The 141,686-nt window shown below is 38.2% G+C and overlaps 10 protein-coding genes, 5 long non-coding RNA genes, 1 other non-coding gene and 2 pseudogenes across 38 annotated transcripts in view; 10 read left to right on the forward strand and 8 right to left on the reverse strand.

Moving 5' to 3' along the window:
* Positions 1-16,349: 16,349 nt before the first annotated feature.
* On the reverse strand, positions 16,350-20,397 carry LOC103433452 (CASP-like protein 5B2). 2 transcript variants are annotated; one of them, XM_070820629.1, is made up of 5 exons: positions 19,766-20,397; positions 19,014-19,146; positions 18,088-18,898; positions 16,903-17,951; positions 16,350-16,765 (listed from the first exon to the last, which is right to left on the reverse strand). In XM_070820629.1, exons 1-3 carry the CDS (start codon positions 19,894-19,896, stop codon positions 18,695-18,697), a joined length of 468 nt encoding a protein of 155 aa, XP_070676730.1. In that variant the 5' UTR covers positions 19,897-20,397; the 3' UTR covers positions 16,350-16,765; positions 16,903-17,951; positions 18,088-18,694. The 2 variants fall into 2 exon arrangements, with proteins under 2 accessions (XP_070676730.1, XP_008369938.1); XM_008371716.4 differs by having other exon boundaries at positions 16,903-18,898.
* Positions 16,539-18,212, forward strand: LOC114824508 (wall-associated receptor kinase-like 20; annotated as a pseudogene).
* Positions 20,398-34,844: 14,447 nt separating the features above from the next.
* On the forward strand, positions 34,845-37,881 carry LOC103433453 (aldo-keto reductase family 4 member C10-like). The gene is made up of 8 exons (XM_070820624.1): positions 34,845-34,862; positions 34,947-35,142; positions 35,234-35,284; positions 35,418-35,494; positions 36,350-36,437; positions 36,730-37,005; positions 37,107-37,355; positions 37,552-37,881. Exons 2-8 carry the CDS (start codon positions 35,023-35,025, stop codon positions 37,636-37,638), a joined length of 948 nt encoding a protein of 315 aa, XP_070676725.1. The 5' UTR covers positions 34,845-34,862; positions 34,947-35,022; the 3' UTR covers positions 37,639-37,881.
* A 2,542-nt stretch (positions 37,882-40,423) lies between these two features.
* LOC103433509 (NADPH-dependent aldo-keto reductase, chloroplastic-like) lies at positions 40,424-43,433 on the forward strand (annotated as a pseudogene).
* A 3,617-nt stretch (positions 43,434-47,050) lies between these two features.
* LOC103433454 (uncharacterized protein At2g39795, mitochondrial-like) lies at positions 47,051-49,415 on the forward strand. Its single transcript, XM_008371718.4, has 3 exons — positions 47,051-47,373; positions 48,647-48,960; positions 49,071-49,415. The coding sequence occupies exons 1-3, from the start codon at positions 47,095-47,097 to the stop codon at positions 49,228-49,230; spliced, it is 753 nt and encodes a 250-aa protein (XP_008369940.2). The 5' UTR covers positions 47,051-47,094; the 3' UTR covers positions 49,231-49,415.
* Positions 49,416-50,389: 974 nt separating this feature from the next.
* LOC139195183 (uncharacterized) lies at positions 50,390-51,928 on the reverse strand. Its single transcript, XR_011579819.1, has 2 exons — positions 51,488-51,928; positions 50,390-50,588 (listed from the first exon to the last, which is right to left on the reverse strand). It is a non-coding gene; the product is annotated as an uncharacterized lncRNA (long non-coding RNA).
* A 4,971-nt stretch (positions 51,929-56,899) lies between these two features.
* Positions 56,900-64,662, forward strand: LOC103433458 (NADPH-dependent aldo-keto reductase, chloroplastic-like). Of its 3 annotated transcripts, none has more exons than XM_008371723.4 (8): positions 56,900-57,178; positions 57,993-58,131; positions 58,239-58,289; positions 58,401-58,477; positions 63,138-63,225; positions 63,352-63,627; positions 64,055-64,300; positions 64,391-64,662. In XM_008371723.4, the coding sequence occupies exons 2-8, from the start codon at positions 58,003-58,005 to the stop codon at positions 64,475-64,477; spliced, it is 954 nt and encodes a 317-aa protein (XP_008369945.1). In that variant the 5' UTR covers positions 56,900-57,178; positions 57,993-58,002; the 3' UTR covers positions 64,478-64,662. The 3 variants fall into 3 exon arrangements, with proteins under 3 accessions (XP_008369945.1, XP_070676732.1, XP_028954330.1); XM_070820631.1 differs by having other exon boundaries at positions 57,023-57,146; XM_029098497.2 differs by lacking the exon at positions 56,900-57,178 and having other exon boundaries at positions 57,556-58,131.
* LOC139195307 (uncharacterized) lies at positions 60,660-62,938 on the reverse strand. The gene is made up of 2 exons (XM_070820632.1): positions 61,277-62,938; positions 60,660-61,103 (listed from the first exon to the last, which is right to left on the reverse strand). Exons 1-2 carry the CDS (start codon positions 61,917-61,919, stop codon positions 61,060-61,062), a joined length of 687 nt encoding a protein of 228 aa, XP_070676733.1. The 5' UTR covers positions 61,920-62,938; the 3' UTR covers positions 60,660-61,059.
* A 1,125-nt stretch (positions 64,663-65,787) lies between the features above and the next one.
* LOC103433459 (delta-1-pyrroline-5-carboxylate synthase-like) lies at positions 65,788-71,697 on the reverse strand. Of its 2 annotated transcripts, none has more exons than XM_008371724.4 (20): positions 71,127-71,697; positions 70,772-70,843; positions 70,530-70,633; positions 70,326-70,428; positions 70,036-70,197; positions 69,234-69,523; positions 68,935-69,082; positions 68,622-68,786; positions 68,450-68,527; positions 68,237-68,326; positions 67,989-68,075; positions 67,776-67,862; positions 67,607-67,703; positions 67,422-67,525; positions 67,222-67,300; positions 66,775-66,925; positions 66,584-66,652; positions 66,323-66,389; positions 66,165-66,235; positions 65,788-66,071 (listed from the first exon to the last, which is right to left on the reverse strand). In XM_008371724.4, exons 1-20 carry the CDS (start codon positions 71,217-71,219, stop codon positions 65,993-65,995), a joined length of 2,196 nt encoding a protein of 731 aa, XP_008369946.1. In that variant the 5' UTR covers positions 71,220-71,697; the 3' UTR covers positions 65,788-65,992. The 2 variants fall into 2 exon arrangements, with proteins under 2 accessions (XP_008369946.1, XP_008369947.1); XM_008371725.4 differs by having other exon boundaries at positions 69,234-69,511; positions 71,127-71,629.
* Positions 71,698-72,992: 1,295 nt separating this feature from the next.
* LOC139195184 (uncharacterized) lies at positions 72,993-74,005 on the forward strand. The gene is made up of 2 exons (XR_011579820.1): positions 72,993-73,380; positions 73,482-74,005. It is a non-coding gene; the product is annotated as an uncharacterized lncRNA (long non-coding RNA).
* A 14,085-nt stretch (positions 74,006-88,090) lies between these two features.
* Positions 88,091-91,486, forward strand: LOC114824392 (uracil phosphoribosyltransferase). The gene is made up of 12 exons (XM_029101213.2): positions 88,091-88,301; positions 88,419-88,511; positions 88,748-88,826; positions 89,028-89,086; positions 89,196-89,273; positions 89,529-89,610; positions 89,917-89,965; positions 90,259-90,320; positions 90,512-90,579; positions 90,840-90,895; positions 90,975-91,022; positions 91,118-91,486. Exons 1-12 carry the CDS (start codon positions 88,158-88,160, stop codon positions 91,167-91,169), a joined length of 870 nt encoding a protein of 289 aa, XP_028957046.1. The 5' UTR covers positions 88,091-88,157; the 3' UTR covers positions 91,170-91,486.
* A 6,767-nt stretch (positions 91,487-98,253) lies between these two features.
* Positions 98,254-99,862, forward strand: LOC114824393 (uncharacterized). Its single transcript, XR_003772685.2, has 2 exons — positions 98,254-99,256; positions 99,428-99,862. It is a non-coding gene; the product is annotated as an uncharacterized lncRNA (long non-coding RNA).
* Positions 99,863-112,269: 12,407 nt separating this feature from the next.
* Positions 112,270-115,251, reverse strand: LOC103433462 (PRA1 family protein A1-like). Of its 2 annotated transcripts, none has more exons than XM_008371726.4 (8): positions 114,826-115,251; positions 114,529-114,569; positions 114,346-114,424; positions 113,416-113,502; positions 113,250-113,338; positions 113,037-113,108; positions 112,831-112,946; positions 112,270-112,640 (listed from the first exon to the last, which is right to left on the reverse strand). In XM_008371726.4, exons 1-7 carry the CDS (start codon positions 114,981-114,983, stop codon positions 112,843-112,845), a joined length of 630 nt encoding a protein of 209 aa, XP_008369948.2. In that variant the 5' UTR covers positions 114,984-115,251; the 3' UTR covers positions 112,270-112,640; positions 112,831-112,842. The 2 variants fall into 2 exon arrangements, with proteins under 2 accessions (XP_008369948.2, XP_008369949.2); XM_008371727.4 differs by having other exon boundaries at positions 112,270-112,620; positions 114,826-115,227.
* A 35-nt stretch (positions 115,252-115,286) lies between these two features.
* TRNAV-CAC (transfer RNA valine (anticodon CAC)) lies at positions 115,287-115,360 on the reverse strand. The gene has a single exon. It is a non-coding gene; the product is annotated as a tRNA-Val (tRNA).
* A 546-nt stretch (positions 115,361-115,906) lies between these two features.
* Positions 115,907-116,611, reverse strand: LOC139195308 (uncharacterized). Its single transcript, XR_011580124.1, has 2 exons — positions 116,486-116,611; positions 115,907-116,155 (listed from the first exon to the last, which is right to left on the reverse strand). It is a non-coding gene; the product is annotated as an uncharacterized lncRNA (long non-coding RNA).
* A 3,701-nt stretch (positions 116,612-120,312) lies between these two features.
* LOC103433461 (uncharacterized) lies at positions 120,313-131,851 on the reverse strand. Of its 17 annotated transcripts, none has more exons than XR_011580111.1 (11): positions 131,107-131,851; positions 130,884-130,985; positions 130,735-130,774; positions 130,554-130,614; positions 129,948-130,085; positions 127,026-127,098; positions 126,157-126,225; positions 124,968-125,050; positions 123,556-123,867; positions 123,369-123,476; positions 120,313-123,209 (listed from the first exon to the last, which is right to left on the reverse strand). It is a non-coding gene; the product is annotated as an uncharacterized lncRNA (long non-coding RNA). The 17 variants fall into 17 exon arrangements; XR_011580109.1 differs by having other exon boundaries at positions 124,954-125,050; XR_011580112.1 differs by lacking the exon at positions 126,157-126,225 and having other exon boundaries at positions 131,107-131,836.
* Positions 131,852-132,986: 1,135 nt separating this feature from the next.
* Positions 132,987-139,359, forward strand: LOC103433464 (serine/threonine-protein kinase ATG1c-like). 2 transcript variants are annotated; one of them, XM_008371728.4, is made up of 13 exons: positions 132,987-133,515; positions 134,659-134,776; positions 134,859-134,917; positions 135,675-135,739; positions 135,900-135,993; positions 136,077-136,157; positions 136,302-136,410; positions 136,684-136,750; positions 136,834-137,195; positions 137,293-137,648; positions 137,879-138,167; positions 138,488-138,558; positions 138,892-139,359. In XM_008371728.4, exons 1-13 carry the CDS (start codon positions 133,273-133,275, stop codon positions 139,129-139,131), a joined length of 2,154 nt encoding a protein of 717 aa, XP_008369950.1. In that variant the 5' UTR covers positions 132,987-133,272; the 3' UTR covers positions 139,132-139,359. The 2 variants fall into 2 exon arrangements, with proteins under 2 accessions (XP_008369950.1, XP_028957048.1); XM_029101215.2 differs by having other exon boundaries at positions 133,012-133,515; positions 135,621-135,739.
* Positions 139,360-141,199: 1,840 nt separating this feature from the next.
* LOC103418865 (putative receptor protein kinase ZmPK1) overlaps positions 141,200-141,686 on the forward strand; it is a 2,650-nt gene continuing 2,163 nt past the window's right edge. Inside the window, exon 1 of the mRNA XM_008356974.4 lies at positions 141,200-141,686. This exon is cut by the window's right edge and continues 2,163 nt beyond it. Within this exon, the coding sequence (XP_008355196.2) occupies positions 141,270-141,686 (417 nt within the window). The 5' untranslated portion in view covers positions 141,200-141,269.

A 141,686-nucleotide genomic window follows, 5' to 3' on the forward strand; every position in this document is an offset into this window, starting at 1 on the left:
AGTAGAATTTGTGTATGATAGCCTTTATTTTCGTTCAATCTTTATTTTCTTTGTTTTATGGGTTTAATTTAGTTGAACTTCGAAGCAAATAAGCGTGTGAAAACCAAAGGGGCCATGCGCTGTTTGCTTTGTTGTTCTTCTTCTTGTTAAGATTTGTGTGAAAATGGCTCAAATCTCAAATGTAAATGGTGATTGTAATGTTTAAGAAAAGTCTACGTGTTTCTGGCCCAAGGGCTATGTTATGTCAACAGTTAATTGGTCGACAGTTGTTTGTAATTATCTCTTCATTATTTCATCTTCCCTTTGTATTTTTCCTTTGTTTGACTTCCCTTACATCTTGGATCATCTGAGCTTTTGATGGGGTCAGACTTAAAAAACTAAGCGAAGTGTTTTTTTTTTGTTGGATTTTTATACTATTTTGTTTCACTTTCAACTTTTATTTTTTATTTTTTATTTTTTATTTTTGAGAACTCACTCTCAACTGTAAGTATATTCAATCTAAATATAAACTTTTTTTTTTGAGCAAAATATAAATATAAATTTTAAAGATTAATAAAAGTCATCTTATATATTAAATATTGTTGCAGTCATATTTAGAACAGAATGTGATTGTGTAAATCCTAGGAGATATGGGAAAATATCTTATATTCCTATTAAGAGTAAATTACCTATTAAATGTTGTAACCTAATGGGAAAGGTTTTTATCTATACTACTACTATAAATAAAGGCACAATGGGGTGAATCAAACACACCTCACAATTAAATCAATCTCTCTTCTCTGTAATTGTGGCCGGTCCCCTCTCTCTCTCTAAACTCTAGATCGTTTAATCAAATAGGCCTACAACACGTTATCAGCACGCTCTTGCTAGAAGCTGAGGAATTGACGCATCATAGGAGGAGGCTATCATCCACCAAATTCAAAGACTTATTCGTTTTCTGTTAATCAGGTACGCTTAAAATAAAAGAAGATATTTGAAATGTCCACGAAGCATGAAAACATTCCCCATGATGCATGAACCCCACTATGTTTATATTTTCCTTTCGATATATATTGTATATGTTTATATATTTGTCAATATATATATATATATATATATTTGTTTCATGCATCGCACAATTAAATTGTTATGGGAATTTGTGAGTCAATGTATAACATTAAATTAGAAGCATATTTAGGGTTTCCTAAACCATAAGGGATTTTGAAAAAAAAAAAAAGGAACTGGACATGGTGCGGCACACCACCGCACCATCACTGTGGAAATAGCCACCAAGCCTCGGCCTGGACCTCACCTCGGCAGGGCCTAAGCCCTATGCCCATCCCGCTGCCTTGGCCCGCAACCATGACATTAGCCCTTTACGGCTGGGCTTTGTCCACACGTGCCTAAACCAAAGCCAGCCTTTTGCGGTGAGCTTTGCGTGCACCCTCAGCCTGTTTCTCGAGCCTAATTTGATGGGTTTGAAGCATGTTGTTGTCCCCCTCATTCAGCCCAGACTAAAACCCAACTGCGGCTGGGGGATCTCTTCCACCCCGTGGCCTGCAGCCATCACCCGAGGTCATTTTGGGCATTGCCTTTTATTCAAGGCACCCAACTCGAGCCCAATTCCTTTTTCGGCAATATTTTTCAACCCAATGCTATTATTTTAGCATTCTCAATAATTTTAACCTGTATATTAATATTATTTTTCTTCTACAATCGACCCCATATGACCCAATTTATTGAATTAATTAAAAGTGACATGCAGTCCATTAGTCTGATAATGAATCTAAAATTATTAACCTGTAGATCACTTTTGGACATTAACGATTCAATAATTTATTTTTATACTTTGAACCGTCACATACTTTCGTAGTAACGAAGTTCTCACACTTGAGTTCCTGAAGAACCTCAAATCCACTATATTCAAATTAGTATATTGCATTCTGTGTTTCTTGCAGGAACCTCTCATTATGAACTAATTGTTCATAAAACTAAATTGAACTTGTAGTTTCAAATTTAGTGCCTTTGAAACCCGAAGTTTTCATTCATAACATACCATATGAAACTTGTAGTTTTTATGCATAAAGTAAACCAATACATGTCTATAGAACCTGTATGTTCTATAATATATGTCTATGGCTTACCATATGACTACTCACGTTTTCCCCTCTGTTTTAAGGACATGTTGAACTTGAATAAGCTTAATTTCTCCGCTCTAGAAGTCTCCGGAAGAAACTATCTGAAATGGATTCAAGATGTGAAGCTCTATCTCACTGCAAAGGGCATTAAAGCCACCATCGAGGCACCTATCGCCGACAAACCTGTTGACAAAGGTCAGAAGGCTACTGCAATGTTCTTAATTCGAAGACACATCCATGATGCATTGCATACTGAGTATGGCACTGAGGAGGACCCATGCATCCTCTAGCTTGCTCTGGCTGATCGTTTTGATCACCATAAAGACATATACATGCCTGAAGCAAGACACGACTGGCAGCATCTTCGCTTCCAAGACTTTAAGTTCATGAATAAATACAACTCCGAAGTTTGTAGAATTCGTTCTTTGTTGAAATTCTGCAAAGTGGAACTCACCGAATCAGATCTGCTAGAGAAGACCTATTCGACCTTCCATGCCACCAAAATTGTCCTGCAGCAACAATATAGGGCACAAAAATTCACCAAGTTTTCGAATTTGATCTCTGTTTTACTTCTCGCTAGAAAGTAGAACCAGCTTTTGATGAAGAATCATCAAGCTCGACCCATTGGCTCAAACGCTGCACCTGAAGTGCATGTGATTTATTCTAGTAGCCATAAACGACGAAAGAATCGTCGTGGCCATGGCAATGGGCGGCAAGCCCAACCACGGGCTTAAGGTCAACAGAGTGCCACACCTAAGGGAAGAAATGTGACCCAGCATCATCCATCACTTACCCCTAAGGCCCCAAACTTCAAGAACAAGGGCAAAGGTTTCGTTCAACCCGCTTCTACTGAACTGGACATGTGATATCGTTGTGGATCAAAGGATCATTGGTCATACACATGTAGAGCTTCCTCTGAGGCTATTGCCAAGTATCATTCCCATCGCGAGTCTAACTTTGCAAATTTGGATCATCTGGAAGATGCAACTACATCAATGGAAGTATCGGATTTTCAAGAAGCGTCAACACTTATGCTTTTAATGATCTAGCAAAGGCAACAAGATCACATATACCTGCTGCAAACACATCTGCAAGGATAGATGTACCCTGTGTACGTCAACAACCCGCCTGGGAAGGCCGGACCGTCCCCTAAGGTGGAGAGGCCGCACCCTCCATGCGGTAAGGTACATTAACGGCTAGCCAATCACCTACTACAACCCTGAAGCGTGGCAGACCCTTTGGTTCAAAGGATTCACAACCCCAGAAGAGGAAAATGGCACCAACTAGTGACCCTAGTTTGAATCCGACCATCACTCACTCATTAGTTTCAACGCATGAGGTTATTCTAGGTTACAGTGATTCTTTAGACGAAACATGCCGGCATCCCGAGAATCGTGAGATTTCGGTCCACTACATAGTATTATATGAAGTTTGGAATATGAATGAGATGATCATCGATGATGCATTCTCGTACTCAGTAGCTACTGACATCATGCTTAGTGATGGCATTGAACCACGTTTCATCGATGAATGCCGACGTAGAACTGATTGGTCAAACTGGAAACAAGCAATGCAAGTCGAACTCGATTCACTAGCGAAACATAAGGTATTTAGACCTATCGTTCCTACACCACCACGCGTGAAGCCTATTGGTGACAAGTGAGTTTTCGTGAGGAAGCGTAATGAGAAAAATGAAATAGTGCGATATAAAGCACGCCTCGTAGCACAAGGTTTCTCTCTGCGCCCTAGGATTGATTACGAGGAAACGTATTCCCCCGTAATGGAAATTATAACGTTCCGTTACCAAATCAGTTTGGTAGTTTCTGAAAAACTGAATATGCAGCTTATGGACGTGGTAACCACATATCTCTATAGGGATCTAGATACATAAATATACATGAAAGTTCCAGAAGGACTTCCATTGACTGGCTCAAATAGTTCTAGACCACGGAACACTCGCTCAATTAGGTTGAGGAGGTCACCTTACGGATTGAAATAATCCGGGCAGATATGGTATAACCGTCTGAGTGAATATTTGACAAGTTAGGGTTATATGAACAACGAACTATGCCCATGCGTGTTCATAAAGAAGTCACATTTTGGATTTGCAATCGTTGCAGTTTATGTCGATGACATGAATCTCATTGGGACTCCCGCAGACGTTGAGGAAATTGCTGCACACTTGAAATCGAAATTTGAGATGAAGGATCTTGGGAAAACTCGATATTGCCTCGGCCTGAAGATCGACCATTGTTCGGATGGAATCCTAGTACATCAATCGAACTACACCCAAAAGGTGTTGCGTCATTTTAATAAGGATAAAGTGAAGCCTTCGAGTACACCCATGGTCGTTCGAACTGTAAATGCTAAACGAGATCCTTTCCGTCCAAAGGAAGATGAGGAAGAGATTTTTGAACCTGAAGCTCCTTACCTATATGCAATTATTGTACATGGCTCAGTGCACTAGACCTGACATTTCCTTCGCTGTGAATCTATTGGCTAGATACATCAATGCGCCCACACGCAGGCACTGGAATGGTGTTAAAGACATTTTCCGCTACCTTAAGGGTACTACGAATTTGGGCTTGTTCTATACTCATGAATCTCTACGTGTTACCGCCCCCTATGGTACTTAGATTGATTCTCGCCTTGTTGGTTACGCAGATGCTGGATATCTGTCTGACCCATATAGAGAACGTTTTCAAATGGGTTATGTCTTTACCGTTGAAAACACCGCTATATCTTGGAGGTCTACTAAGAAAACGCTAGTTGCGACTTTGTCTAACCATGTTAAGATTCTCGCCCTACATGAAGCATCGCGTAAGTGCTTTTGGCTAAGAGAAGTTATGAGACACATTCGAAGCACTATTGGTCTTACATCAGTCGTTAACCTTCATACGACGATCTTTGAAGACAATGCAGCATGTATCGAGCAGTTGAAGAAGGGATACATTAAAGGAGACAACACCAAGCACATAGCGCTAAAGTTTTTTTACTCACACCAGTAGCAACAACATCAGTACATTGAAGTCAAGCAAATTCGGTCCTAGGACAACCTAGCCGATCTTTTCACCAAGTCGTTGCCCAAGTCTACATATTAGAAGCTCGTCCAAGGAATTGGTATGTGTAAATTATCTTAGTTGAATCGCTTGTAGTTCTTTTATTTAGAAGATATGTCTGTGTCAGGGGGAGTATCAAGAAGCATACTCACATGATATTAATGTACTCTTTTTCCTACGATTAGGAGCATTTCTCCCACTGGGTTTTTGCTACCTAATGAGGTTTTAATGAGGCACCCATCCTGGGATGATCATACTCCGATGAGTTCACTACCTTCGTCCAGTTTGACGTTCGTTTTAGATATTATGCATACTTCTCACTTTTCTCCTTAGTTTATGGGTTTTCCCCATGCCTTGGGTTTTACCATAGCGAGGTTTTGTGAGTTTTACTACAAATGCATACTTCACTTAAATTTGAGACTTGTGATCACCCATTGTGCCGATGACTTCATTAACTATTCTACCTTATATGTTGATGATCTGATACGATGGTTTGTTGAGTATTTACACACTCAAGGGGGAATGTTGCAGTCATATTTAGAATTGGAATGTGATTGTGTAAATCCTAGGAAATATGGGAAAGTATCTTATATTCCTATTAGAAGTAGATTACCTATTAAATGTTGTAATTCTAAAGGGAAATGTTTTTACCTATCATACTACTATAAATAAAGGCACAATAGGGTGAATCAAACACACCTCACAATTAAATCAATCTCTTTTCTCTCTAATTGTGGCCGGCCCCCTCTCTCTCTAAACCCTAGATCGTTTAATCAAATGGGCCTACAACAAATATATACTTTTTATGACTTTTTACTGACAAGGAATATAGGGGTACGGCAAAGTGGTATTCAATTATGATTGAAGAGTTTACAAAATTCCAATATATGCATATATCACATAATGTATATTCACCTTATAAATATATAATTGGAATTGTTTGGTTTCTTAATCTTTATTAGAAAATGACCTCTAAAAAAAATCATACAAATCATAGATTATGTAGTCGTTCAAATGTTATCAAATAAATTGAAGGTTCATGATGAATATATTACTTGATACTTGCCACCAATTTTTTCTCCACATTTGAATGCATATACTTGGTGGTTAGAATTTTCTATTAAACCACATTAGTATTTCCTTGTCAACAAAGATTCAACTAGAAAAATCCACTAAGCCATCAATTCAATTATGCATATTTCTGTACTGACACAATGGAAATATGACCGATTTGTTTCATGGGAGCTGCAACAAGTAAAATATAATCATATGGCTAATTCCCTATATCTATGATCTTTAATTATGGAAAGAGATCCTCACCAAATTCTGTTAATCAACAAATCCAGGAGGAAGGGCCATTGCCACCATCACCTCCCTCTTTGTCATTTCTAATGATTGCACCTACACCACCAACCCTAAACACGGGTAAAAAAGCACCATCAACATTTAATTCGTAAGAACCTTCAGCGTGCGATATCCAATGATAGTTATTTTTGTCTGGAACATGTACAGGTCGCTTATTTACTTGACAAAATTTCTCCATTGTCTTTCGATCGTATATTATTTTTACTAGCAGAATTTTTCCGAAAACCAGCCTTCATAATTAATAGCAAACAAGAAAGGCCATTTCATCGGGTCATAAGCTTTTGCCATAACTAGTTTCGTAGCAACCTCTTGGGAGACTCCTCATTCGTCTTCTTTCCCATGAACTGCTAGATTTCATGATCGCATTCCATCCGATCATCTTACTAATTAACCCTTAACATGTTGCACGAGTTTAAGTTGAATCCAGTTTGGGTAATCCAAGCTGCAACCCTAAACAGGATTAGAGTATTTTTTTTTAATAAGACAATAATCTATTTCAAGGGTTGAGGATTTGTATTATGTTACACAATAAGTCAGCCATAATAATTAAATATCAAACATGAGACCTTCAGCTTACAAGTAGAGATAATTATCACTAAAACATAATAATTGTTATAAACTTCTTATTTAAGTGTGATTGTGTAAATCCTAGATTAGATTTGATTCTAATTATTCTTCCCTATTAGGACTTGTATTTCTTGGAGGGGAAGAATTTCTTCTCTCTCTTATTAATATAAATAAAGGCACTGCATTGGGGGAATAACACATTCTCTACACAACCCTAAAACACATCTCTCTCTATATTCTCTTTGTGCCGCCAGCCCTCTTCCCCTGTCAGTTAAATATACACCACAACAGTTATCAACACGCTTCTACCACTATGCTTAGGAATTTGATGTAGAAGTTTTTTGCATCAAACTAGTTCACCAATATCATCATGCAATCAAGTTCTTTCAAAACAACGGTTTTTATTTAGATATTTTTGCAGCCCTGATAGCATGAACATTCACCATAATGCATGACCCAACTTTACGTTTTTTGAATTTTAGATTCTACATAAATTGTGTATGAATTATATCTATAATTGTTGAATTATGTGAATTTGATATTGCCATGAATTGGATCAAATATCTGCTCATGCATTAAATTATTTTATATGAATATGCATTGAATTAATCTGGAATTGAAAAAAGAAATTTAAAAGATTTTTGAGGGTTTTGTTGAACACCCATCCATGTCGATGGGTTTCTTTCCTGGAGCCAAGCCACGTCGAGCCACCAGCCCTAGGCATACAGCCTGAATGGCTAAGCCGAGTCGCGAGACCATAGAGCCGGAGCCATGGGCTCCTGGTTTTTGAAACCCATAAAAACCCAACGCCTTCAATGGCGTCTCTACCATCATAGGTGAGCCTGCAGCCCAACCATTGACCTTGGGTCACCGTCCTCGATAGCTTGAAGCTCGTCCACCGATGTAGATTAACTATGATTCCTTCGAATCTCGTTGGATTTTTTGAAATTTCGATTCGAATTTCTAGGTTTTTGGTTGAAATGTCGAGATTTCTCTATCTCCGTTAATATTCGTTATCCCCATTGACTTACGAACTTGCCCTGAGAATTTTTTTCCCAAAACACGGTCTTCTGAAATGGCGGCGTCGGTCTTTTTCCCCGACAAGCACACCCAACTACGATTGGGGTGTTTTTGGTCCTAACCTGAGCCCAATTGGGCCTTGTTTTTCTCAGCCTAATTTTTTTTTTCTTTTTGGGCTTGCCTACAGCAGCCCAAACCATTAGCTCAGCCCAAGAGTGACACCAACCCATAGGGCTATGGTGTCACATACACTTACGACACACCGGATCTCAGCCCTTACTGGTACATCAGTGTCCACAAAACACTCGATCAGAGCTTGTTTGGGCCTCTGTCTTTGGGCTTGCACCTACAGCCCGTTTTCTGTGATGCTGGGCCTACCTACATGCTAGACCCGTGCCTACCCCAGCCCAGTTTTGGGCTTAGACTTCACGACACCAGTTCACTCAGCTTACCCATGGGCTTTGGTCCAAATTTTTGGACCCCGAGTTTTAATTGCCTATTTTTAGGCACTTTTTGGGTTTTATAATTTTTCACCCACACTTTAAAATTTGGCCCGAAGTCCAAATAATTAATTTTGTTATAATTATAGACTTGAAATTCTATTTGCATATTTTCTTGTTGCATATTTCTGTATATATATTTATGTTTGTCTGCGGGAACATATGAACCTAAAGTTCATAATTATTTCAAAACTTGAAGTTTCTAGAAACATGCCTTGTTTGAAAATCTAAAGTTTTCCTTAAAAACATCACCCATGAAAACCCGAAGTTTTTTCATGTCAATTTAAACCAAAACATGTATATTAGAACCTGAATGTTCTACTCTTATGTGAATGAATTGATTTTTCTTCATTACACTAACCACATCTTGTCCATTTATTTTGTTATAAGAACATGTCCAATTTGAATAAACTTGACTTCATCGCTTTAGAGGTTTCTGGAAGAAACTACCTCAAGTGGGTCCAAGATGTGAAGCTCCACCTCATTGCAAAGAATTTGTGTCCCGCCATTCAAGATGAGACGGACAACCCAGTTGGTGAAGTTGAGAAAGCCACTGCCATGATCTTCATCCGAAGAACATACATAATGCACTACAAACTGAGTACCTTGCTGAGGATGATCCACGAGCGCTTTGGGTCACTTTAGCTAATCATTTTGATCAGCAAAAGGACATTTTCTTGCCTGAAGCAAAAGATGACTGGCAACATTTGTGCTTCCAAGACTTTAAGTTTGTGAATGAATATAATTTTGAAGTTTGTCGAATCTGATTACTTCTAAAGTTCTGTAACGAGACCTTAATCGAAGAGGATCTCCTGGAGAAAACCTATTCAACATTCTTTGCTACTAATATTGTCCTGCAGCAACAATATAGGGCTCAGAAGTTCACTAAGTTTTCCGGTTTGATCTCTGTTTTACTACTCACTGAAAAGCAGAATTAGCTGTTGATGAAAAATCATCAAGCTTGACTTACTGAGGTGACTGCTGTGCCTGAAGCAGACTATAGCACAAAAAATTCCCAAAATGCCAAAATAGGCATGATAGGGGCGACCACCTCGTCAAGGTCAATAGAGCCAAGACCCATCTAAGGGAGGAAATCGAGCCTAGAAGCACCCTAACCTTACTCTCAAGGCCCAAAACTTCAAAAATAAGGGCAAAGCACCTGAAACCATGGATGCAGACATGTGCTATTGCTATGGTTCCAAGGACCATTGGTCCAGTGTCTGCTGAGCTCTCCAGAAGGTTGTAGCTGAATATCATTCTCGTCATAAAAAATTTGAATCAAACTTTGTGTAAATGAATGAACTGGAGAATACTAAGATGGAGGTTTCTGACTTTCAGGAGGATACCACCCCTATGGAAGATTAGAATCTTAGACATAAACTATTTTCTAGTTAAAATTTAGACAATGGGGTCGAATTCCACCTAGTGGCCGAACCCCCCTTGTTTTTGGGTTTAATTTCGAACAATTTTCCTTTATGCTTGGATTATTTGTTGGTGATTTATTTTGGCCTAATCGGATAAATGGTCCCCGTGGTGATAAGGTATTCGGATGATAACCCCTGTGGTAAAAAAATTCGGATTTAAACCCCTGTGGTCTAAGTCTGTTAGGATTTATGCCCTTCTGTTAAATAATGTTGACGTGGCTGCCAAATGTCTGCCACGTGGCAAAAATAATAATTTTTAATTTTTTTTTAAAACCTGAATTTTTACAAAAAAAAAAAAAAAAAACCCCAGAAACTCCCCCCGCCGGACTTCTTCTCCTTCTTATTCCCGCCGGAGGCCAGCTCCCCCCCCCGCGCCGCGCGACCCTCCTCCCTCTCCTTCTTCATTCTTCTTCTTCTTCCCGCCGGTCTCCCCGCGCGACTCCTCTCTCTCCCTCTTCCTTCTTCTTCTTCTTCTTCTTCCCGCCGGAGACCAGCTCCCCCCTCGCCGGAGCCCTCTCCCCGCGCCCTTCTCCCTCTCCCTCTCCCTCTTCCTTCTTCTTCTTCTTGCAGATCTGGGTTTGTTTTTTTTTTTTTTTTTGTAAAAATTCAGGTTTTAAAAAAAAAAATTAAAAATTATTATTTTTGCCACGTGGCAGACATTTGGCAGCCACGTGGCATATATGTGGCAGCCACATCAGCATTATTTAACAGAAGGGCATAAATCCTAACAGACTTATACCACAGGGGTTTAAATCCTAACAGACTTAGACCACAGGGGTTTAAATCCGAATTTTTTTACCACAGGGGCTATCATCCGAATACCTTATGACCACGGGGACCATTTATCCAATTAGGCCATTTATTTTTGGATATTAAGTTTTTAATTAATTACTATCATTGAATACTTAAATTATTTTGAATGGATATTTGTTTTAGAACTTTTATGCATGTGAACGATTCAAATTAATTTTTATTCTAGGCATGACTAGTGGAAAAGTTAGTTGTTTGGCAGATAATGCAACCACGCACATCGTTTTGCGTGAATGAATCTATTTGACTAACTTTATACTTAGGAATGCACCTTTAACAACCCTCTCAGGCCCATCCAACCTGATCGAAGGATACGGTAAGGCACATATAATATTGTCCAATGGTACAATCTTGACTATTGATCAGGCACTTTATTCTCCACGTTTTGGAAGAATGTTGCTGAGTTTCAAGGACATTATAGATAATAATTACCACGCTGAAACCTATGTAGAAAATGGAGTTTAATTTATGTGCACAACTTCCTACGAATATGGCCAGAGTGTTTTCTTGAGAACATGGAGCGTATCTCGAGTGGTTTATATACTACGACCATAAGCCCTATAGAAAGTCACTATGTGTGTTACGCCCCGATCCCAACATACATCCCGGATCGACACATGACGTCACTAAGTATCCGTATCTCTAACATACCCCGCCTTTGGGATATGTGCAAACACAACTCACGATCCAACTACGTAGTAATTTTTTATACACTTGATGGCTGCATCTAACCTCCTCGTTAGATTGCCTACGTACCCTACACAGGGATCAAGCCATTCGGGGAAGAAGTCGCGCATCATGATGGCAACGAACGATCTTCGTGTTGCAATTTCATCATCCTCAACATTTTCATGTAGCTTTGGAGGTTAACGAGTGCTGCTTTGCCCTCTTTCCGATTGGTGAACTTGTGAAAGAGATGTATGCTTCGTGTGCAGTTTCTTTGGAGTGACATGAGTCCATCCTTCAACTTCACTTGACTTAACTGACATGGTTTTAGAGCATGCCCTCAGCGGTTGAGGTGAAGATTTTGAGTTGAAAGAGCCAGAAGTGACGGTGGTATAGTTTGACTTCACCACATCTTCAAGATCTAGCTCGATGATTCCTTTCTGAGTCAGCTTCATGATGAGATCTTTCAGCACGAAGCACTTTTCCTTCAGATGACTGATGAAACGGTGGAATTTACAATACCTTGGACTGTCAGTATGATTCTTCTCTTCCATCCGTCTGCACTCAGGTAGGTTGATCACCTTTTTTTCAAGCAAGTTTTTCAACATGGCAACCACATTAGAGTCGGGGAATGGATAAGTCTTCTCCTCAAGTTCCTTCAAAGTGCGTCTACACATCTCTTGATCACGAAAAGCTTCGGTTTGAATCGCCTTACCTCGTTATAGATTTTGACTGGAGCTGTGTTGACCGTCATTGCTTCCTTGGTGGGTTTCCATGCAGCCTTATCCACCTTTGGCCTAAAAAATTTGTCGTTCTTGTAGTTGGCGATCAGTTCTTTCTTCCCATGATGGGCGATGCTTAAATCCATGTCATGGGCGCGGGTGGCTAACTCCTCGAAGGTCCGTGGTTTGATGTCTTGAATGATCTAGTGTAATTCTCACTGCATGCCTTGAACACATATCTCGATCGATGAGGTTTCTGAAAGTTTGTCTTTGCAGTTTAGACTTAGAGTGCATCATTGGTTGATGTAGTCAACAACTGGCTCATCCTTCCACTGCTTTGTATTTGTGAGCTCCAGCATGCTTATAGTGTGGCTGATACTGCAGAAACGGTTAAAGAATTCCCACTCCAACTGCTCACAGCTGTTGATGGACTCAGGCTCTAGGTCCGTGCACCAGTCGAATGCATTCCCATTTAGTGAGCGGACAAACTGTGTTGTGAGGTAGTCTCCTTCAGTCATCGCGTTGTTGCAAGTCTCAACAAAATGAGCGACGTGTTGTTTTGGGTTTCCCTTTCTATCAAACTGCATAAACTTTGGTGGTTGGTACCCCATCGGCATCTGCAAGCTATCAATCTTTTTGGTGTATGGCTTTGAGTATAGCAGTGCATTCTACGAAGTGCCTCTCACCTGTGTTCTGACAGTGTTGGCAATCATGTCCTGGATATGTTGTATGGAAAGAGAGCCTATAAGTGTCATTGTTTGGTCTGGCTTCTCCTCGACTTTCTCCACCAGAGACTCATCTTCTTTGTTGACTTCATTCTTTAGTGGATCAACCTTTAGGTCGCGGTCAACTTTTTCGTCATGCTGCGCCTCCAATCAGTTGATGAGTGCGGTGATTTGCAAGTCCTTCTCCTCTGCGGTCCTTGTGAGCCTTACAATTGCTTCACTTATTTAAGCCAGTTGTTATTTAATAGAGGTAACGCTGATGGTCATGACTTAGGCAACCAAAAGATGCGATTTTCCTTCAAACATCCAGGGTGCTGACGAAGAACCCCGTTGCCCGTTTTGGGATGTTATCTTGTGCGCCTCAGCAGCATGCTTCAGTGTCCCCAGCGATATCAGGTTGATGACGGACTCGCGCCTCCTTTGTTCCTTTAGGGGTACCGAATTTGAAGCGGCATGTTGAGGAGCGGTTGTGAAGCTAATGGATTGTCAGTTTGCAGCATAAATGCTCAGGATCCTTCCCTTGGTGGTTGCGAGAACGGCTTGTCCCTTGATTGATGCCATTGATTTTAAGGTGTGTTCGGATTTCTTAACGGAAAAAGAGATGAGAGGTAGAGATTATCCCATCGGCCGTGCCAAATTTGTAAACACTAATTTTCCTGCGATGAAACGAGACAAGAACACGTATACAAAATAATATTTGTATTAATGATTTTGGGGTTACAAAGTGCAGCCCATTTATAGAGGTTTCACCATACAATCAATTGGTAATATGGAGACTAATGCAACTACTTGTAAGCACATATAAGGCCATTCTTTCCACAATATGGGATTCACTATCAAAACATCCCTCCACCTGTAGCAAATTTTCAAGTCTAACACGTGGAAAACACAAACAAGGTGATGTGGAACATGTGGAACACAAATAGGGACCTTGGATGTACTTATAAGTAGTTGGGCTACTCTCTATATTGACAATTGGTTTTCACGGTGCAACCTTAACTTTTTTCATAATATTAGAGCATGTTGTTTCATGTGTGAAACCCAATGGCCACATATACGTGCTCCACGTCACCCTATTTGTGTTATACATGTGTTAAGCTTGAAACTTCGCCACACGTGAGGAGGTGTGTTGAAAGTGAATCCCCAATTGGAGAAATGAGGTTGCATGTACTTATAAGTAGTTTGACTCCTTCCTATATTGCCAATTAGTTTTATACTAGAATCTCGACTTTCTTCATTTACCGCTGTGATGTGAAATCCAGCAACATTTTGCTCCATGAAAATTTTGAGGCAAGAGTTTCAGACTTTGGGGATTTTGAGGCTGGTTAAGGATAGTATTGTTTTCTTTTTTTTTTGGAGAGGAAGATATGATTTTGGTGTTGTACATGAAGAGGGTACTAAAAAAAGAGAGGTTGATGGATATTGTTGATTCAGTTATTAAAGAGGGAGCTGCCAAGCGAGAATTGCGACGATGAGGCACTGGGATTTCTCGCACAATCGGTACTTGAATGATAAGAGGCGCATTCGGCCTTCAATGAAAGAAGTTGCTGATGTTATTATTCACAGGATTGGCATTGTTACGAGTTTTATACCTGCACCCGAGTCTGTGAACAAGGTCGTGGTAACTAGTCCAAATCCTAATTAAAAAGAGTATGGCTTATTAAACTATGACATACCCCGATCTGTATATGCAAGTGAACACCCGAAATCGAGACATGCGACTGACATCTAGAAGAAAAAAAAAAAGAAAAATTAATTGAAACAATTCCTTGTTGTCAATAAATGAAAACTTATGGTCTATTTGAAAACAAACGCCCCGACTATTTATACGTCCCGACTGTTTATAAGTTTAGATTTCAAATATACCAAGAGACCAAATTTATCAAAATTCAAATATAGCACCAACCAAATGTACACATTTGACAGGTAACTAAAAATACCGATTATCAGACGTATCTAACAACGAGTTTTTGAACATTTTGTTTGATTTACTGAAATAAGTATTTGAATAAACAATAAAAAAATTTGAAATCACCATAATAAGAGGTACTTAATAATAATAGGAGAAAAAAGGGAGTGCTAGTAAAGATATAACAAAAAAAAATCTTAAAAATTTACCATTATTAAAGTAGAATGATGAGGGTTCGAAACTATTATAATAATTTAAAGGTGGTGGAGTTTCGAATATAAGACACATAGGTGGAAAACCAACGCTTTATCCACTAGAAGCATGAACTACATGCTGAAGAAATAAATCTCTTATAAAATTAAATAACATGAAATTGATCACCAAAATTTAAGGAAAATATTTAATCAAATTTTCACAAGAAAGATACAATTAGTCTATAATATTTAAAAACGAGACATCATATCAAAATACCTCTCAAATAGTTCAAATGCTTTTTTACGAGGCCACCAAGTTGGGCACTTTCTCAATCGCAAAGCCATAGGCCCATAGATGATAGATGATAGCCCAATACTAAACTTATATTGCATTTTCCTTACGAGTGATGTTAAGTTCACCCCAGTGTCTTATTTCCACACCCACTATAAAATGATACTCTTATGATATTCTTATTGACAAATTTATCCTAGTGTAAAATAACCTCTAAAGACCTAAATACCTAAAGACCAACCAATCATATAAAAAAAACCTAAATTATCATAAATAAGAAAAAGAAAAAAAATATAATGAACCCCACAAGCTTTCCTGGGGAAGGAAGTTCAGAAATTAAACTTATTAGCAAGATGGTGAATTCGAACTTGACAAAGGAAAGCCTCGAGGCTCACAATAAAGCACATGTTGTGGAAGGGGTGATCAAGCTTCACCAGAGAGTAGAGCAAGTTAGTATTCAAGACTATTATAATGTTGAGATAGATGAGAAGAGAAGCTCATAGTCCAGATTACATTAGGGGACTCATGGATCCGACACTCGTTGAACTCTGATCGTGTGTTGGTGTTTTGGAACAATTTGGATACCTACCATATACTGAATTTGGAGGAATTTGATATTAGGGAAAGCCAGTACAGCACCAAACTATGAGTGAAGCTCTTCCAATTTAATCATACTCTCTCTTGTATGGTTTGAATTCAAATTGGAAACGATAAAAATTGGGTGCTGGAGCGATTTTCGAGACGTGGTGGTGCTGCGATGGTTGGCGATAAAGGAGGGGCGCTTGGTGTTGTGGATTTGGGGTGTCGATAGTGACGGTTCTGCAAATTTTCTGGGGAGAGGGCTGCTGCTGGTGATACTTGGAGTTCTTGGGTATTTTCATTTAGTGATAATTGTTTTTTTTTTATTTATTTGTAATCATTTTTTTAAAGCAAGAAAAAATTGAAAAAGAAATATGTAGAGTTATTTTGGAAATAATGGTGGGTGGGAAAAGAGTTGATGTATTTTTTCACTTTTTATGGTGGTGTAAATATAAGGTGAGTGCGGAAATAAGACATTGGGGTGGGCATATCACAACTCTTTCCTTACACCCCCAAGCAAAAGGGCGAAACCCTACTCCAATTGCAAAATACTAAACCATCTGAATTTTCAGCCATAGCCGGACCTCAAATGTCTCTCTCCTCGAAGCTCCGCAGGCCGTCCCACTCAGCCCTAGCCCCTGCCGTCCGAGCCGTTGGATCAGCACCCACCCTTCACCACGGGATGTCCACCGTCCCTACTTTCAGCCCTCAGTTCATCCGGAGAAGCTTTGTTCCAGTTCATCGATTCTCCACCGCCGCTGATCCAGCCGGCGATCACAGTATGATCAAATTCTTTGAGTCCCAGATGAAGTATGTCTACGACGAGAAATCCAAAAATCGGTAAGCGTATAACTTTTAGTTTCCAATTTTTACTCTTAAAATTGCTGTTTTCTTACTTGGAAGTTGTCTTTTAAAATCCAAAACCTACGGCGGAGTTAAATCGGTGACCATACCTTTCATTTCTTTTTTCCTCGGTGACTTGGATGAGAAGTTGAAGAATGCTTTGCATGAGTATCTCGAGGATCGAAAGACCGAGGACACCAGGAAGAAGCGTGAGGAGATTTTGTATTTCAAAAACAGTGGCAAGTCAGGAAAAATCTTCTTCGCCCACAAAGAGATAGCACGAGCAACCAACTTCTTTTTCAAAGACAACATAATCGGCTCCGGTGGCTTTTCTCAGGTCTTCAAGGGCACTCTTCATGACGCACTATCAAGCGCACCAAGCATGGTGACACCAAGGACATTGATCATATTCTTAACGAGGTTCGGATTCTCTGCCAGGTGAACCACAGGAGCCTGGTGAGACTCATTGGCCGCTGTATCGAGCTTGATCAGCAACCTATCCTCGTATATGAGTACGTTCCAAATGGAACTCTTTCTGATATCTTCACTGTCGTCACAGCGGAAAATGGGCTCCAATTGGTTGGCGTCATAGGCTCCGAATTGCTCACCAAACAGCTGAAGGCCTTGCTTATCTTTCACTCTTCTGCAGTGCAGCCCATTTACCACGGTGACGTGAAATCCAGCAACATATTGCTGGATGAAAATTTTGAGCCAAAACTTTCAGACTTGGGGATCTCGAAGCTGGTTGAGGACAGAGAAACCAGCACTCAGGGGACTCCCGGTTATCTAGACCCTGACTACCTCAGTAACTTTCAGCTCCCGGATAAGATCGACGTTTACATCTTCGGTGTTGTACTGTTGGAGCTGTAGACTTCTCAGGAGGTTATCGATTTCAACAGACGAGAGGAAGATACGAGATTGGTGCCGTACATGAAGAGGGTATTGAAACAAGGGAGGTTGATGGATACTGTCGATCCAGTTATTAAGGAGGGAGCTAGCGAGCAAGAATTGGAGACGATGAAGGCGCTGGGATTTCTTGCCCGATCGTGCTTCAATGATCAGAGGCGCAATAGGCCTTCAATGAAAGAAGTTGCTGATAAGATTAAGTATATGATCGGCTTTCTTACTAATTTCGAGTCATGTCCCTGCATCCGAGTACCTGCGACAAGGCCGTGGTAACCAGTCAGAATCCTAATTCAGAAAGGTATGGCTCATCAAACTGTATAAACTTTTCTATTATTCAACTGTCATCAAGGTCCATGCCTCGACCAATCGATACATGTTTTCTAGCATACCAAAATGAATGAACCCTAAGAAATGAGTAAGAGGCAAAGAATTTGAGGGAAGATATATCAAGAAGCCCTTGTAGTTTCGAGATGATTATTCAGCCAAACCTCCGTGATCCATCCGTCTCTTTGAATCCTCGGGCCTTTATATAGTGGCACTACAAAGTTGACAAAAATACACATAACCAACAAACAAAAGTAAAACAAAACGCGAACACAAAGCTCAGTTACATTGCATGATGGTTGAACGTGGGGTGTTGTCCACATGCTCCGTTCGCACATCTGTTGTGCACTGCAGGAGGCAAATCCATGAAATAACTAATGTGCATGTAGTTCCAAGATATAAATTCCATGCCTAAATCCCGGGAGGGCAGGCAAACAAGAAATCATATTGAATCTGTAGAACTGCTTCAATACGTCTCTGTACATTAAGTGGATTAAGATATGATACTGTTGAGGGTGCAACATAAAAAAGACACATTGAAATAAAATACGAGGTTGCTAAATTGCCTCAGAAAAAACAAATGAGGCAAGTTGCAGACTTTTCCATTTACGAGTAAATAAATGAATGCTGTAGCGTAAATGTATCATCGGTAGAACTGAAAAACACAACCCTCTAAACTAATGCCGATAGGATCCAAAACATCACGTGAGAGGATATGGAAGTAAGGATCCAGGTGACAAAAGCGAAGGAAACTGCAAGCATGTAGCTACCACATGGTAAACCCCATCTACCTGTGCAGAAATGAAAGTCTCTTACAAACAGAATTGCAATCCCTGATGAAGAGCTTGCAGCAGCCAGTGATAAAGTAGCTGTTACCTGAAACATTTAAATTTGGATTTATTTCAGCAGCCGGTATTCGACCTCAAACGTACACAAGACATAACATCAGCCATAAGGGATGTGAAAAGAGTTAAAGGGACGAGTGACATACCCAATCACCGACAACAAATAGCCTCACTAGTAATTTATTTTGAAGGTCTCTCTTTTTGCTCAAAGCATAAATATCAAGACAAGCAAGCCCCAAGCTCCATAGCACTTGAAGTGCCATCGACGAAACCAAATAGCTGAACCATAGGACAGAGATCAACACGAAGCTTTTGCAGAACAATTAACCACCAGTTATTGAAGAAAAGATTCATAACCTATCTGAGATGGAAAACTATGAGAAACAAACAAATTTGGCAAATTGGTTTCACTTTGCTTATGTTTAAATCTCCGAAAAACTTTCAAAAATACAAAGCAATGCACATGTCGATGACTAGTGTACCGATAATTTCTGCACTCGTGTATCAACAAGGTCAGTGGATTATGCACTAATCTCATTCTAAGGTGATACATATAGTTCTATAACTGTATGCTAATTCTGTAACTCCACCACTCGTAAACAGTAACGCCGAAAATTTCTCAGGTTGATCTCCTCAGTGTTTGAATTTCAATTTCAACTATCACGGCCGGATTCGGGTCATATATTTACATGTCAATAAAACATAAGCAGCTTAAACCAGTCAAAAGCAGTTCACCACTGTAACAGTCTAAATCCTAAAGGCAATTAGATACCAAATTTCAAACCAAAACTTATAAAATTCAATAAAAATAATTAGGAAAACCAATAAATAATGACTTCTGGTAAATTAAAGTGCAAGAAAATGAAATAACGGAACAAAAAACAATAAATAAAAATACCAGAAACAGGTGAATTCAGCGAAGCGGTCGGTGGTGACCATGACGGCGATGGCGATACCAGCACATGAAAATTGCGATACCCTCAGCAGCAACCCGCTCACAGACCCAGGTCTCCCGAGCAGCTCCTTCATTTCTGAACCGGATCGAGCAGAGAGTCTAGAGAGAGACAGGGGAGCGAGAGAGAGGGCCCTAAAATCCAAAACCCTAAACCTCACGCTCCTCCCATACGGCTTCCATCTCCCCCAATCTCCGCCATGAAATCCTCCACTTTCCGATTTCAATCGGAGGAAACGGGTGTCGAAATCGTTGATTGGATTAAGTTGGATTCGGGAAGATCCAGGGAATCCCAATCAGTGGTTCTGATCGATTTGATTTCTTTGATTCCAAATTAGGAAATCGTCGCATTAAAGAAACCCTAATGTTGATTTATGACTGATCTTGGTTGTTTAAGGACGGAATTAATGTCCGGTCGTGGTGGACTCGAGATATCGATTGAGAGTTTTTCAGCGATTACTAATTAATTAGCTTGTGAGGTTGAGTAGGGCCCATTGACCGACACTTCCTACGTGGACTCCTTTTTCATGTTACTCGCTGCGAACGTGTACATATGTGGGAGAGGAAATCGTGGATCCAGCATCACGTGAACGGACTTGTAGAGTTATTTAATAAAAAAGGGTAATGATATAAAAACTAATCATTTATTAAATTTACAAAAAAATAGATGTGTCATCACTTTGAAATAAGCATTAATTAACATTGAGTAATAAATTCAGTCATCAACAATCACATCATTTAGTTTAAAAATTTAGTCTCCTTAACATTATCCAGTAAAATATCGTCGTGATGGTGGATTATCCAAAAGGAAGAAGGTGTATGTCTTTTGTTGAGAGACTGGATCTAGAGACCAAGTGAAGGGGTAGACTGTCCGACTCAACATATACACATGTTACATATTGGTTTTTATTATTTATTCGAGTCTTTGATTGCATAATCGTAACCATGTGGCAATGTTTTATTGCACAGTTGGATAAACATAGGTAGTATGTATTTTAATTAGGAATGTCTCGGCTTCGAAATTATTACAATAATCTAAAAAATGAGAGAGTTTCAAATGTGTGACGAATGGTAGAAAACTCAACACCCTAAATCTCACAGTTCATCCCGAAATATCATTTATCGCGAATGTCAAATGACGGAATTACCCTTAATGGTTGCTAAGGTTTGTGTGACATGTTATTTGAATATTGCATACTCTCCTAAATTCTTGGAAAATTTTAAGTGGATTAAAAGTTGTATACAATTTGTGTGGTTAGGGACTTAAAGAATTTTGGATTGTGGTTTGTTTTGGGTGGACCACACACACACACGGCACACGCACACTCACCCCGTGCCCTATCTCTCCTCCCTTTCAGTTCACTCTCTCTCTCTCCCTTTCGAACTTGTACGGACAAGAACCAAACCCCTCAAAACTTCACAGATCGACGTCAAAAAGGTGAGTTCCTTCATCCTTACAACCTCCTGAATCGATTGGTACTATTTTTAGAACTGGAAACCCTCGAAATCACGTCGAAACCGTAACCCAGTTTGATGTCATTGTTCATGCACACGTGAAATGTTGGTTTTCAGGGAATTCTAAGCCTACAAGTAGTGAGGTCCCTGTTGGAAATTATATATTATAATATAAAATATGGTAATATATAATTTTAATAATTGAATGAAAAATAGTGTTAACCAATTTCTTAGAAAGGTTATGTTGTTTAGGTGTATTCTCTTGATAAGTGATGTATACTTATAGATGAAAAGTTACATTTCCTTAACAAAAAGTACTTGGGTTCTATATAAACTCATGAAACCATTATCACTAATATATAGAAAATTAGAGTTAATTTTTACTCTTGAGAAATAGGGTTTCCCCACTTTGTTTCTCAAATGATTTGTGTGTCAAATTCCGAGTTGTGTCTTAAGAGTACAGAATATATGAAGTTCGCCAGAGTCCGAAGATTGAAGTGCTTTGACTTCGGATTATAGATTGTTGAATCCTGGGAGATGGACGCCTACTGAACTACAAGCACAAGAGTATGGGCGAAATTCTATCTTTAGGACATTGCATTTATGCAAGCCTCAATCTCCAAGTTTGTCAGTTATTCTAACTTTCTCTTTAGTTGTTTATATTAATCTCATATATAATTGATGTTGTGAAATTTCTTTATGATTATTATCATTGGAATTATATTGTTATTTCTCATATTTTCTATTATTGCTCCAAAAATCTAAAGATAGAATTTTATATCTCTATGCAATTAGAAAATATGAGTAAAGCCTAGGGCTTTAGAGATTCGCAATGAAAAAATATTGTAAAGATAGATCAGGGATAGATTATGTGTTGAAAGTTGTATATATAGTACACAAAACAACACAAGAATTTTGGGATTTATTGATGATGATGATGATGATGATGATGATGATGATGATGATGATGATGATGATGATGATGATTAAGATAGAAGGTTATTTGTCTTATATATATTTATTAGAAATTATAATCTAACTGCTTTCAAATTAATGTCAGTTTGAATTTAACTTCTTTTGGCAGTCTGGGCATATCGCCTAACTGGCAATGTTTAAACGTTTGAGGCCTGATAAAACTATTTTGCATGTCGCCCAATTGGCAGTGTTGTTGTCAATTATGTAAATTCTATGATATAAATTTCGTGTATGGCTGTTACATTATATGCATGTTTATATTAAACTGCTTCCTATATAGAAAGGATGGAGATTCTTGTTTCCAGAAAGACACAGTGATAACAATTTTTATCATGTGGTTGCTGCAATTTTTATGTGGTCCATTTAAAGATCATATTCAGTGTGATTGCTGCAATTTTTATAATGTGTTTGCTGCAATCTTTATCATGTGTCTACTTTAAATGAAGAAAGGTGTCGGTTCATGCCAAGTGAACACCAAAGTGGTGTACTGGATCCATACCAGTTAATGAAAGAGTTCCTTTTACAGAAAGGAGATGTGCCGAAATAGAGAAGTTTGGCATTTGAAATACGCCAAATGCCATTGGATTTTTCTATTAAAAGGAATGTAATGGTTTGTTTGATTCTAATCAGACGCATCCATGAAGGTTTTCTTTATGAAAATATAGAATAAAAATGTTGATTTGAATTGGTATATCTCACAAGCAATGCATAGTTTGCATTCTAAATGCAGACACGTTGTGAAAGAGCAAACTTCGTATGGATCATTTGGTCCAAATGAATGAGCAGGTTTCAGAAGTTGTCTCTCTTCCATTGGTGTAGATATATGTGTAACCGCTCGTCTGAATAAGTTATCAATTGCTTGGAGACGCCATTCACCAAACTGGTAATCTACAACCATGGTGGGTCAGTTGGCAAGTTGTATATATCAAAGTGAATTTGATATGTGAGTGGTTTCATGGTGATCTGCAAGTGTCATGGAAAATTGCCAATTGTGAAATGAATCTTGTGTTATTCTCACATGATCAATTCAACGTAACGATATGAGGAGATGTGTCATTATGAGACAAAAATCTCTGCGGTATGTATTTTCAATATGCGCAAGAGGCATGTTGGATTCTCAAATACATAATTATATGAACACGCATGCTGGTCAAGTTTTGTCTTTGGACAAATTATAAGGATTAGCTAATTAACATCGATGAAGGTATTACTTTGACAACTACCGTAAATTATGAAGGTCATAATTTCACCCTACATGTTAGTCATGATGATCGAGTTACCTGCAAGCAAGGGTTAATCATTTCAGAGTGAAAGTATCAAAGTTCAAAGGTTGACGGCAAAGTGCCAATACGTGCTTATACAAATAAGGCTAATGAGGCTTCAAATTCTGGAAGTGAAGATAGACAAAGAACCTATCTTTCTCATTTTCTTCTTAAAGTGGAAAATGTGATTGATTTAATGATAGCATTGCAAGAAACTACAATTATGAAAGAATTGTAGGGGTTGGTTAAAAGTAATTTGCTAATTGAACGACATTTAAGATGTCATCTCTTGTAATGAGTAATTGTTTAAGGTATGGCAAGGTTAGAGATCTTCTTACAAATACCTTAAATGTGGGGGAGTTTACCCAAGTGCTTAGTGTTAGCAAATTACTTAATGAAGTCCTAATATAATTTTGAGGACTTGACAATGTCAAACAACTATTCTCGTATGAAATATAATTTCATAAGATGAATTGTGCATTCCATTAAAAATAGTCAACCTAATAGTGGATCCAATTATTAAAGGTTAGACTAGAGAGTAAGTTGATCATTGAAGGGAATGAGGCTAAAGCCAACATAACTAATGAATCAGCCGAGCGAAACCTAACTTAGTTGATTGGAGATCCCATGGTCTAAGTTCAATAGGAAAACTGGTTGGGCATTATTCAAAGAAGTTAACACATTATATACCTCATTCCTATGATAGAAGAAGTGTGTTGTCTGTAAGAAGTTTTAGGTTGTATATTTATACTTAATGACATTGATATCTTATAAATAAGAGGAATAGAGCAGACTATTCTTAATCAGTGGTCACCTATATGAGAGTAGAAGTGAGTCGCTTCTATGAGAATGAGATGGCTAAATTCTCTAAAGCTCTCATGAATCCGGGATTTATTCAGGACCAAAATGAACACAACTGTATGAACTGGAATATATTAGGATTAGTGATGTGTGTTGCTTATTGTCTCGGTTTACTGCTGCGGTGAACAGTTCAAGATTTTATATTCACTGCATCACCAAGTAAATCCGATAAGTATTCACTAGGGTAGGTTCAAGTCCAAAAGACACCTCTCCTGATGCATCCCTTGTCCACCTGTACTCCCAAATTCTTCCTGATTTTCATTCATGTGGGGGATTGTTGGAAATTATATATTATAATATGAAATATGGTAATATATAATTTTAATAATTGAATGAAAAATAGTGTTAACCAATTTCTTAGAAAGGTTATGTTGTTTAGGTGTATTCTCTTGATAAGTGATGTATACTTATAGATGAAAAGTTACATCTCCTTAACAAAAAGTACTTGGGTTCTATATAAACTCATGAAACCATTATCACTAATATATAGAAAATTAAAGTTAATTTTTACTCTTGAGAAATAGGGTTTCCCCACTTTGTTTCTCAAATGATTTGTGTGTCAAATTCCGAGTCGTGTCTTAAGAGTACATAATATATGAAGTTCGCCAGAGTCCAAATATTGAAGTGCTTTGACTTCGGATTATAGATTGTTGAATCCTGGGAGATGGACGCCTACCGAACTACAAGCACAAGAGTAGGGGCGAAATTCTATCTTTAGAACATTGCATTTATGCAAGCCTCAATCTCCAAGTATGTCAGTTATTCTAACTTTCTCTCTAGTTGTTTATATTAATCTCATATATAATTGATGTTGTGAAATTTCTTTATGATTATTTTCATTGGAATTATATTGTTATTTCTCATATTTTCTATTATTGCTCCAACATTCCCAAGGAAGCTCGGAGTACTTAGTTTGAAGGTTTTGGACGTCGGGATCGCAGGGTTCGAAGTTGGCCGGTTTTCTTGGATTTTCTTCAGTGAGATTTCGTGTGTTTTTTAGCCTTAAATTAGTACATAGTGATTCTACATGCTCAGGGCTTCATTTTGGTATAAATTGCGAAAAAAATGGTTGAGAATTGACGGAGAATAAGAAGTTTGAAAATAACCCCAGAAACCGGCGACTTTTCCGTCGCCAGCGAAACCAGTCCGGCAACTGGAGGTAGGGGATGACGCGCGTGGGGGCGCGCGTGAGGGCGCGTGATAGATCCAAAAATGTTTCTAAAAATATCTCAACGTCCGTGACGTCGAGTAGGTCACTGTGGTATATTCATATACCCAAATTGAGCATCGTATGAGAAGTTATTACGTATTGTTGGTTGTGTGCTTTAAAATAACATTTTTATAGTTGTTTTGCATATAGGTGAGACCTATCCTGAGGACGAGCGCTTTCAAGGGCATCACGGGGGTTACGACCCTTCGACATACCAATGAGTGGGCAGTTATTTTTTGTTTATACCTATATACTACTGATTTTTCCCATAAATTGAATTTAAAGGGAAGTAGGTTTTAAAATGCCTTGCATACATAATATATGAAATATATGAATTAGTATTTGATGCATATATATGAAATGGTGTTGTGGACGCACAGGTGAGTCTCAGGTGAGTTTTATGTGTTCATGTGAATTATTAATGAGATGAATTGTGTTGAGAGCTCATAATATGCACCCCTGGTGTTAGTGCTTATATTATTCACCCCGCACCACACGCTCACCTTGGATCCAAGTAGGTGCATGCCGAACAGACCATTAGAGGTGGTTCCGACTTGTAGGTGACTTTAGATTATTATACAGCTGTTGATGAGAGAAGCACTAGAGTGTATTCTTACACCATTCTTGTCGTACAGACTACTTCAGGTAGTTCCGATTTATGTGCAGAATAGTGCCGTACAGGTCACATTGGTGACTCCGGTTGGGTTGGATATTGAGGTATAGAATTAACCGTACAGGACAACTGCAGGGTCTTCGGTTGATTCATTATTTCACCTGTTATATTGATGCATCCTTATCATGTTTGAAGCATAGCATGGCATATTTCTTGAAAAGTGTTAAAGACTTGTGATTTGAGTTTTGCTGTTATATATGGTTATATATATACTATTTTTCTGGGAAAGTATACAGGTTTTACAGTGAGGGGTTAGAAATGTTGTTAAATGAAATATTTTCGAAAAGCTTTGTTTTACTAACCCACTCAATCTTGTTTTGCGCCCCTCCAGGTTTTAGTTAGCAGTGTTGGTGGCCCACGAGGATTCCCACGGCGTCCTGACAGATTACTTAAATGTAGGACTCACCTCCGGGTGTTGTAACTTAGTAATGGTCCTACTTGACTGCACTTAGTACTTATACTCTAAATATGTGTGTTTTACACTTAAACTCACTCTAGCATGTTAGTTAGATATTATTGCTAGTAGTTGGTTTTTACTCCTTTGTATTTCTTTTATCTTTTGCTTCCGCATCGCACTTTTGGTTACGTCACGCCCACGTGACGGCCATCACACATTGATTCTAGGATCAGGATGTGTCGTTTTGGTATCAGAGCATAGGTTTGTAGTTTTGTATAAATTGTGAATGCTCTAATGATCTTTTGGTGTCTTCTATCAGAACCATACCACCTCGTAGGGAATCACGTCGTGCTCCTGAGCCTAATTTCCCTGACATAACTCAATTAGGGGAAGCGATGGCCCATGCCTTTCAGACTGCAATCCGTTCTCCTTAGAGAACAGCCCTGAAGACTATGTACAATCTGAAATTAGACCGCTTAATGGGTAATGAGGGTCATGAAGGGGCATAAAAGTGGTTAGACCATATTGAGAAGACCTTTTAGGTGATGCAGAGTCAAGGGAATCTTCCTGCTAGTAGATGGGTCGAGACCACTACTTGATTTTTAGAACGAGAGCCAGCAGCTTGGTGGGTAAATCAAACTCAGTTTATGTCACCTGAAGCGGCAACTGATTGGGAAGTATTCAAAGAGAATTTTAAGAAAATAATTGTTCCCCCGAAGTACATTGATCGTAAGAAGTAGGAGTTCACTCAATTGAAGCAAAAGAATATGTCGGCGCATGAGTATTACAGGAAGTTTACAGACTTATCCCGTTATGATCCTGATACAGCTGGTAATCAGGTAGAGATGCTTTGCCGTTTTAAGCAGGAAACTAAGAGGAAATGGCGGACGTTCGCTAGTGTGATTCCTTGCATCACGTACCATGAGTTTTTTGAGATTTTGGTTCGGATGGAGGATTCCAAAAATCTTCATAGTGATAGTGAGGAAGATGAAGATAAGAATAATAATCAGAAGAAAGATGACAGGGGTAAAGGTATCTCCAATCAGGGACCCCGTAAGACACAGAATTTCAAGAGAAATGGAGCGAGCTCAAGTTCTTCCAGCGGAGGATTTAGTGTCACAGGCCCGAGGAGAGGTGGAAGATTTACTAATGGACCCAGGTTTCAGAGACAGAGAAACTTTGGTGGTGCTGGTGGTTCAGGTCCTCCGTTATGCCGCCGTTGTAATTTCAGACATCATGGAGAGTGTAGGAGAAATGGCGGTGGTTGCTACACTTATGGACAGATGGGACATAGAGCTGCTCAGTGTCCCCAGAGTCAGCAGAGGCCTCAGCAGTCTGCTATACCACCTCCAACGCCGATTCAGCAGAACTTTGGATCAGGCAGTTATGGTCAGACGGGTCGTGGTGGTGCTTACCACTATCAGGGTGATGCTGCTCCCTATGCTTCCGGATAGAATCAGTATTCCCAGGATCCTTATTTTCAGACTAGGTATTCCTAAGATCCTGGAGGTTATACTTCATATCCTTCCATGCCAGCTAGTGGATCTCAGTGGTATTAGGGAGGTCAGCCCCGACAGGGAGAGGTTGCTGCTAGCAATGCAGGACCGTCTAGACAGTTTAGCCAGACAGGATAGGGACGTACTTCTCAGGGGCGAGGTAATCAAGGTAATAAAGGTCGTGGAGGTCGACAGCAAACTCATGGACGTGTTAATCACATCTCACTGCAAGATGTTCAGAATCATCCGGACTTGATTATGGGTACGTTAAACATCCTTGGTCACTTTGCTAGAGTTTTGATTGATTATGGTGCTACACATTCTGTGATTTCTCATACTTTTGCTCAAATGACATAACCTCACCCTACACCTCTAGGATTTGATTTAGAGTTTGCTATGCCTAGAGGGGACAAATGTTATGTTGATAGTGTTTATCTAGGGTGTCCAGTGATGGTAGATGGTGTAATAATGCCAGCTAATCTTATCCCGTTAGATATTGTGGATTTTGATGCGATTTTAAGGGCAGATTGGTTACATTATAATCGTGCCCATATAGATTGTTACGGGAAATTAGTTACTTTTCATCGTCCTGGACTACCAGAAGTTACTTCTGTGGGAGAAAGAAGTGGGGTGAGACATGGTGTTATTTCTGCCATAAGAGCAAAGAAGTTGTTATCAAAAGGTTGTCAAGGATACTTAGCACATGTGGTGTTAAATGATGTTGTTCCTAGCAGTGTGGAGGAAGTTGGAGTAGTGAGTCACTATTCTGATGTATTCCTAGATGATTTGCCTAGATTGCCGCCAGACAGAGATGTGGAGTTTTCTATTGATTTGCTTCCAGGTACGGATCCTATATCTTTGACTCCATATAGAATGACTCCAGCTGAATTGAGAGAATTAAAAATTTAGTTACAAGAATTAACTGATAAAGGTTTCATTCAACCTAGTACTTCACCGTGGGGAGCTCCAGTGTTTTTTGTAAGGAAGAAAGATGGAACTTTGAGATTATGTATTTATTACAGGTAATTGAATCGGGTAACGATTAAAAACCATTATCCATTGCCTCGTATCGATGATTTGTTTGATTAGCTTAAAGGTGCATGTATGTTCTCTAAGATTGATTTGAGATCTAGCTATTATCAGTTGAAGATTAAAGATGAAGATGTACCTAAAACAACTTTCATGACCCGTTATGGACATTATGAGTTTTTGGTGAAGCCATTTGGATTGACTAATGCACCTGCAGCTTTCATGAGGTTAATGAATGAAGTATTCCAGCAATATCTTGATAGATTTGTCATTGTTTTTATTGATGATATTCTGGTATACTCTAAGTCGAAAGCAGATCATATTTGACATCTTAACTTGGTGTTAAAGAAATTGAGGGAACATCGGTTGTATGCCAAGTTTAGCAAATGCCAGTTTTGGTTGAATCAAGTGGCATTTTTGAGACATGTAGTATCGACACAAGGAATTCAAGTAGATCCTCAAAAGATAGCAGCAGTGGAGAATTGGGAACAACCACGAACCTTCACAGAAGTACGGAGTTTTCTTGGTCTAGCAGGTTATTATCGACGGTTTGTTCAAGATTTTTCTATGATTGCTTTACCACTAACGAAGTTAACCAGGAAGGATGTTAAGTTCGAGTGGGACGAGAATTGTGAGCAAAGTTTCTAGCAGCTAAAATATTGCCTCACTCATGCTCTAGTATTGGTACTTCCTAACAATAGTGGTAACTTTGAGATTTACAGTGATGCTTCCTTGAATGGTTTGAGATGTGTCTTGATGCAGCATAATAGAGTGATCGCCTATGCTTCTCGACAGTTGAAGATTCATGAAAGGAATTATCCTACTCACGATCTTGAGTTGGCAACCATTGTCTTTGCTTTGAAGATTTGGAGGCATTATCTCTATGGTGAGAAATGTAAGATCTTTACAGATCATAAGAGTCTTTAGTATCTTTTACTCAGCATGATCTTAATCTTCGTCAACGAAGGTGGATGGAGTTACTAAGTGATTATGATTGCACTATTGAGTATCATTCGGGTCGTGCAAATGTGGTAGCTGATGCACTGAGTAGGAAACCTCAAGGTCGACTTAATGTTTTGTATGCTTGCCGTGTTCCTCTTCTTGCAGATTTGAGAGCTACTAGAGTAAAGTTGGAGTTAAAAGAACGAAGAGATGCTTTTCTTGCTAGTTTCAAAGTCAGGCCAGTTTTGGTCGATCGTGTACTTGAAGCTCAGATGGTTGATGAAGAGATCCAAGAAATGATCCGATTGAGAAATGAAGGGAAAAAGAAAGATCTCAGGATCCGAGAATGCATCCAGGAGGAACTAAGATGTACCATACCATTCAACCATTTTATTATTGGCCGGGTATGAAAAGGGAAATTGCAGAATATGTAAGTAGGTGCATTGTTTGCCAGCAAGTCAAAGCAGAAAGAAAGAAGCCTTTTAGACGGATGCAACCATTTCCCGTTCCTCAGTGGAAATGGAAAAATATAACTATGGATTTTGTGTATAAGCTTCCACGTACACATAATGGATTTGATGGCGTTTGGGTGATTGTAGATCGGCTTACCAAGTCAGCACACTTCATTCCAGTAAAGGAAAAGTATCCCCTGAATAAATTGGCTAAGTTGTTCATCACGAAGATTGTGAAGTATCATGGAGTTCCAGTGAATATTATTTATGATCGAGATCCAAGATTTACTTATAAGTTTTGGATATATTTTCAGGAAGCTCTTGGTACGAAATTTCTTTACAGCACTGCTTATCATCCTCAAACCGATAGACAATCAGAGAGGACTATTCAGACGTTAGAGGATATGCTGAGATCTTCAGTGTTACAATTTGGTGATTCTTGGCATGATCGCCTAGACTTGATGGAATTTGCTTACAATAATAGTTTTCATTCAAGCATTGGTATGTCACCATTTGAGGCACTTTATGATAGAGCTTGTCGTACGCCATTGTGTTGGTCAGAGATTGGCGAAAGTGTGCTAGAGGGCCCAGATATTGTGGATCAAAAATACTCAAAATGTTCAGGTGATTCAGTCTAACCTGAAAGCGGCCTATGATCAACAAAAGAGTTTAGCAGATAGACATGCCACTGATCGAGTATATGATGTGGGTAATTTGCTATTCTTGAAATTGTCACCTTGGAGAGGTGTAGTGCGGTTTGGAAAGAAAGGCAAGCTAAGTCCTAGGTACATAGGACCTTATGAGATCACTGAAAGGATTAGCGAAGTTGCTTACAGATTGGAGTTGCATCCAGAGTTATCTAAGGTACATAATGTGTTTCATGTCTCGATGCTTCGACATTATGTTTCAGATCCTTCACATGTGATTCCTCCTCAACCTTTGGAGATTAATCCGGATTTGACGTATGATGAGGAACCAGTGACTATCTTAGATTGGAAAGACAAGGTTCTAAGGAATAAGATAGTGAGCTTGGTAAAAGTATTGTGGAGAAACCACTCAGTAGAAGAAGCTACTTGGGAGACAGAAGATCGAATGAGAAAGATGTATCCAAGGTTGTTTTATAAGTATTAGTGGATTGAGTGTTGTATGAATTTCGAGGAAGAAATTCTATAAGGAGGGTAGATTGTCACAGCCCGTCCCGAAATTTCATTTATCGCGAATGTGAAATGACAGAATTGCCCTTAACGGTTGCTAAGGTACGTGTGACATGTTATTTGAATATTGCATACTCTCCTAAATTCTTGAAAAATTTTAAGTGGATTAAAAGTTGTATACAATTTGTGTGGTTAGGGACTTAAAGAATTTTGGATTGTGGTTTGTTTTGGGTGGACCACAGACACACACGGAACACGCACACTCACCCCGTGCCCTCTCTCTCCTCCCTCTTAGTTCACTCTCTCTCTCTCTCCCTTTCGAACTTGTACGGATAAGAACCAAACCCCTTAAAACTTCACAGATTGACGTCAAAAAGGTGAGTTTCTTCATCCTTGCAACCTCCTGAATCGATTGGTACTATTTTTAGAACTGGAAACCCTCGAAATCACGTCGAAATCGTAACCCAGTTTGATGTCACTGTTCATGCACACGTGAAATGTTGATTTTCGAGGAATTCTAAGCCTACAAGGAGCTTAGTGAGGTCCCAAGGAAGCTAGGAGTACTTAGTTTGAAGGTTTTGGACGTCGGGATCGCAGGGTTCGAAGTTGGCCGGTTTTCTTAGATTTTCTCCGGTGAGATTTCGTGTGTTTTTTAGCCTTAAATTAGTACATCATGATTCTACATGCTTAGGGCTTCATTTTGGTATAAATTGCGAAAAAATGGTTGAGAATTGATGGAGAATAAGAAGTTTGAAAATAACCTAGAAACCGGCGACTTTTCCGTCGCCGGCGAAACCAGTCCGGTGACTGGAGGTAGGGGATGACGCGCATGGGGGCGCGTAGGTCTGTGCCATTTCTGGCGCGTGATAGATCAAAAAAATTTTCTAAAAATATCTCAACGTCCGTGACGTCGAGTAGGTCACTGTGGTATATTCATATACCCAAATTGAGTATCGTATGAGAAGTTATTACATATTGTTGGTTGTGTGCTTTAAAATAACGTTTTTATAGTTGTTTCGTATATAGGTGAGACCTATCCTGATGACGAGCGCGTTCAAGGGCGTCACGGGGGTTACGACCCTTCGACACACCAGTGAGTGGGCAGTTATTTTCTGTTTATACCTATATACTACTGATTTTTCCCAGAAATTGAATTTAAATGGAAGTAGGTTTTAAAATGCCATGCATACATAATATATGAAATATATGAATTAGTATTTGATGCATATATATGAAATGGTGCTGTGGACGTACATGTGAGTATCATGTGAGTTTTATGTGTTCATGTGAATTATTAATGAGATGAATTGTGTTGAGAGGTCATAACCTGCACCTCTGGTGTTAGTGCTTATATTATTCACCCCGCACCACACACTCACCTTGGATCCAAGTAGGTGCATGTCGAACAGACCATTAGAGGTGGTTCCGACATGTCGTACAGACCATTAGATGTGGTTCCGACTTGTAGGTGACTTTAGATTATTATACAGTTGTTGATGAGGGAAGCACTAGAGCGTATTCTTACACCATTCTTGTCGTACAGATTACTTCAGGTAGTTCCGATTTATGTGCAAAGTAGTGCTGTACAGGTCATAGTGGTGACTCCGGTTGGGTTGGATATTGAGCTATAGAATTAACCGTACAGGACAACTGCAGGGTCTCCGGTTGATTCATTATTTCACTTGTTATATTGATGCATCCTTATCATGTTTGAAGCATAGCATGGCATATTTCTTGAAAAGTGTTAAAGACTTGTGATTTGAGTTTTGTTGTTATATATGGTTATATATATACTATTTTTCTGGGAAAGTATATAGGTTTTACAGTAAGGGGTTAGAAGTGTTGTTAAATGAAATATTTTCGAAAAACTTTGTTTTACTGACCCACTCAATCTTGTTTTGCGCCCATCCAGGTTCTAGTTAGCAGTGTTGGTGGCCCACGAGGATTCCCACGGCGTACCGACAGACTACTTAAATGTAGGACTCACCCTCGGGTGTTGTAACTTAGTAATGGTCCTACTTGACTGCACTTAGTACTTATGCTTTGAATATGTGTGTTTCACACTTAAACTCACTCTAGCATGTTAGTTGGATATTATTGCTAGTAGTTGGTTTTTATTCCTTCGTATTTCTTTTATCTTTTGCTTCCGCATCGCACTTTTGGTTACGTCACGCCCACGTAACGGCCAGCACATCTTGATTCTAGGATCGGGGTGTGTCACTAAAATATTAGACCACATAAAATAAAAGGTTTATGTTGTGATCAATTTCATGACTTGAAAGAGCTCTTTTTAGGCAAATTATTTATTTATTTTTAAAATAACAAACATTAATTAACCAAATAATTTTATTGTGGTTATAAAATGGTTGAAAAAAAATTGTCTCCTTTTTCAACTTTGATATAGACAAGCAAGTGGGTGAAGAAACTCAGATTATATCTAAATTAAAAGAAAGAAAAAAACAAATTGGTAACAAATATTGATCAACGTCATTGGTGACGCGACAATGACGACAACCAAAGTTGAAATATAGGAGAGAGAAACACAAAGGAAAGAACCCAATTGCTGGATTTGGATCCTCTCCGGATCCCCTCCCTAGGGATCCCGCGGATCAAGGCACAAGGATCTTTCATCAAAGATCGTGCGGTCACAATTAAAATTTTTTTATGCAAAACGGGACTGCTTTATTTTTAAAAATATAAAAAACATTTAATTGTAGTCGCACGATCTTTGGTGAATGGTCCTTATGCCTTGATCCCCATGATTCTCAGGGAGGGGATCCAGAGAGGATCCAAATCCCCAATTGCCGAGTGAGGACCACATCCTCTTTATGAGGATCTTGGAAAATTTCAAATCATTTCCATTCATTAAACATCGTGCAGTTAAAAATTATTAAAAATTATTTTATTTAAAATTGAATATAGAGAGTACATCATCAAAACTAGTTATATAATTCACGATGAACGAATGTGATTGGAAATCTCGGGTTCCACATCTTCCGGCGGGGATCCTCTCTCCAATTGCCCAACTCCAAAACAAGCTCCTTCATGGCTGCCCCCATAAAATTACCATTCTCTCCAACTTGAGGGGAAAATGCAATGGACCATATAGTTCTTCCGTTTAGTTTTTGGTCAAATAATTGCTTCTTTTAGTCTATGCAACGTCATTCATTTGCCGTCTTGCCGTTTTACTCCTGCCATATATAGTAACTGGCCCAATTATCTTGCTCCAATATTCGCACTCGAAAATCGAAGCAAAGTGTGAATTTTTCTGCAAACAAACCACAAAAAAGGCGAAAAATGGCGGAAGCAATTCGGTTCTTTGAGCTCAACACCGGGGCCAAGATTCCGTCAGTCGGACTGGGCACGTGGCAGGCCGAGCCTGGCGTCGTCGCTGCCGCCGTCACCGCCGCCGTCAAGGTATCTTCGGTTGCTTTAATTTAAAAGTCCAATTCCAAAAAATAAATAAATAAATAAAATTAAGTTTAATTTTGCGTCTGTGTCAATGCAGGTTGGATATCGGCATATTGATTGTGCTCAAGCTTATGGAAATGAAAAGGAGGTATTTAAATTTCATTACTTGTAATTAATTGTGTGTTTCGAATTTTTCTGCTTAATTAATCTGGTTTATTCTATGATTTATGTATCGCAGTGACCAGTAATTTCATGGATTTTTTTTATTTATTTTTGGGTAGATTGGGTTTGCTCTGAAGAAGCTTTATGCTGATGGTGTAGTGAAGCGCGAGGACTTATGGATCACTTCAAAACTCTGGTCCGTTTTCAATATCTTATTAACTTTGGGAAATATACGAGACTGATTACAAACTTTTAGTGAAAAATGAACGTCGATAAAAGGATACTAAACCGTGGTATGACTTATTGTTGGTTTAATGTCCTTTTAATTTTATTTTTTACATGTTTGTAACCGATTTTGTTGTGTGTATTTCCCTTTCCATTTCAAGACTCTTGAGTCTTTAGACCATCTCCAACCTTTCGAGATAAAACTTTAAAATTTAAGCCAAAAAATTTTAAGCCATAAGCCAGAAACTATTTTTCTCCTCTAACACTTGTGACTTAAAATTTTAGTTCGAAATTATTAAAAAAATAATTTTAGCCTAACTTTTTTTGAAAATAAAATTTATGTAGAGTATCCTAATTTATTTTTATGAACATTTTAATCTAAAAATATTTAAATTTCGATAAGTAATTAAATATCATACAAATACATATGTATTTATAAAGTTTTAAGTTAAATTTGATTTAAATAATTTTCTTAAATTATTTTAGACGTTAGATTTAATTTTGAGTTGGCAAATATTTTTTTTTACTATTAGATTTGATCTCGTTTGATCATAGCTGTTAGATTATAAGTAAAAAAACAAAAGAAATGTTTGAAATATAACAGTTTAGTGGGTTCAGAATAATTTAAGCCAGACTTAAATCGTAGAGAGAATCTAGCCCAGAGATATATTTTCTCCCCAAGACTTATTTTAGCCCATAGTTGGAGATGGTTTGGGGGGGGTTTAAGGCTTATATTTTAAGTTTTATCTCATGGGTTGGAGATGGTCTTACTATCTAATTGGAAAGGATGAATTTGAATTTTGAAATTGCATGTGTCACTGTGCAGGTGTAGCAATCATGCACCAGAAGATGTGCGGAAGGCAATAGATAGTACCCTGCAAGACTTACAACTCGACTATCTCGATCTGTATCTTGTAAGTACAATCTGATATCTTGGTTTGCTGGTGTATGAGTTTACGATTTGGATCGTACATTCAAATAATAATCGAACGTTACCATTAAAAGAATGTTAAATCTTCGACAAGATAACACTTTATTTGACATTATCCAAATGATTTCTGCAAAAATAATTTCAATCTTGGTATATGATTTAGTTCGTTTTCATGATACGACGTTGGAGTATGTTTAAGAACAAGCAGCAACCTTACAAATTTCACTAGTATCATAAACTCTTATTTGCCACGAATGTTCGTAAAATTATTGTAGATCCACTGGCCGGTCAAGATGAAGAAAGGTTCCGCTGGCTTTAAGCCTGAAAACCTTGACCAACCTGACATACCCAGTACTTGGAAAGCACTGGAGGCAGCATATGACTCTGGAAAGGCCAGGGCTATTGGAGTTAGCAATTTTTCTACCAAAAAGCTCGGCGACCTGTTGGCTGTGGCGCGCATCCCTCCCGCTGTTAATCAAGTGGAATGCCACCCTCAGTGGCAGCAGCCAAAGCTACATGAATTCTGTAAATCCAAGGGAGTCCACTTAAGTGTAAGTATTCTGATATGAAGTTAAAGGCCTCTTTTGATGATTTTCGAAAGGCACAAGCTGCTAATTATTGGTATGATGCTGTGATGCTTTTCTTTTTTCAGGGGTATTCACCATTGGGATCCCCTGGCACAAGTAGCATTAAGGGTGATGTCCTTAAGAATCCAATTCTATTATCGGTGGCAGAGAAGCTGGGCAAGACTCCTGCGCAAGTGGCTATCCGATGGGGGCTACAATCGGGTCACAGTGTACTGCCTAAGAGCACAAAGGAGGATAGGATCAAGGAAAACTTTGATGTTTTTGATTGGTCTATACCTGAAGACTTGCTTGCAAACTTTGCTGAAGTAAAGCAGGCAAGTAATTCTTTCTTTGTCCCGTCTTTCTTTCCCCAAATTCAAGTTGTCATTTCTTCTTCTTGGTGTATCATGCTTGAATTATGAATGAACTTTCTGTTTGGGAAGATTCTGCGTAGTAACATCTGCTATAGTCTAATTTCATTTCTATGTGATTCGACTTTGCTAAAGTTTCTTCGTATTTCCTTCCGTACAGGAAAGGTTAGTGAAAGGTACTGGATTTGTCAACAAGGAGCACGGTGCCTACAAGACCATTGAGGAGCTCTGGGATGGAGAATTGTAAGCATAGGCTGGAAGAGCGAATGTTTGAAACATTCAGCTTTTCTATATGCCTTTCTTTAGCCTGTTTGTTTCGTTGTAGCTTGATTTTCAGTGGCTCCTTAGAGAAGGGTGAATTCAGAAGCTCTGGTACTTGTGTTGAACATTGTTATAACTTGTAAGGTTCTTCAGAATCATTGAAATTTTAAACCTGTTCGCTTCGTCTGTCATGAAACATTGATGTCAATGATCATTTGGTTTAACGGCATTTGCAAAATGTCACCTTCTCCGGAGCCAGATATATCAAGTTTGTGGCAATGACTTGCAAAGCAAAGTTTTATGAGGCATTTCACAAAAAGTTTGTCCAAATATTGGCATCCCGATTATATCTTAACCCGGATTAGTAAAAGTAATTCAAGAGAGTCGACAAATTACTCTTTCTGAATTCAAGAGAGCTGACAAACTACTCTATTTTAAAAGCCAGTTCTAAAAGAAGTGTTCACGCATAGTGGAACGACAGTTTTGCGTGAACATTTCCATTTCATCTTGAAAGAGATGAGCATCAGTCTGATTTTAATGCGTGAACGGTTCACGCATAATGAACGACGGTTTTGCCTCTGTTTCTCTGTGGTCCCGTTTACTGTGCTCAAGATCAGTCCGTCCATTTCATCTTTTTCTCTCCTCTGCTGAACATCACTCTCTCTCTCAACAACGCTCTTCTGCTCGACGTTGCTCTAGCTGCGCAAGTCGACCCACCACCCGCACGTCATCCCCACGAACCCAGAGACACGCCAAACCACCCCCACGAATACCTCCTGCAGTTAATCAAGGGGAATTGCACTCTCACTGGCAGCAACCAAAGCTGCGTGAATGCTTTGAAAACAGAATGGACCAGTTGTCAATCTTTTCGGTTCCCCAATTCAGTAAGGGCTAGTTACTTATAGATTTTTGTGATTAATACCATATTCCAGGGACTTGCATCATTGGCGACGAACAAGGTCCTTACGAATGCTATTGGTCTATACCTCAATACTTGTTTGCCAAGTTTTCTGAAATTAATCAGTCAAGTGCTTTTTCCTTTTCCCCTTCTTTTCATTCCTTCTTTTTCGTTCAGGTGTGTTAGTTTCTGCACTTGCTTGTCATTATACGACGATGTTCTATAGTTTTTCCAATGTATCCTTTCGTTGGTCATATCGATTAGGCACTTGTAAGCTGTGACTTTAAGAGAACTTCCATATTCGCAATTATTCAACTTCGTTAATACAAGACATTGATTGAATTCAATATTCTGTTCGATTGATCATGCAGGAGAGGCTTATAAAAAGGAACTGGATTTGTGCACGAGACTCTGGGTGCATACAGGACCCTGGAAGAATTATGGGACGGCAAGAGTGAGCAGAACCTTGATGTTAGGAAGCAATTTCCTTTACATCTCCTTCGGCTTCTTCGAATACATAGAACAAACTGTTTATAACCACAAAATTTAGTCTGCATAGAAATCTGGATTAAGAATGTCTTGAATATAGTACGCTGTACGTGAAGATATTGAAGGTCGAAAATGTTGCATCTGTTGGGTGTTGAAATGGTGGAACTGTTCACTGTTGCTTGTTCTATTTCCTTTCCTAACCTGCTTTTTACTCGTGTCCCTACACTTAGACGGAAAGAAATTAACTAATCCCTGTCTGATTTCTCTGCCCTGCCTTAACAACAGCTCTCATCATCTTTCAGTCACGTTTTCACCTTATGCACTCCTCCCCTTGTTTCGCTTCTTGATTCCCATTTAATCAAATCTTCTTCTCTTAATACCTACACGTTAGACTGAAACCTGTATTGAAGTGACTCGTTAAAAATAGAAAATGAAAAAAATTATGCAAACAATCGCTGGTAGAAGAACGACTTCTTAAAAGTAAAAACCATTTTACTTTAGCATATCATCAAATTAAGAGAATGGTTTAGGTGAAACGAGTTCACAGACTATGACAACGCTATAAAAATGGCCCTTAACACTAAAACAAAAGTGCGTTCATTAAACAAAAGTGGCCCTTAACGCTATAAAAGTGACAACGCTATTGAAAATCTCTCTCCAGAATCAGAGAACACTAAACACATGGAGTTTGGAACAAAAAAGTTAGAGAGTTTGAGCACAGAACGCAATGAATTTAAAAAGAAAAGCCTATTCACTTGGACAATTGCAGCTATTTAATTTGGGAACGACTAGTTTGACACACCTCGAAAATTCACAATTTATCCTTTTCCTTCTACTTGTGTGGTCTCCTGGAAAAAAATCGACATCCTTTTTTATGGCTTGAATAAAAGGCAAAGAAATAGCCGTTTGATAACTCCAACAAGTGTCTTACCTGGACCATTCGGTGACTTGATTTGACTACGTAAAATCTACGGCCACAAAAGGTGGCAACTTCCATTTCAAAGGCTGAGATTCCCTGTGCCACCTGATAGGCTGATACCAAGGAGAGATTTTTTAGTATGACGGAAACATGGGTATGCGGGACATATGTCATTATTTAAACTGATGAACACTTCAAAAGAAATTCAACTAATTGTATGTTTACATATAACCTGTCATCTCTTGTTCCCATCACATTGAAAAGTCTCTCAATAACCGGACTAGTAGGGCACTAACCACATCCCAGAAAACGGAAGAGGTAACAGTCCTTATCAAACGTTCGTAAACGATGACGTCTCGAATTCTCTCCCGCTCTCTTATATAAAGTGCGGGAAGAGCCTTTCAATTTTTCTAGATCCCTTTCTCTCTCTCTAAACTTCACTGTCTCCTCCTGAGAGACTGAGAAATGGCGGGCGAGATTCGTTTCTTCGAGCTGAACACCGGAGCTAAGATCCCTTCTGTAGGATTGGGGACCTGGCAGTCAAGCCCTGGCCTCGTCGGTGACGGCGTACACGCCGCTGTCAAGGTATTTTTCTTTCCCTTACTACACATTCTATTTAAATTTTTTTCGAACTGAAAAATTGATCATTGTGGAAGATTATTGTCTATCATTAGTGAAGAAAGTCGAGTTTTTTTTTCCCTTACTTCATTATCATGGGATTTGTTCACAATACACCTCTCGTGTAGGGATGGGCAATGGTTATACGGGCGGGTAATCACGGTTAATTTATCCATAACCGTTTATGCTCATACCCGTATATCCGTTTACCCATTGGGTAATTGCCTAAACGGTTATACCCATAGTTATAACCGTTTATAAACGGTTATACCCATAGTTATAACCGTTTATAAACGGTTAACTATATCCATAACCGCATACCCATTTAACCGTAACCGTTTAATACCCGTTTACACATTTATCATTTTTAATCCGTTTATCTTTTTTTTTTTTACAATTACGCTTTTTTCACCCATCTACATGTTTTTTAACAACTTGAAAATTAAAAAAAAAATTGTCATATTTTTTTTTGACAATTGAACATCGTTATTCATCATACATTTCCATATTTTAATTTTTTAAGTCCTTATACTATTCCAATAATTGAACTAATAGTTTACGGACGATATTTTTAATTGTTACCAATGAAGGTAAATATAATATTTGCTAAGTATTATTGGGTTACAAAAATTGTTTAGAAAACATTTCTGTCAAAGCATTTCTGTCAATTTCACGGTTACCCGCAAGGAATTTAAATTAATTTGGCCAATTCTTTGATGATGAGAATCATAATTCCTATAGTAGTGTTATTGAGAAAATGACCGATGAATTCCTTGCTAATTTATTGGGTGCTAAGTATTATTGGATCGAGAACATGATTTGTGTTAGTTTTACATATATAAAATAAATAGGTAAACGGTTACCCGTTTATAACCGTGGTTAATACTCATAACCGTCCATTTAAATTTCGCGGGTAAACGGTTATACCCATAACCGTTTATTTATCTAAACGGTTACCTATAACCGTAACCGTTTAATTTAAATGGGTGAGTAACCGCGGTTACCCATAACCAATGGGTATTTGCCCATCCCTACTCTCGTGTGACGAAATTTGAAGCCTAACATATGGACAACCTGCTCTGATTATATGAACAAAGTTGGTTTTACACCATAAAATCAATAAACAATACGGAAAATGATCCAACTTACTTATAAAGCCCTAATTTGAAATAATTTGAAATAATTTATGTTAGTGTCATTCTTTGAAGATGTTTGAGTCGTTACCAAAATTTGGTTCGACCAACAGTTTTTATTTCTTGTAGGTTGGTTTGGTTCTAAAGAAACTGTCTGAAAATGGTGCGGTGAAGCACGAGGATTTGTGGATTACTTCCAAACTCTGGGTTGTTCATGCTAATTTAACTAAGTAGTGAGATATCTTGAGTAATTTCGCTGAGCACACGAAGAATTAATTAGAGTAACTGCTGGTTATTTATGCTAAGTGATAGTGCTGTGACCCTTGTTTGGTTGTTTATCTGTAGGTGTACTGATCACGCTCCCGAACATGTACCAGAGGCATTGGACAGCACTTTGAGAGACTTGCAACTGGATTATGTTGCCTTGTACCTTGTACGTATTTCCTGTCCCAATCTTGTTCTCAAGTTATGCCTGTATCAGAATTTGATACAAAATTGTGTGCATTTTGTTTTAATAATTTACATATAGAAGAGGCTCTTTATAAGGAATGGAATCGTCGCGTGTTTTCCAAAATCCAAAATTTGATTTTATAAGTTACATTCAAAGGCATTGATCCCTTTGAGTTTGGCTATATTACCTGCATCTTACTCTAAATATCAGGTTGAAATCAAATATTGTTATGTCATTTTGTGAGCATTATTTGGCTACAACTAATGAGCCTGCTGGAAATTTCGAAGATACACTGGCCAGTCCGGATGAAGAAAGGGTATATGTGGGTTTTAAGCCTGAAAACCTTACCGATACTGACATCCCTACAACTTGGAGAGCAATGGAAACCCTCTATGATTTGGGCAAGGCTCGAGCTATTGTTGTGTGCAATTTCTCCACAAAGAAGCTGTCAGATTTGCTGGATGTGGCACGTGTTCCTCCTGCTGTTGACCAAGTGGAGTGCCATCCTGTATGGCAGCAGGATAAGATACGTTCCTTCTGTAAATCCAAGGGAGTTCACCTTTCTGTGAGTATGCAATACTTAATTACATTGTCTGTGTCCTGAGCAGTTACAAAAGTAACATATATTTTTCTTTCAGGGATATTCACCACTGGGCTCTCCTGGAACAACATGGATCAAACTTGGAAGTCCTTAAGAATCAAATTCTTCGGACAGTTGCTGAAAAATTAGGCAAAACTCCAGCACACGTTGCTCTTCGATGGGGACAGCAAAAGGGTTATAGTGTTTTTCCCAAGAGTGCTAACGAAGCGAGGATCAAGGAGAACCTTGATGTGTTTGGCTGGTCTATCCCAGATGACTCGTTCGCCAAGTTTTCTGAAATCGAGCAGGTAATAAGTCGTCACTGGAAATGATTCTTGTTCTCAGTGCTATCAGTACCCGAACTTACCTACAAGGAGGATGCCATTATTGTGGTGGCCCGAGCAAATCATGCAGTAGTAATTGCTATGTAGTCTTTTCTCCTAACTAACTACATTGATTTCTAATTATGCAGGCAAGACTGATCAGAGGGGCCGTATTCGTTCATGATACTTTTGGTCCCTACAGGAGTTATGTGGAAGAGATTCTGGGAGCATTTTTTTTATGATTAGTATGACAGTTGATGTCGTAAACAGCGATTAGTTGAGTATGCCACTTGCAACTTTCAGCATTTTGTTTTTCTTGATTGCTTTGCCTGTTTCTCAGCTTTGGCTTGATGGTATTTCTGTTTGGTAATTCATTTGTTCTTAGTTTTTGGATTTTGTTGAGTATCTCACAACCAAAGTCTAGCATAAAAACCTTTGCACTTGTGACCAATTGATTTTTGATGTTACACGGCACTAATAAGAATTGAGAGTTTGTCGAGAGTATCCACTTATATATTTTTTTTCCTTTTTATTAGTAATTTTTTTGAGAAATTGACCAAAATGATCAATTTTTCAATAGTAGTCAATATACATTTGCAATTTCCCTAAATGGTAGGACTAATCCACAATGGAACCTGAAAAGTTTAAAGATATTTTAGCTCACTCATAGCCACAATCAAATTACACGTCATTCCAAAGCTTTCAATCGTAGAATTATTCGTGTTTTTTCTTAATTATTTGATGGCCTACATATAGCTTAATTTTCAATTAAAAATTGATGAAAAATTTGTCAAATTATCAGAGAAAAGATGTAACAACCCATCTTGGGATTTACGGAACGAAAGGGTATTTTCATATTTTCACTTTAGTTTGGAAGATATTTTTTATTTGTGCTTTTAGATCTTAAACTATGTGCCTTGTGGGGCCCTTCCCTTTTGGTTCCCCAGTTTCCCCCTCCTCCTATTTGTGGTTGCCATGTGTCATCCCATAAACTCTCAGATCCCTCTGTTCTCTCCCAACCCATTCCTAATTCTTTATCTTGCTTTCTTTCTCTCGGTGCTTTCCTCTCCGACGAGATCACACACACACCCATACATACAAACACACCACAGCTACCATATCATCATCGCCCTCACTTAGATCCCCCTTCCTTCTTCCTCACCACCATGCGCTCTCACTCTGTTTCCTTGCATGGCACTGTGCACACTGTGTTTTTATTTCTCTGACGAGATTTCGGGTGTTCCGACCAAGATAAGCACCTTAGACCTCTTTAGTTGTTGTTATAAGTTAGATTAGGTTGTTTTTGAGAAACTTAGAACTTTTGAACGTTGAGATATCTCTGGGGAAGCATTTCCCAGTTTCCGATGACTGGGCCGCGAGTTGTAAAGGTTTTCTGGCCGCTTTCCAACCACGGCTTGCCCTCGTGTTGGTAAATCTTCATTCTCTTTCTCTTTAGCTTCATTTATACACTAAATATGGTTATGTTTCGAGCTTCATCGGAGATCGAGAATTCCCGGTGACTTCTCCGGCCTTCTCTTTCGTGGTTCTAGCGACCCGCGAAACAATTGGGCTATTACGACCCATAGCCCAATTAGGAGCCTAACCCAGTTGCTGGGCCAACCCAATGAACCAGTCTAAACCTTTGGGCATAGTAACAACCCAAATCCAAGCCCAACCCATTTTAAATTAGAACCCAGAAACCCAAAACCCTTTTAGCCTAGGCCCAAACCTTTGGGCCTGACAACCCATTAGCCTAAACCCTAACCCACTAACCTAGCCCTAACCCTAACCCAAGTCCAAAACCCTAAACCCTAATTGGATCCAACCCAACCCATTTGACCCGTTTGATCGACTCGTTGACCATTGACTTCCGGTCAACGCCGACCGTTGACTTTGATCGTTGACCGTTGATTGTTGACCCGTCAAAGTTGACTTTTTATTGACTTTTTTTGGTTTTGATCGGATCCTTCCTAGGCTAATTTCGATGTCCTGAATCCATTTCCGACGTCCGTTTTCCCAAATTCAATCGTTTTGATAGAGTTTTATTAATTGGTACCTTTATGTGCTTAGGTGCAATTGTTTATGGCATTTCCGTCTTCACTAGTTTACACGGTTCTTTGACGGCGAAGTATCTGTTAGTGGACCCCTTCTAAAATGCATGTTTTAATAGTAGAAGTGCAAACATGAAAAGCATGATTTAATGGTTATATTTTATAAGTAAATTAGATTACACTTTATGATTATCATGCTTTACTGAGAATATTTTGGAATATCATACTTTATCGATTTTACGTTCTTCATAGTATATAGTATATATGATTGATGATTATATACTACGAATAGGTTTTATGATATGAAGTTTTAGCTACTGAACTCCGATTAAGATAAAATATATATATATATATATATATTAGAAATATTATGTTAATGTTTGTATGTACTTACTTAGTGGTTATTCGAATGTTACTGCCTACAAGCAAATGATACTTCTATATATGCCTTCGGGTGGGTGCTGTAGAAGCCTACGGGTGATTGATACTTATATTGGCTTTGGATGGGCGTATGTTGGTGGCCTTGGCCGAGAGATATATGATTGGCTTTGGCCGGGCGTTTGGTTGGTGCCTACGAGCGGGAGATATTTATATTGGCTACGGCCGGGCTTTCGGTTGATGCCTCTGGGCATGTGTTCTACCTATGGGCATATGTTCTGCCTACATGTGTATGATCTAACTACGGGCGAATGACCTACCTACAGGCGTGTGATGTAGAACCTTTGGATGAATGAAGAAGTGTTCTATATACCTTCGGGCAAATGAAATGTTATATATATGTATATGTCTTATATATATACCACTACTAAGCACACTATATATGATATATGTTTTATGAAAGGTTTTATGGCATGCTAGGGTTTTCGGAAAACCTATTACATATTATACTATTGAGTTTTCATAAACCTGGGGGTTAGTATGTTAAAGATTAACTGTTTTATTACTACTTATATATCAACTTGGTCCACTCATGTTTTGTTTTGCGCCCTCTCCGGACTTAGGTCTGAGGCGTACAATCTCGGCGTCAAGGCACTCCCGCATAGGCATCTTCGAGTCCTCTCAGTGTAGGACCCATCCTTTTGTTCATTCAATTTTATATTATTCATTTTTAGTGTCTAGGATTAATTGTATGCTCTGAACACTTTCCATAATTGCATAATCATTGTATTTAAATTCATAAGTATTGTTTATATTTGTTATTTCTCATGCATTCTAGTATGGCTTCGTCATCTTCGGATGTCGGCTAGCACGTGCCTACCCTAATGTTTGGAGAATATCAGGGTTGGACGTGTCAGAAGGGCCAAAAGCCCACTTCCAACAACATTGATATTGTCTCCAACTTGGTAATTACGACCTACACAAATCCGTTATGTGTGGGGGTTCTCACAAAAAGCCTTAGTATTAGTTGAAGTGAGGTTAGAATATTTAAACATTTTATCACAAAAAACCTCGATATTAGTTGAAGTGAGATTAAAATATTTAAACTCTTATTTCTTAGTGATACGGTCAATATGGGATATTTCAACACGCCCCTTCACGTGAAGATCCACACATCGTCAACCACGTGGAGCCAAGAGGACTCGCCCTTCACACTGGGCCACATGACCCACCATCATCGTGCAAGGCCAAGGGGACCCACATATCACGTGAAAGTACTCGCTAAAAGGGCGAAGTTGAACTACATTGTTATGACAAGTCCATTATAAAACTTAGCCTACTCTTTCACCTTTTAGTATAGATACTATAATTTATTAAAAAAATATAGTTTCCCAGCATTTCCCTTATATGTATCACGTCTCTTCTTTTACAAAGTTCCCAAATTGGGCACTTTTCCAAACTCAAAGCCATAGGCCCATAGATGATAAGCCCAATACTAAATATTTTATTTTATTTACCTAAAACCCCAAGCAAAAGGACAAAACCCTGATCCAATTCCAAAACCCTAAACCCTCTGAATTTTCAGCCATAGCCGGACCTCAAATGTCTCTCTTCTCGATGCTCCGCAGGCCGTCCTACTCCGCCCTATCCCTCGCCGTCCTCTCCGTCCGCGATGTCGGGTCAGCACCCATCTTTCACCGCGTGATCTCCACCGTCCCTACTTTCAGCCCTCAGCTCATCCGGAGAAGCTTTGTTCCAATTCATCCATTCTCCACTGCCACTGCCACTGCCACAGCCGTGGAGCCGATCAGCGAACGAAGTCTGGTCGAAGTCCTTGAGTCCGAGATCAAGTGTGCCCAAGACGTGAAACCCAAAGAAGCCGTAAGCGTATAACTTTTAGTTTCCAATCTCAAAATTGCTGTTTTTTACTTCTAAAGTTACATTTTTTTTTGGGTAACTGTTCCTCGAATTAAGCTAAAGGTCGTTTGATATATATTTTTTTAAATAAACAATATTATTTATACTAAAAGATGATGAAATGGGTTAAATTTTACAATAGTGAGTAATAATGTGGTTCAAATTTACTTTTGGTGACAATCAAAACTAAAACCTCTCATTTAACTGTAAAAGAAAAATATCACTAAACCGTAATAAGAGCCGTTTGATATTAAACGTAAAACCTTTAGTCATTCTTGAAAACAATTTAAAAGAACTTTTCTATTGAAAACAGTTTTTTTTTTTTAATCCAAAAATTTGTTTGTCATTGAACTCAGAAACTATTTTAGATCTTAAAACTAGGAAAGTCCCAAACTGGTTTCATCGTCCTGGTCAGGTAAGTACGTTAGGATCTCATTGGCAACTACCTTTCCCATCTCCTCCCTCACCGTGTTGTCGGCACCATCCAAGGCTGGCAACTCCCTTAACCTTTCCCCGCAACATTAACTAACTGGAGCTACGGCGGAGTCGAATCAATGCCCGGCGGGGGGTGGACCCGATCAACGCTGGCAGCGAAGATCACGAAGAGGGAGATGAGAGAGAAGATGGAGAGGAGAGAGAGAAGAGGGTGAGGTTCGGGCCGTAGAGTTTTGTGTCAGAGATGTTAGTGTTTTTTTTTTTCTTTTAACAAACGATATTATCTCAATTAAGGAGTTAGCGTTTTTTTTTCCTTTTAACAAACGATATTATCTAAATTAAGAAGAAGGGATGTGCTTAGATTCACAATAAGCTAACAATAGGTTCAAATTCATTTTTAACTAGAATCGAACTTAAAACATTTCACTTATATGTAAAGAGAATACCACTAGACCATAGTATTAAGTGGCTGAAGATGATTGTGTTTAAAACTTTAAAAATATATTTTTTCTGATTTATCAATGAACTGTTATTAGCATTCTAAAAATCTCATTACACTTATAAGTGTATTTTTCTTTTTATCAGATGCCCATTGTTTTTAAGTTATTCTTAAATTCGGGTTTTGAAAATTTTAAAACAGGCCAAACAAAAATTTAAAACTTATTTTTAAGTTATAAAAACTGTATTTAAATTGAATACCGAACGGGCAATTTTTTTAGTAATCCAATGTTGGGTAATTTTTTATTTTTTTTTGGTGAAAATTGTGGGGTAATTTTTTATTTGTATGATTTTCACACATTAGGAGGTCCCAGAGAAGTTTCCTTTTCAAATAGTAGACAATCCTGGAGAACAAACCATTTTGCTCAAAAGAGAATTTGAAGGCGAAACCATCCAAGTGTGTGTCGATATTCCTAGTGTTTCCACAGGTGAAGACGATTGGAAGTGTGAAGACCCCGGGATTCCGATGGTTGTGAGCATTTCCAAACCAAATGGACTGCAATTGGAGCTTGGTGTTTCTGCTTTTGCAACTGAGATTTTGATCGATTGCTTGTCGGTCAAGCAGCCTGAGCGTTGTTCCAAAGACCTTGATTATGCTTATGATGGACCTGAATTTCAGTAAGCTTTGTCTCAAGGGATCATTCCTTTTGTTTGCATCTATTATGCACTGGATAGATTCTGATGATGGTTTCTTTTGTGTTCTGATATGCGCTGTTTTTTCCCGTCAGTGACTTGGATGAGGAGTTGCAGAATGCTTTCTACAAGTATCTCGAGGGTCGAGGGATCGAACGCACCATGTCTGACTTCTTGTATGATTACATGGAGAACAAAGACAAGAAAGAGTACCTGATTTGGTTGAAGAAAGCCAAGGGTTTAGTTCAGCACTAAACGAAAAGAAACGGAGCTGTGTCGTGGAGCTGTATTAGTTTGAGAACCTCTTATTTATAATTTTATACCAGTAGTTAAATAACTAGTTAAGTATAGTAGATTGAGAACATTAGGGCAATGCTGCGCTGGTGCTTATTATATGTAGTTTAGAACTAGGTCAAATATTGTTTACTTCTAATGCTTAATCAGCGGAGATGGTGTTTCCATACGTATTAAGAGTTGTTTCGTGTTAAATGAATCGATTACAAATACATTGCCTACTAAGATGTTATCTGGAAGTGTTTTCAGAATTATTAAATGCGCTTTTGGTTTTCACAATGTTAAAAAAAAAAAAAAAAGAACTAATAGATTGTAGAAGTACTTAGTGCTTTCTCAAGGCATTTCTCGTGGTACTTCTCATTCACATTACTTACCCTACACAGAATTGCCAAAATTATCAACCCTTGCTTTCCTCTACTTCGCCCTCGGCCTACCTGTTGGAACCGTGGATGATTGAGTTGTGCGAGAACGGTCACTTACAAACAAGAACAAACAACAGTGTACAACCTAAGGCATTAGTATGGGTACCAGCCAAAAGTTCTCTGATGGTCAAGTCAGTAGAAGATATTAGAACTCGAGCAAGGGCTAGAGAACAAAGTATGCATTACCAGGGATACGCCCTTGGTGGGTGTATTTATACTTGTCGGGGAGAGAGTCTTTTTAAGATATAATATGTATTAAACCAGGAGAATCACCCATGATATCTAGCATAAGACATTGCTTCCATTTAGAATTGTGATTACTTGCGGGCACACCAATCCATAGATTCTGGGAATTTCCAAGAATATAGGAAACCAATATGATCTTTAGTCGGATTAGTTTTTCATGTCTTGCGAAGCAAGTATGGTCGATCTTAGCAAGGATTGCGAGCTTTGCCCATCATTCCAAAGCCCAACAAGGTGTGGTGGCACCATTGGTCCATTAAATCTTTGATCAGACTTCTGAGGTACTTGTATTCCGATCAGCCTTACTCCAGATGAGTAAAATTTATGTTCCCACATTACTTGTGTGACACGCCCGACCCTGATATCCTCCAAACACCAGGGTAGGCATGTGCTGGCCAACACTCGAAGGTGGCGAAACCATACTAACATGCATAAGAAAAATGAAGAATTACAAATATAAATAAAACTTATAGATTTAAATACAATGCTTATGCAATTATGGAACGTGTTCATATCAAACAACTAATTTGAGACACTATAAAGGAAATAATATAAAATTGAATGAACAAAGGGATGGTCCCTACACCGAGAGGACTCGAAGATGCCGATGCGGGAGTGCCCTCATGTTGGGATTCTACTCCTCGATTCTAAGTCCTGAGGGGGGCGCAAAAAAAAAAAACATGAGTGGACCAAGTTGATATATAAGTAATACAAAAACAGTTCATCTTTAACGTACTAACCCCCAGGTTTAGAAACCTTATATATCATAATAAGTAATAGGTTTTTCCGAAAACCCTAGCATGCCACAAAACCTTTCAGAAGACATATATCGTATATAGGGTGCTTAGTAGTAGCAGCACAAGGCATATATATACATATATCTTCATTCACCCGAAGGCACTACATCCGAAGCTATATATAATAAGTATCTTCCAGCCGAAGCAACCAACCTACGCCTAGCCGAAGCCAATATAAATATCATTCACCCGTAGGCAGTATTATTCACCCGTAAGCCCTACATCAACTGATCGAAGCCAATTAATGATTTCATTCGCCCGTAGGCAGTTCGTATGAATAACCATTAAGTAAGAACATAAAAAACATGAACACAATATTTCTAATACACACACACACACACACACACACACACACACACACACACACACACACACACACATATCTATCTATCTATCTCAAATTGGAGCTTAGTAACTAAAACGTCATATCATAAAATCACGTTCATAAGTAGGTATATAGTCATCAATCATATATACCACAAAGAACATAAAGTCGATAAAGCATAATATATCATAAAGTGTAAATCTAATTTATTCATAAATGTTTCATAAAACGTAACCAACAAATCATGCTTTACATGTATGCATTTCTAATAGTAAAATATGCATTTTAGAAGGGTCTACTCATAGATACTTTGTCGTCGAAGAGCCGTGCAAACTAGAGAAGACGAAAATGCCATAAATAATTGCACCTAAGCACATAAAAAGATCAATTAATAAAAATCTATTATAACGATTGAATTTCAGGAAACTGACCTAATAAACTGATTCAGGACATCAAAAAACATAAAGAGGGATCTCAGGTACCCCCATGCACCCTCAAGTCGCCCACTTCAACCTTTCTGTATGGTTGATGCTGATTCAAGAAGTCATTGTCGGAACAAACTTTGTCCAACAAAGCTGGTAGCCCATCTTTCACAATAGGAAGAATAATGTACATGGAGAAATGTTGCTGAAGGGGCTTGCCTTCTTCTTCACCACCTTATGTGTAAGGAAGCTCTAAGACTTTGAAGCCGTCAAACTCCCTTAAATACTGCCACCTATCAATGGACATGAAGTGTGCCTGAACTGATCTCCAGCTGAGAAGGTAGAATTCATGCTAGTTTGTTTTGGACACATCAAACTTCTTCTCCCAATCCCCTTTGAAGTACAATGCATTAAAAAACATGAGCCTAGTTAAATCGTCAATTGATCAGGGAGTAAAAAATTATTTGATCAGACCACCAGTCTTCTCTTTGGCCCATGAATTCACTTCGATTCTTACCTCTTCCGCCTTGTTCTTGAAATTGACTTTGTTTGCAACTGCCTTGTAAAACACGTCCACCACTACTTTGAAAGAAGGCTTAATATTAAGAGACTCATCGACCCAAAGTCCATTGGGAAAATACAGACTGGGACCCCCATTGTCGGATCCATCCGCAAAGATCAACGGAACCACATTTGCAGCGAGGGCATTAAGTTCGTCGGTGGAGTTAGACATTAGAAAAAAGAGCAATTGGTCCCTCGCCGGACCATTGGTACCAGCAGCGATCAAGCTCAAAACAATGTGGATGGACTGTTGTGCCTTGGCCCGTTTGTCAGTGCGGAAACGAGATTCAGATTACAACCTCACCAAAATCACACTCAGTTGAACAGAATAAAATACAAGAAATAAAGACACTGAGAAATTTACGAGGTTCGGCAAAAATTCTGCCTACGTCCCCGGAGAGATATTGCTCTTCACTATGAGAATAATAGTACAAGTTACACTTGAGTTAAATCGACATAACCCAAACCCCAATCCCTTGTACCCTCACAGAATTTTACTAAGAGACTCACTCTCCCCAAGAGTTTCTCACTCTTACTCTATATTTTCTCTCCTTTGTGTTCTCCTTCGGATGCTCTCTCTCACCCTTTCTCCACTTCGGCTCTTTGCAATTAAATGGACAGAAAAGTGAATCAACCTCTCCTTTTTGCATAGACACAATGATGATCCATCATGCTCTCTTTTCTCAAAACCCAAAACCACTTTCGTGGCATGCAAATGGGAAATCAATAAAAAAGGCCAAAACAAAAGAATCCCATGAAACATCATCATTGTCTTCCACTATTAGCCAAAATGAGATATGGACATATTTAGCCACTATTCCGAAAGTATAACACACAAAGTCACTTAATTGTTAACAGCTTAAAATATGAGCCAATCACAACATGGACAGCGGCGAGAACACCATGTTTTTGTCCTTACCCTCAGACAGAAACAAAGGCTTTGCGATTCGCATTGCCACGTCGGTTTCTCTCTGGAAGGCAGACACAATCAAATCCCTAGGTATAACAGGGAGGGGAACTGGCGGAGTGTTTAAGGTTTTGATGACGAAGTTGTGGTGGTGAATTGGCAGCTTGGTGGACCAGAAAACAAAAATAAAAACGAAAAAAAAACAAGGTGGAAGAGAGTACTGTGATTTGTCCTAGTACCATAGTTGAAGAGCTTTCCCACACGATTTGGGTATTCCTTTTGGGGTTTTGGTGCATGGAATAATTGGAGAAAAGTGTGGGTATATTTTTTGTTGTTTTATATGTTCTTTTTGGAGTCCGATTCTCTTTCCCTCCTCTCATCTCCTCTGACACTTTTTATTTTATCTTTCTCTTTATAAAAAAATTAGTATAAGATGTTGATGTAATTTGATCTGGACCATTCAAATAGGAAATGAGTGAAGAAGAGATAAAAAAGGGAGAGAATCCTATTATTTTTTCCAAAAAAAAAATGATACATATATTTTCACTCAGAAGTGAGCGAATAATATGGTATTAAAGTCGCTATTTTTGAAAATCGAACATAAAATTTCTCGCTTACCAGTAAAAAAATATCACTACATCATAATAATAATGGGCTTGTTTTATTTTTTGGGTTAAGTATCTAAAACTCCCCAATCTTTTAGTGTCATTTCAAATTGGGTTCAACTTCTTTAAACATTACAAACAAGTACCCAACTTATTGAAAATGTCACATCCATTGAGCCCCAATTAATGTTTCAAGCATAAATTATATTCAAAACCCACTAACTTAGTATATCATGGTCAACATTAATATTAGTTGCCTCAAAATCTAAATTTCAAACATAAATTATAGGGTAAATTACATAAAACTACCTCAACTATTGGGTCATTAACAATTTCGTATCTCGTCTTTAAAAAGTTTCAATGTCATAGCTTATCTTCGAATTTGTTGCAATGTCATACCTCTCATTAGTTGTATGTTAATTCATCTGTTAAATACTGATGTGGCTTGAGACGGGGCCCATTTTCTATTAAAAAATTATTAAAATAGTAATTTACCCTTAAAAAAAAATTAAAAAAAAAAAAAACCACACCCATCTTCCCTTTCCCCTTCCCTGCAACCCAAACCCCTTTCCCTACAACCCCCGACCCCTTCCCCACCCATGCCAATAGCTCCAACCCTCCCCCAGACCCACCTCTTCCTTCTTTGCTGCCTACCCCTCTCCCCAACTGGGCGTATTTCTGTGATGACGCGTACTTCTCCCCCTAGACCCATCTCTTCCCAATTGTTCCGGGTTGAGATGGTGGGGTGATTTTTGGTGTTGGCGGGATTGGGATTGAGTTTTTTGGCGTTGGTCGAAGAACTCGGAATCCGACGACGACGGAGGGTAGAAATTTTCCCAATTCCACATGGAGGAGGCCTGCACCGATGTTGGTGAGAGGCAGGGGTGGAGGAGGAAGAAATGATGTGGGGAAGGTTGGAGCTATTGGCGTGGGTGGGGAAGGGGTCGGGGGTTACAAGGAAGGGGAAGGGGTAGAGGTCGGGGAAGATGGGTGTGGGGTTTTTTTTTTAGGGTAAATTATTATTTTAATAATAATTTTTTAATTTTTCAATAGAAAATGGGTCCCGTCTCAAGCCACGTCAACATTTAACAGATGAATTAACAGACAACTGACGGGAGATATGACATTGCAATAAATTCGAAGATAAGGTATGATATTGAAACTTTTTAAAGATGAGGTATGAAACTGTTAATGACCCAATAGTTGAGGTAGTTTTATGTAATTTACCCTAAATTATACAATATGGTACCCAATGATCAAACGGGTTTTGAATTGAATCAAAAATGGACCAAATTGAAATTACATTAGGAGCACAATCTTCTAACAAATAAAAGGGTTAAAAATTCAAATAGGTTTCAAGGAACTTGTTTCTGCTTAAGTGTTTTCCTCATACGTTGATTCTCGGCTCATAAAACTTCTAGTTCTTCTTTGTGAACTGTGAAGATGGTGGTGGCCACATCACGGCAATCCATACCATTCAGCAACTTCCATGACCTATCAATGTTGGCAACTTGAGTTGTAGGGTAAAGTAGGTGGTTTTGCGTTGGGTTTGAAGGTGATGACATGTTGGGGGTGGTGATGACTGTTAGTTGGTGAAGACTACATTTTCATGACCTTCTATTGATTTTGGAGACAAAGTAACCCCTAGTTAATTTAACAGATTTAACTAGGAATTAACATATGTGACTTTTTTTAATATGTTGGGTACTTGTTTGGAATGATGAAAAAATGTTGAGACCAATTTGGAATGACACTAAAAGGTTGAGGGATTTAAAGTACTTGATCCTTATTCTTTTATTCATATTGCAATTTAATGAAAAATGTCTCACAAACTCTTTTTTTTTTTTTTTTTTTATCTAAAAACATATAATGAACTCTTTTTAATCATAAGACAAGAGGCGGTGATAATATCGTACTATATTGAATTCAGCAGCTAATTTATGAAGAATCAGTTGCCAAAAAATTGATGAAGAAGTAGTTGACAATGCACTAACTTTAATTTAATTACGATACTGTCAATTTAACCCAATTTAATATAATCAAATTGCCATAGCTCCTCTATTTTTGCCCTTATTGCTATTTATTATTAAGTTCAATAGTCTCATGGAAATTATAATTAAGACACTTTGGCCGCGTCTCATTATTAATTTAGACACTTCGGCTTACATGGTGGGCATGCGCATGACCGTGGCAATGTCTCATTGTCATTGACAGAGAGGATCCTTGACGTATCTGAGGATTCTGGAAATTCTCCAATCACATATGTTCATCGTATATCGTGCTGTCAATTTTCATCAGGTACTGTTTATATTCAATTTTAAATAAAAAAATTTACAATGATTTCTTACTGCACGATATACGATGAACGGATGTGATTTGAGAATCTCTGGGATCCTCACTCATTGTCATTACCCCCGCTCCTTTGTTGCTTATAAATATTGTTCACTAATAATTTGTTTTGTAAAGCTCTTTCATTAAGTTCCGTTATTTTTTTTTAGTACAACGAGATATTTTACATTAAGGAGAGGGAAAGTTTGGTTAAGCCACACAAGGGCAACCTAAATTAGTATCGAATTCGCCATCAACGAGAATTGAACCTGAGACCTCTCACTTACAAGTGAAGAGGAATACCACGAGGTTGTAGTACTGAGTGTCAAGTTCTGTTAATTATGTATTAGATAATACTTGCATTCTTTATGGGCAATGCACCATATTTTCAATATATAAGTTTTATAATCGACATCTTTTAATTTTTTAATCTTTATTTGAAGATATCATCTATACAATAGAAATCATCCGAATTTGAGATTATTTAGACATCAAATTGTGTGGACTAATCGAATAACATATTCATGATAAACCGTCAATTTATTTGATACTCTGAATAACTAAACGATTTTTTATTCCAATGTATCAAATAATTGGATGGCTCATCATGAACATGTTACCTGGTACTTATACTGTCAATTTGTCCATACATTGAATGACTAAATAATCTTCAATTCAAATGATTTTTTGTGTAAAAAATAATCTCACGATAACAATTAAAAATTAAACGAGAAAGATACGTTATTCGCGATAATGAAAGTTTTGTTCTTATAGACTTATTGTTTACTTAACGACACGAACCAATTATGTACGATTTGTTAAATCTAATTCTAACGTTTACTCTAATTAATAAAACAAACTTCCACATTGCTCACTTAACTTTCAATTTGATTCGAGTATTGAAAACATTGTCAAATCAGAAAATTGCCTACTTTTGCTGGCGCGAAATCTTTTTAAAAGGCACTGCCCCAATCATCCTGTGCACCTTGAAATAGTCGACTTCAGAGTCGAACCATTCCCACACCATTTCTCACTCTCTCTCTCTCTCTCTCTCTCTCTCTCTCTCTCCCTCTCTCTCTCTCTCTCTCTCTCTCTCTCTCTCTCTCTCTGTGCACGCCAAAAGTCGGCAATCAGCGAGCCTCCGTCCCGCCACCAACGCCGACGCTGTTCATAGATCGTAAGCCGTTTGTCAAGGGCCATCCGTTCCCCACTTCACTCAATTACCGGAGTACGCGAATTGAGGCAACACAATCCTCGGCGACTGCTGGTATTTCCACGATTTCCCGGCGTATCTATCTGGTGATTTTCGTGGCACACAATTTTTTGTTGACAGAAGTCTATAAATTGTCAAAGCAGAATTGGTTAATGGTTTTTTTTATTTTTTTATGGAATGTAATTGTCCATAAATTGTTACTGATCTTTAGTCATGTGTCACACACGAGAAGGACTTCTGTACAACGATGGCAGTGAATCAATTTCATTTAAGTTTCTCTCATTGCACACATAATTTGTGTTTTTTGGTTATTTTTGTCTTTTAACCGGTCTTATCTCTCAGGATCTTCCAATTTCTAAGACTAAATTATCCAGTGTTGGACCTATTGATTTAGAAATTAATCTCTACTTTGGAGAAAAACTTCACTACGAGCGTCTGAACTTCACATGTTGTCTGGCCGCGCACACAAAACACCCCCAATGTCACTCCCTTTTTCATGTCTCACACGCTGATTCGTCGTACCGACCCTTTGTGTCTACAACCGTAGTGCGGCAGCCTCGCCAAACACTCTCCCGTCTACGCGGATGCTATTTGCACCACATGGCACTTTGTAGTGTTTTAAAATATATACACAAAATGCAATTTTCTTCTAATTTGAGGTCAATTTTCTTTGTTGTTTTACGGTTAGGGAGTCATGAAAGATCCTAATTTTTTGCCGTCAAAATCTGTCTAACACATATATCTTGTGCATCGTACTCCTAGAAATTTTTTTCGACATGGATAACACTGGCGAGTACTCCGAATCTTGCATCTCTGTCATTTTTCCCCAGACGAATATGTAATATTTTCTGATCAAATAAGCCAATCTTGTGCTCCTCTTGGTTCTGATCGCATGTTCAGTGCGTAGAAGATGGGCGAAAACAAATCCGAAACTTTGTATTTTGATCTGAATACGGGAGCTAAGATCCCATCTGTTGGTCTTGGAACGTGGAAGGCTGAACCAGGCGTGGTCGGTCAAGCTGTCATCGCTGCAGTCAAGGTTCATTCTCCACATATTGATTCTTCAAACTTTAAACTATCACATGATTAGATAAAGCCTTTGTCTAGGGTTAAAATTTATGCTCAAGAAGTGTTCTTGGTTTGCAGAATGGCTACAGGCATATTGACTGTGCATCAGTCTACGGAAACGAAAAAGAGGTAGAATTTTAATCATTTATTACAGAACCTTAATTATAATTTCTTTAAATTTTCTTTTATCCTTCATTGTGATGGACCTATGTTATCTTTTCTTCTGTTGACATCTTGCAGGTAGGGGTGGCACTGAAGGAACTATTTTCAACTGGCGTAGTACAGCGTAGCGAACTCTTCATTACATCTAAGTTATGGTATGTACTCATTCTCTTTTGTTTCTTCAATTGAGTCTCGTATTTGTGAATAAATATGATCTCGGCACAATCCTAAGTTCATTTCGCTAAGTGTTTAGAAACAATATTCTTAATTATATATGTTATCGATCGAGAAAACTTGATGAAATTACAAGAGTTGGATCTTACTTTAGAGCCAAGTATTTGGTATGTGCAATGTGTAAAGCATTTTAGAAAGAAAGAAAGAAGATGAAGAGTCAGAGAACTGAGATTTAGAAGAGTTTAGAGAGATAGAGAGAATATCAGAAACTATGAATTACTTTTCTTGTTTGTTACAAAATCACTGTTACAAGGTTTATATAGTTTGTTATTGTAGCTTACACTCTAAGCTTCTCTATAACAAACTTAACTAACTATTAACTCTCTTGACATGTGTCTAACTCATAGCCCTAGGATATTAATACTCCTAACATCCCCCCTCAAGCTCAGGGGCAGAGGAAGTGAGCCTGAGATTGGAACAATGAGTCCGGAAAAGCGGTGCAGAGAGTCCCTTTGTAAGGATATCAGCAAACTGCTCAGTGGAAGACACAAAGTGGACCTGTAATTGTTTGTTTGACACCCGTTCTCGAACGAAATGTACATCCACCTCAATATGCTTTGTGCGTTGATGTTGAATAGGATTACAAGTCAAGGTAATTGCAGACAAGTTGTCACAAAAAAGAAGAGGGGGCATAGCAACTGGAACCTGTAAAAACTGCAGCAGAGACTTAAGCCAATCCAGTTCAGCAGCCGTAGTAGACAAGGCCGGATATTCTGCCTCAGTAGATGACCGAGAGACAGTTGTTTGCTTCTTGGACATCCAGGAAATAGGATTAGACCCCAAGAACACAACCATGCCAGTAGTTGATCTGCGGTCGTTAGGGTCTTCGGCCCAATCGGCATCACTATAGGCAGTTATGTCAAGGGAGCCTCTGACAAACTGAATACCATACCCCTGAGTAGCCTTTAAGTATCTAAGAATCCGTTTGACAGCCATAAAATGAGAGTCCATTGGACGGTGCATAAACTGACAGACCTGATGCACTGCAAAAGCAATGTCGGGTCTCGTGAATGTCAAGTACTGGAGAGCTCCAACCAAACTCCTATACAAAGAAGGATTGTTGTAAGGCTTGCCATCATCTGAAAGCAGTCTGTTGTATGGCAAACATGGGGTAGCACACGGTTTGGAGAGGAGCATATCAGACTTAGTTAACAAATCTGTCACATACTTGCCTTGGGACAGAAACAAGCCATCCTTATTCTGCACAATTTGAATCCCCAGAAAATAATGAAGTGGTCCCAAGTCTTTGATTTCAAACTCCTTAGCCAGAGAATGAATGACTGCAGAAATAGACTGTGAAGCACTGCCTATTATGATTATGTCATCAACATATAACAACAAGATAACCACAGACTTGTCAACAAATTTGACAAATAGAGATGAATCGGTATATGTAGATTTGAAGCCCAAAGATGGTAGGAAAGCAGTGAACCGGTCATTCCAAGCCCTGGGTGCCTGCTTCAAACCATAGAGAGATTTATGTAACCTGCAAACATAATCCTCATGCTTGGGATCGACAAATCCTGGTGGTTAGGACATATAGACCTCTTCGTGCAATATGCCATGAAAGAAGGCATTTTTCACATCTAATTGTCTCAAAGGCCAGCTAAAATGAGTTGATAAAGCCAGGACTAGTCGCACTGTTGTTGGTTTAACAACAGGACTAAAGGTCTCTCCATAATCGATGCCCTATTCTTGATTAAACCCCTTTGCCACCAGCCGGGCCTTGTATCTCCCAATTGAACCATCGGCATTCCTTTTGAGCTTATAGACCCATTTACAGCCAACTAAGTTCTTGTGTTTAGGCAGTGGAACTAGGGACCAAGTACCCTGATTATGTAAGGCCGAGATCTCTTCTGTCATAGCAGCATACCAAACTGGAGATAAAGTAATAGACGTTTCAATTATATGCCTATGTTTCCTTTCGGCTATCCCATTCTGTTCTGGTGTGTGAGGACAGGATAATTGATGTTTGATGCCTTTTTCAGATAAAAACTTTTGGAATGTGCTACCAATATATTCACCACCACCATCACTTTGGAGAGTTTGAATGGAAATTTGAAACTGATTAAGAATAAAAGAGTAAAACGAAACAAATATACCAAAGACATCACTTTTATTGCAGAGAGGAAAGATCCAACAATATTTTGTACAATGATCAATGAAGGTGACATAGTATTTGTATCCTTCTAGAGAAAGACACGGAGCAGGACCCCAAACATCACTATGAACAAGAGCAAAAGGTTGTACAGACTTAGGTACTGAGGAAGAAAATGGCAATTTACTAAATTTACCCTCTAAACATGATTGACACAAGGAAAGGTCTTTATCGGCAACATAGGGAACATGTGAAGAATGTAAAACTTGAGAGACAATGGAATTAGAAGGGTGACCGAGTCTCTTATGCCAAATACTGAATGAAATTCGTTTGCCCAGAAATGCTACTGCTTTCCCCTTAGTGACAGCTGGATGCGAGCTTGGTGAGATGATGGGATACAATCCATTATGACACAGCCCTCTGTACAGTATCCTCCCTATGGCTTTGTCCTGAATCCAAAATGAAAAAGCATCGAAAATCAACCAACAATTATTATCCAAACAGATCTTATGCACAGACAATAAATTTTGAGACAGTTTTGGGACATATAGAATAGAATTAAGTCGAATAGACTGCATTGGAGTCCTTAGAAGACTGGACCCAACATGAGAGATAGCTAAACCTTCACCATTAGCTACTTGAATGGTCTCATTTGATGGATATGGAGTGGACAATGAGAGATTTCCCATTTCAGAGGTCATATGATGATTTGCACCAGAATCAGTAAGCCAAACTTGTGGTTGAACTTGTTGCTGAGACGCTGCAGGAGACACTGGGAATGAGGAATAAGAACCATTGGTTGGTGTAGCATGCATAGCACTCATTGAAGAAGTAGCATTTTTCTGAAAACATGTGTCTGCACTGTGATATGGATTCCCACATAACTGACATCCTGAAGAACCACCCGTATTTCGATATCTGCAGGTATCAGCGAGATGGTTGTGCTTCCCACAGATTTGACAACCTTGGGAAACATTCGTGTTTCGGAATCGACATGTAGATGCCACATGATTAGGTTTCCCACAGATTTGACAGAGTTGAGACTGAAATCCATAAGGCTGGGTTCGTGGGGGAGATGTACCAAGTATACCAGGAGCAGGACTTGAGTGAAAGTTCTTGCTATTGCCATATCGCGGATTGAAATTGGCACCAATCCGATTTCTACCTTTACCATTCTGATTAAAAGACCGATATGCACTAGCATGATTTCCCCCAGAGCTTGAAAAAGACGGATTCTTGGACGCCAAGTCATTGTTCTGTGCCATTAGTGCAGACAAAATAGGTGATGCAGGAATAGTTTCAATCCGTGATTCTTCAGCTAACAATTGAGATCGAAGATCTTTCAATGATATCACGGTTTCACGACCCCGAATCACAGATCGTATAGTATTAAATTCAGCAAGCAGACCATTAAGTGTAAGAATTACAATATCATCGTCATCAAAAAACACACCAGCAGCAGCCAATAAGTCCCTTGCTTCTTTAATTTTCTGCAAATATACAGTAACAGAATCATTACCCTTCTTTATATTTGCAGTTCAGATTTGAGCTGAAAGATACTAGTTCTTGTGATGGTGGAGAACTGCTCTTTAAGCCTGGTCCACAACTCTCTGGAACTGGTACTGCCAATCGCACACGAAATTCCAGCAGGAGACAATGTTGCAGTGATCAGCTGCATTAAAGCTTTATCATGCATCTTCCACACTCTGTAGTCATCAGATTGAACCCGTGTAGTAGCTCCATCTGATTCTTGGCAAAATTGGTCAGGACAAGGAATCGATCCATCAACAAAACCAATTATACTATGGCCTTCAAGTAGTAGCTCCATCTGAAAATGCCAAGCCAAATAATTTGTTTCATCCAATTTCACATTCACAGAGCTTGTAACCGACGAGATCAAAGATGCAATTGGAGATTGAAGAATCTGTAACTGAGCAGCAGTCACCATTGTTACCGATGATGAGACAATCCCAAAGAAACTCTGACAGAGGACTAATCACAAACACCTGGTGGGTATACTTGTGACAAGAACGAACCAGAAGAGAGAAAGAACTAAAAAATCCCAATTTTAACAGAAGAAATCACAGTAGGAAGAGAACAGAAGATTGTAGAAGCGGAAGCAACCAACAAAACCAAGATCGAAATCCTTCAAGCTTTCATGCTTGTTTCGGCGATTGATACCATGTAAAGCATTTTAGAAAGAAAGAAAGAAGATGAAGAGTCAGAGAACTGAGATTTAGAAGAGTTTAGAGAGATAGAGAGAATATCAGAAACTATGAATTACTTTTCTTGTTTGTTACAAAATCACTGTTACAAGGTTTATATAGTTTGTTATTGTAGCTTACACTCTAAGCTTCTCTATAACAAACTTAACTAACTATTAACTCTCTTGACATGTGTCTAACTCATAGCCCTAGGATATTAATACTCCTAACACAATGGAGTCTTATGTTGTTTCCCCTGAATCTTCGTGACGTATACAGGTGCAGTGACCATGCCCCTGAAGACGTATCTAAGGCACTGAGCAAGACTTTAGAAGATCTGCAGCTTGATTATATTGATCTATATCTTGTATGCAACTAGTACTTTGTATAAGCACGACATTTCGTGAGGCTATAACCTTTTCTGCCTGAATTCGGAACTCCAATAACAAAGAAATTAAAATTTTAAGTGGTTTTGTGGAACATTCTTGTGCAGATACACTATCCACTTCGTACAAAGCCGGGCTCAGTAGGTTTTGCTCCTGAAGTCATGGTTCCATTGTGCCTTCCAGAGACTTGGAATGCAATGGAAGGCCTGTACGCATCTGGTCAGGCACGAGCAATCGGGGTGAGCAACTACTCGTCTAAGAAGCTGCAGGACCTCCTTTCTTATGCAAAAGTTCCACCTGCAGTAAATCAAGTGGAGTGCCACCCTATCTGGCAGCAACCGGCTCTTCACAATTTGTGCAAATCTGCTGGAATTCATCTGTCGGTAAATTCTATATGCCACTTGAGAAATTTTCTGTGGAGGAATCCGCCCTCAGTTCTACTCAATGTTAATCTCATTTATTGATTGGATTGATAACTTGATTATTTAGCGTATAGAAGAACCCGAAATGTGATACTTAAAACTAAAAATAAAAACAATTTTTCCGAAAGTAGAATTGTATTGATAATTCTACACCAAAACAAATGTCTTGAAAAGGTCAAAGTTAAAGAAAATTAAGTAGAAGTGAGATTTTCTTGACGCGTCTTGCACGGAGCCCAACTGATACCAACTTCAAAGGTTCGACATCCATTTTAATTTTCAGGAAACTGAGTAGCTTTTTTTTGTTTTTTTTTTTAAACATCCATTTTAATTTTCAGGAGATCGAGTAACTTTTTTTTTTTAATCTAGAAAACTCTTCCTTTCCTTTCAGGCATATTCTCCTCTGGGTTCTCCAGGGGTTTTGGTGAAGGGGGAAGTTCTGAAGGATCCAGTACTGAATGAAATCGCCAAGAAACTCAACAAGTCAACCGCGCAAGTATGTCTTCGTTGGGGCATTCAGAGTGGACACAGCGTCCTTCCAAAGAGTGTAAATGAAAGTAGGATCAAGGAAAATCTAAGCTTATTCGACTGGTCCATTCCCCCAGAGCTCTTCTCGAAAATTTTGGGAATCCACCAGGTTTGTATAACACATGCTTAAATACATCCCTCGACACATTTTATCACATAAAAGTTTCCATTGACATTAAGTTGCTTGTCTGTTATGCAGCAAAGGCTCCTACGGGGTGATTTCGTAGTCCATGAGAGCTTGAGTCCTTATAAAAGCGTTGAAGAACTGTGGGATGGTGAAATATGACCTCTTTTATTCAATTTGATCCGTAGAAGTTTGTCGATTTTCTTGCTTTCTCTGCAACATTTCAGATGGAAGAAACTATATTTCGTAGTCTGCGATCTGCTTTTATAATTCACTTTCTTATTGACTAAATATTAAATTTGAATAATGGCATGCATTCCATGAAAGGGAAAATATTGTTTTCATAAGCAGCTTTGCTTTCTACATTGTCCCAAGAACTCTCCTTTGTCTGTTGGACTTGGAAGGACTCCGTCACCGTGCAACAGATCGGTTCCGGCCTCAAGGGTCTCAGAATTTGAAACTTTTTCAACGGAATTATGCCTGTTCAAATCCACCTGAATAATTCTGTGAAACTTTTTAAAATCCTTGTTGGGCTTGCCAAACGGGTCACTTCGGCTTAAATCAACTTTCCATCAAAACCCAAAATTCCTTGTCGGGACTCAGAATGCAAACCTAAAGGTTGAATTCACTGTTGGGAACACCATTAAGGGTTCATTTGGTACTTAGAATAGGATTGGATTGGAAAACTCGTTAGCTTTTTTTTTTTTTTAAACAAACGCTATTATCTATACTAAGAGGGTGGAAAATTGGCTAAGGGCTGGTTTGGTATTGCTGTGCTTTGAAAAAAAGCTGCTGTGAGAATAAGCGGCTGTGCTGTGAGAATAAGCGGCTGTGAAATAAATCAGCAGAGTGTTTGGTAAACTTTTTTGTAAAAGTGCTTTTGGAAGAAAAAAAAGCAGTCTAATAGTGGGTCTTTTCATTAAAGAAGCACTGTAGCTCTGTGTGCTTTGAAAAAAAGCCAGTTTTCCAAAGCTGCAAATACTAGCTTCAACTTTTTCCTTTGATTTCAGCTTATTCTCACAGCAGCTTCCAAAATAAGCTATTTTTTTTCAGTTTACCCAACACCTAAAACCCTCACAGCTTTCTTTCATATGTGCTTTTTTTTTAAGCACCTCACTCCCAAACTAGGTCTAAGTCTCATAATGGATTAGCTAACTCGTTAGCTTTAACTTATCATTTTTATCCCTTTTCTCAATCTCTCCCAAATTGACGGATATGAATAGTTTTATTTATTTAAGCAAGAATGAGGCTAGAGCACTTCCAGGATGGGTGACCCACTGGTAAGTTGCTCGTGAATTCCCAAAAATAAAATCGTGAGGGAATGGTAAACCCAAAGCAGACAATGACCCGGGCTGGGATGTGACACTACTCATCAAACCAGTCCTAATTCTAAATATGATTGTAGTCATGTATCATGTTAATCCTTTTAAATGAAAAAAAAAAATCAAACAAGATTAGATAAAGATGAAAGAGAGAGATAACAACTATCTTATATCTTAATCTGAAATAATTAAAACCTCTATAGATCCTGATTAAGAGGACGATTTTATACGACGATACAATACGTAGAATATTTCTGTGGAGCAATGAACTCCTACACTGTCATTTGATAAAGATATATGTAGTAACTAAGGCTAACAGATGACCATATGTGTCAAAAGCTTTTCATCAAGATGTTTAGGAATTAAGCAGGTCCTTGTGTGTGTACTCGACCCCTCTATCCGCGTCTACAATCTGCCCGTTCCCTCTCAGAACCCTGCATTTTGTTACGCAGACGAAGGAATCATGCAACAAGAAACAACCAGTATGCTCAAAGTTTAGAAATAAAGATAATGCAGGACTAATATACCATCTTGTTGTTAGCAATCCTTCAACTCCTACAGGACCTCGCGCGTGAATCCTGCTCGTACTTATCCCGACCTGTTCATGCACCAGATCAGTGACAATTGAGGGGGAAGAACAAAGTGTTGGTAATCAATGCCAGAACTATAATCAGAGAGCACTTACTTCTGCACCGAGTCCAAAGCGAGCTCCATCACAAAACCTTGTACTCGCATTATGAAAGACTGCAGCACTGTTAATGGAAATAGTATAGCCATCAAGATGTGAACGATTCAGAAAATTTTGCATAAAACCAATTAGAATACCGTGTCTCTCATTGTTTGAAAAAATATCGTTTATATTTTTCGCGAAGAAAATAAGGTTTTGGGAAGCCAATGAAAAATGCTCAAGTCTGTCCTGTGCTGTGCACGCATGAAATATGCTTACCTGTCGACTTGAGTTAGGAAAGTTTCAGCAACTTGACGATCTTCAGCCACAATGCAATCGGTATGAGCACTGCAAAACAGGGGATATGGAGAGGAGTGGAGAGGCAATAAATTTAGAGAAATCACCGGCAAATAATATCAGTACAGCAGCGATAGGGGAAAAAGGAGATGAAATATGTGAAATGTAAATACCTTCCATGCTCATGAATGTGGTCAATCGCAGCGTTTACATCATCAACGATTTCAACCGAGCAAGCCAATGAACTGTACTCGTAATGGAATGAGTTTGTCTCTGGAAGGTTTAACGCAGTTGCTGCCCTAGGTCCACCATATAAGGTAACATCTGCAACCGACTTTCTGTCATTAACTGATATCCGTTACCAATATTTATAAATGAAAAATGTAAATAGATTGTATCAATGGGAACAGAACCATAGTTCTGAAGTCTTATTAGGAACAAACAAAAATTTAGGCACGGCTTTTTGAATAAGTGTATCGCATTGTTAGGCATCAAAATTTCTTTCTCAATTTTAACTAGAAAAGAGGTTAGTGTACAGATACATTAAACTTTCCAGCAGTTTGTTGATAGATAAGTACACAGTATAATTTGGACAAAAAAAAAAGTACACAGTATAAGACCTGAAACCTGGAGTTCTGAAATTATCTGCTTAAACCCGCCATCGCCACTCAACAAATCCTTGTGTACGAGAAGTGTTTCCTGAGAAAAAGAGTAACATTTAAAGGCACCAGTACAGTGAATTCCAATGTCAGGTACAGATAATAATGGACGCCTGGACGGGCATAAAAGATCAGCCATGGATAGCAAAAAGTAAAATTACCATTGCATTGCAGGCAGCAGGGTAGTCTACTTTCGCATCCAGAACAATGCGCTTCGCCATATCCAGATTAGCAGACTTGTCAACATAAACGTGACAAATCCCATCTGTGCATCAAAAGCAGCAATTTATTAGTAACTCTAGTTTGCAGTGGTAGGGTATTACATTGCCCATACTATTTCTCTTACCGGCATGACCAAGAACAGGTATCTTAGTTGACTCCTTAATTTGAGAAACAAGCTTATTGCTGCCTCTAGGGATGACAAGATCAATCACATTATCGAGCTGCAGCAAAACAAATTGTTTAGTATTCATCGTACTGAAAAACCATAAACATGTTAAAGTTTCGGTACGCACCTTGAGCAGGTCAGGAATCTCATCTCTTGTATTCACAAGTCCGATAAGTTTGCCGCCAACAGGTTCTGGGATTGCTGAGGTGATGACCTGCAAATAGAAGAAAGTAATTAAGCGAAAGCAAAATAGAAACGTGTTAATGCAGAGAAGACCATGCTCCTGAATTTATACTTTGTTTGTAAATAATGATAAAAGGCCATAACCAGAGTCTCAAACCTTGTGCAAGATTGCATTTGATCGCTTGGCTTCTTTCCCACCTTTAAGCAGAAGACCGTTCCTACTTTGAATTGCTAATGAAGCTATCTGTTGAATCGTTTGGAAGAGAAAAGTGTTGGTTAACTTATCAAGAAACTTCCTTGTGAACAAAATCAAGAAAATGTCAATAACCAAAACAAGACTGTATTCTGCAGGCTTACATGATTAAGGATTCAGGAGTATATATATGGAGTGTATATTTTGTATACCTGAACAAGGGCATCCGGTCGAGACTCAAACACAACTAAGAGAACACCCAAGGGACAAGACAGTTTCTCCAAGACAAGCCCTTCTGCAAGCTGCATGTAAAAGGGCTATGATTAACATATTCGGTTCTGTGTAACTTGAATCATTAAAAGTCTAAACCTGTACCATATGTGTTCATTAATACTGAATCAGAACAACAAGAATAGTGTCCTGACCTCGGTCTTCTTTAGAACACGGCCAATGGGCTCTTCCATGTCTGCAAGTTTACGTATGGACTTTGCAAGAGCAGAAATCTATAGACACGCATTAGATACAAAATAAGAAGATTTCATCCAAGCTGGAGTGATGCAGGCTTAGTTTCAACTACACAAGTACTAAACTGCATACCTTCCCAGGCTTTAGGGCTAAACGCGATATTAGGGCCTTTTCATATCTATCATCCTGCGCAGCAGCAACATCAGCTTCATTCGCAGCTAAAATTTCACCTTCATTTGCCTCCAAGGCATCAGCTACGTCAAGCAAAATTTTCCTCCTCTCTTGAGATCCTAGAGCCTGCAAGGAAAATAATTCACATTAGATCCTGAATCTCTCGACTTAACCACTTGCTCTATATCCAAGTTCTTGAAGAATACTTTAATCTCTATACAAAGAACCTCGACCATCACAGTTGAAAAGGCAACAAGTTTATGAAGACAATTACTCGAAGTTGTCTAGATGATTCCCGCGCTGCAACAGCCATGTCACGTGCACCTTCTTCCTTAACTAGAGTCCACAAATGTGCATCTTGATGAAATACAGTGCCTATCCGGTCTCCACGAAGCACTTTCTTTATGTTGTCTGCATAACCGCTGTAATTAAATACAAAACTTTAGCAACAAGAAACTATTGCAGTGGGCCAGAAATTCCATTGAATTATGCCAGAAAATGTTAAGAACCGAAATATCCTCTTTAATCTAAACTGGGTGTTATATATCAAAACAATTAGATGATAGAATTTACCTAGTGATAACAACAGGGATTCCACCATAAGCTGCACATACAGCAGCATTGACTTTAGCAGTCATACCGCCTCTGCCCACCCTTGATTTGTCTCCAAAAGTTATTTCTCCCTGATGTTTCTCTTTCACATAAGTATGGATTAACTTTGATTTCGGGTCAGTAGGAGGGCCGCTATAGAGGCCCTCTACATCGCTTAACAAAACTAGAAGGTCAGCTTTTAGTTCCAGAGCCAATAGCCCAGCCAAACTGTCATTGTCCCAAAATATGCCAGAAGAATCCTGCGAACATAACTTCCATTCAGAAGCAACAGATATATATTTGAATGCAGGAAAATTAAGTGCCCGTCTAGTAACATTTTTATTTTTAATTTTCACTTTTTTGTTTAAAGCTAAAGAGATGGAAGGAAAATGAATATCAGAAGGCCGGGAGGGAGATGAAAGAGGAGAGGAAGAAAAGAAGGGAAACGTATAAAACCACAATATTATTCGTAGTATCTAGTTCGTAGTTTTTATTTTATGCATCAATCTACATCTATCATCTCGCTTCTCACTACTCTCACATTTTCCCTTCTCCATCTTCAATTAAAAACAAAAACCAAAAATCAGAAACAAAAATCTTACCAAACGGGCCTAAGCAATTCATGAGATTTGTTTTCAAGGGAAAAAGAGTGGGAGAGTAACAAAAGCATGAATGTTGCGCAACACACAACAAAAAACACAGCCAGTATAAATCCATATGCCAAACAGAAGCCCTATCAAAACAAATTCGAAGAAAAAGTATAGGAACAAGCGGAGTTGAATACCTCGTATGGAGCTTTCCTAGTACTAACAGCATCATTTTCATTGAAGATAGGAACAACCCTCAGTTTTAACAGCGACTTTACAGTCTCAGAAAGCTGCTTTCGGAAAGCTTCATCCCTAAACACGCTATCCGTCACAAGAAGTTGCGAAGAAGTCACATCAAGCTGCAAGTTAAAGAATGCCACAACTGTTCAAGCGATGGAGGCAGGTCTGAAATTACGTATGAAAAAAACTTGAAAAATGCGCACGTGTTGTAATCCTATATGAAACTACAAGAAGATTATAGTCTTGCCTGGCTGAACATGGTATCATATAGAGCCATTAGGCTACTCTGTCCAACAGCGGCACAAGCCTTCCCATCGAAATCATTTTGTGGATTTTGGAGGTCAGCAAAGCTGCAAAACAAGGCATTAACTTGTTTCAGGCACTTTTGTTTCGTGAAACGATGCCAAAACTTCACACACAATAGTAAATGTACATGTCATTGCATATAAACCTGCTATTTGCCAATCTCCGGAATCTTAGCCTTTGACGGCCAAGACCAACAGCTCCTGAAGTCACCAAAATAACCTCATAGCCCTGGGAATTTATATCTTTAAGCTGAAAATATCCCATTCGAATATGTCATCGCTCATTAGTCTCCGATACCATTTTTTGTGTCAGTCTAAACAAGAGAAACAGTGTATATGAATCAACAAAGGGGAAATCCTCGTCGTAGTTTTAGAACGAAAAACAGACCTGCTCACACAGAGCGCCTAGTCTTCCCAATGCTAATCTTCCATCACCACGAGTGACCACAGCTGTTCCGACCTTCAAATTTCGAGCAATCAAGTAAGCAAATTGGTCATATTATCATAAAAGCACCATCAATAATTGTCGTAAATCCAAGTTTCAGTCTTTCAGACGCATAAAGGACGAAAATGCTATACAAACCCAAGTTTTCTTTTTTCCCAAAACTGTTTCTTTCAACTTACATGGCATTGAGCATATTGGGATTTGCATGTATACAAAAATACATATTATATATATATATATATATATATGTGTTGCAAAGAAAGAATGAAAAATGAAGAAATAATGGTGTACCGTGTACCTTAACAACGATACGCTTGACATTCTTGACAAAAGCTCTCGTAGGATCCACAGAGTCCATGGTTTGCTTGCCCAATGGAGTTTTACTCGACATGGGATCTCACCAATATGCACAGAAAACAAAACCCAGATTTTCCTTTTATTTTCTTCTGGTTTTTCTTGGTCCTTTGGTGTTGCACTGTTGGCCAATAGAAAGCTGGCAGCAGCTTATCAAAGAAGCAGAGAGAGAGAGAGAGAGAGGAGAGAGGGAGATGGAGGAGAGAGAAAAACTCAGAAAACCAGAGACCAATGAGAGAATCAAAACCAACTGAAACAACTGCTGACCCCTTATAAATTAATTTAAATATAACACAAAACTCTGTGAAAAATCGACAGCGCCAGAAAAAAAAACAAAAGTAAAATAAAAAAAATCTTGAGAGAGAGAGAGTAAAAAAGTGCACAAAAATATAAAATATCGGCTGGAGAGTGGAAGCCTCGGCCGAAATATGAGGAGGAGACGGCCACGTCTCGTGGTCGCTTGGGGACGAACTTCTTTTGCGCTCTGTGTGAAGGTGGTGGGTTTGGATTGTATTTGGGAGAGTCACGTGAAGCTGTGAAAAGGCTAAAGACCAAAAAGAGCGTCGGGACGCTGTTTACGTGAGCCCAGTAAAGGGAAGATCGTTCGTCAATTGACAATTTGCCACATATTTTTAGAGAAAAAAATTGCAATCATGTCACTAATTATTGTCAAGTCCTGATTTAGATATATAATTTACGTGACTGATCTACGCAACGCTGTTATAACTTTTATATATAGTAGATACGCAATGTATATACTGCGACAAAGTGAGTCATGTAATGTTATTAATTTGCATGATTGATCTACACTGCAGTGAGATGGTTATAGTAGTTTATGCAAAATTTATAATTTAAGGTGTCTAATAAAGACGGAAGGAGATATATGAATTAAAATGCTTCAATCGAGCGAGTCACGTGGTGCTTTTATGCAACATTATAACTATTTTGGCCAATCATTTCTCCAAACTACGTGATTTATGAGTGAATTAGTGACTTTATATAGCAGTGCTAAAACCACACCGAAAAATGTATGCTCCATAGTGGTGAAGTTAGGATTTTACACAAATGAGGTCATGATTTTGACAAAAAATTCAATGTACCGTTACATCAAGCATTTGTTGGGTACTATCAAAATCTATCAACATTCGCTAAAAGCTTGTGATGACATCTATTGATAGTCGCTACCTATTGTGTTTTTCTAGCATATGCATCCGTCAAGGTGTGCCCAGGCTACCTATCAAGACCTGCTTGTCAAGACTTTTTGAGTGAATTGCATTACGTCGAACGTGTGGTGCGCACCATTGGGTTGCACACAAGAAAAAAAAGAAGGAAGACATGAGAAAGAAAGATGAAAATTAGAGAAGAAAGAAGTAACAATAGGTTGTAATGCAACATTGTTCACTCTCTTCTTAGTTGGGGACAAAGATAAATCTACCAACAAATATACATGAGTTTAGACAGCTGTTGAGGTCATGAGCAGCCCTTAATTCCAAACTGGCTCCAGTACTGCTCCACTTATTAGGTCTCTTCATGACTTCACGAATTAGAAATTTCCGATATTGTTTTTTTAATCATAAATGGCATAAATTGTCATAGCCCATCCTAGGATAATTTTATCGATGGTGTGAAATGACGGTTTTACCCTTAAACGTAGGTAGTGGTGTGTGTACATGACTGAGTTTTAGGTCCAAGTTATTTTCCTAAGTATGTGGAACTAATTGGAAATTAAGTTGTTTTGTTGTTTTGGTTGGTTGGAGTGGACAACTTTGGACCACACAAAAACACATACACACACCCGTGCCTTCTATCTCTCCTCCCTTTTATGATTTTCTGCAATGTCCGTACAAACTGTACGGACAACACCAAACCAAACCATTTAGTCATAGATCGAGGTTTTGGAAGCCATTATCATCTTCATCTCATCATCACGAACCCAGCTATACCTTTCTTTAGACGAGAAACCCTCGTTTTCCCGAGAACCCGAGAACCCAAATTCAAGGTATTGTTCATGCACACGTGAATGTGGAGTTTTTGGGAGATTTCAAGCTTATAGGGAGCTTAAAGACCTCTCCATGAAGCTCGGAGAAGAAAAATGGCATGATTTAGACGTCGGGAAGTCGAGATCGAAGCATTTGAAGTTTGGCCGGATTATTGAAGGTTCTCTGGCAAATTTCTATGGATTTTAGGTCCCAAAACAGGTATAGTTGTGTTATACTCATCCTAAGCTTCAATTTGGTTCAAGTTTCATGGAATTTGGTTGAGAATTGGACGAGATATGAAGGTTTTCGTGTTTTTCCAGTTTCCTGTGAACGGTGACGGCGACGGCGACCCGCGAGGCTAACCGGAGAAGAAGATAGAATATTCCATCAAAGTTGACGGAATATCCTGACACCGTCAGGTAGAATTAACGATTCCTGTTATTTTTTAACGGAATATTCCTAACGGGGTTAAGGGATTCCGTTAGGGTCTTTGCGCGTGGCCGCGCATGTTGCCATATGCGTGACGGCGCGTGGGACATCAAAACATTTTCTAAAAATATGGGGATGTTCGTGAGGTTGTATAGATCACATTAGTATATTCAAACATCTCATTTGAGCAATGTATGAGAAGTTATTAGCTAGTATTGGTTATGTGCTTTAAATTAACATTTTTATAGTTGTTTCGCATATAAGGGAGACTTATCTCGAGGACGAGCGCAGTCAAGGGCAGTCTGAGGGCTACGACCCTTCGACATACCAGTGAGTGGGCTTTTGGTTTTAAGTGTATACGTATATGCTTGATATTTTCCCTGAAAATGCATTTAAATGAGTTATGCTTTGAAAATGCCATGCCTATTGATTTAATCTTAAACCATGAGTTAGAATTGTATGCATAAATGTGATTTGGTACTGTGGGCGCTCAGGTAAGTTTATGAATTGTGAATGTGTATTGAATGGTTGTGATTAATTGAGAAACATTGAGCTTATAAACCTGCATCTCGGTGTTAGTGATTAGCCAGAAATATGGCACAGGCCTGTATATAAAGTCATCTCCCACACCATATGCTCACATTGGATCCAATTTAGGTGCACAGTCTTATCGTACAGACCATTATAGGTGGTTCCGACTTGTAGGTGACTAGCGATTTATCGCACAGCTATTATAAGAGCGTAGTGATGAGCATAACTATATTACACCCAGTCTTATCATACAGACCTTTTAGTGGTTCCGACTTGTGTACAGTGTAGTGCCGTATAGGTCATTTGTAGTGACTCCGGCTAGATTGACTAATGAGCTGTGAATTCAGCCGTACAGACTTCTGTAGGGGTTCCGGCTAATGTGTTATTTTCCATGAATTTATTTTCACCTGAGTTACTTATCCTATTTATATCTTGGCATAGCATACTTATGATTATGAATATGTGTAACATGATTTGAATTGATATATATATATAGATATATGTATATGTTTATATTCTATTTCTGGGAAAAAGTATACATGTTTTACGGCGAGGGGTTAGAGCTTTTGAAATTTAAATGTGTTCTCAAAACCTTTGTTTTTGCCCACTCACATTTTCTGTTTTGCGCCCCTTTAGGTTTTAGGTAAACTTGTTGTTAGTGGCATTTGAGGATTCGGCGGTTCTGACAAAATATAATATTCATAGGACCTCTTTTGGTACTGTATAACTAGTACTTATCCTACTGGACTGCACCTAGACTTTCTATACTCTGATCAGGAGTATTTACACATGTATCTCATTCCTAATACTTTCTGCTTATAAGTGCACATTAGTAGCTTTTGGTTTTTATTTATTCGTATATTTCTTATCCTTATCGTTTCTGCACTGTGCACATGGCTACGATACCTTCACGTGACAGCCAACACGCCTTAATTTAGGTCGGGTGTGTCATAAACATCATGAGATAATTCATTCTCATCATTGGTGCATATTGATTATTGTGAATATAAGTTATTGAAATAAACAAATAACTTCAAACTAATATGGAAATATAAGTTATTATGATTAAATTGTGTACATAGAATATCAAGTTATTAACAGTACACAGCTAAATATAGAATTTATGAGGAAATATATACAAGAAATTCATTACCAAATGCATCGTATTACATTGTGTGGAATTGTATCTAATCGTTATAATTCCACTTCTTGTTTTGTTTTGTTTTTAACAACTTACCATGTTAAATTTATTCAAGTACATTGTATCTATATGATATTTTCTATGGGCAGTGCTATTTACACACCTATTTTTACTTTTCACACGTCCCCTCTCAATTTTCGGTCGTCAGATCGAATAAATTGAAGAATATCAATGACAAAAAATTAACAAAAGTGTGTGAGAGGTAAATATGAGTGTGTGAATAGAACTTTCCTTTTCTGTTTAATTCGAGCAAATATTCTAACATACAACATGATATGCGATATTATTTCAACAAACTAGTTCTAACAAATTGATGTAGTCAACTTAGTTATGTTTAAGTATGCTATATGATGATTATTTCAACCAATTAAGTTTTATTGCTATGATCTATGTTCACATTATTATTGTAACTGATGGATTGCCCTGGTAGATATGGTATTTCTTTTCAATCTATTGTGAGTTTACGTCCCAATTTCAACTATTACCCTCTCATTAGTATATGTTAAAGTAGTAATATCGCTTGTATTAAATAAAAAAACCTGTCACATTATTATTTTTCTACCTTTCAACATATTTGGAGAAAATCTTTCGTCAAGACGCTCGTTGTACCACATGATATTCTAGCCGAGACTCAGTAGTCGAAACCAATATAGTAGTAGGTGGGAACGGAATGATGAGGGACGGCATGAGTGATGACATTACAATATTTCATTTGAAATGGTTAAGACCTTATTTAAGTAACGTTTAATCAGGACTGTAAATCAGCTAGAATTGTTTGAGTTTGACTCGTGTTCAACTTAATTTTATTTCATTCAAGCTCGGTTAGTAAGTGTTAACAATAGCTATGGAAGCTGAAACATCAGGAACGACTAGAGAGAGAAAGAGAGAAAGCTCAAATAGAGAGGGATTCGCGATGAATACCGACAATCAATCGCACCAGCAACTTTCAACAATCGACACAAACGACGAGCAGTAACGCCAATCAACGACGAACGACGAATGACGAACGACGAGAACAACAAAACAATGCGGAAGCAGAGGATCGTCAATCAATGGTGTTACCCTTGATCGGCGATGATACCATGTTAACAATAGCTATGGAAGCTGAAAGATCAGGAACGACTAGAGAGAGAAAGAGAGAAGGCTCAAATAGAGAGGGAAACTTTTTAACTGATTTATTATTTCAGTTGCTGCCTTATTACAAGAGATATTTCACTATAAATACATGTTGACCTATCTATCTCAACTCATATAATCCAATGACACATGTCATAATCTTGACCACTAATATACTCTAACAGTAAGTTAAGTGAGTCGAGCTTGAACAAAATATTAGATTCGTTAGAAAAAAGAGTTGAGCTTCAACTTGGGTATGTTCGGCTCACAAAGCTAATGAGCAAAGCAAAACCAATTAAAATATCATGGTTAATTTACAAACAAGCTTGAGCTTAAAAAAGGTTATCTTAGCCAAACTTGAACTTATGATTACGATTGTTTTCCGAGTTTAAGTACCTTGATATTCGCCTTGACTCACGATTGTTTTCCAAGTTGAAGTACCTTGATATTCGCCTTGACTCGGCTTATTCACACTCCTACTACATTTGACATGAATCTTAAAGTATTTTAACATGAATCTAAAGTATTGAATTCTAACTTCAAATCTACTTATCCTAAACTTTAAAATGAGGTTTTTTCTTCTTTTTTTTAACACAATATAATATCAATTGGTAAGGGAATTGCCCGGGTCCTTGGTACCCACATCTACTTTCTTTTTTTCTTTGGCTAAAATTAAATATTGGAACCCACTTGATTGCAAGGGATTTTGGATTACTCGAATTTAAGATTTTAGCCTCATAAATTACTATTTGTCCATCAAAATTCAAAAGTAAAAAGATCAAGTACCAAACAAAATCAGAACAACCAACCACTACAGAGTGTCTCAATACTTAAGAATGAATTTTAGGTTTATATTCAATGCAACACGTTCTTTTGAAGTTGGTGAATCGTACAATAGTAGTCAGCAAAAAATTGAAATGTTTCATGAGTCTTCCTCACCCTTAAAGGAGTGAACTGACGTTGCAAATCCACCAACTAGCTCTCTTTAAAAAAAAATCAAAAAAGAAAGCAAAAACAGAACAACCCAACGGATTTGTGGGGATCCTAGGGATCATCATATATTAATCATTCATCGTGCATCGTGTAGTCAAAAAATTATTTAACTGTTTTTTTTTAATTTAAAAAAAAATACTATCTGACAAAAACTGATCTTATAATGTACGATAAACGACAAAAACATGATAATCTCATAAAATGGATCCAGAGAGGATCCTCTTCCCAACCCAAAGCCTCCATAATCCGACATCGACCCAAAGCCATCCGACATCAACCCAAAGCCTCCATAATCCGACATCGATGAGACCTCTCAGGCTACAGTGCTGAACCACGTACCAAAAAGTCAAAAACAAACCAAAGATTGTATCATATTTTATTATTTTTTGGAAAAGTTAAAAATGTTATCGAGTGTCAAGTATTCAAAACAAATTTAAACTTCGTTAAGTGGCACAACTATTGAGTTTCCCTAATTGTTACAACATCATCTAATACAGTGTATACGTACAACCCTTTTACTTAAGTCACTTTCCTCAAGCTGGTTCTAAGACCTTGAGGGTGCGTTTGTTTGGACTCGTTAACTCTCACTAGATCGGATAGGACTAGACATTAGGGTACTCCGGTGTTTGTTGCTCATATGAACTAAGTTAAGTGGGATTAAACGGGACTCGCACGAACTAACTCCTTCACTAGGAGGTCTTAGCCAATCTCCCCGAAAACCATGGGATTGCTAAGACCATGTTGTGTCCCGTTCTCTCTCTGCGTCGCGTCCTCTCTCCTCTCATCTACTCGCTTTACTGTTGCCTACACTCACGAACTCTCCTCTCCCTGCTTGCTTCGTCTACTCACTTCGCCGTTGCCTACATCGCTAACCCAGGATCTCTTCGTCTGGGTTTCGTGATTCGAATATGGGATTTGCACTTCCAGCGAAGTTGGGTTTTGTGATTCAAGCGAATTTGGGATTGAATCTGGGTTTTGTGATTTGAATATGGGTTTTTGCAATTCCAGCGAATATGGGTTTTTTTATTTGAGCGAATTTGTGAAGATGTGCAAAATATTGAGATGAAGTTGTGGTTGCAGAGGCTCCACATGGGGATTATCAGAAGAACCCAATCGAGCAGACGATGATTCTGGGTTATGAGGATAACATTTCAAGAAAAAATGGAGAAAAGGGGGAACTTTGTCGACAAAGAAAGTGTGTTCTGGAAAATGGTAAAGGAAAAAGAAAAAAGAAAAAAAAAAGAAAAATATTATTTTACTTGTTAGTCCGACACTGGAACAAACACTTCACTAAATTAATCCAGTTTAGTCTAGTCTAAGCCAGTCTAACTTAGTCTCTGAGCTTAGTTCAGTCCGAGATAGTCCAGTACAACAAACGCACCCTGAGAGTCCTACACGAGCTTTCGAAGTAGGATCCTAGATTTCTTTGACTTTCAATCATTTGTACATTGATATGTATAATAAATAATTCGTTAATTCTACAACAAATATCATTAAAAATTAATATATACAAACATTACTTAAATATTACACTTCTCGTGTTTTTTGACTCAAATATACTAATGAAGTTTACAAAATCTAATATTTCAACCAATTCTTTTTTAATTAATAAAATATTTAATCCTTTCAATCCTTCTTGTGACATAGTTGATCGAAGATAAGATTTGATCAACTTTGTGAAAAATTTCTTTCTGCAAAGACAATTGTAACTGGAATGGTTAACATAATTTTATAAGCAACCCATGCATTTGGGAAAAAACTATCCATTTGTCCCATATATTTCAACACTTCCATTGCCGGATTTATTTCATTCGGCAAAGTTTATCTCAAAATTCTTAACTTTAGAAATAAGTTTTTACTATTAATATCAGAATGCTCACCATGTGAAGATCGAGAGAGTAGATCGGTAAAGCAAATGGGGTTGTATCGAGAAAAAGGACTATCATTTTGATTTTTAAATTTAATTAGATTTGAAAGAGTAAAATTATATTACATGTGGGTGAGTGAAAAGAAAAAAATAGTAAATTTTATTTTTTGTTGAAAATTACATTATTGCTTATGGTTTTATATTTGATATTTCTTATTGAATTTAAATTGTAAATTTTTTAATATGTATATTAAAAAAAATTGGGGCCCCTCCTGAGAGAGGACTCTAGGCAGGTGCCTATTTCGGCTACTCTCAAGGCCGACTCTAATTTTTCTCACAAAGACAAAAGATAACGCCAAATTAATGTAGATAATATTGCTACGTGCGTGCACGACTACACATTTTTAAAATCACATTATTGCTAACCCATTATAAAGCTAAGCTCATCCCTCATTCCCCTTAATGTAGATAATATCGTTTGTTAAAAAAAAAATAATTGACACACCCCGAAAGGAGTCGAGACGTGCTAGCCATTACATGAGAGTGACGTAGCCATGAGCGCAAAGTGGAAGCGATAAAGAGTAAGAGAAATACTAACAATTTAAAACCAAGCGACTAACAATCCCAATTAAGAAAGGATGATAGCGAGAGTTTAAGTGTGTAAATACACTTTCAGAGCAATAAGAAAGTCTAGTTGCAGTCAAGTAGAACAATTACTAAAATACAACACCCGAAGGTGAATCCTACTTTCTCGGATTCTGTTAGAACACCGTTGGATTCCTCGTGGTCACCAAACTCTGCTACCTAAGACCTGGAGGGACGAAAAACAAAGTTGAGTGGGTCAGTAAAACACATTTACATGAAAACTTATTTTCCTTTGAATATACTAACCCATCACCGTAAAACAAGTATATAGTTACTTTCCCATAAAATAGAATACATAAATAAGTGATGTGAAAAATAAGTTAACACACAAAATTAAACCATCTTTTTATCAATTGTAGCAAAGTATGTAAGTAGGGATCGTTCTAAACCGGGGATTAGGAGGGATTGCTAAACACTTGAAAACTGACTTAGAAATGTAAAAACAAAGTTTAAAACACTAGATTAGACTCAAAGAATGCAAAACTCACGTTTAAAATACTAAAATAAACCAATAACTCAAAACAGCAACTAAAAGACTCAAAACTGCCTTAAAAACACTTTATGGGCAGTTTTGAACACAAAGCACCAATTTGGACGAATTTGGGTTTTAACTTGTACCAAAACACTTAAAAACATAAACCAACACACTTTCTAACTAATCTAGGACTTCAAAATAAATGGGGAATTGATTTGGACAAAAATGAACTAAATGGACAGATTGCAAGGAAAACAGATTGTAATAGAAACAGATTGTAACACAAAGTTATGAATAATCAATGGATGATGGAATGGCTAAGGGGTTCTTCTCCACACATGAAATATATGCAACCTAAATCAATTTTCAGTTATCAATTTAATAAGTTATGAATCTCGACACTCCAAGTTAATTAGGTCCGCTTAAATTAACCTTCAGATTTCCCTAGAATCATTGAATTGGATGAATATGCATCGCAAACAAATTATTCCCAACAAGTTCTTTATATGAACAGCGTGATAAAGACACAAGTTAGAATCATTACGTTCTTTGGAAATCATAAGCATCAACAAGGCATTTGTAACTATGAAAAGCATGATAGTCTTGCCAGGAATCTACTTAACACGATCGTGACTAGCGACCTTCACTACTTACGAATATAAATTCATAACGATTAGGTGAAACAAACTTATATCCTAGCATCAAATTCAAGCATGCAAATTAAGCGTGCACTCTCAACCAACATACAAGAATAAGTTCTAAATCAAACGGTTAAGCAAATTGTATTCACGACTTATACAACGATAACTGAAAGTAATCAACTTATTTCACATATATAATCATGGTTTTGAATCCACCCTTAGCCAAAACGAAATTAGCCAATCATACTTAAAGCAAAACAAAGATTACATGAATTAGACATTAAAATCCAAAGAAAGAAAACACCTAGAATGCTCCAACTTGGCAGCAAGTGCATCCAAGATTCCTTATTTCCCTTGCTTGTGGCAGATTGGTTTGTGGACAGGTTTTGGGTAGTTCTATGGTGCAGAAAGGTTTATGGTGAGTGTAGAGGAGTGTTTGGTGGTGAAAGGGTGGTGGAGAACTTCGGCAAAGAGGGTGGAAGAAGGTGGAGTGGCTGTGATATTTTCTGGGCACTAGAATGGTGTTTTTAGGGTGTTTTGCTGCCTAGGGTGAGTATGGACGAATTTCTGTGATGAATGGTGAATATGAGAGTGTGAACCCTTTGCCAAGGGGTGTAAACATGTATATATAGGCCCCAAAAACCCTAGAGAATCAGATTGAGCAGTGGGGAAAATGCACAGCAAGAAGGGTGAATTTGTGGTGTGCAATGGTCCAAGGATGAAAATTGAGCAATGATGCAAAGTATGGAGGGTAAAATGGAGTGGTATTTCAGCTAGGGAGCATGAATGATTGTGTTCATTGCATGGAAATGAAAAGGGGAGGTGAAATGTTTCAGAAATTAGTCAAAGGTGCAGCAACATGTGTTGCACACAGCATTGGATCCCAAATGTGGATGATGGAGCATCAATTGGTGCATGGAATGGTTGTGAAAGTTGTGTGAAATCTGATGGGTGAAGGGAACAAGAGGTATGCAGCAATTGAGTGTGATAATTGAGTGAATTGAGGCATGAAATCAGAAATATTTTAGGGGACAAAGATGATTAAGCATGCATGGGAATCCAAAGGGAATGCTATGTGGTTACACGGCAAGGAGTGGGTGTTCTTTTGTGGCTGAATTCTTGATCCTTTGTACATTAATTCTTCACATTCTTAGCCTCTTTAATTCTTCAATTTCGTCCAAACCTTGGTTCCAAATATGTGACATGCATTCCAAGCTCCATTTTGCTCCAAAATGCATCTTCTTACCTACTTTGTCCTTAAAATCTGAAAACACACGAAAATGACTTTAAACACTAAAATAACTAAAGAGACACGACATAAATGCACAAGAACAAGCCAACTAAGTCGCATAAATATGCTCCTATCAATACGTATATAAATATATCACTTCAAATCATGCTTCACATAGTCATATTCAAATATATGCCATGCTAAAATATAACAAAGAAAACAATCCAGGTAAGAATGATTTCATAGAAATATGATATGTTAGCAAGAACCCCTGAGGTGGTCTATATGGTTGAATTCATAGCTCAAAAGTTAATCTAGCCGGAGTCACTACAATGACCTATACAGCAATATACTACACATAAGTCAGAACTCCTAAAAAAGTCTGTACGACAAGATTGGGTGAAACATAATTATGCTCAACTCTATTCTCTCATAATAGCCGGGCGATAAATCGCTAATCACCTACGAGTCGGAACCATGAATAAGGTCTGTACGACAAGACTGTGCACTTAAGTTTGATCCAATATGAGCATATAGTGCAGGAGGTGACGTAATAAACAGACCTGTATCATATCTCTGGCTAATTCACAATCACCCTAGGTGCAGTTTTATGAGCTCAACATTATTTAATCACATATCATATCGTCGACAATTCACATAACCAAACATACTTACCTGGGCTTACATGAGCCTCCACAGCACCATGCAACAATATGCATAGTTATGATAATGCACATACTAAAATATGAGGCATGTATGACATGGCATTTAAATCACATTTCCTTTAAATACGTTTTCTGGGAAAAACATCAAGTGTGTATATATATATATACTGAAAATAACTGCTCACTCACAGATATGCAATTGGGTCGTAACCCCCATGCCTAGCCTGGCTACGCTCGTCCTCCAGATAGGTCTCGCCAATAGAAGAAGTATTGAAATAACGTCACTTTAATGCACATACTAAAATATGTAATAACTCTTCATACATAGCTCAAATTGGGTATATGAATATACCACAGTGACCTACACAATCTCAGGATCGTCCCCAAATGTTTAAAACAATTTTTCATCCACTCACGCGCCGCCACGCGCAGGGAGCCCTAATGGAAACAGTAACGGCAGTTAGGGAATATTCCGTTAAATCCTAACAGATTCCTTTAAACTTAATTGATGGCATCAGAATATTCCGTCGTCTTCAACCTCAGACTCCGGCGACCGTCGTCGTCGCCGGAAAACTGGAAATTTTTCAAATCCTTATATCTTCGTCGTTTCTCAACCAAATTTAATGAAATTTGTACCCAAACGAAGCTTACAACATTTAGAATAAAATCATACCAATTTCAAGCTCCCAAAACCACTGGATCTCGCCTAAGAATCCCTGAACTTCCGACCAAAACTTTAAACTTGCATATCTCGATATCCCGACGTCCAAAAACCTCCAACGAAGTACTCCGAGCCTCGTAAGGATATCCTTAAGCTCCCTGTGAGCTTGAAATTTCCAAAAAACACAAGATTTAACGTTTGCATGAACAGTGTTCAAATCGGAGATAGGGTTTCCACGTGAAATCGAAGGTTTCCTTACCTAAAAATGGTACCTTTGAACTCGTATGGTCCTCATGAACACAATGGTTCCCTTCTCCACCTCGATCCATCACGTTTACAAGGGTTTTAGGTCTCGTCCGTACAAGAGAGAAGAGAGAGAGAGTGAATATGAGAGAGAGAGAGAGAGAGAGAGAGAAAGAAAGTGGGGTGTAACGTGTGTGGTCCAAAAGTCACCAATCAACCAAAACAAAACCAAATCCCTTTTTAGTTCACTTAGGTCCAAAACTTAGGGATTAGTTCAATTATATAATCACTTAGTTCCCATCACATACACACCACAACACAAAATAACTCAACCTGTCCAAAGGCAAAACCGTCAATTCACGTCCTCGAGAATGAATATTCCAATATTTAGAGACGGGCTGTGACAATAATCATTTGACAACTAATAGAATCATATTATTTTTATAACCAGCATTACGCGCCTCTTAAGATATTTTGAACGTATTTAAAAATAGAGAAAATAATATTTAATAAACAACTGATTAAATCACATTATTGTTAGCCCATTGTGAGATACTAATTAAAAAAAACTGTACAAAAAAATAATTATAAAAAAAAACATTGTTTATATGATGAAAATACCCCCTACATTATTTGATGCATTATTTTGGACTGCTCTTGAACTTTTTTGTTTAGAGGGCATTTTTGTCTCATTATTTTTGGTGAAGCCCGTGACCCCAAATGGGCTTTCAGCTTTATATAGTAGTATAGATATATCATTTTAAATGGTTAATACCTTATTTAAATAAGGCTTAACCAGGACTGTAAATCGGCTAGAATTGTTTGAGTTTGACTCGTGTTCAGCTCAATTTTATTTCATTCAAGCTTGATAGTAAATTAAGTGAGCCGAGCTTGAACAGATTATTAGATTCGTTAAAAAAATTAGTTGAGCTCGAGCTTATGTTTGCCTCACAAAACTAATAAGCAGTGCATAACCAAATAAAATATCATGTTTAATTTACAAATAGGCTTGAGCTTAAAAACGTTATCTTAGGCAAATTTGAGCTTTTGATTACAATTTTTTTCCCAAGTTTAAGTATCTCGATATTCGCCTTGATTCGGTTTACTCACACTCCTACTACATTTAACGTGAATCTTAAGTACCAAATTCTAACTTCAAATCTTCTTGTCCTAAATTTTAAAATGAGTTTTTTTTTTTTTTTTTTTTTAAAAAAAACACAGTATAAAATAATTGGATAAGGGAATTACCCGAGTCCTTGGTACCCACATCTACATTTTGTTATTTTAGTTAAAATTAAATCTTGGAACCCACTTGATTTGCAAGGGATTTTGGATCACTCGAATTTTAGATTTTAACCTCATAAATTATTATTTGTCCATCACAATTCAGAAGTAAAAAGCTCAAGTAGCAAACAAAAACAGAACAACCAACAACCAAAGGGTGGCCCTCACGTCTTGAGTTTTATTTTTTGGCGCTAGTAAATCGTACGATGATAGTTAGAGAAAGATTGAAATGCCTCTATAAGTCTTCCCCACCCCCCAAAAGAGTAAATTACTGTGACGAATTTACCAACTGGTTTCCTTAAAAGAAAAAAAGAAAAAACTGGAACAACCCAATGCCGAATCATCCACAATCTGACATTGATGCGGAATGAGGATCGTCTTTGTGAGGAGGATTCTAGGGATTCTCAAATAGTGTCTGTTCATTGTATATCGTGCGGTCAATTTCTTCAGATACTATTCATGTTTAATTTTAAATAAAAATATTTAAAATAATTTCTGATTGCTCTACATACGATGAATTGATATGATTTGAGGATCTAGAGAGGATCCTCATTCATCGATGCGACCTCTCAAGCTACAGTGCTGAACTACGTACCAAAAGTAAAAAACAAACCAAAGATTGTATCATATTTTTGCAAAAGTAAAAAATGTTATCAAGTATCATGTGCTCAAAACAAAGTTAAACTTCAATACGTGTCACAACTATTGATTTTTAATTGTTAGAACATCATCTAATACAATGATATGTACAACCCTTTTACTTAAGTCAATTTCCTCGGGCTGGTTCTCAGAATCTGAGAGTTCAAAGTAGGATCTTAAATTTCTCTGACTTTTGATTCTTTGTGCATTGATATGTATAATAAAAAACTCGCTAAATTCATAAAAAAAATTATTTCCACATCAAATATTATTAAAAAATATAATATACAAACATTACTTAAATATTTGCTTCTCGCGTTTTTAGACTCAAATGTACTAATGAAGTTTACGAAATATAATTTTTCAAACAATTCTTTTTTAATTGATAAAATAGTTAATCATTTTTCAATCTTTCTTGTGATATAGTTGATCGAAGATAAAATTTGATCAACTTTATGAAAAACTTCTTTATGCAAAGACAATTGTAACTGGAATGGTTAACAAAATTATATAAGCAACTCATGCATATGGTTAACAAAATTATCTTAGATCTTAGTCGTTGGATTCAATGAATTTACAAATATAAAACTAAAAAAAATACACATATATAGTGGGACAGCCCCACTAACCTAGGGGAAATCTTGGGCTAAATTTGCCTTCATATTTGCCTCATTGAAGCAAGTTGAGGTAAGTTTATAATTTAAAATTTGAGTTTTATTCCAAGGGTTGGAGTAGGTTTGAGTGAGGGCCCTAGGCAAACGCTTACTTTGACTATTTTCATGGCTAGTGTTGGGGTCCAAAAATGTCACACACCAATCCAACCAAGCCTCAAGGCCTAGTTGTCATGCAAAGCCTTCATTCAAGCCCAAACATATGCCAAGGTGTGAGATCGATAAAGAATATATTTACAAACATGTCATGCCACGATAATTAAGTTGGATATTTACATAAATCACGCCATGCTCATGCTTATTCATCACACCAAGCTTCCTCATGCTAGTCACTATTCATGTTAAGCCTAAGTCACATATTCGAGGCTTGTCAAGTGAATTGTGGTGGATGGTTACAGAAGGTTATTGGGCCTACACGGAATCGAGATTATGGAAGACTTTGGGCTGCTTGGGGCCCAGGGATCCAAGCTTATACCTTTGCATTTCATGCATGCAACATTGAGAGAGAACTAGCCTAATTTACCTATTTCCCTAGCAAGCTAATTTTCTTAGTTAGGACTAAACTAGATTCCTTCATTAAATGTATGTTAAACTCAATAAGTCAGGCATTTAATGCTGACTTTTCTTTCCCAGCTTGCACAGATAACCAACGCACGAAAGCCATGAGGCGCACTACCAGAAGTAGCGCATATGGAAGGCTGGCCTGGGAAAGCTGCGTCTTAGGAAGGTCTTAACAGTGCAGCTACATTACACCAAAAGGGAAATAGTAAGAGGGCTATGGAGAAAGGAAGGGGAATACCAAGCCATAAAGGGAGACCCTTCACTTACAAAAGGAGGGAGAGAAGCCATTGGAGAGGGAGGCAACACAGAGACATAGAAGAGAACGCAGAGAGATGGAACCACCCAGGAAATAAGCCCAGAGAGTTCTATTTAGCTGAGAAGCATACTCCAAGCCTCAAGAATCATCATCCATGCAACCTTAGTAATTCCCATAGCCTTCTATTAAGGATCCCAACCATTAGAAGTTTTGTTATCACTCTAGGAAAACCCAAATGATCCAGCAAATAATTCCATGCAACCATGCAAACCCCTTTTCTCTCATGCTAAACTAGTAATCTTCTAGGTTTCACACCACACTTCACTTTAGCATGTCATTGTCTTGATCAATCATGTTATCTTTGAGCTGTTGATGTTACTCGGGTATTTCTTAAGACAAGCTAACTCTTTTGAGATATTTTAGGACTTGATACGAATCCAAACCAAGGGAGATAAGATGATGTTCTCAAAGCCCAAGTCTACCTCGACCTAAAAGTCCCCCAACAGTTGTCTCTCCTCACAAAGACAAAAGACAACACCAAATTAATGTTCAACACACATCCTTTAAGAAAAACTAATAAAAGTATATTCAAAAACTTAAACTTGAAGATTAATCAATATTTAATATATTGACAACATTTGATATATATTGAAGATGATCATCTCAGTCAATTTAATAAAAAAAAAAAAGGTTATTTTCAAGATTTCTCGGGTCTAAAACCGAACCCGTAAGCCCACGGACCATAATTGGGCCGTCGGACAAAACCCCACCCGCGGCCAATGGGCCAAACGGCACGCGTTTGGTGGAGCCGAATCATCATCTTTCCTTGTTCTGTTTGGAGTTAGTTATAGTCCCCCCGGTCTGCTGCAGCAATCTATCCAGTCCCAATGGCGTGCCGTATTAAGTTCTCTCTCCGGTGTCCTTCCTCCGAAACGCCGCGTTTTGGTTCCACTTGTCGCCTCCAAAACCCTAGCTCCCCTCTCCTACTTAATCTCACTCCCTCCTCTTCGTCTTCTTCGAATCCCAAAAAGGTAAAGGTCGTCGCTTTTTCTTTTTAGCCACGAATAATAAAAACGCAATATATTCTCCATCTTTTTTTTTTTCCTTGGTAATTTAAGCATCAAACCGGGTGGTTTTTGTACTGGCAGATCTCGTATTCCTGTACGCGGCGGCGCAGCCTCGTTGCGGTGAAGTCTGAGATGGCCACGGAGGAGAAAGCAGCTTCCGGGAATAGAATGCTTGTCAGTTCACTGTACACTATTCACTATTCAACTTATGCTCCGTTTAGTTTCTGATTGGTTAACAATCTATGAATTTTGAATTTTTAAGTCTTTTTGTGGTGTTTGGAATTTGCTGCCAAATTTTGGGTGAATTTTAAGAGATGGGAATAGATAATGCTGTCAGAATCTGTGATTTGGTGTGTGAATAACTGAATATTGTCCTCAATTCAAAGGGTTGATTGGGTTTTTTTTTCCAGGTTTTCGTGCCGCCGCACCCGTTGATCAAGCATTGGGTTTCGGTTTTGAGAAATGAGCAAACCCCTTGTCCAATTTTTCGTAAGTTACAAATTAGCTTTTTCGGTTCTATGTAAAGTGAATATTTGAGTGGATTTGAAGAGTCCCAGATGATAAATTCGTTGTCAAAGTATCTAGCTTGATTGTTGAACTCTATTTAAGTGTTTGGTTTTTATTTTTTGAGCTTAGAATTGTTAAACGATATTGAGTTGCTTACGAGGCATTGATTTTCGTATGCTTTAGGAAATGCCATGGCTGAGTTGGGGAGGCTTCTTATGTATGAAGCTTCAAGAGATTGGCTGGTTAGTTTTTCTTAATTTACACTCTCAAGTTCGCGACCGCAATGATTTTGAGGATTATATTCTATTTTCATCATATGAAGTAATTTTGCTTTGTTTCTTTAAATTTCAGCCTACGGTCACAGGAGATATTCAGTCACCAATGGGTGTTGCATCAGTTGAATTCATAGATCCAAGGGAACCTATTTTGGTTAGTTTTTAGTATTGATTTCTTGCATTTTTTTCATGCAAATATGTTGCTCCCTGTATAGCTGTATATCTCTATTTTCTATTAATGGTTGAACATCGGGTTCACTTGTTCAGGATATATCGGCTATATGTTCTCTTTGGATTTTCATATTAGTTGATTATGGTTTGCTATTAAAGATTGTTTCAGTGGTTGTCTTACCACAGTGCTCTCAGTGCAGGCGAGTGTTATTTGATTTTTATTGTTTTAGTTTTGCAGGTTGTTCCAATTTTGAGAGCTGGTCTAGCACTTGCAGAACATGCATCGTCAATCTTGCCTGCCACAAAGACGTACCATCTTGGTAAGAAGGGTTCGTGCATTGTTCACTTTGCAGTCGAAGTAAACAAGAATGTTTGGCGTGTCTAGATTTCTTGTTACGATAAATTTATACCCATGAATGACTGAAAGGTCTTCTGGTCATGAAGTCTAAGTGAAAATTTTGTCATCATTTGGTGTTATGCTCTAAACACTCAATTTTCTTTGTTTTTATTTAATTAAATTTTTTGAAGTTCCATGAAACTTATCTTCTATAATCTGTTTGAAATTTTTTATCAAACTGGGCATGCAATGTTGTCATCTCTTTATATTTATTGGTTTATAAATTCAGGGTTAAGCAGAGATGAGGAGACACTTCTACCAACAGTATATCTGAACAAGTAAGTGTTCCTTGCCTAAACTTGTTTTCGTGTTCCTGTTCTTACCTCTTGCTTTCGGGTGCTGTTGGGAGTCAATGTCCAAATCTCTATGTTATTAGCTGCAGCAACTTAATAATAGCATTTCAAACGCTTTGATAAAGTATGAACAAATGAGAGGCACCCAATTCATTGTCAATTTCGTAGTCCTTACCTAATCTTAGGCCTGAAAAGTTCAACATAAGGTGGTCACGTTTATGAATACCCTATCTATATGATAGTTTTGGTAGTGACCCTTCATGCAATCTTCTTCTTAGGTTACCGGACAAATTTCCAGAAGGCTCTCGAGTATTTTTGGTTGATCCTATGCTAGCAACAGGTATTATTATTATTATACTTGTGATAGTATCTGAATTTTCATTTTTGAGTATTCAGGATTAGTGAACCTCTTCAAGTACATGTGCTGTATTTTTCCTTTCCATCAAGAGCAGCTACTAAATAGTATCAAAAAATAAGCTATGCCCTAGTTCTGTAGTATTTCTCAATTTCTTTCTTTATCTTCAATTTCAGGTGGCACAATAGTAGCATCTTTGGATCTTTTAAAGGAACGCGGGGTTAACAACAAGCAAATCAAACTGGTAAATATCATAGATTGCACTTTTTTGTTTGGAACTGTGTTCCTAAATTTACATATAGGTATCTTAATATGTGTACATATTTGTCAAACCAGTTTATTGAAGTTTTATGTTGAGACAATTTCCAGTTGCTTATTACATTTGATGAACTGTTATGAAGTCAATTGAATTCTAAACTGTTTCCAATGAGATAAGCTGGTTAAGTTCCATTTGATTTTATTGGTTCATACTCTCTAAGCCTAAGATAATCTGTCATGTCATAGATATCTTCTGTAGCTGCGCCTCCCGCACTTCAAAAGCTGAGCGAGAAGTTTCCAGGGTAATAATCATATCAATCAATAATTACAGTTTGAAACGAAGCTCAGCATTCCTTAACTCTGCATTTGTTTACTTTACAGGCTTCATGTATACACTGGAATTATAGATCCTACCGTAAATGAAAAGGGGTGAGTACCTAGCTCCCATTGATGTAATGCTGCTAATGCGTATAATGTTGCAGACTGGTTTAACATATTTTATGTCACGCTTGCACCGGTTTCAGGTTTATAGTCCCTGGACTGGGTGATGCTGGAGACCGCAGCTTTGGTACATAAGGTCATTGCTCAAGTGTGCGGTGGGCATCTGGTTTTCAGTTTTTACACCTGCAGTTTTGGATGTTGAGCTAATTAAGAGGAATGGTTTCTTGATCTGAAGGTAAACTTAATCAGAAAAGTAAATGATACAGCGGTGGTAGAAAGCGTGACTGCGATTATTGTAGGATTTATCTGAAAAGTAATGTATGATTTATCCACCCAAATGAGGGTGTTGTGAGGCATGACATTGCCTTTTATTTTATAACGATGGATAAAGAATGTTTGGGTTTGGTGTATGACGGATAGCCTGAGTTATAAAGCGATGAACTTCCGAGTAATGCATTGTTATTAGTTTGGTAACAACTTAATAACATGCTTCTGGATATGCACGTTCTTTTCTCGTGAGGTCACATGTCACATTTCCTGTATGAGGAGATAGAATAGAATGGATGTGAACAGTGTGTTTGAGATTATGCCACACCCTATGTGTGGCATAATGGGTGATGTATGGTGTTTATACCATATTTTGGGCTTCCGTATTTGGATCTTGTACAAATACTCAAGGGATTTAAATGTAATTATGTGATAAAGGAATGGGCAAATATGTAATAAGTGAGGAGTCCTTATTCTATAAAAAGGTCTCCTCATCGTCACAAACCCTAAGCCCTCTCAGATCCCCTAAGTTTTAAGCTCTCAAGCTCTCACCCTCACACTTAAGCTCTTACAAAGAAATACAACAATCAGTGTGGACGTAGCCCAAACATTGGGGTGAACCACGATACATCTTGTGTTCTTTATATTTCATGCAGATTCACGGTCGGATTTACATTGTTCCAAGACCTCTGGTTTTGTGCATCAACATTTGGCGCTGTCTGTGGGAAACGACACGAAAAGCTATGTCGGTTCTCTTTCATTTTTTTCATCAAACCTCCACCGTGAATCTACAGAAACCTAAGAACCAAACACATGCAGAGTCACTGCAAAACCCATGTCTTCTGCTCCAATTCCCGGTCACGGCAGCAGCGTTGGAAACACAACAGGATACTATAGGCTCGCCAATCGTGCGGACGAGATCAGCCCGGTTGAGCTTCGAGATCGACCCAGTTCCAGCCATGAAGTCTCATTTTGAAAGTTGCCCAACAAGTTTTACATCATCTGGAAGGGAAGCAAATACGCGAGGAAACAACTTCGTTATAACATACTTCTCCAGTCCTTCACCGGCACTGTCGAGCTCCTCCTCTGAACAGCCCACCTAAAGTGGATGAGCCCTGAAACCGATTTCCATCCGGGCAAAGAAGTCATGCACTGCAGTGCTGTTCCTTTCTGGATCAGGAGCATTGTTCGTAAACGACACTATGAAACTTTTTATGGACTTGACGAAATCGACGGCTGACTGTTGACGCATGCGTTCCAGAAAGTCGTGTAGTCCTAAGGACACGTCGGCGTTCTCTATTCACCTCCGTCTGATGGCTCCAAAACCTTAGCTTACGGCTCTCTCTCCAACTCTCACACAGCTCACCTGTTCCAATAGCTTTCGCCGTCCCTGAAAACCTCAGCGAAGGACAATATGTGTGCCTGGCAAAGCTCGCCGAGCAGGCCGAGCAGTACGAGGTGCAGTAGCATAGGTCATTGGCTCACTCCGCGCCGCCTGGTTCATAATCTCGTCGATCAAGCAGAAGGAGGAAGGCCGCCTCAACGAGGAGCACGTGGCGCTCGTCAAGCAGTACGGATCCAAGGTGGAGACTGAGCTCTCCGCCATTTATGCCGGGATCTTGGAGCTCCTACAGTCACACCTCGTTCCTTCGGCTACCACCGGAGAGTCCAAGGTCTTCTACTTGAAGCTGAAGGGCGATTACCATCAGTACCTCGCCGGGTTCAAAAATGGCGACAAGACAAAGACCCACCAGCCTCACTTCATCACTCTCACTGTCAAGCTGCTGCTTCTCCTTCCAAGCTCTCTTTTACTTCTGTTAGAGGCAGGGAGGGTCCTTTCAACTTGGTAAGGCTGCCATTTCCTGTCCATTATTTCTGAGTAAGGCGAGATTTTCGTTTGGAGGATTTTTACAGAAAGAGGTGTGAAGGAAAAGCAAAAAAGAGCAAAGCATGGCTGCCCATTAAGTGCAACAGAGAGAAGGAAAAAGAGAGAGGATGGCTATTGCTGCTAGTGGCCCTAAAAGCTGTTTTTTCACTTTGCGTTTTCGCCTAGGCCTATGATGGGAAACCTTTACTTTTTCTTTTGTCGACCACCAAAGGATGCATGTTCCTATATTTTGAAAGCCAGAGAAAAGCAAATGGGTGATGTCAGAAAGGTTGTCTAAAGCAGCTGCCATTTTAGAGAAAAGCAGAAAACAAAAGAGAAAGCAAAAGAGAAAGCAAAAGCAGAAAGCAAAAGAGAAAGCGAAAGCAAAGAATAAACACCCCACCAGAATGATGTGATTTACTTTTCTTGGCAGATGTATGATGTGATTTATTTTTCTTATCTTTCGGAGACATCTGTATAAACCCCATCAAAGGGTAATAATAAAAAATAAAAAATAAAAAACGGCAAAGTCCAAAATAAATAGGCTGGAATGTTGTGTAGAGGGCGAAGGCCCATAAGCCCAAAATAGCTCCAACCAGGCGATCAAAAGTACGCCCAGTACTCCACAATTATTCGGCAACCTGCCGCTATTACCACCAACCAGGTGATCAAAAGTACGCCCAGTACTCCAAAATTATTCGACAACTTGCCGCTATTACCACCAACCAAGTGATCAAAAGTACGTTCAGTACTCCCAAATTATACATGAGCATTACTCATGTCAATCATACATAAACATTCATGAGCATTACTCATATCAATCATACATAAACATTCATGAGCATCACTCATGTTACATTCATGAGCATTACTCATGTCAACATCCATGAACACCACTCATGTCAACATCCATGAACATCACTCATATCAATCAACATAAACATTCATGAGCATCACTTATGTCAATCAGCTTCAAAAGCTTCATTTACAAAAACTCTAGCTTCAAAAGCTCCATTTACAGAGCTCCAACTTCAAAAGCTTCATTTACAAAAGCTCTAGCTTCAAAAGCTTCATTTACATAGCTCTAGCTTCAAAAGCTTCATTCACAAAAGCTCTAGCTTCAAAAGCTTCATTTACAAAAACTCTAGCTTCAAAAGCTTCATTCACAGAGCTCTAGCTTCAAAAGCTTCATTCACAGAGCTCTAGCTTTAAAAGCTTCATTCACAAAAGCTCTAGCTTCAAAAGCTTCATTTACAAAGCTCTAGCTTCAAAAGCTTCATTTACAGAGGTCCAGCTTCAAAACTTCACTTGCAAAGCTTTACCTACAAAGCTTCAGTGTAGGGTATACAAATACCGCCCCCGAACAACCGCCACTTCGGTCCACACATGGATTCAATTAAAAGTCTCCATCTAACAGGCTCTATTGACCGAAGACTTGGGGGACTACATTATGTACCATATATTGGGCCTTAACTGGGCCTCATGAAAAATACTTGGGGGACTCTAACCCATTATTCATGTATTAAGGAGCGAGCCCTTATTCTATAAAAGGGACTCCCTCACCAACATTAGAGAGCATCAACTCTTGCCCATCATTCATGTATTGAGGAGCGGGCCCTTATTCTATAAAAATGACTCCCTCACCTTCAACACCACAAGCCGAGCCAACCAAGGCAACATAAGTCACGAGCCGAGCAGCCTCACAGCATGTGCTACTTCTAGTTAAGCATCATTTCAGATTGAGCACCGCCTCATATCGAGCATCAGCTCAAGATAACATCTAGTTACTTCGGCCCACACATGGACTGAATTTCAAGTCTCCAGCCAAAAGACTCTCTTGACTGAAGACTTAGGGGACTACTGTTTATACCATATTTAGGGCCTCCGTATTTAGATCTTGTACAAATACTCAGGGGACTTAAATGTAATTATGCGATAAAGGAAGGGGCAAATATGTAATAAGTGAGGAGCCCTTATTCTATAAAAGGGTCTCCTCACCCTCACAAACTCTAAGCCGTCTCAGATCCCCTAAGCTCTAAGCTCTCATGCTCTCACCCTCACACTCAAGCTCTTATAAAGAAATACAACAATCAGTGTGGACGTAGCCCAAACCTTGGGGTGAACCACGATACATCTTGTGTTCTTTACATTTCATGCAAATTCACGGTCGGATTTACGTTGTTCCAAGACCTCCGGTTTTGTGCATCAACATATGGTTTATTTGAAACGATAAATCAAAGAACAATCCATCCAAATGAGGGTGTCTTACCACCTGTCCTAGGGCGCGCCACATGCTAACCATGATTAGTATTTTTTTTTTTAACAAATACTATTATCTACACTAAGAGGTTAGAGGTGAACTTAGCCTTATTTTATATATAACAAAATAATTAAATAATTAAATAACAATTCTTCCTAATTAGATCCCTTCAAATGTTGAGATTATTTTCTATCATCAATGCTAATTATTTTTAACTTAAAAATCATTAATGCAAAAAATAAAACAAAATTAATGCATACGGCAAGTAAGAGGAGAGATTTTTTAGTATGATCGTAACATGGGTTTTACACCACATGTCACTATATAAATACAAATGATAGTGAGATATGTGTGTTAAAAAGTTTCTCCAAGTAAGAGATAACATCGCATTTAAGAGTCATTGTGCGGCACGTAAGAGGTTGAAACGATCCATATATAAAACTGCCCTAGGGTTTTGCCTAGCCATATATAAAACTGCATAAGGTTCTGCTTAGCTATATAAATCTCCCAAACGTACCTGACATCTTTATAGCCGTTGTCTTCCTTCTTCCCTCAACTACAACAGCATCAACCTCCGACTTCTCAAATAATGGATCCAGAAGAACCTGTCAGCAAACTAGAAGAATCTGTCAGTAAACTAACCCAAGTCGCACTACGAATGACCAAACATCTGCTTATGTAGACTGAAGGTAAGGATAACAACATTGTGTGCATGCCGGTTTCAATCCAGGTTGTGCTGAGCATGATGGCAGCTAGGACAAAAGGTTCCACCCAGGACCAGTTGCTCTCTTTCCTAAGGGCCAAGTCCATAGACCATCTCAATGAGAAATTTTTCATTGTGACGGGAACACGGGTGATACACCATGTGCTCTCCACCTCAACACCCTCACCTTGGATCTCCTCCCTCTATCTTTCGTAGATGAATCCGCCAGCAGGGGTCCTTGCTTATTCTTTGCCAATGGCATTTGGGTCGACAAGTCTCTCTCCCTCAAACCTTTTTTCAAAGAAGTGGTGGACACTTTTTGTAAGGCTGCTCCAGAAATGGTCAATTCCAAGACCAAGGCTGAAGAAGCAAGAATTAAAGTCAATTTGTGGGCTGAAAATGTGACTAAGGGCCTCATCAAAGAGGTTCTTCCTCCAAATTCAGTTCAGTCTGTTGAGCAAAAATTGTACATAATATGTAAACAAATAATTCACTCGACACAATTTCACCCTCGTTCAGTTTTCCGAAGAGGGTTTTATTAATTCGAGTTCGACCCATTCTAGGCTACACGCCTATTAATTACAATCTTTCTTTTGGGAAAGAAATACCCTTTGATTCCAATTCGAATAAAAATGTAACTTGAGGAATTTGATGTTTGTTTGATTTTGTGACTGCACCTAGGTCGAACCCTAGATTGCCTACGTACCCTCTTGAGGGATCAAGTCACTCGTAGTTCATGGTGTTTGGGTTTTGATGCCTTGTGCAGTTTCAACTCGTGCGGGCGAGGAGCATAGTGCCTTATGCAGTTTTAGCTCATGCGGGCAAGGAGCATTTGAAAATTTGATATGGCTTCATGCCATTTGAGACTTTTCTTCGGCTTTGTGCCATCTGAGACTCTGATACGGCTTCGTGCCCTTTGAAAACTTTTCTTCGGCTTCGTGCCATTTGGTATTTGATAGCAGGAGTGAATTTAGTTTATATAAACCAGGGATTCGTTTCGATTTCACGGTTGCGTCTAAAACTTGATATTAGACTGCCTACGTATCCTTAACGGAATCAAACAGGCGTAGTTCATTACTTGATTTCATGGTTGTGTCTGAAAATTGATATCAAACTGCCTACGTATCCTTAACGGAATCAAACCAGCGTAGTTCATAGTGTTTGGTACTTGTTTGGATTTGATGCCTTGTGCAGTTTTAGCTCATGAGGGCGAGGAGCATAGTGCCTTATGCAGTTTCAGCTCATGCGGGCGAGGAGCAACTGATGCCTTGTGCAGCATGCAGGCGAGGACTTTAAGCCATTGGAGCATTTGATTCGGCTTCATGCCATTTGAGATTTTTCTTCGGCTTCGTGCCACTCGAGATTTGATACGGCTTTGTGCCCTTTGAAACTTTTCTTTGGCTTCGTGCCATTTTGGTATTTGATAGTATGAGTGAATTTAGTTTATATAAACCAGGGATTCGTTTCGGTTTCACGGTTGCGTCTAAAACTTGATATCAGACTGCCTACGTATCCTTAACGGAATCAAACCGGCGTAGTTCATATATTTGATTTGGGTTTGCATTCTTGTGTTCAGACTTGGAAAAAATGAGAAGTCAATTGGGTATTCAGACTTGTTTGAAACCCATACATGACCTTTTGTGAAATGGGACTTCACTTTTTTCTTTAAGTAGCAACCCACGAGGGATGTGCAGTACAAAGTAAATGGGACTTTGTCCTTTCTTTGAGTAGAAGGTGGGATTCACACCATATGGACTAAAAAGGCATTTAAACAACCTTTTATTTTTGGTTGGTTGAAGGGCTTCCCTTGTGTTATAAATCCTTAGTGAATTAGGATTCATCTTTGCATGACTTTTTCACACGGTTTGGGAAAGGTTTGATCCATATAAGTACCGTCCGTAATTAATTTGTGAAGTTTGCTTGCAACAAACTTCTTGTTTCTTCTTTTATTTTATTTTTTGATTTTCCACCCCATTTAAATATGGGACTTTGAACCCATTTGATTCAAAACCTTCTGACATCAAGCTTTTCTCTTCATTGTTTTTCATTTGATTTTAAAGCTTCCAAATTCCAATAAGACTTGAAAGTACGAAATCCTCTCTTCCTCTTCACGTGAGCCAACTCCCACGTAAACCATTTTTCCTTCCTTGCTTTCCTTTGTCTTGTCAATTTGTCAGTGTGTCCCATAATGGGGATCCATGACTTTCTTTTGTTTTTCTCATGAGTGGCCTTCCTGTATGGGAAGAAGACTACATCAATCATTTTTTAATTTTTACTTTTGCTGTAACAAAAGCTTCTTTTGATGATGTTGGCTGGAACTCTTCTCTTCTTTGTGAGTTTTAAACTCCTTTGTTTTTGTCCTCTTTCTCCAACTTTGAATTTATCTTTTGCCCAATATTTGACAATGGTTTACTTATCTTGGAGGTGCCACGTGCTAAGCTTTTTGAAAGAAAGCATTTTTAGTTTTACCACTTCCTGCATGGATTTTGTCCTCGCAGGGGAAAAAAAATATCTTCAACTGTAGTCATGAATCCTTTTTGTTTGCTGGAGATTTTCCTTCCGATTCCCTTTGTTTTCTTCTCTTCCCTCTCTACTTTTCATTTTCTACTTTCTTTTGCAGAGTTTGTAATCTTCATTTACGGAGCAGCATCAACACCCCAAGCTCCTAAAATGGAGCAGCAGCAACACGCCCAATTTTTGAATTCTTCTATTCTTGATGCGAAGTTTCTCAATGAGCTCCTAGCAGTAACCATTTCAATTCTACATGTGAGCTACTACGGTTGTTGTTCACACGGCGGAGGACTTCGTCTACGACCGCCTTCTTCTATGCTGTTGATGAGAAAAGGTAGCATGCTGCTGTCCGGATTGAAGAACGGCTTCGGGAACTCCGTGACGATGGTTGAAGTGCCGGTGTTTGGGGGAGTTGATAGATTTAATTGGAACTTCACGGGGTGGTTTTAGACCACCCCGAAGAAATTCATGGGAATAACTGCAGTGGCACGTCCTTAACTTTGAAGCAGCATCAATCTCGACTTCGGCAGCTACTTCGGTTTTCCTGGCAACTTAGACAGCAGCTCGTGCCACTTTTGGTACTCTATGTGAGCAGCACGTCCTTTCCTTCTAAGGTATTTTTTTTACTTCAAGACAACAACGACGGTAAGCGTTTTTTTTATTCCTTGAAAGCTCTTATGGCACTTTTTCTCAGCTGGAACGTTGTGCATAACACCATCAATTCTAGAATGCGGAGGCGGGCTTGTCCTTGAAGATGTGACCACGGCTATTTGTTTTTGACACAGGCTTTTGCGGGTTGTTGATGACAGCGAAGACGCAGCGATGGTGGTGTTAAAGCCATTGCAGCGTCCTGAATTTGATTGGAACTTCACGGGGTGGTTTAGACCACCCCGAAGAAATTCATGGGATTAACTACAACGGCATGGACTACTACTCGGCATAGACGAACTTGATGGGTAGAGAGGTCACGACATGGCTGCAACATCCTTTTGGACTTTCGTTTGACGTCCGTGACGGTGCTACAAGTGTCTTCACTGATGGAGAAAGGAAGGTGACAGAGGCCTACGGCTTTATTCTCTAGTTTGAAATCGCCGTGATGGAGAGCGAAGCCAACTGCTCCATTTTTCTTTTCCTGTAGAACTGAGAGAAACCAAACAAAGAAATCTAGAAAGATAGATATGTACCTTTAAATGTTTTGGTTCTTTCCTTTGCCGTGTCTCCTTTTTCCTTCTTTTTTCGCTTTGCTCTCCTCCCTCGTTCTTCTTCTCTGGCGAGATCTCTCAATTTCTCTCCTAATTTCTGCAGGGTCTCCTCCCTTGTTTCCGTGTCCTCCCCTTTGCTTTGGTTCGATGCCTTTTTATAGGCGAACAGTGGACATGGCAGTTGAAGTTAGTGGGATGCAACTTTCCTGGGGTGTGGAGATGCTGAGAGAAAACCATCTCTTGAGTGGAGAACGTGGGAGTTTTAGAGGGTTCTAGATACACACGTTCTCTATACCCGTTGCCATGTAGATGACGAACTTCTTTCAGACTTGGTCTACGCCAAGGTCCACGTGTGCGGCTGTAGGTTTGTTTTTCCCTCTCTTTATTTCTTATATATAAAATATAGTATATATAAGAATATATGCACATACACACATAAAAAGTGAGCCTTATTTGTAGTCGGTCCATATTTTGGACTTTATTTTGAAGTCTTCCCATTTTTATTAAGACTTGCTAATATATTTTGTTTGTGAAAATATATAGCTCAACACAGTCATTAACCAAAACCATCATTGGAAATGCTTTATACTTTAAGGGAGCTTGGCAGGAGGGTCAAAAGTTTTATCCATTAAATTTAAAGTATGAATTCTACCTTGGCAATCGGAGATCATCAGTTAACGCACCCCTTCATGAGAAGCTCTAAGGAACAATTTGTATGTGCCTTTGATGGCTTCAAAGTCTTAGAGCTTCCTTATGAAATGGGGTTAGATGGGTCGCGTCTTTTCTCCATGTTTTTGTTTCTTTCGGATGAAGTAGATGGTCTACCAGCTTTGATCGAGAAAGTTTGTTCTAGCTCCAATTTCTTAGATCACCATGTTCCCTATATACGTGTTCTCGTTGGTGACTTTAGAATCCCAAAGTTTAATTAAGTTTTCTTTTGCCTTGGAAGCTTCCGAAATTCTCAAGGATATGGGACTCGTATTACCTTTTGACAGTTTGACAAAGATGGTGGAGTCGCCAGCTTCGGGTGAGGAGGACCTTTGTTTGTCCCAAATATTTCACAAATATTCCATGGAAGTTAATGAGGAGGGCACGGAAGCTTCAGCAGTTACTGTTTCTACTCATGGGTATGTAAAAGTTCTAGTGAATGACAATGAGTCTTTGATATTGCTTGAATGACAAGTAACTTGTTTTACGAGTTATTTGTTATAAAAGTGATATAGTTGATCTCCAATTCATAAGGATTATGGAGTCTTATATTCATGCAGCAAACTTGATTAAATCCTGATAAGGGTTTAAAGCAAAGATATTGAATCATGATAGGACTCTTTTATTATTTAGATGATAACGGCATGCAACAGTTGATAGGCCGGTAGTGCAACCCCAGCTAACGTATATATGTATATATACATATGAAGTTGTAGTCCATGCTCCCAATCGTGAAAAACCCTAAGAGATTACTGAGACCTATTCACACAGTAAGGGAGCTATTGAGTAGTGGGAGTAGAAGACTGACTTGCGGCTCAGACATGGCATCGAACATAGGTAAGTGTTCATGTGATTACCTTCTGATAAAAGCTGCATTATATCTTGGAAAAGATTCAGTCATGTAATCTTAGTACCTAGTTGATATAGTTCTGGCTTATAGGTTTTTTAATAAACTGCTTACATGTGGTTTTAGTGCCACTCAACATGGCTAGGGTTCATACTGAAATCTAACGCTATTAAATAATTTTGAGACATTATTTATTCCGCTGCAAAGCTGCTGTCAAGACTGGTAAAGTATAAATTCCTTATAATATACATGCGTATATAATATTATGTACAAAATGATGTGTTTTCTCAAGTTTTATCAGGTACAGATCCTCTAACAATGGCAAAGATGAATAAACACAGACACCAGTGCAGATATGCAAGATTGTAGGATTCATGTTATCATTATGATAATGCATGAATAGTTAAAACAGGAGAACAATAACTATTCTACTCAAAAGTGTTTAGTTTATTGTTTTGTCTTGTGAATCAAATATATGGAGATGGTGACCATTTAAGAATGATTGAATAATAATCTGCTCAAAAGTGTTTACTATTCAAATCAATTAGATGATTCAATGTATATTGGAACTATGAGATTGACAAGATTACATTATTCATCTACTCAAAAGTGTTGAAAAACATGTAAATTGACCTTGTATCTTATCTTCCAGCTATACAAAAATTAATATGAACAACATCGTTGTGTTCATATGCTTATTGATGAAATGAGAAAACAGTATGTAAAAGTTTTCTCACTAAATGTTAAGATGCTGATTGAGATTTCTAACACAAAGAACTTTCGTTTATGTCCATCATAGCTCTGCATATAACCTCTCTTAATTTCAACAACATTGAAACTCTTAATGGTTCCAACTTCAAGAAGTGGAAGGAGGATGTCGAGATAGTTTTGGGATTGATGGATCTCGACCTAGCATTGAGAGAAGACAAACCTGCAGCCTTGACTGATAAAAGCATAGCCGAGGAGAAACTGAACTTTGACAAGTGGGAAATGGCCAATAGAATGTCTCTGATGATTATGAAGAAAGCCATGACACAACCTGTCAAATGAGGGATTCAAAAACTTGACAATGCCAAGGCATTTCTAGCTGCTGTTGGAGAAACGTTTATGGAATCAGAAAAGGCTGAGACAAGTACACTCCTCACACAACTTACCTCCATGAAATTTGATGGCACTGGGAGTGTGAGAGAACACATTCTCAGAATGGTTGATCTTTCCTTAAAGCTAAACGACTTAGAGGTACCCATGACTGATTAGTTTTTGGTTCATATGGCTCTAAACTCACTACTTGCGAAGTATGGTCAGCTTAAGGTGTCGTACAACACACAAAGACAATTGGGGGATAAATGAGTTGATTTCAATGTGTTTACAAAAGAAGGATCGGCTTAAAACTGATAAGACTAGTGAAGTGAATCTGGTGCAAATGGAGAAAGTGACCAAACCCTTCAGTGCTGGTTCATCGTTTTCTGCTGGTAAGAAGAAGAAGAAGAATATAATTTCTTCTTCTTTTAAAAATGCTAACACCTCTAAAGGATCTTTCAAATTTAAACCTATGAACACTGAGATAAAAAAGGAAAATGAGTGCTATTTTTCAAAAAGTCAGGTCATTTAAGAAAGAACTGCATTGGTTTCAAAAACTGGCTTACAAAGAAAGGTAAAATAACAAATGTTTTTGTCTATGTAGAGTCCAATTTGATTTATATTCCTCCTAAAAGTTGGTGGTTTGATATTGGATGCTCCATTCACATAACTAACTCCTTGCAGGGCTTCTAAAAAACAAATGAAGTAAACAATAAAGTCTACAATGTCTATGTTGGGAATGGGAGTAAGGTTGCTGTCGAGTCTATTGGCAGTGTTAAATTAGTCATGGGAGTAAGGTTGCTGTCGAGTCTAAGATTAATTACCAATTACTCCGAGTGAAGATAGTCGAACAGAAACTAGTGGGAACTACGGCGATCTAGGGACTTTATGCCCCTTACCCTTTCCTAACACACATCGACTGAGCCATATAGACCACCAACCCTGAAATGGCGATAAAATATCCTGATGGATGTGAAAAAGCATGTGCATATCTTGCTCCATAAAGAAGCAAAGATGTTGTCATACGACCGAGACAACACTCGGTGCCGAATCTACCTTTCGTTGAAGAAATCCAAACAACTATAGCATGCAGCTAGAGGGATTCAATCGAGCCTAAATATTGTAACACCTCAAATGACTAGCATGTAGCTAGATGGATTTGATTTCTAGTTTTCTTACATGAAGTGTCACATGGAAAACCCTCATTGTCTCCCAAGTCCTATCCTTGCCACCATTGATCGACAGGGTGCCTTATTTTCTTCTTTATAATTGAGGAGGGCAGTGGGTGCCGATCATATGTGATCATTTATAATGATGAGAATAAAGATGAAGATGCCACACCATGACAAGAGTTGGTTAGCATTGGTTATTAGTTTGTTATAAGGAGGTTACATATGTAATTAGATCAGTCACTTGTCAATAGTCAAAAGGCTATATATATGTAATTGTATCATTCTTTTTAATTAATGAGAAATACAATTTTCTTCATCCTTAAGAAAACTCTATTTTCTCTCTTATCTCAAAAACTCTGGATTTCTACATGGTATCTTTCGCCTTCTGCCTCACGGCTTATTCGATCTCCAATTCTGCTTCGTCTCTCTGATTCTCGCTGATCGTTTCTTCTAATTCTTCTCTTCAATTACCATGGCATCTCTGTCTGATTCTTTTTCTCATGAATCGCTTCAGCATTCTGCCCTAAATCCCTTGACAAACCCTAATTTTTCAAATTCGTATACTTCTCTCACAATTCAAAACATTGGAAGCATGGTTCCAATTAAGCTTAAGAGATCTAACTATCTTCCATGGTGTGCTTTGTTTACACCAATTCTCAGGCGATATAAACCTCTCGACATTGTTGACGGTACTGAGCCATGTCCGCCGCCATTTCTTCTCGATCGCTCAATCAATCCAGATTTTGAGATATGGTATGAAAAGGATCAGAATCTATTGATTTGGTTGAACTATACATTCTCGAAAGATGTCATTCCTTTCACTGTTGGTGTCTCTTTTGCTCGAGATCTTTGGATCAAGCTTGAGCAGGGTTTTGGTGGAGTCTCTGATGCTCACATTCATCAACTCCGGTCTCATCTTCAAGCAATTCAAAAAGGTACTCAATCTATGGCGGATTATCTTCAACAACTCAAAGAAATCTCTTATTCTCTTTTTGCTGCTGGTGCACCTATTTATGATCACGATCTAATGGTGGCTACTCTAGCTGGTTACCTGATGAATTCGAATCTTTCATTGATTCTATCATGTTACATCTTTCTTCCACGTCTCTCTATGAATTACATGGCCTTCTTCTCACCAAGGAACTTTCAATGTCTCGTCGTAAGAAACTCTCTTCTTCCAATACTGAGTGTTTTCAGGCATTTTCTGCTCAGTCTTAACCGCCTCTTCTTCCAACCCCACCGCCTCAAGCTTATGTTGTACAATCTCAACAATCTTTTTTATTCAACTCTCATCGTGGAAGGACTCCTAATCGGGGCAATCATTATCATAATCATGGTCGGTTCAATCATAATCATGGTCATCAACAAGGTTTTCGCAACTCTTCAACTCTTCCTTCTCCAGTACTCATGTTCCTTGTCAAATTTGTGGATCCACTAGTCATGAAGCTATTGATTGCTTCGATCGCATGAATCTTGATATCTCTAGGAAGATTCCTCCTACTAAACTTGCAATAATGTGTGCACAATACACCTCCAAGCCTTCTCCGTCTTGGCTTTTGGATTCTGGCGCCACATCTCACATCACCAATGACATAGCCAACATCTCTTCACCAACACCGTATACTGGCGAAGACAAAGTTTATGTCGGTGATGGTAAAGGTCTCTCTATACATCATATTGGTTCTTCTTCTTTGCATTCGTAATGTGGTTCCTCAAATGAAACACAATATGTTATCTGCATATCAATTTCTCAAGAATAACTACTGTGCCTTAACACTTGACTCTGATGGTTCTGTCGTCAAGGATCGTATTACGGGGATGACGCTTTTGCAGGGTCCAGTTAAAGATGGTTTTTACCCTCTGCAAAGCTATTCTTCTACTGGTCCATCTTCTGGATCCTCTTATGCTTTTGTTAGTGTTCACAGTTCAATCACATTCTGGCACAACCGGTTGGGACATCCTTCATCTTCTATATTTCGCAAAGTAATCTCTAGTAATAAGCTTACTATTAAAGGTACAAACTTTGTTGACTTCTTTTGCTCCAAGTGTGTTATAGCTAAAAATCATAAACTACCATTTGCTTCATCAACTACATCAACTTCCAAATCTCTTGAGCTCTTACATTGTGATCCGTGGGGACCAGCTCTTGTAACTTCAATGAGTGGTTTTCGATATTATTTGCTCATAGTTGATGACTTTAGAAAATATAGTTGGTGTTTTCCTTTAAAGACTAAATCAGAGGTGTACTCTACTTTTGTAATCTTCATAGCTTATGTTGAGAATATTGTTGATAATAAAATCAAGATCTTATGTTCAGACTCATGGGGTGAATTTACCAGCTTACAGTTTAAATCTTTTCTTCATACTCATGGTATAGTGCATCAACTTAGTTGTCCACACACACCAGAGCAGAATGGTTGTGTGGAAAAGAAACATAGGCATCTTGTTGAGACTGCTCGGACTTTATTAGTTGAATCTAATGTTCCTCATCAATATTGGGTTGAAGCCTTTACCACAACCATCTATCTTATCAATAGGCTACCTATATATGGTCATACTAAGTCACCTTAGGAGTTGCTGTTTCATAAATATCCAGATTATTCCACACTTAAGGTTTTTGGTTGCCGTTGCTATCCATGGTTAAAACCCTATATCTCCTTTAAACTTGATGGAAAAAGTAAGCCATGTGTCTTCTTGGGCTATAGTTTACAACACAAAGGATATCGGTGTTTAGATTTGGACACCAATCAAGTTTACATTTCAAGGCATGTCACATTTGATTAGAGTACTTTTCCATTTACAGAAGTCCAACCTGTTTCATCTTCTATTGATCATACTTCATCTCAATCTTCCACCTATTGATCTTTAATTTTCGATGCCCACAACATCTATCTCACCTCCACCTATGCCTATACACCAACCTGTGCCACATGTGCAACCTGTGCAATCTGTTGATGTTCTCAACATTCATTCTATGGTCACTAGATCCAAAAATGGCATTTATAAACCCAAAGCCTACACTGCTACCAAGCATCCACTTCCTTCCTCCACAAATTACATTCCCAATACTTATCTTCAAGCCTCTAAGTCTGAAAATTGGAGATTGTCAATGCAACATGAGTTCAATGCTTTATTATCAACTGGTACTTGGACTCTTGTTCCACCCTCACCCTCTCAAATGTTGTTGGTTGCAAATGGGTCTTTAGAATAAAAAAGAATCCTGATGGTTCTATTGAGAGATATAAAGCAAGACTAGTTGCTAAGTGTTTTCACCAAAAGGAAGGTATTGACTATACAGAAACATTCAGTCCCGTTGCCAAGCCAGTAACTATCATACTTTTGTTGTTTTTTGCTGTTCAATTTAACTGGTTTCTTAATCAATTGGACATAAGTAATGCATTTCTGCATGGTGACTTAAAGGAAGATGTCTTCATGACTCAACCCTTTGGTTTTCAAGATCCCAGCAAGCTACATCATGTGTGTAAGCTCAGAAAGTCTCTCTATGGACTTAAACAAGCTCCAAGGGCTTGGTTTGACAAGTTATCTCAAGCTCTTCAATCTCTGGGGTTTAGTCAATCATCATCTGATGCTTCTCTGTTTGTTTTTCAAGCTCCCACTCTAGTCATAGTACTAGTCTACGTTGATGATATTTTGGTGAATGGTCCTGATTCTCATAACTGCAATCAGTTTATAGCAAAGTTAAGCACTCTATTTCCAGTCAAGGACCTTGGACCATTACATTACTTTCTGGGTTTAGAAGTTCACAGAACCGCTGATACTTTGCTCCTTCATCAAAACAAACATGACTGGTGCTAAACCTTGTTGCACTCTTATTAGTTCAACCAAGTTAGATCACAGTGGGGAATTACTTGCCGATCCCACTTAATATTGAGCTCTTGTCGATGCCCTCCAATACTTAACTTAGACTAGACCTAACATCTCATTTGCAGTAAACCAAGTTTGTCAGTTTATGCATGCTCCTACTGTCATCCATATGTAAGCAACTAAACATATATTGAGATTTCTCAAAGGTACTCTTGCTCATGGTCTCTGGTTTAAGAAAGGTTCACTGCACTTATCACCTCTGATGCAGATTGGGCTGGTTGCACTTATGACAAACGGTCTACTAGTGGTTCATGTATTTTTCTGTGCACTAATTTAGTCAGTTGGAGTGCCAAGAAACAAACAAATGTGGCTCGTTCATCTACTAAGGCTGAGTACCGATCCTTAGCTCACATTGCTGCAAAGGTCACTTGGATATGCAAAGTGCTCAAAGACTTTGGTTTTTCTCAAGCTCACAAACCCACTCACTGGTGTGATAATATCTCCACCATCTCTCTTGCCTCCAATCCTATATTTCATGCTCGAACTAAGCATATATAGATTGATTATCATTATATTCGTGAGTTAGTGCTTGAAAATTTAGTTGCAGTTAAATATGTGTGTAGGCAAGATCAAATTGCTGATATTCATACCAAAGCCTTGTCAAAAAACAGGTTTCAGTTCCTGCAGTCCAAGCTTTCTCTTGGAATCTTTGATCCTTCCAAGTTTAGCTTGAGGGGGTGTAAAGATGAAGATGCCACATCATGACTAGAGTTGGTTAGCATTGGTTATTAGTTTGTTATAAGGAGGTTACACATATTGGTTATTAGTTTGTTATAAGGAGATTACATATGTAATTAGATTAGTCACTTGTCAATAGTCAAAAGGCTATATATGTAATTGTATCATTCTTTTTAATTAATGAGAAATACAATTTTCTTCAACCTTAAGAAAACTCTCTCTTCTCTCTTATCTCAAGAACTCTGGATTTCTACAGAGAAGGCCCACCTAATTAGGCATAACAAAATACTAAATTTGCCTGCTACATGAACAATTAGAATCAACCCAAATTGCAATCGAAAATTAAACGTACCAGATCAGATCCTAACCAATAACAGAATTAAAAAAAAAGGGTGTGATATCCACACATCATTTTTTACTTCTCCCACACATTTTTAGTTTTTAGCCATCTGATCGGATGAATTGAAGAAGATCAACAGACAGAAATTAACAAGGGATGTGTGAGAAGTAAAAAATGATGCGTGGATAGCACACCCCAAACAAAAAATGAGAAACAGAAAACAACATCATGGGAAGTTTTAATAGATGAAGAGAAGCGTCAATTAATCAACAAATTACTTCGGAAAATCACCAACTACAAGAATACTAATATTTGACCTGCATCCTTCTATATTTTCATCTGGACTCCTTCTTAGTAGCGATCATGTTTTACTGTAGCACGAACGGAATGATAGGACCCTCGTAGGAACTATGTATTTAATGTATAAGGAGAAACAGCCAAAATCTAAGAGCTCCTATACCGCGAATACATGATCTAGAATAGCCTGTATTCCTATCGTTTTCTACACTAAAACGAATGTTTGCTGTATAGCTGGTCCTAACCATGGATAAAGCTAAAAGTAAGGGGAGGAGAAAGCAAACTGATAAATATTCAACAACCTGCACAACCAGCATCGCAGCTAAAGCTGGCGTTTCCGGTGCTTCCGTTGGCATTCTGGCGAGGATTGGAGCCGAGGCAGCAACATATGAGACCCACCAACAGTATGAAACCCCAAACCGTCGCTAAAGCTTCTGCCCAGTACAGATAATGCTCCATGATCTTGACTCTTCCAAATGGCATCCTCCTCCTCTTCCTCTTCCTCCTCCTCCTCCCGCTCCTCTGCTTAAGTTGCTTTCCACCGTCGTACAGTCTTTATAACTTTACATGCGTGCATGCTGGTTTTCCCATGCCACAGTAATATATTTATGCTGGTTTTCTCACGCCAAACAGCTATATATATACATCCTTAATTTATTATTGGAGGGAATTAAAAAAGAGAAGAAAAATGGAATCAAATTATGATCTGGTGTGGAGGAATCGGCAGAGAAGGAAATCTGGGGGAGGAGAGGGAATTAGAAAAAGGGCCAAAATAACGTGGGCCACTCTGGATCCTTACAGCAACCCAATGTCCCCTACTCCCTCCTCGTCTCTTATTTTAAGCCACATAATAATAATTCTTTGTTTTTTCCTTCTTTGTGGGAGAGATTTCTTAATATGACCGGAACACGGGATGGACTTCATATGTTATCATGCAAATTGGATATAAGGGGTTTTTTTTTTAAAGTATCCCTCCACTTACATAATAACATATAATGTATATGTCCGTATTTTGAGCACTCTGTAAAATCTCTCTATTTGTGGGTCTATTGAAAAAATCATTAAGCACGTTTTCCACTCCCTTATGATTTCTAGCCATTAAAATGACTATATCAATACAAAATTAAAGGATGTGATTAAGTAGAGTGCGGAAATCTATTCTTAAAGCAAACATTTACCAGCAAACTGTTTACTCTGTAACTTTGGTAAATACAAAAGAATTTAATTGAGAGCAAAAAGTTTAAACTACACAATGTGTCAATCTTAATCAAGGTTCTAAAAACGTTAGGGGCTAGTCGGGCAGCGGGCTAGCGCCTAGCACCTAGGCGGCTAGGTGATCTAAGAGAATTTAGGTAAATTTCTTGTATATCTTGTAAATAAGTGCATATTGACACTTACAAAAAATTAAGCTTGTATAAACAAATGTAAAAAAAATATCCAACAAGTCCAAAATTTAAAAACACATTAAGCATATATGCCATATAACCATAGTGAGGAGTATTGTAAGATGACACATGTACAACAAGTTCACAATTTAAAACAACATAAAATGGAAAATAGGAGGAAAATAAGGAATTGAAGAATTTGAGAGATGGGTAGAGAGACGAAGTGACAACGGCTTGGTTTTGTATTTGTTTGTGAAATTAGAGTAAGAGAGAGCTACAAGGCACGGGTTAGAACTTAGACTTTAAAAAACAAAAACAAAAAAACCCACCCAGCCGCCTAGCACCGACTAGAGCCATCCTAATTTTTCCAGTCATTTTGCACGAAATGGCCTTGGTTCCAACCCGCCAGCGCCTAGGCCATTTTTTAAAACATTGATCTTAGTCTAAAATATCCATAATATCTCGATATTTCCATCGAAATTTCCGTATTTTTGGACTACCGATACTTCCGATATCATCGATATTGTAGACATTGTTAAGTCACTCATGTATCTTACCATGCAATGTATAAAGTGTAAAATATTGTACTAATTCATTATATATAAATGATTATGGTGTGTTTAAACTTCTTTCATTAATTATTACATATTTTCTACACTCACAATGTTTGCCAGCTCGCTATATAATCAACTTAAATCGGTTATATCTATCATGCAATGCATTTCCTTCCAATTTTTTGTGATAAACTAATAGATAATTGACTAAATAAACATCCTGCAAAGTTTCAATAAAAATTTCCAAGTTTTTCTTACAATTTCCGTGGTTTTTATTCAATTTTTATCGATATCGATAATATCCCGATATTTCCATCTAAATTTCCGTATTTTTGGACTACCGATATTTCCGATATCATCGATATTTAATACTTTAATAACTAAGCATGTGTGCAAATAAATTGTTTTTTCTACTTTTATTAATGTTTTCCTTTTTTTGATCTTGTGTGCAATATGGACCCACTCTAAAATACTAGTATAATCAGATCTTTTAGTAGAAGCTTATAAATATAACAACAATATCTGGATGGCATAATACATCTGTAACCAGGCGCTTTTTCCTCTCTTTCTTCCCACCAAAATTCCTTTGTATAAAGTAGGCGGCGTTAGGTTAGATTAACAAACCAGTTCAGCTGTTACAATTAAAATAATAATCTGACTTTTGCATGCTAATTAAGTAACAGGAAACCCAGTTGATGGGCAAAATATTTTAGGTATTAGTAACCGTGATTATTTGTCTATTTACACTTACAATTACAATTATGAGTAATCATTTAAATAAATACGCGATTATAGGTTATTACAAGTATTACCCACGAGAACAGACGTGTACCCATATGACCATCTTTTTTGTTTGCAAATGAGTACGCATTTAACTCTCTTTGTTATTTCCTCTCGAGCAACAGGAACACTAAAAACTCCAACACAGACGTGAGGTTTGACTTCTAATTAATGAACCAGTTAATCTCGATCTATATTTGGACCACCCATAACCGTGCCTATCCCTACTCAACACAATAAGCAAGGTCGATATTTAAAGATTTATAACATGCAAAGGAAATTGCTTGACGAAATTAATATTAGTATCAAACATAACAAGGTGGCCGTGTATCGTCTTAAAACAAATCCAAAGACATGTTTCTAGGTTAGCGGCCGATCATTAAGATTGGTTGACAATTTGTGTCCCCTAAAGAAATTCACAAATAACCATTCTTTGCATGTTTGACCACACGTATCATGGATTCATGGCTACGATTCTTTCTGTATCTCACTTATCACACAATTAGACTAATTAAAGTTATCAAACACGAGTCTAATCGTGTAATGAAGAGTCTTAATTCGATCAAGGGCGGCGGCGCAGGACAAAAAAAAAAAAAACACGGGATCTACCGCAAGCAACGGAAACCTAATAACAAAACTAGTTCCAACATGCAATATCATTTATGGGTATACTTCAAACGCATTAGATAATATAACTCATGCAACTAAATCACTACATTTTATTAACGGCAACAAAGAGTTTATGACAAGCAAAAGGGCAATGAAGAACACATGCCCATAAATTTTCTATGAATGTTAGCAACTACTGCACATAATAAGGCCGTCTTAAATATTTCTTACAAATACGGGCAGTGAAATGAAGCAGTTTTCTTTACACTAACAAAGTTCATCACAATTTACATCCTGCTGGTGATTTGCAAAGGGAAGAGGCGGCTTTTACCTGAGCTCCGAGAGCTCCAGTCCAACCAATATTATTTGAAAGCAGCCACAGCGAAGCTCAAGTTTAGAATCGCATATCTTGTATGAGATTCGCAATCAACAGCACAATGCCTAAAAAGGAAAATAAAAGGCTGTTGAAGAAGAAACAGGTCAAACAAAACTGTATCAATTCATTTGTAACTACTCAAAAAATGTAAATACATTTCAGTGAATACATTAGCAACTGCAAGCTAGAAAAGTACACGGTTGACAACGAGTACAAAACAAAACGAACCCACGCAAAAGCATAGTCAAACAAGAATCAAAGCAGGATTCACTCACATCTTAGGAAAGCTAAAGCTCACTATAGTTGCGCCAAACTGCTCGGAATTCCTCACGGTAAGTGTTCAGGCGTGCTTTCAAGTTTGGCGTTCTGAAGCTTGCATGCAACAAAGTGGCTGCGAGACAGAGGGACAGAGAGAGAGTAAATCCATTAGAAAGCAACCAGCATGTGAATAAAATGAGTATATTTTAGGAAAGTATCATACCAAGAAGTCCAAAAGTGACTGCCCACAATACAGTTAAGAGACCACAGGAGACGAACCATAGAATGAAACTCACTACAAATAGGAAATAAATGGTTAGTAAGCAATGAAATGATTACTAGTTGATAGAAGTGAACACCAAAAAAAATATTGAAGTCACAAACTAGCTTGCTTTGACTACTCCAAAACAAAATATAGGAAAGAAGATTTACGTACCAGAAGAGAATATCATGACAAACACCCATCGAGGCCGTCCACATATGAATATTGCTCTTTTAGCAGATGGACGTCCACGAATTACAGGGCTGGAAATAATTCAACAATCAATAAAGCAACTGTACTGGGTTCACAGCAGGTTCAATGATAGGCAACCAAAACTTACGTAAGAGGAGGTCTCATCTTTGCAGCTAAATGTGGAGAGAATTGTCTCACAGTTCTCGATACTTTCTCACTAAAGGTACCTGCAAAGCTGTAGCAATGATACTTACAACAATGTCTTCAACAAATAACTGATAGTAACCAGTAAGAAATAAGAAATAAGGGATCATATAACTTATGCAAGATGCTTGTAGAAAGACCAAAATGACCCTAACTATTGAGAAGTGCATATCATTGAAACATGAATTCTTCTACTATGCTAAACATGAATAATGGCAACCCTATTGCGTTGCTGAGTCTCTATGATAACCCACCATATTCAAGATATTGAAGGTACAGGTAAATGGTTGTTCAATTTGAGTGAATCAGAAAAGGATTACATATGAAGTAAACTTCTAGCATTTTCAGAGAGATTGGAGTTGACACGTTTCCTTAACAAGTAAATCCATCTTCTACCTTCAAGTTGGGCACAATATTATTCCTTCCTTCAACATACCTTCAATATAGTGAGTTATTGAATCCTAGACACCAAACGAGACCTATATGGTATAAGTAGACTCATCTAAAACTGAACTTCAAATACTCTGCTTCATGACTTCATCATCTAAAGAACCACTTTTTCTCATCTAAGTTTCTGTATCACCTTGTCAAAACCCAAAGCCTCAAACTCATTATAAGATAAAAACCAAAAATTACTTGGAGGTACCAAATTATTCTGCAAAGAACTGAAACACCATAACATGCTTAATTAAGCAAACAGCGAGGTAATTACCGGAACAAGGACAGTGCAGCTATTTCCAAATAACAAACTGATGCCCATTCAAGAAATTTAAAAAGGAAATGCCAAATTAATGGACAGAACAGAATCACCCAATTAATCCAAAACTTGACACTCAGTAATCACAAGTATGTGAGCAGGATCAGAGTGTATTACCTATCATTGAGGAAAGCAATGCTTAGCGCGGTAAGAACAGCTGCGATGAGAGCGAGTGGCCTCCGGAGAAAAGCCAAGCCTGTAGTCGAAATTGGAGATTTAAAAACATGTATGTAGGCGCGTAAACGGAAGCCATAAGAGGGATAGTTAGAGAAAGATATTGAGGCTGCCTTGTATACTCACCAAGAACTAACACGATCAAAAGGAAGTAGTTGGTCCTGTAGCTGCACAACCATGCAAATTTTGAAAAATCGCAAATTAAACGATTAAACATAAGTAATTGAATGTTCAAACACCCAATCTCAGATACTTCATAATTTTAACCGAATTCATCATGAAAAAAAAAATTGGGACTTCCACAAATACGAAGGGTATAGATTCGAACTTCAACAGTCAAATTTAACAAGGTGAATTTAGAAACAAGATTCAGAGAGAGATACATATATATATATATAGAGAGAGAGAGAGGAGGGATCGTACTAGTAGAGATTGCATTTGAGGCGGCTATTCCATTTGGAAGAGGATCTGGGGACGGTGAACCTGGAGAAGAATTCGGAGAGAGGGCGCGGCGGAGACGACCAGTCGACTTCGCGGAGGGCGTCGATGACATCCTCGGCCGTGACGCTGCCCCAATCCATTTCTGTAGTGGCGGGTTCGAAACCCTAGCTAAGACCGAGTCGGACGGAGAAGAAGGTGTGCACTGAGGAAGAAGGAGAGCGAGAAATGGAGACGGCGGTCTGTGACAGAAAAAGGAAAGAGGATCGCCGAGAAAGAACGTATTGGGAGGAGGTCGGTGGCGGTGGGCGCGTGATCTGGAAATTGGAGAATGGGGGGAAATGAAATGAATAGATGCTGGGGGAAGGAGACGGGAACAAGTTAAGGACGGGATATTGGCGAGTAAGACGCCACCCGCGAAAATTAAAAAAAAACAATTGAAAATTTGTCTGAGCCCGGGTTCGAACCGGGGACCTCTAGTGTGTGAGACTAGCGTGATAACCGACTACACCACCCAGACGCTTTTGTTCTTGTTCGTTGTTACCCTTATTTTGAAGTTATTTCAACACTTAACCGTGGGAAGTTTGGTAACTTGAAAGTGTGTTTTTACAAAATGATTATGGGACGGTAAGGATGCGTTTGGTACAAGGAATGGGAGGGAACATAGTGGGACGAAAGTTGTTCGTCTCACATTTAGCGCAATAAAATGATGTGGGATGTATTGTTCCTGGAATGATTTTTGATCTAATTTTTGTACCACGCTCCTCCCATGAACGAACTTGTTCCACTCTGTGAAACATAATATTATAATTTTCTTGGACAGTGCATAGTGAACAGCGCCCATTTAATGAAATTTTCAAATGATAAATATACTCCAATTTTTACAAAATTACAATATTTACCCATGCATTATTCTCTTTGATATTACTAGCGATGATGTCGCGCGATGCTGTGGGTTTTTAACCGTATAAAACATGTCAAAAGTTCCACGTATATACACAATATGCAATATTTACATATATGTGATTCATGCCTTCTTAACCATTAACAGAACAAACTGAAAAAATGAAAGGCAAAATCTACACTTAGGTATAAATATACATGCGGTCTGCAAATTCATTTCTAAGTTCTACAACTGCAACTTATTCCAAAACACCTACTTACTCGTCCTCTCCCTCCTTTTCCTCTCCCTTCATAATCCTTGTCATTGTCTTTTTGGATTTTGGCAGCTAAACATGCTCATTTTAATACTCTATGCATCCACATCATGAGGACCCTTCAGTACCTGAAGTTGCAGCACAATAATACCAGAAATCTTGCAATACAACACTACCAATTTTAATGATCATAATTGTAACATCCCACATTGTTCAAGGGCGAGGATCATGTAAGCCTTATATGTATATTCTCATCTCTACCTAGCACGAGGCATTTTGGGAGTTCATTGGCTTGGGATTTCATAGGAATTCTGAAGTTAAGCGAGTTCGCGCGAGGTCAATCCCATGATAGGTGACCCACTGGGAAGTTCTCGTGTGAGTTCCCAAAAACAAAACCGTGAAAGCGTGGTCGGGGCCTAAAACGGACAATATTGTGCTACGGCAAAGTTGAGCCCGAGATGTGGTGGGGGCCCGAGCCGGGATGTGACAATAATATGCAGAGACACTGACATGATAATCGTCCAAATCAAACAATGGGGTTTAAGGAATGCATTTCATAATACTAGATACCAAAAATGTTGATTCCAAGTTCAGCATATAGATTGGAGAGAAGAAGTTATCCACAAAGTGAATAAACCACCACGTGATATAGAAAGTGATGGTTTTGACGTATTGGGTGATCCTAGACCTGTAAACAGGTCGGGTTTATTAGGTTTGGGTCGGGTTGAACCCGACCCGTTAAGTTAACAGGTCCCCCGAATCCAACCCGTTAAGCTAACGGGTTACCCGTTTCACCCGTTAACACCCGTTAACAATTATTATTATTATTATTTTTGCATAAAGTTTATTTTTTGTTATTAAGACTTTACTAAAATTACTAAAATATCCTCAACTAACGGGTGCTAACGGGTCTAACGGGTTGACCCAAAGTGATACTAAAATATCCTCAACTAACGGGTGCTAACGGGTGTTAACGGGTCCTAACGGGTCTAACGGGTTGACCCAAAGTGACCCGTTATTTAACGGGTTGTTAACGGGTTCACCCGTTAACGACCCGACCCGTTAAGCATCCACCCAAGTACAAATATTAACGGGTTCGGTCGGATCGGGTTAACGGGTTGGATCCAAAATGCCAGGCCTAGGTGATCCAATAACTAATGCAAGTTAGAATCTAAGGAAATGATAATGAGGGGCAGGCAACCTAGCTCATATGGAATAGGCCTTTACATTCCTTTTTAATTTCTTTATCAAAATAATTGCAAATGCATATTAAATATTCAGTGGTATTTAAATAACAGGTGTATACGAAATTCTAATGATCATAACAATACATCATTTCGTTTCAAAAAACAATACATTATTGATCATAATAAAGGTTCTAAATTCTAATGAGAACAATAACGATAGCACAGCAGTTCGAAAATGCTCTCATAAATGAATTAAAGAATAATAGATCTTGTGATGCCTAGCTTAGGGTAAGGTATTAGTGTTAAGACTAATCAACAAAACAAATGATTTTAGAGGTGCTTACAGGGATCCCACATCACAAAAATTAGAGCATGCACCAAAATACACAGCAAATATCACAAAAATTAGAGAATGCCCCAAAAATTGAGGCCCAATTCTCTATTTCACAGAGGACAAAAACCAAAAAGAATGGTAACAAAATCACAATTCTCTGGTAATAAAAAAAATTTGGTAATAAAAATTCGACAATACAATAACAAAATTACTGTAACTGAATCACTGTTCTAAAAATCCCCGCCTAGCGCCGCCTAGGCCCCGCCTAGGCGCTAGGCCCCAGCCCACCGCCCCGATTAATGCCTAGGCCCCAGCCCACCGCCTAGACCACCTAGGCACCCGCCTAGCCCGCCTAGGCACCTGCCTAGCCCGCCTAGGCACCCGCCTAGCCCGTCTAGGTTGCAACTCACTTAGACAGAAAATACATAACTTTCATTTTGCATTTTGTTTTTTTCCAATAAATTGTAAGAGACTTGTTGCATACTTGAATGAACAAACATTATATCCTTATTTCACATGTTTTTATTATGTTCCAATACTTCATGATATATATGCATTATATTTTGTAGTTTATGATGAAATTATATATATTTCAAGTAGAAGCAAACACTTATTTACCTTAAATATGATAGATTTACTTAAATCCGCCTAGTTCGCCTAGGCTCCCGCCTAGCCGCCTAGGCGCTAGGCCCCAGCCCGCCGCCCGACTAGCGCCTAGCGATTTTTAGAACCTTGAACTGAATACACCTCAAAAAGCCAACGGCCCAAATGCTCCATCCAACAATCCAAATTTTTTAAATTCACAAACAAAGCAAATCCATAGCAATTTGACATGCTTAGTACAATCAAAATTCACAAGAACAAACAAAGGATTGAACAAACAAACTTTGCAAGCTAATTAAATATTCACACACATTGATTAGACACACTGCACAACATTCACACATACAGTCACATACACAATCACACGCACACCTGCACATACTGTGTCATTCGTACACTGATTAGACACACTGCATAACATGGTTCTCTCTTTTTAAAGTCCTTTGTATTAATTCTTATGTGAATAGTTACTCAATAGCATCTGTCAATACTTAAAACAAAGAAGAAGTCACTCGATTTACCCTTCTACATTGCATTTCAAGTTATACACTATACCTGAATGAATTTTGTTGATGCACAAAACCGGAGGTTTTGGAACAACGTAAATCCGACCGTGAATCTGCAAGAAAGTAAATAACACAAGATGTATTGTGGTTCACCCCAAGTTTTGGGCTACATCCACACTGATATTGTATTTATCTGAGAGGTATGGGGAGTGAGGGAGAGAGGGTGAGAGGGCCTAGGAATTGGCCTCCGAGGGTGAGAGTGAGGCTCCCCCTTTTGTGAGGGTGAGGAAGCCCTTTTATAGAATAAAGGCTCCTCCACTTTTTACATATTTGACCTTCTTTTATTACATAATTACATTTGAGTCCCCTGAGTATTTATACAAGATCTAAATACAGATGCCCTAAGTATGGTATAAACAGTAGTCCCACAAGTCTTCAATCAAGAGTCTTTTGGCTGGAGACTTGAAATTCAATCCATGTGTGGGCCGAAGTAACTAGATGTCGTCTTGAACTAATACTTGATATGAGGTGGTGCTTAAAGTGCAATGATGCTCAACTAGAAGTAGCACATGTTGCGAGGCTGCTCTGTTTGTGGCTTATGTTGCCTTGGTTGGCTCGGCTTATGGCGTTGAAGGTGAGGAAGTCTCTTTTATAGAATAAGGGCTCGCTCCTCAATACATAAATGATGGACTAGAGTTGATGCTTACGGCGAGACGGTTGCTTAGTAGGCGGTGATACTCTCTAATGATGGTGAGGGAGTCCCTTTTATAAAATAAGGGCTCGCTCCTCAATACATGAATAATGAGCTAGAGTTGATGCTCTCTAATGATGGTGAGGGAGTCCCTTTTATAAAATAAGGGATCGCTCTTCAATACATAAATAATGGGCTAGAGTCCCCCAAGTATTTTTCATGAGGCCCAGTTGAGGCCCAATATATGGTACATAATGTAGTCCCCCAAGTCTTCTGTCAATAGAGCCTATTGACTAGAGACTTCAAATTGAATCCATGTATGGGCCGAAGTGGCGGTTGTTCGGAGACTGTATTTGTATACCCTGCACTGAAGCTTTGTAGGTGAAGCTTTGCAAGTGAAACTTTGAAGCTAGAGCTCTGTAAATGAAGCTTTTGAAGCTAGAGCTTTTGTAAATGAAGCTTTTGAAGCTAGAGCTTTTGTAAATGAAGCTTTTGAAGCTAAACTTCTGTGAATAAAGCTTTTGAAGCTAGAACTTTTGTAAATGAAGCTTTTGAAGCTAGAGCTCTGTAAATGAAGCTTTTGAAGTTGATTGACATGAATGATGCTCATGAATGTTTATGTTGAATGACATGAGTGATACTCATGGATGTTGACATGAGTGATGCTCATGAATGTTGACATGAGTGATGCTCATGAATGTTTATGTATGATTGACATAAGTAATGCTCATGTATGTTTGAAGTACTGGGCGTACTTTTGATCACCTAGTTGGTGATAATAGCGGCGGGGTGCTGAATAATTTTTGTAGTACTGGACGTACTTTTGGTCACTTGGTTGGTGATAATAGCGGTAGGGTGCCGAATAATTTTTGTAATACTGGGTGTACTTTTGGTCACCTGGCTGGTGATAATAGCGGCAAGGTGCTGAATAATTTTTTGTAGTACTGGACATACTTTTGGTCACTTAGTTGGTGCTATTTTGGGCTTATAGGCATTTTCCACACAACATTCCAGCCCATTTATTTTGGGTTTTGCTGTTTTTTTTTTATTACCCTCTGATGGGGTTTATACAGATGTCTCTGAAAGATAAGAAAAATAAATTACATCATTAAAAAATAAAGCTACTGAAAGTGGGTATGACAGATGGTTGGATAGCATGTGCAGCTGGTAGTTGCCGCTGGTTGGATAGCATGTGCAGCTGGTAGTTGCCGCGGGGGGGGGGGAGAGCCTGCTCAATGGGTCGTGGCCATAATCATGGCATCACCCCGTCTGCTTTTCCTTTATCTTCTTCCCCGTTTTTCTTTTCTCTGCTGCACTTAATAGGCAGTCATGCTTACTGCTTTTTCTTTTATTTTTTCTTTTGCTTTCAGCCTGGTTGGTGTTGGGACCTTGTAATGGGATGGCAAACAGCTTGGCATCATTATGTCTGAATTCCTTTATCATTGTGGTGCTAGACCACTTTCCAGCTGTGTGTTTAAAGGAACCTGTTTTACCTTCACTGCTTTTTTTACCATACTTCCTCCATCTATACCCATTTGAAGCAATCATCACCCCTAGAGCTGATACTCGACCGGATGAGTCATTCTGAGAGGCAGCAGAATGTTGACGTCTGCAATGTGTGGACCGAAGCCCAAATGCAACATCGTTTGGCCTGCCACCAGAAGAAGAAACAAACCGAGCAAAACAGTGTACCTCAACATCTTCATCCGCCGCACTGAATCTATCTGAAAGCTCGAAGTTTCAGCTTCAAAAAGCTTCGCATACTAGTGAAGCTCACCAGAGAGATCGCCGAAGTGAGAGCTTGAGCAGCGGAGTTTGTACTCGAGGTGAGTGATCATGAACCGTAGAAAAATGGAGAATCAAAAGGTTTGCGACAGACCTTGCGCTTGAGGTAGTAAATGACGAGTTCCTCGTGTGTCGGGTGGAACCTGAAGCCGGGAGCGAGGGCAGTCGGGGCCTGGTGAATTATCAGGCAGCTCTTACTTCCGTGTGAAATATCCAACAATGATCTTTGAATTCCAGATGAAACTGAATAACCAGTAAGGCGAAGTTGCTTAGACTGAATGAAGTCTATACAGTCATTCATTTTCTAAGTTTCAAACTTTGCGAAATGGAGCTTCCCTTCAAGAACAGGACGCCTTTTATCGCCATTAAAAGATGCTAAGCTATCATTCAAAGAAGACGAATTGTCACTGTTCGTTGAGAAATACACTAACTTTATCAGGGAACCTCCAATATCGAGAGCAAGGTGGGAAATTTGAGCTTCCGAATTGGTGGGTTTTGAAACCTCTGTAATTCCAACGTTCCCAATTTCCATTTCGGGTAGCTTCCTCTTTTGATTTGAGCTTTTTTTTTTTTTGGACTCAAATTGCACTGTTACCCCTTTGCCATCTGCATTGCACCTAACCCATTATATACATATATACTCTCTTTTTTTTTTGGGCGGTCTCTACTTCCTTCCTTCCCACACAGAATTTCAGTATTCGATACCCACCCAATCTTTATGTACTGTTGATCCCATTTTCTCTTCGTTTGAAGACGAAATGAGTAATCTTGCCCGAGGAATCGTGAGCTACCCACCCAGAAACTGTCTATATGAATTTTGTATTTAGGCAGTGAACTGTTGGATATAACCAAGGTCCTAATTCCTAATCACTTCAATTGATCAAAGTGGCCAAGCAAATCTTCTCGCAGTTTGTCTTTCAAAAAATCCTACTTGGAGTAAAAATTAATAGTAATAAGTTATATTATAACCAATAAATTGAATTCAACAAACAAAAACAATTTGACCACTGCACATAGAACTCCATAAATTACTTACCACATCAACTGTGAGAGGTCCAACATGTCTAAAAGTCTCAAAAACTTCTCCATGTTCAACTCTAATCAACTAAAAACACTAAAAGGCAGAGGATAACATATAAATTCATTAATATTCTCTACCCACGGATAAGTTAAAAATAGAAAGCATTGACCATTCCAAGGAAAAGTGCAGCCATTATTACGATCCAAAACTCATTTCTTAGTCTGGGTACTCGACTTCGTAATCTTCGCTTTATTTCCATTATATTGACACACTTTGTCATCATATATCTTTCTAGAAAAAAACCTAAAAATTAAACGATTCTAATCATTGAAATAGAATGAACAGTAAACTTTTTAAATTCTTAGAACACCATCATTTGCCTAATTGGCAGAAATCAAAGTAATTACATGTCTGATCACTTAATCAGCTTAATCACAGATAATTAGAATAAAATTAAGATACATCAATTCCTTCCACCATATTTTTGCACACACGTAGTTCTCCCTATAAAAATTCTAGAAAATTAATTATTAGGAGAGAAATAGAAAAGGAAATTTAGAAATTGTTTATAAAGCAAAGGAATCCAATCCAAAATGTACATGTGCAACTCATTGGAATCAAATCAAATCCAATAATAATAATAAATGGCTTATTACCAATAAGTAAGAAGACTTGGTAAAACCATTTACCAACTTAGGAAACCTCTGCCCATTTGATTTGTAATTGGTATACTTTAAATGGAACTAATATGGAATGCACAGTAAACGACTTAAACTAACATACGAAGTCAAAGACTATGTACCTCTTTTCATGTTTCATACCAGATTTAGTAAATTTCTTTAATAAGTTGCGCACTCGCAATTGGATAAACTTAATTTGAAGGCTTTAGTTTTCTGAAAAGTAATTTCAAATGGTATTTGATAACTCAAACAGATAATAGAGAACATATTCAAGAAAAAGAAAAATATGATATCAGAGTCGAAGTTACCAAGTATGTGCAGATGGCAAGTGATCTAAGCCTTGTGCATTAGAAATTTCTGTGAGCCCGAGATACCTTAAATTGCACAAAAACCTTCTAAAATCACCTGGACAATATGAGCAACAATGCTCAAACCACATCTTATACAACAAATACAATAAATATCATAATATATAGCGAAATTATGTCGAAAAATTTATCGAAAAATTCATACAAATATAATTACAAAATAAATTAAATAATAGTAACAATCTAGTTATTTGACCTCTATCATTATTTAAAGTCGCCGCAACTGATCCTTGCACCAAAGCCCTCTTCATGTCTGCCATCCTTTCTTTTTTGTCTCCATTTTAGGGTTTTCACACAAAAAATGCTATTCACATATTAGCTTTCATAGTTTCACGGATCCATCCTATTTGGACTTCAATATAGACAGAGATGTAAATTTGTACCTTTCTCTTTTCTTGGATCTGAAATTTTCGAGAGCTCCATCTACCTTTTCTTCAATCCAGACAACAAATTGAGAAGCCCATTTATAGAATACACCATACACACATGCATGAATCAGAGTCGCTTCATTTGACATTCGATCATGAAAACGAGTGAAAAAAAGAGGTGGGCGTGCTTTACCTTTATTGGTCTTGGGATTTATGGAGTCCTTCGTGAAGGCGGAGTCGTCGATGATGAGTGCAGAGCCGATCTGAGCAAGGCACCGAATGTAGATTGGAAACAAAATCTCTAAACCAGATTCGCTCGTGACTATTCTGTGAAAAAAGAACACATGATTTGTGAGGGACAAAACCAAAATGAAAGGTAAAGTGAAGTAGATGGAATCGATTGACATAAAAAATTGTAAAGATTCGAAAAGCAGAAAATTCCCTCAATCCTACAATCAACTCTCTCTCCCCCACTCTTCCCTTTCCTTCTCTCTCTTAAACGCATCATGGATCCCATCACCCAAACCCTCATCGAATGACACGACCAACCCACCTAACCTGTCTCAAACCCATAGGACAAAATTACCCTTACTAACTTACTATCTTGACCGTTAGATTTTAACCCTTGATGGGGCAGCCTCATCATTTTCACTCCCTAAGGGTTGGGATTATATCAATAAATGAACGAAGCCAACCACACAAAATGTGACCGGCCCAAACCGCAACCCACCCTTAATTTAATGGTATGTGTAAATAAAGCAAAATCAAAGGTCAAACTTGTGAGTGTAGCTAAAGCTACCATCAATTCATTTCTCAACTTTAGAATAGACGAGAAAATATGCCTGCGTGTTGCTGCAGGGACTTGAATGTATTAGTCGCAATATGCATGAATAGTTTCCACACAAAACAACTAAAAAGACGTAGCACCTAAGAATCAATGAGCAATTGGGACATCTTACTCATATGTGAGAGTCTCAATCCCTATTTCAAATCCCTATTGGACAAAAATCCTATTTCTTCTTCAAATTGAATGGACATCATTGATCAAGCAATTAAACATTCCTACTGGTAAATAATTGACCAAGAGTTGAGCAGATATATAGGGGATTGGAAAAAGAGGATGCAATTAAACTATATAATGTAACAAAAGTAAAGGTCAACACAACTCTTCAAATTAAACTATATATCTAATTTACCATAAAACTTTGTAAAACTGATAGTTTACCTGATATAAGCACTTAATTTTCCTATTTAAAACAGTTTACCCATTCTTGATAAGTAAAATATAACTTAAGCTTAATTTATTAACAGCTTAATGCAGTTCAAAAGTATTTCCTGTTGTGGCGAGAATGAGAAGTTATAACCAACCCGCCTTAACTTCTAACTTTTTCCAGATGGATATGTACAGTTTACCTGCACCCTCATACCATGTGTCTTGAGCTGTTATCTATCTTCCACTTGCAACATTTTCGCTCTTCTGCACGGGAACCTCAACAGCAAACGATTTCATCTGTTATCGGTATTAGAAAAACACATTATACTTAAAATCATCAGTAAAGATATTTTCAAACAATTCACAATCCATTACACAAAGTGGATCCAACTCCAAGGCAAGACTAAGCAAACACACAAACTGTATAAAAACCCAATAAAAGTAGAAGTGTAACAATATTGTTATGCATGTAGATTTATTCTCACAGATAACGAATATAAGAATTTGATGATCTTGCTACTCAAGCTCCAAGGAAAAATGAAATAAAATTCAATTGTTAAAATTAATCCTTATGTAAATGTATTCCCCACATCTATATCATTCAAGTACAACGAAATTCAATGGTTTCAACCAAAAAAAAAATCCTGAATGATTTGAGTTTAGGACATTCAAGTACAACGTAATTGAAATTTGTGCAATAAATTCCATGAAAACATAACATACAAACAAAACTTAATTGAAAGCAGAAAGAAAAACTTGGATATGAGAACCGATAAACACATTGTACCATAAAATGGCTCTACATGAGAGAGGGAGCGAGGGAAGAAAAAGTGTGTAGAGAGAGAACGCACAGAATCATAAATCTTGAAACATCCCAACGTTACAAAAGCAGTACTACAAAATGCCTCACATAAAGATAGAAAAGCCCAACAATAAGTAAGAAAGACATTAGTTGCTCCATCTATAGGACATTTTGCAAAACAGTTAGGCTCTTGAAACTAAGAGATCATAATACATTTATGTAAGGGTAATCAGAACAAAAAAAATGGAATTGAAAGTCGATTACGAACTACTTCGGTGTTTACCTAATATTGGGGAATCAAAAATTTGGGAGACAATGCAAATTTTGGAATCCAACTCCAAAATTTGGAGGAATTAGATTCCTTACAATTTGGTGGAGGTTGAATTCCGAGTTATTGGAATGCATTTTGCCTCCCCATTATACCCTCGAAAAATATAAACAATCATTAGAGACCGAGCAACACACACTCGTAAATAAAAGATTAGCAACATTTACTTCAAGATAAACATAATGCATACAGAAGAATAAAACTGCAACAAAAAACTTTCCACACAAACTTTTACACTGAAGATGAGAATTAAAAGAATCACACCAGACTTACCCTTTCAAAAATAAATCCTGGACCTACAAATTCAGAAAAACCTTGTGAGCCGTTCACATATACCTATACCTGTCAAGGTGCACAACACCATTAAATGCTAGAGTTGACATCTACCTGTTCATCCACAGAACAGATATAGTGAAAGAGACACAGAAAACAAACCAAGCTTCAAGTCTTTTTTTCTAATCTAAATTAGAGAATGCTCACCCAGAAGACAAAGTAATACACATTTCTTAGGAAATTGTTTTGCAGTAGAGGCTATATAAGTGATCATTTGAGCAACCTATTGCTGAACCTATGTCAAGACGTAACAAAGTAAAACAAACAAAAAACAGGCATTGTTAAATCTTCCTAACTACAAATTCATAAAGTAACACCACCAAAACAAACAAAAAAACGTGTTGTAAATCTTACTGCATTTAAATCTTTCTCACTTTAAAACAAAAATTAAGGAATATCCCCACCGTAAAAAGTAACACCACAGGAACAAAAAAACAAAAAAAGACTTCGTAAAGACAACACTCTTGTTAAGATACCCCAACTAAATCAGTTAGCAGCAAGAGACCAACATGGCAATGGGAGTCTACAAAAAGGAAACAGAACAGAAGATATAAAATAGTAGACAAATGGTCATAGTTATATTAATTGAAATTGTTCAGAAAAAAAAAAACAATGTTGAATACATACTTCCTTAGAATAAAAAATTGATTAATTCATTATAATGGTTTTTTTGTAACCCAATTAGAAAAGATACAACTTAATAACGATGGAAGCCACAGACCTATGTCATTTCTTATTCGGGATCAAATAGAGCATATTTCTTATTCGGGAACCAGAAATTTAAGATTGCAAGCTTGAGACTTCCATACCTCAAACCGAAGCCGGCGTGATGTCTAGTAGTTCAAACCTTGATCCTTGATAAATTGAACTTCCTTCTTTGATCTAACAATCGAAAAATAGATAAATTAGGCAGCATCTCATATCAATATAACACCCCTATACATACAAACATATACCAAAACAGCCTACATTCATATTTGCATCATATCCTTATTTCTAACTCTTTGGGGAATTTTCACAAACACCTAATAGGCAAGATTTGCTTCAATATAAAAGAAATCTGATTTAGTCAGTGATCTCAATTGCATGTATATCTGAACGACCATGCTTGTTAGTCAGTCATGTTATAGGATGTATTTAACACTTACCAAGCGGTTCCAAAACAACATCCTACATATATATTATGTTGCCAAACTATGAATCAAGATCGAACTTTCCTACTTTGGTAATGTAATCTCCTAGTCTAGTTACGATTTGGTTCCTGTATTTTGACGTGAAAACAATTTTGGTCCCCTAGAAGTTGCCAATGGCACCCGAATTGTAACTGGAAAACAATTCAGACACAGCTATGAAAAATTAAAACTCGAGGCACCAAAGTATGAGAACAAAGAAACCAAAATAGTTAAATTTACCCTTTTACATCATACATACCATTAAAAAATTGTTTAGAGATACAAATTGTAGTCATAGTAGAGAATCCAACCTGACCAAAGAAAGTGGATTTCCTCACTTTCTAGTGTTATTATATTTACCGTGCTTGAGACTATTCAAAGATGAAAAAAGTGGAAATTTCATGCAATATGAAAACAAATCCCTAATAGTTAATACTGCTTACTGTATAAGCTAACAATCTTATTTCGTACGAAAAACATGAAGATCACTAAAAGACACTAGAATATAACTTTCATCAATGACATACTTTATGAGAATTTTGGATCCAAAAGTGGCTCCATTAAAATAAATTTAGACTCGTATATGCAATTGATCGGATCATATTTATATATATTTTTACTTCGAATTCATTTGTCTTTTCTTAGTTAGTTCCTTACATTTTTGAGCTATTTACTATGTTTTTGTATTTTGTGTGATTTATCAAGCAAAGAAAAGAAAAGTAGCACAAGTGAATTATTAAGTAACAAATTCGTCAAAACTGCCTGTGCAGATTAGCTGACTTTGAAAGCATGTTACAAACAGCTCAGAATGAATTAGAAAATGAGCCTTATATTCGTGGAAAGCTACGGATGTCTACTTTCTGGAGCAATTTACGGATTGTTAATATCATTTTTCTAGAAGAAGTTATGGGCATTGTAACACTGAAAGGTTCAAAAACGTGGACAGCACATACACAAAGAGAAAGGCAAGGCATGGACGGTTTGACATGGGCAGAAAATGGGTGGATTGTTGGCTGAAATAATGAAGAACATGTGTGTACAAATGCAAAGGAAAAACACACACACATGGGCAAGGGAAACACACACACATGGGCAAAGGAAACACACACACATGGGCATAAAATGGGTTGATTTGTGGTTGAAATGATGAAGCATGTGTGTGTAAATGTAAAGAGGAAACATGCCAACACACACCCACACAAGCTCACATGCAAAGGAAATGGAGTGGTCCTCTCCCTAGCCTATAAATACATCCACCATTCACCATAACAAGGGGGAAAAAAACCAAAGAGAACACAATCCACCCATCCACCCTTCACCATAACCCACCTATATCCATCCACCACCATAATTTACCACTCATCCATCAAACCACACCTTGTGCCGCTACAAAGAGAAGAAGAAGGATCTTGGACGTGCTTGCCATTCAAATTGGATTGTTGGAGCGTTTTTAGGTGTTTTCTTTCTTTTGTTTTCAATGTTTAAATTTGTTTATCTTTGCTTTGTAAGTATGAGTGGCTAAACCCCTATTTAGTTAGGGGGAAATTTGAAGCCATGAACGTGCTTGAGATTTAAATTGATTTCTTCCAATTGTGATTTGATAAGTTGTGATTGCAATTCAATTATCTATTTTATTCATAACTAATTCTTGTATGTTTATTAAGGATGCATACTTAGTTTTCATGCATGAATTAGATGCTAGAATATAAATGAGTTTCACCTAATCGTTACAAATTTATATTCATAAGTAGTGAAGGTTGTTTAGCACAATCGCGTTAATTGAATTCTTGGCATAAGTTTCATGCAATTCATAGTTACAAGTGTTTCGTCAATACTTATGATTTTCATAGAACTTAATGATTCTTGCTTGTATCTCTATTATGCAATTCATGTAGGGAACTTGTGGGAATGCTTTGGGTTGTTGTATGCAATCATCCAATTCAATGAAATTAGGAAAATCTGAGGATTAATTTAAGCGTACCTAATTAATCTGGGGTGTTGAGCATCATAGTTTATTGAAAAGCAATTGGAAATCAATTCATATACAAGTGTGTCATGTGTGAAGAACGGACCTCTAACTAATCCATCCATCATCTTATTTCTTAAATTTGTTTTACAATCTTCCTAGTTTTATAACTTGTTTGTTTGTTTCAAATTCATCAAAACTAAAATCCCCCTTTTACTTTCTTGTTTCAAAGTGTTTAAAATTTGTTTGTTTGTGTTTTAGAGTGTTTTGAGTCAAGTCAAAACCCAAATTTCGTCCAAAGTTGTGTTAGAGTCAGAAACTGCCTAGTTTGTGTTTTAGGCAGTTTTGAGTGTCTTTAAGTTATTTTGAGTCTTGTGAACCTGTTTTGAGTTCTTTAAGTCTATTCAAACGTTTTTAACTTTGTTTTTATGTTTTTGAGTTAGTTTAGAGGTTTTAGCAAGCCCTCCTAATCCCCGGTTTAGAACGATCCCTACTTACATCTATACTACAATTGTCAAAAAGATAGTTTAATTTGTGTGTCAAGTAATTTTACGCATCAGCAATATATTAACATGTGAAAGAAACATGCATACCTAATGAAATAATGAGGAGAATGGCCTTTGACCATTTGTTGTCTTTGATACAACTCTTTTCATCCATGCCTTCATGTTTGTATCCTTTGGGACAGTGACATGAATAATTTCCAAGTGAATTTAAGCATGTTTCAATATCTGGAAAGTAAGGAACCATGGACGAACATCAGTTAAAATCCCAATTTTTAAATTGGTTGAATTGGGAAAGAACCATTTGTACATTCACATGGTGTTGAGAGAAATAACATTGAAAATAAAGCACTACACATACACAAAATCTATTCAGTATAAAAAGCAGTAATAAACTAATGTAATTTTCAGTTTCTAAGTCATCCATTTGATCAACATATTGATGGAACAAATGTAACTTTCAGTTTTTAACTCATTCATTTGATCAATATTATCCAAGTCAGAAAAGGTAGAACATAAAAATGATTAGGATATATAAACAGGGGCTTCATCTGAGTCAATATCAGCCACAATTCCCCAAAAATTTAATGTCAGGACTCTACCAAGCATCTATGAGGCCCCTTCAAAGTAAGACACTTGTTAAGGAACAAAATGGTGAAGAATACGAAAGGTAAGTAGTGACAATCATCAACTCACCTACATATCCAGCACAGTAGCCAATGTCTTCCTCTCTTTTAGCAATATGCAAATCCCTAATCTGCAAACAATAATTTGGAATCTTGAGATACCAAATCGACTTCAACAGGGTTTGAAGGTTGCATTTTTCATAAAATTTAAAAACTAAAAGCAACAACAATATTAATAAATGAGCACTCACCAAAAATAAAGGAATGGAAAGAGCGATGACATTGTCAGTGCTACACAACGATCATCAAACAATAGATCAGCTCTTCCGCCTTCAAACACCATATTAAATTTCACATTTTTAGGGAAGGGCAAACTATCAAAAATGAAAAGGACTTGTACCTTTTATCAAAGATCTAGAGCCTTGGTTCCTCCGTCATTGCTTGTCTTCTCCAGTCTGGGTTTTACTTTCTTAGCAGTCTCTTCCTTGGTAGTTTTTTTGTCCTGCAAAGAGAAAAAAATTAGAATTAAATTATAAACACAAGGTTCCTTGATTCTTCCGCTTCAGAAATTTGTTGTCGCATAGCCAAAAATTAGAGAAAATAAGCTTTGGTTTAGAACTTACTCATTCTCTGCAGACATGGGTTCCTCTTCAATTTTCATCATCCTCCTCTTTCTGCGATCTCTCTCTCTCTAACTCTCTCATTGTCTATGTGCAATCGTTCTCTCCCTCTCTCTCTCTCTCTCTTTCTGCGTTCTTCCCTCTGTGCAAGCCCATACTCACCATCTCCCTCAATTAACTCTCTCCATTCTTTGTCTGTGAAGCATCAATAATCTGAAAACCCAGTTCGATTTTTCATTGCTCGGATGGAGAAAATTGAGGAATGAAAGAACAAATTAAGGTTAGCACTAAAGTTGAGAGAGATGGAGAGTTGGGAGAAAGGAAGAGTCTAAAAGGGAGTGAAAGATAAAGGATTAAAGAGAGGTTGAGTGTGACAGAGATGAAGGGAAAACACGGGATGGGATTACCAATCCCTGAAATCACTCTCCCTACCCCCAAATCCCTAAAATCACTTATTTGAACATGCAACAGAGCATGGTCCCATCGACCCTATTCCGGTTTAGAAACAAAGGAAATGAAAGTTCCCCTCTAACCAATGCTTGTTCAATCACTGACTCCAACAATTAATTTGAGGAGAAAAATTAACCCTAACCACCTTTTTGGCAGCCCCACTGCTCCCTCTCCCTTCCCTTCCCTACCATCCCACACCTCTCCCTGAAATTCGTCCATAAATCATCCCATATATATCTCTCTCAGCCTAATCCATGAGTTTTGGCTGAAGCACAGCCACACCAAATTTAGATCAAACCTAATGTCCAGAATAATGATAAAAATCGACAAAATATATATACAATTGGCACGTTACCATTGATTCGAGTTCTGGTAAGAAGTGCGGTGGCGAGGTAAGGCAAGGTGTGCGACGGCGAGGGGAAGGCGAGGTGTGAAACGGTGAGACGCCGAATCGACTTTGTCGTTGAAGAGCTCTGGAGCAAAATGAGTTTGTTGTCGAAGAGATCTCTGGAACAAAATCGGGTTTGCTTCCATCCCCCACCCTTTCTACGATGGTCGACACGTGCACTCTGAAAGGTAGCAATTTCGTAAAGAAATCGAAATTTTCTATTTGAAACTGAGAGGGTGGTGGCAATCTTGTAAATAAGTTGAAATGTGATTCAAAACACTGTTCATTTGTACAGTGCAATTGAAAAGCATTCTTTAAACTAAAGTAATAATAATTGCATCACATTCAATATTATATTATTTTTAATCATTCAATTATAATATCATTTTTAGTCATTAAAATATAATATCATTTTTTAGGCGTATTACGTGAGAGAATGACATGCAAAAATGCCTTGAAAATCTCTCTACCCACAAAATCTTAATAATGCCACATGCAGAGAATGATAAACTGTTTATGAAAATCATCAACAAATAACACATAATTTACCACATAAATTATGATTTTTGTTGGGAAAAATATAATTTTTTATGATTAGTTTATCAGTGGATACACCATTTACGACTGGAACGAATTTTTTCCCGCTACAACAGTAAAGAGGTTTTATTCAGATAATTTAGCCAGCCACGTCAACAAAAGTATCTCTATAAACCGATCAATAATCGTGCGACACGTCATCAAAACATGACATTATTGTCCCTGGTCCAATCCCATCATCACCAACCTCAACAAGGAAATAGTTCCCTCCAACCAAACCGCGCCACCTGTCAACACAGCGACACAACTCGAAAAGAAGAAGCTCGTGTGCGCGCCCTCACGATTAGCGGGTAGACCCAACCGCAGGGAACCCTCGTCGTCGCTCCACGCTCTCTCTATTTACCTCTTCCCCAACCGAAAATCCTATCACCCCACCAAAAAGAAAAACCCCACTAATCTAAATTATTTATCACTAATCAGGAATTTTGCAATCATCACGAGGTTTATTAAATATTTTAATCGGATTAATCACTTCCAAGTTTTTCAACCTTACACTCCGTATTATTAAACAAAAAACCTCCATTAATCTCCCCCCCCCCTCTCTCTCTCTGTCTCTCGCTCAAATTTTTTGCTCTCTCTCTCTCTCTCTCATCGCGTTACCAGAATCCGACCGGAACAGCGGTCGAAATCGAAAGAATCCCGAGTAGATCTATGTACGAGGTCCGGCGAGTTCGGGAGTACTAGAGGTTCAATTTCGGGTCTCGGGTTCGGAGCCGCTAGCGGAGGGGTTTGAAATGGCTCAGGCGTCCGAGAGGGGGAGGGTCGTCGGGGATTATCTGGTGGGTCAGCAAATTGGGTCGGGTTCGTTCTCGGTGGTTTGGCACGCGCGCCACCGCGTCCACGGGACGGAGGTGGCGATTAAGGAGATCGCGACGGGGCGGCTGAACAAGAAGTTGCAGGAGAGTTTAATGTCGGAGATTTTCATTCTGAAGAAGATTAACCACCCGAATATTATTCGGTTGCACGATATTATAGAGGTTGGTGGATTTTAGGGTTTATGTAATTGTTTATATTGGTGGCTTAAGTTCTGTTTGGTTGCTCAGAAAATTGGGGAAAACGGAAGGAAAATGGATTGAGCTCTGTTGTTTCGATTTGTTTGAGTTTTTTAGGGTTTTCTGGATGCTGAAGGCTTTGGATATACTTGAGACTTTGATTACTTTGTGTAGCTGTGTTGTTAGGAAAATTCATAGAAAAGTCTGTCTCTTTCTCTCTCTGAAAACAAAGGCATTAAATTTGCAGAGAATTTGTATGCTGCATTGAAACAACTGCATTTTGTTGTCGCATTTAGTAAGAACGTAAATTGTGGCGGGCGGAAAACCGCTCTAGGCTTTGTGTGGTTGATGACACATGTAGATATTTTCGCTGAAAATGGCTTCACTCGATTGAAACTAAAACGATTCTCTGCATTAGTTGTGGAATATGAATAGATTATAGAGTAGTGCCTCCATTGTTTTCTTGTCGCATTAAGAAAGTAAGCCGTAGTGGGGAAAAAAGTCCATGCTTTGTTTTGTTTATAACTCGTGTAGAAATGTGTATGCTTTCACTGAAAATGGCTTCACTCATCGAAAGCTAAAACAGCTTTCTGCATTAGTTGGGAGAAGTGAGTAGGTTATGGGGTAATGCTTCCAGCATTTTCTTGTCGCATATCGAAGAGGTCGCACTTGGTGCGATGGCAAGTGCCTTCGCTCATGAGCTGTAGGTCTCGGGTTCGAGACTTGGGAGCAGCCTCTCCATAAATGGGGGTAAGGCTAGCCGACATTTACCTCTCCCAGACCCTGCCTAAAGCGGGAGCCTTGTGCACTGGGTACGACCTTTATATCGAAGGAAAACGCCGACCCAGGTTTGTCAGCAACGAAACCGAATGTGGCAAAAAACTTTCCGAATTGGAGAACCAGGATATTTGGCATGTGAAGTAATCATTTTAGGCATTTAATAATTGTTTTTGCACATAAATGGAAGACGCCTTTGTAATTGCCTAATTGGTAGAGAGATATAACTAGTGCTCTGCTTTGCTTTGTTATCTTTTATGTGTGGGGAAAAGACTAATCTCACTTTTGCTCAAATTACCCCTGATTTCTTTGTTTCTCGCATAATCTTTGTTTGCAATTCAATTAAAACAGGTTCCTGGGAAGATAAATCTTGTTTTAGAGTATTGCAGAGGTGGTGATCTTTCTATGTATATACAACGCCATGGAAAAGTGCCCGAAGCTCTTGCAGAGCACTTCATGCAGCAGCTAGGTTTGCCTCAGAATTTTTTAGTGCTTCAAGTCATTTTTTTTTCCTTTTTGCATGCTAATGTTAGTGATTGTGTTACTTACAGTCGCTGGTCTGCAAATGCTTCGTGACAACAATCTTATACATCGGGATCTCAAGCCACAGGTCTGGTTGATTCAAATGCTAAATATAATTAAATTTGATTGTTCAATTAGTGCAATGGCAAGTGCCTTCGCCCATGAGCCTTCGCCCATGAGCGGTAGGTCTCGGGTTCGAGATTTGGGAGCAGCCTCTCCATAGGGTAAGGCTAGCCGACATTCACCTCTCCCAGACCCTGCGTAAAGCGGGAGCCTTGTGCACTGGGTACGACCTTTAATTAGTGCAATCATAATTTAGGTTAGTTATGTTGTTTCAACAAGTTCATCACCATTTATACACTGGTGATCTCTTGTAAAATAACCTTTGTCTGATTATCAAATCAGGACAGCATATAATCATACGTGATTCCATCTGATCAATGTTCTTGCTTGATACTAGGCAATATAACTTGTTTTGATAAGACGACTAGATAACATGATGCTAGACTGGCTGGTAAGAGACCATCATCATACATACACATACGTACACAAGCATTCTGTTGTAAGGAGGGAGAATAAGTAGCTAATAGAATCAATTCTAGGATTATAGCACTCCAAATGTTAGTGTTACAATTAAAATAGTTCCCCCAGTTCAATCTCAGCTCAAGAAAGATATATCGCCTAAAGATTAGCTACTTACTAGAGCATCCTGCACATATGATATGTATAGCTAGTGATGATCAGAGATGTCTTAAGATATTGTTTGATACGTAGTAATCTTTTCTTTGCAGAAAGGTTTGGTTGCTATGTCATTCCATTTGTAATGTTTATCATTCTTGGAACAGAATCTCTTGCTGTCCACCAATGACAACAATTCTGTCTTGAAGATTGCAGATTTTGGATTTGCAAGGTAAATCTATCATCGTCATTTTGCCTTTGTTTTTTGGGCAAATTGTTACCCTGTCTATTCAAGCACGTCAATTATCTCTTAGTAACTGATTACATGTGGTGTTTGCTGACTCTCCTTCACATTCATTCTCTTCCAAATTTCCTTATTTTTTCTCGGGCAGATATCTGCAACCTCAAGGCCTTGCTGAAACCTTGTGTGGTTCACCACTTTACATGGCTCCAGAGATAATGCAACTTCAAAAGTATGATGCAAAGGTGAAATTTGCTCCTCTCTACTGATAGGCAATCACAATTATTTCACGAGCCCTTTTCCCACTAACCTTGAACTGAATATGCAGGCAGATCTCTGGAGTGTTGGTGCAATTTTATTTCAACTCGTAACTGGGAGAACCCCATTTACAGGAAACAGTCAAATACAGGTTCAGTTACAAAATCTTTCCCGTTTTCCGTTTTCTTTTCTGAACAGACCTCAAGCTAATATTCCTATATTAGGCATGGATCAACTCAGTAATTTTCAATTGTAATTCTGCCGCACTTTTCATTTAATTTATCTTGTTGTGCAGTTGCTTCAGAACATAATGAAAGCAACTGAGTTGCAGTTCCCTTCAGATAGCAACAATTTGAGTTCAGAGTGCAAGGACTTGTGTCAGAAATTGTTACGCCGCAATCGATGTAATTTTGTTTTGGTTCAATAGTCCAAGTATTCATGTCATATATTTAAGTGAAGTTTGATATGCATATCTGTAATACCATGTTAGGTTAAAAATGGACAATAATTGGATGCTAAAATGGGTTTATAATCATTTTTATGTTGTCAAGTTTCTCATGCATGAGAGATTGAAGCAAGTCACATGTTTAGATTTTGTGCTGCATTAGCTCTTGTATTGTTTAACTAATTTTACCCCATAGTTCTGATTTTTTTTCTTTCTGTTATTGTGTGTACAGTGGAACGCCTAACATTTGAAGAGTTTTTTAACCACCCATTTCTATCTCAGCAGTCATCATATTCGAGGTAAATGAGGCAAATAGTTCAGTCTTCATGGGCTTGACTAAAAATATATTCCTCATATTAAGATGATTCCCTGTGTCATGCAGGAGTAGGAGGGAATCACGAATGGCGGAGGGATTTCCTACATCTGAATGCAATGCAATGAGGAACATGGAGGAAAGTTCTCAAGAAGATTGTCTACCTTTCCATTTAGATGATGATTCCAGTGGCCCTGAGGGGAGCCCATCCTGTTCAAGGAGGAGGTCCTCGATGAAGTCCACTTACGGATTTTCTCTCGATACAAAAGGTGATAGACAGGAAGCATCACCTACCACTTTGTACAGATATGGCAGTGCAACACGTAAAGAAAATTCTAGTCTTAGGTTGGACGGCCATAGATCGTCAGATAGAAATCCAACTGACCCTCTAAGATCTGTGCACAAAAAACCAGTGAATGCTCGATCAAGAGGTAGTATCCTATCATACTCCTCTAATTTCATATTTTTTTATTACATCCAGATATGTCTTAATACAACATGCATTTAATATCTTATTTGCATTTGCAGTTGTGGATTCACTGGAGTTGATCGATCAAGATTATGTTCTTGTGTCTGGACCTCCAGTTGATGTGTCTTCTTCCTCGGCTAGTGCTTCCAAACCAAGCCCTTCATTCTACAAATCTCAGAGTCTCCCTCGATCCTTTACCACCTCATCAAGTGCCCCAATGCCAATCATGGGTGTAGCAGCTAATAGTAACATGCATTGCATAGGAAGCTTAGATAGTCAGAGTTCTGCTCCAGGGACATCACTAGGATCAGCGGACATGGGAGATGCTTTGGAGCAGCCATCAACACACTGCATGACAAGGCTTAGTTCATTGCAGCAATGTGTGTCTGCTATTACTGAATTAGTTCATGAAAAGGTAATTCATTAGATTCCCACTTGTATGAAGTAGTTTATGGTTCCCTCTGTAAATCAGTATAGTATAGAATATTTTGGTGCTAAGATTTGATACTGCTGTACTAGACTCTTGATTTGCTATACAGAATGATGGGTTTTTCTGCTATACATGCATTATTTTTGTTATTTCTATTTTCCATCTCTTTGAACTGATTACGGTATCTGTGTGTGTTTCTTTTTTGTTGTGAAAAGACTGAGGCAAGGAAGCATCCAGAAGCATTCTCAATTCAGCTTGTAATTCTTGCAATCTGGAAGCAAGCTCTTCATATATGCCATACGCAGGCTGCCTCAGCTATGGAAGGAAGTCCGAGTCAAGAGACTGCAAGATTTAGGACCACCAGCAAGAAGCAAAGTAGTCCTGATATGGACGAAAGCCTTGATGTTAACACTCAAGGACCTGAAGATATTTCTTCTGAGATTGAGCGGGAATTTCTCCGAGAGGTTGAGCATGCAGAAGAACTTGCAAAGGCTATTGAACCTGGTATGTATTCTTTTCAGATGTTATCTTGAGCGCTTTTGGTTTTGCCATGTATCCATTAGTTAAGTACTTATGACCAGTAAGACCAAATGTTTCTCTGCTCCTATAATGTGGGAAGTTTTTCATCAATGTCTTTTGGAAACCAGTTATGCATCATTCTTGTCTTATTTATGCATGCATGTTTTGTGAAATAAGAACACTATCTTCAGTCGACATGAAAACATATTTATTTTTTTGTTAATCTTCTCTAACAATATAAAGAAGGGCACTTGTTCATTATACAGCCACTAATAATCTTCTGGTTTACTTTCTAATGGATACAGGACATGCAGAGATGCCAGATGCAATGGAGACAATATTTCAATCTGCTCTTGTTTTTGGGAGACATGGGGGTGTAAGTATCTTCTTTCCTCTATTCTCGTATTTGGCGACATGCCATTCATTTCTTTATTAAATTTAGTTTTCCACAGATTAAACTAGCTGAAAAGCCTCCGAAAACCATTTTCTTGTTTGAACCAATGTTTGCTTGACACAAATCTTTCCTGTCGTTTCTGCATGCTCCTATAAATGTGCGAAATAGAACTCATTAGCCAAGATGGGTTTGCTAAATTCTGTTTCTTTCCTGTCATATCAATTAGAAGCATTCGACCAAAAATGAATATTTTAACAACTAGCAGAATCATAATCTGATAGAAGTAAATTTGTTCTCCCCGTATGTGTCTGGCAGGTCGATGAACTCATGGGTGACATGGAAAGTGCTGCAGTGTTTTATACAAAAGCTGTGCGTCTCCTGGTCTTTCTTCTAGTGGAAGCACCATCCCTCATTCTCAACCCGCCCTTTTCCCTGACAAACTCTGACCGGTATAGGCTTCAAACTTACATTGGTATACTTAATAATAGGCAAGGTTACTCGAGGTCACAGCGGATGGCGATTTTGAAATGTGAGGAGCAACAGTGCCCTCCTTGAGAAATTAAAAGTTAAGCGTGGAGTTTCTTATGTGCCTCGATTGACTGTACACTCTGTAATAATTTGTTTGTACAGCTATTCTTTGATTGAAGGATGTGGGAAGTTAGTGGAACTCGTTCAGTTCGTTAGGTAGCATGTATTTATTTCATTTCTGTCATTTAAAGAATGATGAAAATGTGCATATTCGTTTACCTCTTCGTGTATGATGAAAGTTTGCATATTCGTTTACCTCTTCGTGTTCTTCCGCATTGAAATATGATGGCTTATGTTTCGTTCGATCCATGCATTACTTGTTAGAACATGGAGGGTATTGTTAGCTCACAATCTTATCAAGGTTTTAAAAGACGTTGGTCGGACGGCGGGTTGAGTCTTAGTGCTTAAGCAGCTAGGTGGGGGTCTTAAATTTATTATTTAACATATAAATAAATGCCTGATTACTCCCTAAAAACTAAACTCTGCTTGATTTGAGAATTTAGGAAAGTTAAAACTTAAGCCATATTGCCCATCATCATAGACAAATGCATAAAAAAAAAAAAAAAAATAAAATTGGAACCGCCTAGCCCCTATTTGATTTTTCTCCATGGTTTGGCCCCATTTTCCGATAAAATGATCTTGTCAGTATCGGTATAAATAACCTTTCTCTCATGTTCGGCTATAGCAGTAACTCCTAATCTAAAGCCACTTGGCTTTCCAATCTAGTTCCAAACACTCAAAATGATACTGTGGCAGAATAGCGTTTTGTTATGTAATGAAGTTAAATGCCTGATATTGTGTAAAATATGGTTGGAATATTGCTAGAATAACGTACGAGGTGAGGAAAGTCTCACCATTGTGTTTTTTTGTTGACTTTTATGAGTTGGAGTGGTTGGAACATCATCGTCGGGGGTGCTAGGTTAGACAGTTCGGCATAAACCACCATTTTGTGGGGTCAGTGAGAGGTCCTTGTTGAAAACTCAAGTATCCTCTTCCGCTACAAGTCATGGTCACAATAATTACCCTTCAAAGTGTCTTATTTAATACAGTGAGTAGTCTTCGGTAAAAAATAGTGAGTAGTCGTATTCACGGGAGTAGGATCCCTTTCTCATCTGTTATTCTACTGTTATAAATTATTTTGAATTTTTTTTTATTTAAAATTAAATACAAATATTATCTGAAGAAAATTGACCATAGAGCAGTGGCGGATGCATTGAGGGGCAAGGAGGGGTCAGCTGACCTCCCGAGTTTTGATGAACGTCCATGGATACCTTAAGTGCTGATCCTTCGAATTTCGGTAAATGTTCATAGATACTCTGGGTGCTGTCATTTTGAAGATTAGAGTTGACTTCAAATATGCCATTCAACTGACTTCAGGCCTATCAAGACTCAGTGAATGTCTATGGATACCTTGGGTGCTGTCGCTTGCATACATAAACAGATGTGCAATATGCCTTTTCAAATGACTTTAGACTTACCAAGACTCGATGAATTGGTGATATGCATATTATTTCTGGTAAAAAAAATTTAAACACTACACGTATTATTCTTATTGATCTTCATAATATTATTTCCTAAATACGTTGCTATCTTATAGGATACGGCAAGATGAGTTATTGTGCCCCAAAAGGTGCTTTTAGCTTGTCACAATGTCTGATGTGAATAGATGACTCCGACTAGGGGCATCTAAAGATGCACATGGATCCATTAATTTCTTCACGGAAACAGCAGAATTAATTTTCTTTTTACAATGTCTGATGTGAATTGATGACTCCGACTTGGGGCATTTAAGTTGCACGCGGAACCATTAATTTCTTCATGGAAACAATAATTTTCTTCATCCAACATAATTCTAGACATTTGTAAATCGTGTTCGTTCATTGTATATCATGTAGTTAATTATGTAGTTAATTTTTATCAAGTATTATTTATGTTTAATTTTAAATAAAAATATTTAATATAATTTTTAATTATACGATGAACGAACATGATTTATAGATAATTAGAATCCTCACAAATTGTGAGAGGATCCGGGAAGAATCCGGATTCTTTCTTCATATCGATGAATAGTACAAGTTTTGTATTATATTTTGCATCAGGTCACACTTTGACACGAGGTCGTAGGTAAACTCGAACACAACCGATTCCCATTGGTATTGGTAAATATGTATACTCTGATGCCCTTCCCTCTTTCTTATTCACCAAACTTGAAAAAAATGAAGCACCAACATGTTCGCTGTTTTCTTACCTTTGCGTTCATCACTCTGTTCTCCCACTCTTCTTCTGCAATTCCGAAAACCCGAAACCGTCTTTCGAGAGGCTCTTCGATCTCCGTCCAAGACGATTCCGACTTCCTAACATCCCCGGATGAATCCTTCACTTGTGGTTTCTATGGTGTAGGCACAAATGCTTTCTGGTTTTCTATATGGTTTACGAAATCCATAGACAGAGCTGTTGTTTGGACGGCCAACAGAGACAGACCAGTCAACGGCCTAGGCTCCAGACTCTCCCTCCGCCGAGACGGCGCCATGGTCTTGACGGACGTCGATGGCACAGCCGTCTGGGGGACCAACGTGAACTCC

This window comes from Malus domestica, chromosome 04 (genome assembly GCF_042453785.1).
Source record: "Malus domestica chromosome 04, GDT2T_hap1".
Classification (NCBI taxonomy): domain Eukaryota; kingdom Viridiplantae; phylum Streptophyta; class Magnoliopsida; order Rosales; family Rosaceae; genus Malus; species Malus domestica.

What these genes read in the sequence shown, in the direction of transcription:
- LOC103433452 (XM_070820629.1), bottom strand. Translation starts at nt 19,896, where the DNA reads ATGAAGGAGCTGCTCGGGAGACCTGGGTCTGTGAGCGGGTTGCTGCTG. An exon ending in GCTGAATTCACCTGTTTCTG is followed by an intron (nt 19,147 to 19,765) that starts GTATTTTTATTT and finishes CCTATGGTTCAG; the next exon opens with CTATTTGGTTTCGTCGATGG. An exon ending in TATTTGTTGTCGGTGATTGG is followed by an intron (nt 18,899 to 19,013) that starts GTATGTCACTCG and finishes TAAATGTTTCAG; the next exon opens with GTAACAGCTACTTTATCACT.
- LOC103433453 (XM_070820624.1), top strand. Translation starts at nt 35,023, where the DNA reads ATGGCGGAAGCAATTCGGTTCTTTGAGCTCAACACCGGGGCCAAGATT. An exon ending in CCAAGGGAGTCCACTTAAGT is followed by an intron (nt 37,006 to 37,106) that starts GTAAGTATTCTG and finishes TTCTTTTTTCAG; the next exon opens with GGGTATTCACCATTGGGATC. An exon ending in ACTTTGCTGAAGTAAAGCAG is followed by an intron (nt 37,356 to 37,551) that starts GCAAGTAATTCT and finishes CCTTCCGTACAG; the next exon opens with GAAAGGTTAGTGAAAGGTAC.
- LOC103433454 (XM_008371718.4), top strand. Translation starts at nt 47,095, where the DNA reads ATGTCTCTCTTCTCGATGCTCCGCAGGCCGTCCTACTCCGCCCTATCC. An exon ending in ACGTGAAACCCAAAGAAGCC is followed by an intron (nt 47,374 to 48,646) that starts GTAAGCGTATAA and finishes TTCACACATTAG; the next exon opens with GAGGTCCCAGAGAAGTTTCC. An exon ending in TATGATGGACCTGAATTTCA is followed by an intron (nt 48,961 to 49,070) that starts GTAAGCTTTGTC and finishes TTTTCCCGTCAG; the next exon opens with TGACTTGGATGAGGAGTTGC.
- LOC103433458 (XM_008371723.4), top strand. Translation starts at nt 58,003, where the DNA reads ATGGGCGAAAACAAATCCGAAACTTTGTATTTTGATCTGAATACGGGA. An exon ending in TCTACGGAAACGAAAAAGAG is followed by an intron (nt 58,290 to 58,400) that starts GTAGAATTTTAA and finishes GACATCTTGCAG; the next exon opens with GTAGGGGTGGCACTGAAGGA. An exon ending in CTGCTGGAATTCATCTGTCG is followed by an intron (nt 63,628 to 64,054) that starts GTAAATTCTATA and finishes CTTTCCTTTCAG; the next exon opens with GCATATTCTCCTCTGGGTTC.
- LOC139195307 (XM_070820632.1), bottom strand. Translation starts at nt 61,919, where the DNA reads ATGGCACAGAACAATGACTTGGCGTCCAAGAATCCGTCTTTTTCAAGC. An exon ending in TCAAGTAGCTAATGGTGAAG is followed by an intron (nt 61,104 to 61,276) that starts GTTTAGCTATCT and finishes TTTTGGATTCAG; the next exon opens with GACAAAGCCATAGGGAGGAT.
- LOC103433459 (XM_008371724.4), bottom strand. Translation starts at nt 71,219, where the DNA reads ATGTCGAGTAAAACTCCATTGGGCAAGCAAACCATGGACTCTGTGGAT. An exon ending in CTGCTGCCTGCAATGCAATG is followed by an intron (nt 67,301 to 67,421) that starts GTAATTTTACTT and finishes TCTTTTTCTCAG; the next exon opens with GAAACACTTCTCGTACACAA. An exon ending in GCTTTGGACTCGGTGCAGAA is followed by an intron (nt 66,236 to 66,322) that starts GTAAGTGCTCTC and finishes GTGCATGAACAG; the next exon opens with GTCGGGATAAGTACGAGCAG.
- LOC114824392 (XM_029101213.2), top strand. Translation starts at nt 88,158, where the DNA reads ATGGCGTGCCGTATTAAGTTCTCTCTCCGGTGTCCTTCCTCCGAAACG. An exon ending in AACCCCTTGTCCAATTTTTC is followed by an intron (nt 88,827 to 89,027) that starts GTAAGTTACAAA and finishes CGTATGCTTTAG; the next exon opens with GAAATGCCATGGCTGAGTTG. An exon ending in CTGAGCGAGAAGTTTCCAGG is followed by an intron (nt 90,896 to 90,974) that starts GTAATAATCATA and finishes TTTACTTTACAG; the next exon opens with GCTTCATGTATACACTGGAA.
- LOC103433462 (XM_008371726.4), bottom strand. Translation starts at nt 114,983, where the DNA reads ATGGATTGGGGCAGCGTCACGGCCGAGGATGTCATCGACGCCCTCCGC. An exon ending in CTCAAATGCAATCTCTACTA is followed by an intron (nt 114,570 to 114,825) that starts GTACGATCCCTC and finishes ATGGTTGTGCAG; the next exon opens with CTACAGGACCAACTACTTCC. An exon ending in ATTGCTTTCCTCAATGATAG is followed by an intron (nt 113,503 to 114,345) that starts GTAATACACTCT and finishes TCATTGCTACAG; the next exon opens with CTTTGCAGGTACCTTTAGTG.
- LOC103433464 (XM_008371728.4), top strand. Translation starts at nt 133,273, where the DNA reads ATGGCTCAGGCGTCCGAGAGGGGGAGGGTCGTCGGGGATTATCTGGTG. An exon ending in GCACTTCATGCAGCAGCTAG is followed by an intron (nt 134,777 to 134,858) that starts GTTTGCCTCAGA and finishes TGTTACTTACAG; the next exon opens with TCGCTGGTCTGCAAATGCTT. An exon ending in CAGGAAACAGTCAAATACAG is followed by an intron (nt 136,158 to 136,301) that starts GTTCAGTTACAA and finishes CTTGTTGTGCAG; the next exon opens with TTGCTTCAGAACATAATGAA.